The sequence below is a fragment of the Xyrauchen texanus genome, chromosome 20, assembly GCF_025860055.1.
Source record: "Xyrauchen texanus isolate HMW12.3.18 chromosome 20, RBS_HiC_50CHRs, whole genome shotgun sequence".
In the NCBI taxonomy this organism is placed as follows: domain Eukaryota; kingdom Metazoa; phylum Chordata; class Actinopteri; order Cypriniformes; family Catostomidae; genus Xyrauchen; species Xyrauchen texanus.
The window spans coordinates 16,775,892-16,901,967 of NC_068295.1; the positions used below are offsets into that span (position 1 = coordinate 16,775,892).

At 40.8% G+C, this 126,076-nt stretch overlaps 2 protein-coding genes and 1 pseudogene across 2 annotated transcripts; all 3 read left to right on the plus strand.

Annotated features, from left to right (window-relative positions):
- Positions 1-15,041: 15,041 nt before the first annotated feature.
- Positions 15,042-26,573, plus strand: LOC127660330 (ras association domain-containing protein 4-like; annotated as a pseudogene).
- A 16,652-nt stretch (positions 26,574-43,225) lies between these two features.
- Positions 43,226-45,161, plus strand: wu:fj13e08 (zinc finger protein 91). The gene is made up of 2 exons (XM_052150780.1): positions 43,226-43,302; positions 43,612-45,161. Exon 2 carries the CDS (start codon positions 43,724-43,726, stop codon positions 44,876-44,878), a length of 1,155 nt encoding a protein of 384 aa, XP_052006740.1. The 5' UTR covers positions 43,226-43,302; positions 43,612-43,723; the 3' UTR covers positions 44,879-45,161.
- Positions 45,162-49,966: 4,805 nt separating this feature from the next.
- On the plus strand, positions 49,967-121,495 carry LOC127660508 (zinc finger CCHC domain-containing protein 24-like). Its single transcript, XM_052150790.1, has 4 exons — positions 49,967-50,463; positions 54,360-54,560; positions 112,059-112,223; positions 121,347-121,495. Exons 1-4 carry the CDS (start codon positions 50,227-50,229, stop codon positions 121,458-121,460), a joined length of 717 nt encoding a protein of 238 aa, XP_052006750.1. The 5' UTR covers positions 49,967-50,226; the 3' UTR covers positions 121,461-121,495.
- Positions 121,496-126,076: the final 4,581 nt, after the last annotated feature.

A 126,076-nucleotide genomic window follows, 5' to 3' on the forward strand; every position in this document is an offset into this window, starting at 1 on the left:
ATTTTGAGTTGGGCAGAAAAATGTACTCATATAAATGACAGAAAAACAGCTACATTTAATTAACAACTAATTTAACTAGGACTATGTTAATTCTGTTACATATTAATATTATACAAAACAATCAATTGTTTTCCTTTTACCAGACTCTTGGTTATTTAAAGGTGCACTCAGTACATTTTTCCCCTTTAAAAATGTTTTACTCCTGAAGAAATTTATTATTATTTTGAAACATATGTATAAAATCAGGACCACTCACATGAGATGAGGACTGTAGTCATATCAGTAACCATAAAAGCTGTTTTATTCTGCATGGGGCAGGGGCGACCTCATGGGGGCTGCCATTTTAGAATCAAATACTACTTGCTTAATCTCAGTAACCATTTGTTATTGGACACTTTCACTCCAGGATTAAATTAATCATGGTTGATTGTGAATAGTGAATTTATACAATGGCATCTGTAACTGAAAAGACACTAGGTGTCACTGTAAGTCCAAGATGACATGAACAAAGAGTTATACCTTTAATTCACCTTTTTCAATTAAAGTTCATTAGAACTAAATATGTTTACAACGGAGAAAAAGTCATAACTTCATAATTAACTTGTATTTACCTTTATGACAATTTACCATTGTTCATGCATTGTATCCAGAGTTTATCTATGGTAATAGTAAGATCATGTTAATAGCTAAACAGCTAAAAATATATATAAATAAATAAGAAGATCACCATGGTTAGATGTAATTAATTTGTAAAAAAGAAAATATTAATAATAATCTATGGAATTTGTTATAAAAACAATATCCTAAACACATGTAGAAATAATCAAAACAACCTCTGTCACGAACTCAGAGAGCGCCTCTCCCTCCAGTCATCGGAGATCTGATTCTCCGGAGTATTGATCGCTAGAACTACATTTCCCATAAACCCGCATACCTAGGTCTGATTACACTACAGCTGTTCCCTGTTTCCCACGCTCTATTTATAGCCACGCTGTTCATTCATTCATTGCGAAGTCTTGTTTGCTCCGGCAACTCTACCAAGCAAGTTTACATCCTGTTTATATTCTAGTCTTTCTGTGTACCGATCCTGCCTGTTGTTTAGACCCTGTTAGTTTGCTGCCTGCCTTCTTCATCTCTCGCCTGCCCAAGTTCTACGATTGGTTGCTGCCTGCCCTGATCTCTGCCTGCTCTTGTTATTCTTCTGCCTGCCTGCTACATTCTCTGTTTGCCTGCCTTTGACCCTGCCTGTACGACTTGTTTGCTGCTTTCAATAAATACCGCAGATGGATCCCAACTTGCCTGAGGCTTCATTACAGAAGACTTCGCCTCACCGTGATCCAGCGGTGATTTCGCGCATGACGGAGGAACTCACAGCCCAAGCTAATCAGCTGTCAGCGCAACAACAACAACTCATTCGGCTTACGGCAGCTGTTGAAGAGATGATGCGCTCCATGCAGGTACTTCATCAGCCGGCACCCGCACCGGCACCCGCTATAACTCAAGCCAGCTCGGCGGCGGCCGCCACGCCCCTCGTAGTAACCTCCGCGAGCCCGCGGCTCGCGCTGCCCGAGAAGTTTGACGGCTCTCCGTCAAAATGCAAGGGGTTCGTCATGCAATGCTCCTTGTTCCTCTCTCAGCAGCCAGAACTTTACCCCACAGACAAAAGCAAAATTCTGTTCATGAACTCCGTCCTCATTGGCAGAGCGCTCGACTGGGCAACCGCATTGTGGACTAACCACGGATTTGCTCAATTTACTTTCGAATCCTTCCGACAAAGTCTGATTGATGTCTTTGATCACCCTGAGGGCGGCAAGAACGCTGGCGAACAACTTCTGGCTCTCCGCCAAGGCACACGGACAGCGGCGGATTACGCACTCTCCTTTCGAACCCTCGCAGCTCAAACTGGCTGGCTCGAATCCACGCACAAACTCCTCTTCCGGCAGGGCCTTGTTACAGAACTCCAGTCCGAGCTGGCCTGTCGTGACGAAGGTATCTCTCTTGAACAGTTCATAACCTTGGCCATCCGCGATTGACAACCTAATCCGTTCCAGACGCCCAGCCCGGTGGACGACACCCCTCTCGCCGCTGCCTCGGTCCGTCAACACTTCCGAACCCATGCAGGTCGATCGGTTGCACATCACCCCCGAGGAAAGGGAACGCCGTTACGCCAACCGCCTCTGTCTCTATTGCGGCCAAGCTGGACATCAGCGCGTCAACTGCCCGACGGCGTCCCTCACAAGCTTCACATCCTGGGGTGAGTCTGCTCGTTTCCTCTACTTTGCCAGGAACCTGTCTCGAGGTACCCATTAAAATCACCTCCCGGATAACCAGTACTAACACCCAAGCTTTGATTGACTCGGGGCAGCGGGGAATTTTATCGATGAGTCATTCTGTGTACAGTATCAAATTCCCTGACGGCATGTAATCCTCCTTTGACAGTGGCGGCGCTAGATGGTCGATCCCCTGGGATCCGGCAGAGTGTGCTACACCACCCGTGACCTCCTCCTGCAGGTGGGGGTACTTCACACTGAAACTATTTGCTTTACGTCATCCAATCTCCCGCAACCCTGTGATTCTTGGCTTTCCCTGGCTCCGACTACACGACCCATGAATTTCCTGGCGAGATAATCAGCTCACTCAGTGGGGCCCCACTTGCTCTACGAGATGCCTACGCTCCATTCAACCTACCCCCGTGGGGGCTGCCCACGTCATCAGTAACTCCGACACTGCTTCCACGATTCCTCCGGCATACGCCGACCTCAGTGAGGCCTTCAGCAAGGCCAAGGCGTCACAACTTCCACCACACCGCTCCAGCGATTGCGCCATCGAGCTCCTCCCCGGAGCCTCACCGCCCGTGGAAGAGTTTATCCCTCTCAGAACCCGAATCCTCGCCATGAACTCCTACATCAAGGAAGAACTGGCCAAGGGGTTCATCAGACACTCCACCTCTCCAGCCGCAGCCGGCTTCTTCTTCGTGGGCAAGAAAGACGGCTCGTTACGCCCCTGTATCGACTATCGTGGCCTGAACGACGTCACAGTCAAATTCCGCTACCCACTGCCCCTGGTTCCCTCAGCCCTGGAACAACTGAGGTCGGCCAAGATCTATACTAAGCTGGACCTCCGAAGTGCCTACAATTTGATCCGCATCCGGGAGGGGGACGAGTGGAAGACCGCCTTCTCTACCACCAGCGGCCATTATGAATATCGGGTCATGCCGTTCGGCCTGTCCAACAGCCCCTCAGTGTTTCAATCCTACGTGAACGACGTCTTCAGGGACATGCTCAACAGGTGCCTTATTGTCTACATCGATGACATCTTAATCTACTCTGATTCCCTCGAGGAGCACATCGTCCAGGTGAGAGCTGTCCTAAAACGTCTTATCCAACACCAATTGTATGCCAAGGTCGAGAAATGTGAGTTCCACTTGAGGTCTGTTACCTTCCTGGGGTACATCATCAGCCCCGAAGGGGTGGCTATGGACGATCATAAGGTCCAAGCTGTCCTAAACTGGCCTCAACCCTCCACTGTGAAGGAACTCCAGCGCTTTCTGGGATTTTCCAACTTTTACCGAAGATTCATTAGAAACTTCAGCACCGTCGCTTCACCCCTCACCAACCTGATAAAGGGGAATCAACACAAGCTCCACTGGACCCCCGACTCCCTCCGGGCCTTCGCTCAGCTGAAAGAACGCTTCACCTCGGCACCCATTCTGCACCACCCAGACCCCGACTTACCGTTCGTCGTGGAGGTGGACGCCTCGAACACTGGCATTGGAGCGATCCTCTCCCAACGCCAAGGCAACCATCCTAAGCTGTTTCCCTGTGCCTTCTACTCCCGCAAACTTTCTTCAGCCGAGCAAAATTATGACATCGGCAACCGGGAACTCCTGGCTATGAAAGCCGCGCTGGAGGAGAGGCGACATTGGCTGGAGGGGGCCCGACATCAGTTTCAAGTATTCACGGACCACCGCAATCTCGAATATCTTCGCTCTGCCAAGAGACTCAACCCCAGGCAGGCCAGATGGGCTCTCTTCTTTACTCGTTTCAACTTTACTATCTCTTACCTCCCCGGGTCCAAGAATATCAAGGCCGATTCTCTTTCCCGGCAGCACGAAGCCATACCCCAAGGCTGCTGCTTCGAGCCCATAGTCCCTTCCGAGTTGATTCTAGCCCCCATCCAGTGGGACCTCATGGCAGACATTACTCAGGCCCATGCCTCCGCTCCGCCACCGCCCGAATGCCCACCTGCTCGGACCTTCGTACCTCCCAGTCTGCGGGAGAGGACCATGCGCTGGGTACATGAGTCTCCGCACTCCGGTCACCCCGGCATCACAGCCACCATCCGCCTGCTGCGGAACCGCTTCTGGTGGCCGACGCTGTCGGAGGACGCGGCCGACTTTATTAACAAATGCCAAGCCTGCAACGTCGCCAAAACCCCCAAACAGCCGCCAGCCGGCCTGCTTCAACCCCTACCCATACCTCGTCGTCCCTGGTCGCACATCGCAGTGGACTTTATCACTGACCTCCCCAACTCTCAACGCCATACCACCATCCTCACCGTTGTTGACCGTTTCTCCAAGGCCTGCCGTCTTATCCCGCTGCCCAAACTACCCACTGCCCTAGAGACCGCAGAACACTTGTTCCAGTATGTCTTCCGATACTACGGACTTCCCGAGGACATCGTCTCCGACCGGGGCCCACAATTCACGTCCCGGGTATGGAAAGCTTTCTTCCACCGCCTGAATGTCAACGTCAGCCTCACTTCAGGGTATCATCCGCAGTCCAACGGTCAGACTGAACGCTTGAATCAGGAGATCACAAGATTCCTACGAACATACTGTCATCACAATCAGGCGGACTGGAGCCTCTACCTTCCTTGGGCCGAGTATGCCCAGAACTCCCTTCTCAAACCCTCGACCAACCTGACACCCTTTCAGTGTATTCTGGGTTTCCAACCCCCTCTCTTCCCGTGGTCCGGCGAACCCTCCGAAGTTCCCGCCGCCAACGACTGGTTACAGCGCAGCGAGGCTGTATGGGACCAGGCCCACGTCCACCTACAACGGGCGGTTAATCACTCAAGAGAGCAGGCCAACCGTCACCGTCGTCCCGGCCCCAGTTACGTCCCTGGCCAATGGGTTTGGCTCTCAACCAGAGACATCCGCATGCACCTACCATGCAAAAAACTCAGTCCTAGGTATGTGGGTCCCTTCAAAATTCTGAGACAAATTAACCCAGTTTCTTTCCGTTTACAACTCCCTGCTAATTACCGTATTTCTCCTACTTTCCATGTCTCCCTGCTCAAACCGGCTGATGCTCCGAGGACTGAGGAGGGGGCGCCTCCCGGGCCCCTCCCCATGATTGTGGGCGGTGAGGAGGCCTTCCTGGTACGCACCTTGCTCGACTCCAGGCGTCACCGAGGTCAGCTCCAATACCTGGTGGATTGGGAGGGGTATGGCCCGGAAGAAAGATCCTGGGTCGGCACGAATGACATCCTGGACCCCAACCTCATCACAGAGTTCCACCAGACCCATCCGGAACGACCAGCCCCTAGACCTCGGGGAAGACCTCGACGCAGGTCGCATCCTCGCGTCCGGAGCCGCTCACAGGGGGGGGGCTCTGTCACGAACTCAGAGAGCGCCTCTCCCTCCAGTCATCGGAGATCTGATTCTCCGGAGTATTGATCGCTAGAACTACATTTCCCATAAACCCGCATACCTAGGTCTGATTACACTACAGCTGTTCCCTGTTTCCCACGCTCTATTTATAGCCACGCTGTTCATTCATTCATTGCGAAGTCTTGTTTGCTCCGGCGACTCTACCAAGCAAGTTTACATCCTGTTTATATTCTAGTCTTTCTGTGTACCGATCCTGCCTGTTGTTTAGACCCTGTTAGTTTGCTGCCTGCCTTCTTCATCTCTCGCCTGCCCAAGTTCTACGATTGGTTGCTATCTGCCCTGATCTCTGCCTGCTCTTGTTATTCTTCTGCCTGCCTGCTACATTCTCTGTTTGCCTGCCTTTGACCCTGCCTGTATGACTTGTTTGCTGCTTTCAATAAATACCGCAGATGGATCCCAACTTGCCTGAGGCTTCATTACAACCTCCATAAAAGTGACTTTAATTGCCATAATATAAAATATTTAATATTCTTATATAATAAAAATAATAGTAACATTTATTACAAATATATACACTATTTCTGGCAAAATACCATAGTTATAGTTAATGTTACTACAGTAACTGTCAGGTATATTTCTATAATGGTGCTGTTTTGTGGAATGAAAAGTCTGTAATTACCGTTGGGAATGAAACGTCTCGGGTTACATGTGTAACCCTTGTTCCCTGAAAAAAGCGGAACGAGATTTTCTCAGACATGAGCTTGAGATGTCGACTCAAGGGCATAAGAGCCCGGAGTAGCAAAGCATCTAACCCATAAAGTTCGATGAATGCGTGCGAAGAGAACCCTATCGCAACACAAACTTGTCATAAAAACTGATGAATGTGAGCGGAGAGGACCAGCCTGCCACATCACAAACTTGTTCAGGCATGAGCTGAGATGTCGACTCAAGGGCATAAGAGCCCGGAGTAGCAAAGCATCTAACCCATAAAGTTCGATGAATGTGTGTGAAGAGAACCCTATCGCAACACAAACTTGTCATAAAAACTGATGAATGTGAGCGGAGAGGACCAGCCTGCAGCATCACAAACTTGTTCAGGCATGAGCTGAGATGCCGACTCAAGGGCATAAGAGCCCAGAGTAGCAAAGCATCTAACCCATAAAGTTCGATGAATGTGTGCGAAGAGAACCCTATCGCAACACAAACTTGTCATAAAAACTGATGAATGTGAGCGGATAGGACCAACCTGCCGCACCACAAACTTGCTGCAGAGGGGGACCTCTAGCCAAGGCTTTAGAGGAGGAGAGCCCTCTGGTAGAGTGCGCCCTAAAACCTACTGGCGAAGCTTGATCGCGCGCCTCGTAAGTCCGGGCAGTAATGTCCCTCACCCAAAGTGACATAGTCTGTCAGGACATGAACGCCACCCAGTCACGGCTTCCAAATGAAGAATTGCTGCCCTGATTTTACGCCACTAGCAAATGCGGTGGACATAAGTCTGACGGGTACAGACTGGACAAAGTCTGAGAAGTCTTAGCTGCTCCGGCGTTACAAACGGCAGGGAGCAGAAGGCTTAGAGAATAACCGGCCAAGGGTCGCGAAAGGCACCTTGGGCAGGTAGTCAGGGTGAGGGTGCAAAGAATGCTTTTGGTCCTACCTGGGGCAACTCAAAACAGGCCGGCAAGAGAGACAGAGCCTGTAGGTTCCCAAGTCTCCTCAGAGACGTAATTGCCATAAGAAAAACCATCTTGAGAGTCAGAAGTCTACCAAACGCTGACTCTAGAGGTTTTAAAAAGGGGGGGTCTTACCCTATGAAGAGGTCCTAGCAAGGATGCCTCTTAGAGGGCACCCGCCCACCAAGGCGTGGCAAACCGAAGTGGAAGCCACATAGAACCTGGCAGTGGCGAGGCAAGTGCCCGCTGACAGTTCTTTCCACCGAAAATCCAGAACTGAAGCAAACTGGCAGTTAGCTGGTTCTGTAATTGAACTTATTAGAAGGAAACGCATGCAGGCGATTTGTGCCATGTATGCGCCACCACGATCAGCACTCCCGAGGGGGACTGGGTGACTCGGGAGAAGTAGAGGAGACATTGCGCTATCAACAGAGGCTGAAGAGGTCCTCTTCTGCCCTGTAAATCTACCCAGATCAGTTCCAAGGGAGGGAGCCCTAGCACTTGCAATGGTCTCGATAACTTCAGGAGAAAGCCCTGTGAACCTCAGTTGGTACCCTACAGGGGCCAAGCATGAAAGGTTTCACAATTCGGGCCGGGATGAATATGTCCCCTGAGCCTGAGAAAGAAGGTCCTACCTGTTCAGAATCGCCCAAGGCGAGCCGTCGAGGAGAGATATTAACTCCGAGAACCATATCCTGTTCAGCCAGCGCTAGCCATTAATAGGAGGCAAGACCCTTGCTGGTGAACATTGCCAAGACTCCCGGAGCAGAGAAACTGGGAAAGAAACGCATACAGACGCATTCTGGGTCATGTATGTGTCTTAACGCCCAGACCCAAGGGGCTGGGTGATTTCAGGGAGAAGTAGAGGAGACATTGCGCTATTCATAGAGGCGAAGAGGTCCTCTTCTGCCCTAAGATCTCACCCAAACTTGTTCCAAGTGGAAAAAGCCTGTCATTTAAAAAGGTCTCGATAACCTCAGGAGAGAGCCCTGTGTTCCTCAGTTGGTACCCTTAGGGGCCAAACATGAAAGATTCCACAATTTGGGGCAGGGATGAAATATTGCCCTGTGCCTGAGACAGAAGATCCTTCCTGTTCGGCATCGCCAAAGGCGAGCCGTCGAGGGAAGTGATTAGCTCCGAGAACTAAGCCCTGTTCGGCCAGCTGGTGCTATCAGTAAGAGGCAAAAACCCTTGCTGGCTTAACTCTGGGCAACTACTACCTTAGGGTGGAGTTCTTAACTCCCCGCTGGTATTTTCTGTCTGGACCGTAAATCTGCTCCCATATACGGGCATCCAGGGATATAATTGACCTGAGTGACAGGAGCTTGCCCTGGGCCCTAAGGAGAAACCAACGTGTCAGAAATACAGCTGACAAGAACGTGGGTCTCCTTGATGATTTATGTAAGAGGCTACCGCTGCATTGTCCACCCGCACCAAGACATGGCAGCCTCAGGAGGAGGTATTTCAGGGCCAGAAATACAGCCATCAACCCGAGACAGTGACTGTGACAACCGAGCTGACGACCCTCCTATCCCCTTAAGCTGGACGACCACTTAAGGCCGCTACCCCGCCCACGGTCTCATGAGCAGAAGGTCCAGAGGGATCACTGAGACCTGGAAATCATTGATACTGATAACAGTGCAACCTTGACCTAGCCTGACTTTGCTCAGGGTGATCTAAATGGACTCAATCCTAGCGGGAGACAGTTGTGCCCGCATTGAGATTGAACTCCATACGATGCCCTGATAGACAGTGTTCTGAGTGGGAGAGAGGACGCTTTTCTTGGCGTTTAGCCTCAACCCCAGAGAAACAGATGAGCTAAGACGATGTCCCTGTGCTGAACTGCCAGTTCCTGGAACCGCGCTAGGATCAGCCAGTCGTCTACATAATTCAGAATGCAGATGCCCCGGAGTCTCAAGGAGCCAGCGCTACATCATGCATTGTGAATGTGCGGGTAAAAAGGGCTAGGCTGAGTGAAAGAACCTGACCCTGGAAGACTTCGCCTCCGGAAGTGAACCTCAGGAACTTTCCATGTTGTGGCAGAACTTCTAAATGAAGTATAGAAGTGCGTCATAAGATCGATGGTGACCAGCCAAACGAGTTGTAGGGCTTGAGACACGACCGTCTTGACAGGCATCATCTTGGACTTGAACACCCACGGGTAGTTCAAGCTTTAAGATCTAAGCCAGACGCCACCCCTCACCCTCCATGGGTAACGGGAAGTATTTAGTGTAATAACCTAACTCTCTCTCTGGAAGGGGAACACATACCATGGCCCCTTTAACCAGGAGAATGAGTTTTTGTTTTTACAAAAAAAGAAATCCGGTTTACGGTAGTGAGAACACGCCATTGAAACATGGAAAAGCGGCGAGTGAATTAAATCCTGACGCCCTTATAAGACCCACAGAAAAGAATATATCCGGCAGGAGTTTCCACGCTGCCAGGATCTCTGAGATGGGTATTATATTTTAACACTTCCTGTTGAGGGGTTGTCGGGTGTTTCGCGTCCTGAATAAGATGCAGGAACAGCGAAAACACCCAATTTTGATGGAAGCCTCTGCAACCCGAAACACCAAGAGGTGGCGGGAATGGGGGGCTGAACAGAAGAGAACAATGTTCACTGCACACTGCCTAACTGATTCTAACTTCTAACAGAGGAAAGAAAGTTTTGACAGGGTTTGTGAAACACACAGAAACAGAATCGCTCTGAAAAAAGAGTTTCTGACGACACCTGGTGACGTATTCATTTATAGCCTGGCCTCAGGTGCATCTAATGATTACATCAGCCGAGGCTATAAATTCCGGTCAATGTTCATTGACGTGTTCCACACATTATTCAGCTCGGCTCACAGCTAAAGCTGTTCCCCGTAGTGCTTAGCAGCGCAACATCGTAGTGAAGCTTTTTGTAAAGGGAACAATGTTTTCCTGTTTACCTCGTCATTGTAGTTTAATATGATGGGCTGTTTAATCTGGTTTCAACTAGCTTCAGCACATAGTTTTTACGCGTCTCATTTCAGATGGGATTATAACAGAGAATTCTATGTCAAATTCAAATAGGTCGCACTCGCACGCAACTCACACTGTGTTAACCTCGGGACAGCACGCCGCAAGCTCGGAGCAGGTTCATCAGATTAGTGAGACCGGTCCCGCTTTTACTCTGCTCTCCCGGCCAAAAGCGCTGCGCACCTTCATTGAGGAAATGGCAGATATAAAGTGAGGTTTAAAAAAGGGAAAGTCTGGATAAACTGGGATGGACTGGAGTAGCAGGAGGCTGTGCCAGCAGTGTGTGAGAATCTGTAAGCTGTGAGGACAGTAGCCTAAACATTTAGCAGTCACTTTTGTCCAAAAAGCCAATTGCAGCACAGTTATTACAGGGACAAGGGTTTTGTTTGGCATGCAGACAGTGTTGATTTTACTATATTAGAAAACATTTAAGAGCAAGATCACATTTTCAAATTAACCCATAGCTAGTCAGTTTTAGATTGATCACTAACCATCTTATACATATAACTAACATTAGTCAAAACTCAAAAATAACAAATTGTAATATATTTCTGATTGATTCATGATGCTAACACTTGAGAAAGAATTTTCAATATTAAAGGGATAGTTTACCCAAAAATGAAATTTCTTCAATCATTTTCTCATGCCATCCCAGATGTTCATGACTTTCTTTCTTCTGCTAAACACAAACGAAGATTTTTAGAAGAATATCTCAGATCTGTAGGTGCATACAATGCAAATAAATGGTAGCCAGAACTTTGAAGGTCCAAAAAGCACATAACGGCAGCATAAAAGTAATCCAAAAAACTCCAGTGGTTAAATCCATATCTTCAGAAGCCTTGTCTGGGTAAGAAATAGATACATATTTAAGTTCTTTATTTACTATAAATTCTCCTTTCTGCCCAGTAGGGGACGATATACACAAAGAATGTGAATCGCCAAAAAAATAAAATAAAAATAATATTGACGTGAAGGTGGAGATTTAAAGTACAAAAAATACTTAAATATTGAACTGTTTCTTAACCACACCTATCATATCGAATTTTTGGCAACATAAAATTTCTGGCAACTATTCACTTGCATTGAATTGATATAGCCTACAGGGCTAAGACATTTTCCAAAAAAATCATTGTTTGTGTTTAGCAGAATAAGGTCATACACATCTGGGATGGCATGAAGTTGAGTAAATAATTATTTTAAATATGTAAATAAATTTTGGGTGAACTATCCCTTTTAACCAGTAACAGCTGAACACGCATCAGAACGGCCATTTGACGCCCTCTGCCTGTGACGTTCAACAGGTGCTGTAAAATCCAACACAGGTCGCTGTAGCTTCATAATGACTTTCCCCCCTCATGTCTTTCTGGGAGGTAAACATGCTCCAACCACAAAAAGAACATTACTATTGTGTGTTTAGTCTCTAGGATCGTTTTAACTGCATTTGAGACGTACAGTATCCTAGTATTGGCCAGTCACAGAGAAAATGTACAACAAGCTTTATTTCAGAAATGGGTGGCATTTGTCAGCATTTGACAAACTATGCCATCCAATGTTTTAAATTGTGATTATTTAAAAATTGTATTTGTATTTTTAATTATTATTATGTTCTCCCCCTTTTTACCCATCATACATACTATTAATAGAGCTCAATCCTCAGAGTTTGTGTATATATTTTATGCAGGGAGGTCTTTTCTCTTTCGATAGATAGATAGATAGATAGATAGATAGATAGATAGATAGATAGATAGATAGATAGATAGATAGATAGATAGATAGATAGATAGATAGATAGATAGATAGATAGATAGATAGATAGATAGATAGATAGATAGATAGATAGATAGATAGATAGATAGATTGATTGATTGATTGATTGATAAAATAAGACAAACTTATTTATGTAGATTCCAAGTGGAATCACGTTCTGATATTTATTTATGAAAAAAAAGAAAGAAAAAAAAAACAGTGTAAGAAAAAGGAACATTTCACAGCATGTAAACATTGGTACAAAACTCCCATTCAGACAATAAATAAAAGAAGTTCAATTCATGATATCCCTCTTTGCATTGATCCATCAAAATGAGTTTCAGTGATCCTTTAAGAATGCCATTAAGCTTTGGCTCATTAGAGCATCCACAAAGCAGCAGGTGCACTCTCAGTCCTCCACAAATCCTCTCCATGTGATTTTAACTGTGTCTGTCCAAACAACCAATCCAGTGGATCTTTAGCACCACAGTCCATCTGACTGCTGAACCTCAGCGTGATCTCGTCCAGACCAAGGGAAGCACGGCGGGACTGCAGAGTCCGGGAAGCACTGCGTGGCATGGAGGAAGAGCCGGCGTGTTTACCAAGGGGCTTCGAAAAGAGGCGAGGTCTTTGAGTCCTGGGTATCCTCAATGGGCCACAGGCAGGCTGTGCAAGCTCTTTGATGGAGTTCACATATTCTTCCAGGGACTGAGAGAGGTCCTCGTGTGTCTCTGTTATTGTTGGTAGAGGAGCCACAGACAGTAGTAATCTTCTGGGTTTCATCCTGGAAAAAGATAAGAGTGAATGTCAGTTATTTCTGCATTCTGTACACTGTAAAACAGTGGTAACATGCAGTTGTTAGTGCACCTTAAGGAGCTACTGTATTTCTACCTGAACTGACCCTTAAAAATGATCCTAATATATTCAGGCTGATACAGCCATATTAAATCATATTTGTATTTGACTGATACCATTTATTTAGATGTTAACATATCAAGCATTTTTTTATATGTGTTTTGCATTATCATGATTTTGAGGGTCAAAAAACATTTAGTTATTATGAACACATTGAGTAACTCAAATATAATTCTACTAACCACAAATTTACCTGTAATATAATCCTGTAGGATGACACTGGTGTAAAATAGCAAAGTGATGATTCTTGTGCTCAGGTTATATCCCCAACTGAATTCTGTTTGGTATGATCTGGTAAAGAGGCAGCTCAGTGGCTTTTATAAAGCTACAGCAGATGAAGACTGTAAGCCAAGGCTAATGGCACTAAATTTAGCTATGCTCTAACCTTGCATGCCTGGCAGGAAGTGTGTGTGTGCTGTACGGAGAGTAGAGAGGAAGCTGACAAATGGGACCCCGCCACAGCTGACCTGAAATGTTTACATTGCAGTAACAATGAGGCCCTGGGAGCACTTGGCCCTCCACCTAGATAACACTTGACCACTCTCACTCAAAAGCTGCCAACACCATTTCAATTTAATTTCAGTCGCAGGTATCTGTAGAAGAGCAGGTCCTCAGAGAACCATTGGGGAAAAGTCTGGTGGGCTGCAACTCTGACCTAATGTCTTACTATGTGACTGTGGTGAATGATTATGAGTTAAAGAAGTCTTCAGGGTTTAATAATCAGGGCTAGTTAAGAATTCTACAGTTGCGTAACATGTGGTTGTTTTGGTTTGACTGAAGAATAAAATATTTTTCGTATAGAGTACTGAGATAACTGAAGATTGTGGATTAATGATCTTGGGTTTAAAATTAGATGTTGGCAAATGTCTTTGGGTAGTTCACATTACTTACAGAAGTTGACATGTCCTGCAGTATGACATGCCATACTTCATCTAAAACAATTTTAATCTATTATAAATTATTTTATACAAATTATACATGTAGCTTTATTGAGCTCACATTAATTGAGAGACTTTATGTAGGATTTGTTCTTTTGAAAATGTAATTTGTTTAACCACAGGAGCATTTAAGATTAAGGCAAAAATATGATTAAAAATTGTGTAAAACTTAAAAGAAATATACACTTTGCCTTATACCTTAATGTAAATGTTTACCTAATATAGGTTAATCTGTAAAAACAGTGATTAAAAAAGGTTCATGAACACATTATGCATCGACTATGCATCAAATACCTTCTAACTTTATTATTACTGAATGTAAATGCTACCATAGAAAATTTTATAGTAAAACTTTTTTGTGGTTATTTGAATCCAAGTAACACTCTAGGTTTTAAGTCAAAACACAGCCATAGTAATAAGATAATATGTGAATTGTACACGTTTTTTTTTTTTTTTTTTCACCTTAGCCCATAGCACACATTTGCTAAAAACAGAGAGGAAGAGCTATAAAGGTGCTCAACATATTAGGGTAAATCCTTAAAACCTACATAAGCAGACACTGTTACACCAGGATAGACAGAGATCTGCTACAACCTGCTATTTTAAGTGTTGTCCTGGAATTTGCGGTTTAATCTCAGTGGTATATTTGGTTCTGTGAGATGCAGTCAGACAATATTGTTCTTTGCATGAGAACGGAAGAGACTTATCTACTTTGTTGACTTGGTTGATGATAGGATTAAGGCTTAGTGGCACGTTTCTGTCTGAAAAGATCTATCAATCTATCTATCTATCTATCTATCTATCTATCTATCTATCTATCTATCTGTCTGTCTGTCTGTCTGTCTGTCCGTCCGTCCGTCCGTCCGTCCGTCCGTCCGTCCGTCCGTCCATCCATCCATCCATCCACAGTGCTGAAAAGAGAGAAAAAAGACTGCTAAAGTAAAGAAATAGGGAAGGTGTATAAGATTATACAGTTTAATTATACAATCAAAGTAAATCTTATCTACATTACAGTAATAAACATAAAGATTTTTGCAAACATCTTTAGTAGATAATAAGAGTATGATCCAGTTTCTACTGTGAATTGTGCATTTGAAGTTTGTTAAGTAACATATTATGCATTTTCACATCATTGTTCAAAATCAAACTCCTAATATGACTTCACGTATGTCTGCTGTATTGTACTCCTCCCAAAGTGATATTCCATAACTTCACTGCCTCCAATTGAATATCTGGTGTCTACAACTGCCTTTCTAGCACGTACTGTGCACTCGAAACAGAGCTCAGACACAAGCCAGCAGGATATCCTCCACCTGACAAAAGAGTTTATTGTATCGCTGCAGGAAGAGGGCGAGCTGATCGTGGAGGGTTTACTCAACATCTCCTGGGGCATGAAGAGGCCAATAAGATTCCAAATGCATGATGACAATGAGCGGTTTTACTATGGCTGCTTAGGAGCTTGGAGGTCGGGGAACTCAAAGTCCAGCTGGTGGGTGAAACAGCCTGAACCCTGCGACACCACACCTAGATGTGTGTATGTTTCCTTCATTAGGACTTAAATCTGTTTCTCTCATCACAGTAATTGAGTCACTGGCATATCAAGGCATATATAGGCCAGTTTATTTATTGATTTATTTTAAACAAATTAATACTTTTATTTGATATTCAACATCTTTTTGATGCACTCAGTGTTTTTCTTTTTGACTATTAAGAAGTTAAAAGGGTCAATTCCATGTAAGAAATCAGGCACCATACTGACAGCTAGGATATGTTTCACAGGGCATTGAACCCTTTCTACTAACACAATAATACATATATTAATAAAAGTTATAATAGGTGCTGTTGACCCATGGTCATTGTTCAAAGGGTTTTGTTTTGAGAAAATTTACTGACACATGTTAACTGGTTGAAAGCTGATCATGTGTGGTGGTGTTTTTTTTTACCCACAGAGGAAATGTTTAATTAGAAGCCTGGGCTCCTCTAGTCTCACGTGCAGCACACACCTGTGTCATGGAAATTATAATCAGCTCTTTGTATCATGTGCAAAGCTGCAGTGACCTTGATTTTATATTATATTCTGAGCAAAAAGATTTAGCATGTAACCATTATTAGATAATAATTGTAATAGTAGATCATAATTGATAAGAGTACAAATCAATTTTACTAATTATAAAGTAACAAAATGATAAATTTTTAAGATTAATCAGAAGTTTTTTGTTGTTGTTTTTTGTTTTTACAATATATTCTAGTTAGTCTTTTTAAGGCAAATTATGCATATTTCATACCCTTTTCAACGTTGGAGGTTTTTTAATGTCATAATCTTTAAACTAAATGCATAACTACATGTTGTATCATTATGTTTGTTTATGTTTTTGTTTTCATTTCTACCCTAAATTGGCTTACCCTAAATAGCTGCTACTTCCTCATTAACATTGTCTTTGCTCTTTGTTTTTGATTTCGACATCCTGGAAATAAATGTTTTCAGATCTGTGCTATCAGTGTTAAATCAAAGTCTGAATGCTTGAACATCTGGCAAATGATTAAACACACAGATTAAACCCAATCTTAGGAAAATTAAATGGGTTAAGCATCATTTTTATTACCATGTTTATAAAGCAAAGTGCAAGGAACAGCAATTATGAACAGGTCTGTACCAGATTATCACTATTGCTCATGTCTCTCTCTGCTGGCTCTTCTTCTGCAGGTGTGGATGAATATAGTGCTGAGGAGGTTGTTCCTCCATTGTTGAGAATGAGAAGTGATGCAAGGTTCATGAAGTTCAAAAGAAGATACAAAATCCACAACTCTGCTGATTCACAGAGGTTAAAATGACACAGCTTCTCCATCAATGGCCATTTTTACAATCACAAAGTCATTTAAATAACTTTAGTGTTAAGAAGTTTATTTTATATTATAAGATGCTATTATGAAACTATCTATAAACCTTTCACTTAGAGAAAACTAAGGCAGCATCTCAGACTGAAGGTAAGGATGAGTTGGAACTTGTCATTGCTCCAAGCTCAGGACAATAGCACAATAGTGCACATTGAAAGAAAGAACGCGTTGTGCCAGGCAAGGGGCTTAGTGCTCTCATAAAGTGCCGCAGCAGCATCTGTGAGGGGAAGTGTCCGTCATCCAAGTGTTCATGTTGTACATCAGTCTTGTGAGATGGATGCAGGTGCTGAGAGGCAGTGTTTTCCTGTACAGGCGTTCCCCTTGGCAGAACATATGTTTTAGTAATGCATGTCACTTCCCCCTCTCATTAAGTCCCTGAAAGGTCATATAGGTTAGCCTGGCTGCAAAGATCTCTTCGCAGATGTGGAGAAGTTTCTTTGCATGGGTTTTGAATGCTTTGCAAACCAAAGCAGCAAGTAATGATGTGATCTATCTACAAGAGTCTGCAGTTGCATGTATGTTTATTTAATTGTTTCACTCTGTTTGAGTAGTATATACAGGTATTGCTAGACTTGTGCTGTTTGTTTTCTGTGTTGTACTGTGTTGAACTTGCATCGTTTAAAGTGTGTGTGCTCACTGACATGACATAAGCGTGCAGCTGGGTTCAACTACAGTAACGCATTCCAAAATGGCTAGAAATCTAAGGGTAACCATCGATAACCAACTCAGTTTCACAGACCACATCTCAAAGACAGCAGGATCATGTAGTGACACTCTACTGTACAATATCAGGAAAATAAGACCCTTCCTCTCTGAGCATGCCACACAACTTCTTTTTCAGTCACTTGCCATAACTTGACTGGACTACTTTAACGCTCTCATTGCAGGCCTTCCTGTATGCGCAATCAGGCCCCTGCAAATTATACGTCTGGTCTTTAATCCAAGATGGCGGCGCGGTAGCACGCAGCGGCCACTCCGGATCCACAACGGTGCTATTTTTGTTAAAAAAGCCCGACTTTTGCAACACATGGACATCGGAGCAACCAGTGTTCGTGTCTACCATCGCCAGACACTACTCAAATATAAGAATCATGCAAAAACCAAGCTGCATGATGACCTGCAGGAGGCGCTACGCGTACTCGGCTTGCTGCGGAGACCAGGCCTCCAGCCCTCGGCGTCGCCTGATGCCGGTGGCCGGGGAGAGGACGTCGTAAGCAGTGTGCGAGAAAGCGAAGCGCGGAAAGAGGGCGGGGTCCATGCTAGGCTAAAAACAAACCCAAGCCGGCCGGCTCTCCCGTCTATCCTGCTCTCAAATGTTTGCTCCTGGACAATAAACTGGACTATATCCGACTCCAGCAGGCTACGCAGCGTGAGTTTAGAGACTGCTGCGTCTTTGTTTTCACGGAGACGTGGCTCAGCGACAGAGTTCGGATGCCGCCATTCAGCTAGACGGGCTCGCCTCGTTTCGTGCCGACAGAAATACAGCTCTCTGCGGTAAGACTCGCGGTGGTGGCTTGTGTGTTTACATCAACACAGAATGGTGCAAGAACTCTATGTTAGTCTCTAGTTACTGTTCATCGCTGTTGGAGCTTGTGACTGTTAGATGCAGACCTTTTTATCTACCACGGAAATTCACCACTGTTTGCATAACCGAGTTTACATTCCCCCAGCCTAAAGCTAAGGAAGCGCTCTGTGAACTGTATGGGGCTATGAGCTGAACTGCAGAACGCTCACCCCGACGGACTGTTTATTGTCGCCGGAGATTTCAACCATGCAAATCTCAAGACAGTGCTCCCTAAATTCCATCAGTATGTGGACTTTGCAACGAGAGGGCTGAACGCGCTTGATCTTGTTTACACAAACATCCCAGGCGCGTGCGGGCGGAGCCCCGCCCCACCTCGGCTACTCAGACCACATCTCTGTTATGTTAATTCCAGCATACAGACCGGCTCGTCAGACGCACAAAACCGCTTCAGAAGCAGGTGAAAACCTGGCCAGCAGGAGCCATCTCTGCTCTTCAGGACTGTTTTGAGTGTACTGACTGGCACATGTTCAGGGAGGCTGCAACATATGGCGATTCTACCAACTTGGAGGAATACACAGCATCAGTGACCAGCTACATCAGCAAGTGCATTGATGATGTCACTTTCTCCAAGACCATCACCACACGCTCCAACCAGAAGCCGTGGATGACTGCGGAGGTGCGCACGCTGCTGAGGTCCCGAGACTCCGCCTTCAGAGCAGGCGATAAGGCAGCCCTAAGAACAGCTAGGGCCAAACTGTCACGGGCAATCAGAGAGGCAAAGCCGCGACACGCCCAGAGAATCCACAGTCACTTCCAGGACAGCGGTGACACGCGGCGCATGTGGCAGGGCATCCAGGCCATCACCAACTACAGGACAACATCAGTTGCCTGTGACAAAGATGCCTCCCTTCCATATGCGCTGAACGACTTCTACGCTCGGTTTGAAGTGCAGAACGACGTGATGGCGAGGAAGTCCACCCTCCTCCCAACGCACCAGGTGCTCTGTCTTACCACGGCAGATGTGAGGAAAACTCTACGTAGAGTCAACCCACGGAAGGCTGCTGGACCAGACAACATTCCTGGCAGAGTGCTCAGAGGATGTGCAGACCAGCTAGCAGATGTTCTTACCGACATCTTCAACATCTCTCTGAGCAGCGCCGTTGTTCCAACGTGCTTCAAGGCCACCACCATCATCCCCATGCCAAAGAAGTCTTCAGTGTCCTGCCTCAACGACTACCGCCCCGTCGCGACTTACACCCATCATCATGAAGTGCTTCGAGAGGCTCGTCATGAGGCAGATTAAGACCCAGCTGCCCCCTCACTAGACCCACTGCAGTTTGCGTGATCGTTCAAACCGCTCAACGGACGATGCCATCACCACAACCCTCCATCTGGCCCTCACCCACCTAGACAATAAGGACTCATACGTTCGAATGCTGTTCATAGATTTCAGCTCAGCATTCAACACAATCATTCCCCAGCACCTGATTGGAAAGCTGAACCTGCTGGGCCTGGACACATCCCTCTGCAACTGGATCCTGGACTTCCTGACTGGGAGACCTCAGTCAGTCCGGATCGGGAACAGCATCTCCACCACCACCACACTGAGCACTGGGGCCCCCAGGGCTGTGTGCTCAGTCCACTGCTGTTCACTCTGCTGACTCACGACTGTGCAGCAATGCACAGCTCGAATCACATCATCAAGTTCGCCGATGACACGACCGTGGTGGGTCTCATCAGCAAGAACAACGAGTCAGCATACAGAGAGGAGGTGCAGCTGCTGACGAACTGGTGTAGAGCCAACAACCTGTCCCTGAATGTCGACAAAACAAAAGAGATGGTTGTTGACTTTAGGAGAGCACAAGGTGAACACACTCCGCTGAACATCGACGGCTCCTCTGTGGAGATTGTCAAGAGCACCAAATTTCTTGGTGTTCACCTGGCGGAGAACCTCACCTGGTCCCTCAACACCAGCTCTATCACCAAGAAAGCCCAGCAGCTGCCTCTACTTTCTTCGAAGTCTGAGGAAAGCACATCTCCCAACCCCCATCCTCACTACATTCTATAGAGGGACTATTGAGAGCATCCTGAGCAGCTGCATCACTGCCTGGTTTGGGACTTGCACCGCTTCGGACCGCAAAGCCCTGCAGAGGATAGTGAGGACAGCTGAGAAGATCATTGGGGTCTCTCTTCCCTCCATCAAAGACATTTACAAAAAACACTGTATCCGCAAAGCAACCAGCATTGTGGACGACCCCACACACCCCTCACACAAACTCTTTACCCTCCTCCCGTCTGGCAAGAGGTACCGAAGCATTCGGGCCCTCACGGCCAGACTGTGTAACAGCTTCTTCCCCAAGCCATCAGACTCCTCAATACTCAGAGACTGGTTTGACACACACGTGTCCTGAGTTGCACTTTAATTACTGTCACTTTATAACTGTCTGCTACCTCAATAACTGCTATGTGCATAGAATATTATCTCATAGTATGTTATGTTTACATTTTTAGAAACTGTCATCTTTTTGCACTACTGAGTACTGGTCGGCGCTGCACTGTCTATTGTCCTGTTCATTGTCAGTAATTTGTTGTACTGTCCTGTACTTTTTGCACATGTTTGCACGTGCACTTTATATAGGTAGTTTATATAGGTATTTTATTTCGTTGTGTAGTCTCATGTGGTCCTATGTTGGTCCTTTGTTGTTTTTATGTAGCACCATGGTCCTGGAGGAACGTTGTCTCGTTTTGCTGTGTACTGTACTAACTGTATATGGTTGAAACGACAATAAAAACCACTTGACTTGACTTGACTTGACTAATGAACCAAAGAGAGTGCATGTTACACCACTTCTTGTTTTTCTTAACTGGCTGCTGGTTGATGCACATATCAAATTCAAAGCTCTGTTGCTGTCATACAGAACTGTCACTGGGTCTGCTCCAGCATCCCTAATAATTTCTACAGAGCTACATTTCCACCAGAAGCCTGCAGTCGGCTTATGAGTGGTGCCCTGTTGTACCAACACAAAGAGCCACTGTGACGGAGTAGGGCCGGGTCGTGATTTTACACACCCAGCCCCTTATCAGGCTAATCAAGCCTCCGGTAGGGATAAAGGCCAACTGCGGATGGTGGTGTGAGAGAGAGAGAGATCATTTACGGGCAGCTGTCCGTCCTATGTGTGTCTTTTGGTTTATTTCTTCATTAAACTATTATTTATATTGTCAAGTCGGTTCGCGGGGAGGGGCTCACTGCCAATCACATGGAGCAGGAGAAGCGCTGCTAGGGGCGGGGGAGACCCCTTCTGTTCCCTGATAACGCGGCGGGGCATTCGTCCACCAGGTGCTGGAGGATTGCCTTCGATCCGCCCAGGGAAGTGCGGCTAGTCGTCCGATAGAGGGTGGAGGAGTGGCCGAGGACCAAGCTACGGTATATTGGAGAACCGGCGAGTGTTCTTTCTTTCTCTCTCTCTCTCCTCTCTCTCTCTCTCTCTCTCTCTCTCTCCCACTGCCGCTCTGCATTGGCCCTTTCCCTCTCTTTTAAATTTTTCATTTACTTTTTGTTGGGGGGTACTGCACTGTTACAGGGAGTACTCCCCTATTTTTCATTATTGTTTCCCTCCCCCTGTCCACTCCCAGATTGAGGAAGGCGTGGATGACCTGCCGGCAGACGGGGCATAAGAAACACCCTCCCCCAGGGAAGGGGGGTGTACGTCATGCCGGGGGCTCCCCGGCCTGAGAGAACAAGGGAGGAATGTGACAGGGTAGAGGGCGAGCCAGTCATGATTTTACACACCCAGCCCCTTATTAGGCTAATCAAGCCTCCGAGAGGGATAAAGGCCGACTGCAGATGGTGGTGCGACAGAGAGAGAACATTTACGGGCAGCTTTCCGTTTGTGTCTTTTGGTTTATTTCTTCATTAAACTATTATTTATAAGCCGGTTCTCGCCTCCTCCTTTCCATTAAACTGCTTTACAGGCACCAAAATACTTTTCCTGGACTTTCGGTTTCGCTGTACCATGTTGGTAGAATCACCTTCCCAACTTTATCCAGACTCCAAGCAGACTCGCTCTCTGTCTTCAGAAAACAGCTAAAACCACATCTTTTCTATGAGCACTTAACCATTCACTAAAAAAAAATCTAATAAAATAACAAATATATATATATATATATATATATATATATATATATATATATATATATATATATTACTCTAATCTGTCTTGGTACTACTATTCTGATGCTAGTGAAACTTTGTAATGCAGCACTTTTCGTACCACTGTCTCCTTAAGATTTAATTGCTTATGCTGTATTATTCCTCTTTTGTAAGTCGCTTTGAAAAAAAAAGAGTCTGCCAAATGAATAAATGGGAATGTAAATGTAATGATACGATAAGCATCCTAGTTTGGATTGGCAATACATTTTTATTTTAAATTCAGCCAAAGGTCATCTTTACCTATTTTATGTAAATTTATTTATTTATTAAAATTATGTATCACCCTTTGAACAGAATGATTTCACATTCAATTACACTATGAATATGCTCCATGTGCTTTGCTTAAAGGGGTCATGACATACTCTTAATATATATATATATATATATATATATATATATATATATATATATATATATATATATATGTGTGTATATCTGATAATTTTGTTGAACTATTTTGCACCAAAATATTCATAATCTAGTAATACATGATAATTTTCCACCCTGTCTCTGGCCCTCTTAATGAAATGCCCCTTTTGGCCTAAGCACCTCCTTCAAACTTTAATGTAAATGCCCACTGTTATGATTGCTATTATTGTGCAGCTCCTCAAATACAGCCATATTTGAAACTCAATCTGAAGTGTATGAACAATCTTCACAACTTTATAAAACAAATTTTCAGGTTTCACACATAACACATCTCCAACACATTGCATTTTAACTGTTCATCTCAACCATAACATTCAGCACCATAAACGATCAAACAGTCAAAACATTCATGAATTAAACTGTTTACTCATGGTTTTGCTATTGAATCCATGTGTTTTTAACTGCCCCATTCTTCATTAACATTTCTTTTGCAAAGCTTGAATCATATAATGACTGGCTCACAAGAAATCCACGCAAATAAGAAACAAGACGTACATATAAACTGTATCATCCTGCACTGAGGTACACGTTACAACATATCAAAATGGACTAAGACGTTTATTCTCAAAACAGCAAGAGGCAGAGCAGCTGATGAAACTGAATGGCTTCTCATTTTCAGAGTTGTAACTTGACACTGCGTCTTTTAAAAGCAGTACGAGGTACATGACAGCCATCAAATCCATCTGTCTAGAGCATGTTTATATACAAAAATAATTCAAAATAGTCCAGTTGGGTTTCCTTTGGTTTTCAGGAATAGTTCAGCCACACTAGGCCTGTTTATTCTGCTCTCTTTCTCTGTTTACAAAGGGTGGGTTCAATGGTGCAATGATGTAATGTAGGCGTTTTTCACTGTATAGATGATCATGAATGTGGCAGAGTGGAGGGCGGGGCCGGGTCGTGATTCTACACACCCGGTACCTTATCAGGCTAATCAAGCCTCCGAGAGGGATAAAGGCTGACTGCGGAGAATTACTAGACCCCCTAGTGATGTAGGGAAGTCGCAGAAGTAGAGAACGAGGCATTTTTGCAGCTTGGTTTCAATGAATGCTTTTTTTATTGAGTTCTGAAATTTACAAATGTATTATTCTTTATAGTAGAATGACATCTAATATGTCATATATCATGAGGAATCAAGGAAAATTTGATTCCTCATGACATGACCGCTTCAACTGAACATATATTTTACATAATTATTTTCAGCATTGAACAGTGTGAAAAATTAAATAAAGTCCACAAGATTAATATGAAACTCACATAGCAATGAACTGTTTTGTTTTTGTTGTTTTTTTCATAATGTTTTTGTTGTTATAATTTATAATTTTATAATATATAATTTTGACAGCAACCTTTATTTTATTGAATTATAATTGTAGAATTATAATTTATATATAAAGGTGCCATTATTTCTAAGACCATCCTGGAGTTTGTTAAGAGTGAAATCTGTAAATTTGTATTTATTTTATTGTCTTAAAAACATCATTTATGAAAGATTTAATATCCACAACGAATTATAGAAGACATGAAGCTTAACTCTTTTACTTTCTTTTTGGACATATTTTTTACTCCATCCTATGGATCAATGACTAATGTCCGAGTGAACAGAACTATGACAACACAGCAAGTTCTCATTAATAAGTTTTGGGTAAATTTTGTCTAATTCTAATAAATACAATAATCTTTATCTGCTCATTACGACCCTGCTCTGTACTTTTACATGTTGAGAATAAGGCAGATTTAAGGCAGAAGTTTGTCCTCCATCTACTCCATATATCAGTGGGTAAAGGTTAACTTTATTAAGTTTCCCTTACTAGAAATAAGAGTCAAACTGAGTATGCAGAATATAAGATTTTTGCTCGTCTTTTGTCATCAGAGAGAACTAAGCTTAAAACATAGAATTTGGTATTTTGACTGCTGCATGGCCAATGTGAAAATATATTTACTCTGGAAACTGACCATGGGGAAGAGATTACATATGATGTGAGTATTTTTGTACATTTCAAAGGTCATTCAGAAAGTGCTTCCCCAGACAAACTTACATTATGTTTTACAAATATAGATACAGTAAACAACAATGTCATTTCCAGATGCTAAATATCAAGTCTAATTTTAGAAGCCTATCCAGGAGACTTAACAATGGTACAAATCTTTCTATTGTTGATCCCATTGGTTTGTTTTGAAAATGCTGATGCAAACGTGCAAGTTGGCATCTCTTTGCCATTTTTGTTAATATGGAGACATACATTGGTATTTAAAATCATTGATTAAAAGACTTTCAATATTTTAAATTTTAAAGCGATATGTCGTGTCTTTCAGGTAGCACATTATATTACGTTTGAAATGCCTGTTTTGGACAGCTTCATCAAGAAACTGAAGGAAGAGGAAGAGAGAGAGATTTTAAAATTGTCAAAAAAGTTAGTAATACGACACCTTGTAGTTTTGTTCCTATAACTGACAAAATCGAACTGTCCTGTGACACAATAAATCAATAGTCAAACAAACCACAAAGTAAAGGACACAATATCTTGTTGAACATATCTTACAAATATACAGATACAGTGCACTGTTATTACAGAAATTGGATGTCATCTCTCAGAGTACTAATCATGTGTGAGAAAATGTGCAGAATGTATAAGTCAGGTAAGTTTTTTTTTGGTGAAGATATCAGTGCAATAACTAATGTAAAAAATGTATGCTACTGTTGTTTTACACACAATTATCAGGTATTGATTAATTATCTAAAATGTGATTTTATGATGCACTTATGCTCCATGATTTCAAACTATTCTATATTTTGTAAATGTTTATTAAACTTAAAACATACATATTACATTCCTGATATTGTTTTTACAGTAATTATATTATTTTCCATAATTTTTTTAATAAAATTAATATATGTGGAACTGTGTTCATATGTATCATCTTGGTTTTGCTTATGTATTAATGGCTTTTTCTACAGTATGTCAATTGTTATGTTAGTTTTGTACTCACATGTAGAATACCTGTATATCCAGTAACTCATGACACTCTCAATAATTTGCAAAACCCTTGGACAATATATTAAGTCAATGTGGTGATATCATTGTATTTAAAATGAATACTCATGTCCCTACCCTGGTTCATTACCACATTGTACTCCAATAGGCCTTTTCATTATCTCAAATCATTGTTCGTATGATTGTTTTAGTGCTTTAAAAAGCAATTGTGCTGTTTCCCTCATATTGTTCTTTGAGTGACCCTTACATTGAGGCTGTTCCCACGAGCTATAAAAGGGAATATGTTGTTGAGCCTAAAACATAAAGTCAGTGCTTTCTGGCTTGAGTGCACATGTTACACAGTGGGAGGCATCCTGGGAAGCAAAGAACATTACACTACTTGAGGTGTTTCCCTTTCCCTGGACAAGTAGTAAAAAGAGAAGAAATGACTTGTGTGTTTGTGTACACTTGTCCAGTTGGTCACATAATGCCACTTACAATATCTCAGTTAGGCTATATTTTTTTAAATATCTATTAAATATGTCAAGCATTTGTATTTAATAGTGTGATAATGACAACTTAAATATGATTAAATACATTTGTATATGTATTATTTTTAAAACTTCAAAGAATTGTTCAAGTAAGATTAAACATGTATGCACACATGACATTTCTTATACATTTATTATCATTTACCCTCTTGCATGAATGTGCATTAATCACAAAACAACAGTGTTACTATAGATTTTGATTTTTAATTACGTTTTTATTTCTATTTTATATCAATCTGTCATTCCATATTAGTTTTAGTTTTCGTTAGTTTTCACACTTTGTCTGTTTTAGTTTAGTTTTTGTTTTCTCAGTTTCAGTTTAGTTTGTTATTATTTTAGTTAGTTATTTTAGTTTTAGTATTTTTCATGGCTGCCAAAGCAGAAGCATTTACTGGTATCATTTAAAAATGTCTAACATCATTACATTTCTCAGGGCAGTCTTGTTGTTACCACTATCTATTTGTAGTAGTGTGTATAATTTGGATTAATTATTCATAGGGTGAATCTGGGTAAAGTGACAAAGGACATTTAAACTTTGTCCCCATTGTATCCATATGAATTTCCTTAGAAGGTTATAAATCATTAACTAATCTTTGGGAAGTAAACAATTAATGGGATAGCTCAACCAAAAATGAAAATTCTCTCATCATTTACTCACCATCCCAGATGTGTCTAACTTTCTTTCATCTGCTGAACACAAAGTAAGATTTTTAGAAAAATATTTCAGCTCTGCAGGTCCAAAAAATATAAGTAATCACAGTACAAAAGTCTGAAGCTCAAAAAAGCACATAAAGGTAGCATCTTTTTTTTACTGTACATTTTGACATTAGCAGTCTCATTGGTGATCTTTCCTGTAGACTGCAATTTCAAGATATATAGTGAAAACTTTTCTTCTGTTCTCACCCAAAACCAATTAGATTTCTTCAGTACACAAGAATTAAACCACTTAATGATTACTTTGTTAACTTTATCTGGGTTTTAGAGCTAATATAAAATATTTATAGTTTCAAATCTTTGGACTCTGTTGACTGCTGTATGGACCTACAATGCTGAGATATTTCTATAACATCTTTGCTTGTGTTCTGCTTAAGAAAGAAATCATTTTGAGGTTAATTGGCCTACACATTCTGTTGTGAGTGCATCAGCTGTACATTGCAGTTTTTCAACATGTAACAACCCACGTAACAAGCCTTATTGACTTTTGTACTTTGAACTTACATAGTACCACTCAGGGTTGTTTCTAGGCGAACACCTAGGGCGCCATCTGCTGGCAGGGCACCTCTGCCATTAAAAGTGTGGTTCAGTGAGCATGAGGAATCATTTTCACACATAAATTGGCCACCAGAGAGTCCTGACCTTAACCCCATTGAAATTCTTTAGGATGTGCTGGAGAAGATTTTACAGAGTGGATCGAATCTCCTGTCATCAATACAAGATCATGGCCAAAACTAAATGTTGTGACATTGCATAAGGTTGTCGAAACAATGCCATGACGAATGTGCACCATAATCAAAGATAAAGGCGGTCCAATTAAATATTAGTGTATGTGTAGCAGTGTACTTAGCCTAATTATTTCTAATAGTTCATCTCTACCTCTTTGCAGCGTATATTTTCAATAATAGTTTGTATTTGTGTTCTATCTTCCAAAGGATTTTCTTTTTCACTTTCACCTTTAGCTTGTTCACTGAGGGTTGTAATAAATGTAATATTACTCTAATTGTGGGTAGAAAAAAGACAAAGAAGACTCATTCAATTTAACACAAATTTACAAATTTTGTAATGTACGTAATTCAGTTCATCACGATCCTATCAAGTTTTTTATTTGAAATTTAAAAAAAAATTCCTGCAGTTTTGATTGGGTGGACCAGCTGTAAATCTGGGTGGACTAATGCCACTCTGGCCCTTATGTGGCCTCATGCCAGCTGGCAAGGAAACAAGAGCCAAAGCTTTGGATTTAGACCACTTAACTCTGTATCCTGAGAAAAAAAGGAATTAAAAATTCTGTGGAGGTAAGGCATAGATCTAGAAGGGTAAAATAAAATATAATCTGCGTAAAGCAGAATCTTATGCACCACACCTCCCGCCATCACCCCTAGAAAATCATCCCCTTTTCTTTTCATGGCTGCTAATGGTTCCAGTGCAAGACAGAACAACTATGGGGAAAGAGGGCAACTCTTCCAGGTGCCCCTATCCAGAGTAAAATAATCTGAAATTAATCCAAGTGATATGGCCACGACCAGAGTCTGATCATTCACCACTGCCCATATGATATTGATGAAATGCCTAATGTTATCATAAGAGCTGCGGCTCTGAATAAGCCCCATCTGATCTGTATGTATATGAGATGTCATAACTTTACTTAATCGGTTAGTCAGACTTTTTGACAATATTTTTATGGCTTGCTGGATCAGGAAAATTGGACGGTACCCTCTTACACTCACTTGTATTTTTGTTCTTTTTAAGAATCAGACTAATCCGGGCTTGTGTCATGGTTGGTGGAAGCTTTCCATTCTTTAATGATTCCGTATAAACTTCTAACAAAAGTGGAGTCAGTTCTGTAGCATAAGATCTAAAAAATTCAGTGGCAAAACCATCTGGCCCTGGAGCCTTGCCTGTAGGCAAGGCCTTAATTACCTCGCCAAGCTCTAATGGAGTTCTAATGGTTCCACAAAGTTTCGAATATCTACATCGGTAGATGAAGGTGTGCAACTATAAAGATCAAGATAGAATACTTTAAAAGCATTATTAATATCAATAGCTGAGGTAAATATTTCACCACCAGTTGATTTCACTGAGGGAATGGAGTGCCTCCCAAGCCATGCCCACAGAGGATACTGAGGACCAGTTGGCCTCCATATAAACACTGATTTCAACCTTTAACATTTGTTGGAATAAAGGATTTTTGCAAAAGGGATACATTAAAGCACCAAATATATGATTTATTTTTCTCCATATGTGGCAACACCAGGGCATGGTCTGAGACTAATATGTTTCCAACTGAGCAATCAACAACAGATGAAATGAGGGACTTAAATATTTTTTTAAATCTATCCTAGAATAAATCTTAAGGACTGATGAAAGAAATGTATAGTCCGTACCAGATGGGTTCAGAAGTCTCCAAATATCTGCAAGACCATGATTTTTACACAACCTGTGAAGCGTCAATGTTGCTCTAGGGTCCTTACACACTTTTACTTCTCTATGATAAAGGACTGATTCCATAAAAAGATGAAAGACTCCTCCCAATATTATATCATGAGGGGTGCCAGCAGCTTGCAACATGCCTTCAAGATCTATAAAAAAAACCTCTGATCATCAATGTTAGGCGCCTAAATATTAGCCAAAATCAACCTTTATTCCTGAATTTCTACTAAAACAATAATGACTCTTCCTAATTTATCAATAATCTGTTTGAGACATTTTAATTATAGATGTTTACTTATCAATGTAATAACTCCCCTGCTCTTACTTACATTTATTCATTTGGCAGACACTTTTATCCAAAGCGACTTACAAAATAGGAAAACATAAGTGAATCATCTTAAAGAGACATTTGTATGAAAAGTGCCATACTACAAATTTTCACTAACATCAGAATAGCATTCAAAACAGATTTAAGTGCAACAAAAATTATAAATTTTTTTAGTGACTGGTTAAGTGCTCTTGGAAAAGATGTGTTTTTAGCCGTTTTTTGTAGACAGAGAGTGAGTCAGTTTCACAGATGGAGTTGGGAAGGTCATTCCAGCAATGTGGTATGATGAAACTGAGAGTCCGGGAAAGTGTTTTGGTGTCTCTTTGTGTTGGTACAACAAGGCGACGTTCCATAGCTGTCTGTAGACTTCTGGCGGAAGTGTAAATCTGCATAAATTATTTTAGGTATGCTGGAGCAGACCCAGTGACTGTTTTGTATACCAGCATCAGAGTGTTGAATTTAATACGTGCATCAACCGTCAGCCAGTGGAGAGAGACAAAGAGTGGTGTAACATGCGCTCTCTTTGGATCATTAAAGACCAGATGTGCTGCTGTATTCTGAATCATTTGCAGAGGTATAGTTGCACATGCAGGAAGGCCTGCAATGAGAGAGTTACAATCTAGTTATGACAAGTGACTTGAGCCAACACTAAAGAAAATATTTCCACCCCATATCTTCCCAAACTTTTCAGCTTCCTGCAGGGAAAGATGCGTATCTTGAAGAAATACTATATCATATTTCTTACGTTTAAGAAAATGAATAACATTCCATACCATTCACATTCCAAGTGGAGAGAGACAATCCACTCATATCAACATTAGACATTTTGACATATTAGAAAAAATAAATTGTGTGTCAAAAACTAATTTATAAAGACATATTCCAACATTAGAGAACAAACAAACCCCGAACTTCACCCAGAACAAAAAAAAATGTAAAAAAGAAAAATGTACGCATTAACCCTGCACACGACAGCGCCAACCGGCGTCCATCCCTCTAAACGAGAGCCCCTGCAACAACTTTGTTGCTGGATCGCTCAAGTCTGGTGTTTCTATACAAATTTTGTGAGACAGAATTACACAACAGACAATAATCTATAAAACAAACACCAGCCAATAATAGAAAAAAAAAAAACACAAAAAGCGTGTTGATTGCCCCGAAGGTGTTTTCCTCCAAAAAAGCTTTTGGTCCATTCGGTCTTTATATGAGTGCAACAAATGCCCTAATCACTCCAATGTGTGCAAGAAATATTCCACAAAACACTCTCTAGCTGCTAGGCAGAAACAGCACAAAAATAAACTAAAAAGGTGCCCAGTTTCCTCGGACAGTCGAGTGAATGTTCAGTGAGTCGGTCCATTAGGCAGCAACATTAAAATAACCAAATGGCTTACTCATTCGATTGTCTTTATGAAGGACATAGCATGTTGTGTGCAATATTTTGCGGCCCTATTTAGTATCTATTCTCAGTTTGTCTGGTAACATCAGTGCTAAAGCGACCTTCCATTGATGTATGAGTTTCTTGCATTCCACGTTTCTCTCTTGTCAAATTTAGAAAGTCTGGGAAAAGAAAATGCTGTGTTTCTTCCAAGAAAGCTTTCCTTTACTCCTCGCCTCACATAACACAAGATCTTTATCTGATGATCTCAGAAATTTGGCCAGAATTGATCAGGGTTGTCTCTCTCAGCAGATCTCCAAACCAGGACGGATTAGCAGCTAATTCCCTCTCTGATGACTCCAGATAATCTCTCTGTTTCTCGATGTCTAACAATCTTGTAACCATCTCAGAGAATTTAGTCTCGATGGAAGTGATAGATTGACATATTACAGCAGGATCTTCCATGTCCACAACAACCTTCATCAGCATTGCTGACACATTAATCAATTCACGCCAGATTTCTATCAGTTCACAGTCTGAATTTAGTCTGGGTCTTTTGGCCTGTTTCTCAGGGGAATCAGCCCGAGCAAGTAAGTGTCTTTTAATATCTCCAGAGCCTGAGGACTTAGAATTCTTTGACAGTTGTCTTCCTAAAAAAATTAAGGATCAGGGTGTATCGAATTTCACCAGTTTGTGACACAAATATTATAAAAACTAGCAAAGTGCGAAGAGCTCGCCGTTCACACGTCAGACCCCCTCATGCGCCCGGAAAACCCTCTAGTCTCTAGTTTGAAATAAAGATGCCTCACTTGTCCTCAACTGACAGCTTCATTGAATTCTACCTGCTTAACGCCAGTTTCCGGTGGACCAGTTTGAGTGTCGATATCATAAAAAGCAGGGTGTGAGTAATAGATACAAAAATATGTATTGTATCATCTGGACCAATCATACACACAAGCAAAGGTCCAAGTAGGCACAAGCCGACTCTGTTATGTCTGCTCCCCCACTGATCATTATCACGCCTTTACAATGTCTTTACAAGGTCCAGCAACTAGTGGACCTCAGTGAAATTCCAAGCGGGGGATGTTAGCTGCATGCTAGAGCAAAGAATGCAGAAAGATTGATTCACACCTTTCCCCCATCGGAAATGGACATAAAGCCCAGAACACAGACTTTTCTTCATTCATTTATAGACAAATTTACATTTACATTTATGCATTTGGCAGACGCTTTTATCCAAAGCGACTTACAGTGCACTTATTACAGGGACAATCCCCCCGGAGCAACCTGGAGTTAAGTGTCTTGCTCAAGGACACAATGGTTGTGGCTGTGGAGATCGAACCTGTAACCTTCTGATTAACAGTTATATGCTTTAGCCAACTACACCACCACCACTGCCGATGTATATCCCCAGGACATTGTGTATATGATCATTACTGCCTTGTATAGTGTCTTTTTTTTTACTGTATACTGTTTTTATGCATGCCTTAAGACAGAACTACCAAATAATGTACAATTAGTTCCACCATGTTTCCTATCAAATTAATCATTGTGTGACATCCTGCAATGGTATATATTAAATAAATATATATATATATATATATATATATATATATATATATATATATATATATATATATATATATATATATTTCTGACAGCATGCATTGTATGCTTGCTATATTAATCAGAGAGCATAAAGGGGCATAAATTAAATAACCCCACTCATGCAAATGAGTCAGCTTCCAAACAAAGGAACATTTCCCGCTTGGAAATTGCACCTATATTATTGGTGAAGCCAGACTCAAGAGGAGGGACCTCCATCAGAAGTTAAAAGACACTTAACTCCTCTTACAAATTTTTTTCCCCTGACACTTTTCCCTCTGTTGCTGTTCGTGTGGGACCGGGACCATCCGGTCCAACCAAGAGGTTGCAGGCCAGCAGGCCTCAACACCTCAAGCCATGTGTAACTTCTTCTACCATAGAGTCAATGAACACCACAGTTCATCATAATTTCTTCATTAAACGCTGAAGAAATTGGTTGCAATTTCAACACCATTGACCCAAGGAACCATCCAGCCTTTCTCCTGCAACTGCATCTGGGCACTCTCTCAACAGCTAAGGAAATTGCAAGTAGCTAACTGAACGTAGGTTTAGTAGAAGAGAAGAAAACCTCTTTGTAACAAAGGTGCTTTTAAATTAAGAAACAAGATTACTTTTTCCATTACTGCATTTCCCCTGTTCTGTTCCGGTTTCATTTTATTTCCACTTTTCCCTTTCCCATGTATGAGTGATTTTGTGTGTATTTTTTTGTTTAGATTAGTTATGTGTTCGTATTTTAGTTAAATAAACTTTTGTGTACATTCTTGCAAATTGATCAACGTAAATGTAATGATTCGATCTCAGCTCCATGCTAAGGAAGAGTTATTTTTGTGTGGCCACGAAAAATATCCTTTCTGAGAATTGATAGATGATCAATACTGAGTGTTCACTGGACAAGCAGATACATTTATTGTAATATTAATTCAGCTACATCAAGTTAATTCTATTAACCAATCCAAATGTTCAGTAATGATTAATTATTCATATTTCCCTTTTAAGGACATTTTGACTGTGGTAAATTTTGATAAATAATCTTATACCTGTTTCTAAAAGATTTTGCATCAAAGCTGTGCCTATATGTGTAATATTATTGTCAAGAAATTGTGAGCTGATACAACAAGATGTTGTATTACGAATTTAATGGTGGAGAATTATATTCAGAAAAATAATCTATTTTGTCATTTATCTCAATTATAATGGTTGTTGTTAGAAATAGGTCTACATCTCAGCTCTGTCCAAGAGAGAAATGCTGTGTTGAGACATTCCATTCTGAATACATTATCAAACATCTGTTTTATGTTAGCATGGAGCTCTCTCTCTCTCTCTCTCTCTCTCTCTCTCTCTCTTTTTTTTTTCTCTGTGTATACAGTGTGTATGTGTGTACTTTATACGATTGTCTATGGCATGGTCCATCAGGCTCTCGTAGAGAGCAGCCTTTTCATATAGGTTTTGGGCTCTCAAGGATTCGAAGGAGTCTGTCATATGGAATTGTTATCTGTATGAGGTAATGTTTGTTCTTATTGGATAGTCCTGTAAACTCCCCTCCAATATTGCAATATATATATTTGTACGCTATATGAGCTGAGTTGAGCTATTCTTTATCCGCTCCCCAACGTTGGATGCTTTGTACTGATTCATTCATGACTCAATAAAAGACGGAGAGAAAAGGCACTGCTATCGTTTAGAAGACTTTTATTTCTAACAGTTGTCAAACGCGATTGATTACATTCTAAATTTCCTATATAGTAATGTAGAAATAGGACCATTTAAGTTCATTCCTAGCTCACTCATACTGTTTCTCTTACAAATAATGTTAATATACACAACACTTTAACCCGTGCAGTGTACATTTATCATACCAAATTTGCTACATATATTCGTGTGAGAATTTGGGCACTTTAACTAATTACTGTTCATTTTTGCGGAACACAAGAAGTCCTAAAGAGACTCTTCCAGGGCAATTTACCGTGCATGTGCAACATGCCGACACCATATTGTAAACACAGTACAGCTAAGCTAATAGCACAACACCGCTAAACTAACAAGTTAGCGAACTTTCATTGAAAACCCTAAATATGCTACAGTACAACCATTCAACCTACCAGTTAACCCACTGAAGAAGAAAATCCAGGGACCTTATTCACGCTAGCGCCATGTTAGATTTTTTATGGTAATGACAATGAGGCTGTGAGGGATAGACTTACAGTCTCTTCAATGGCACAAAAGGTATGAAGCTCCTGGATCACATCTGAAGTTGTCTGGAGTTCTTTGTATTCTGAACGTTCTTGGACAGATATTTTATCAATGTTGTGTCCATCGGAACGATCCAAAAACACTTTAAACTGCAGTACAGCCCATTGAAGAGACTGTTCATCTATCCCTCACAGCCTCGTTATCATTCCCCACAAAGATGGTGCTATCGTGAATAAGCTCTGAATAAGTAGTAGGGAGATTAAAAAGTAATTTTTCTCCAGTACCATTTACAAGTCAGTTTTCTGGTAAGTAGAATTCACCTGTTATACATTATTTAAAATTAAACATTTAAATATTAAATTCCAGTTTTGTTATCTGAAAAATGTATGCCACTTTATTTTTTTTTATTTGCTGTGAAGTGACCAAATATTTAGGGTTTATTTAAATAAATTATTTCAATACATTTTTATTTAAATAAAAATAATGCATGATGGAATATGGAGTCTTTAATATCTCAGAATCAGAAAATCAGAAAAAGCTTTATTGCCAAGTAAGTTTTTTACGCATACAAGGAATTTGTTTTGGTGTTGTAGGTGCGTTCACACAATCTCTAAATATATGAAACAAGAATTAAAATATAAGCAATATAAATCTAAATATAAATATGTCTACGCAGTATCAATTAAAAGTAGTATAAAATAAAATAGAGCAGAGTAGTGCAGAGGAATGTAGAGCCAGAGGTGGAGTGTGGAGAGTGTCAGGGTGGGTACCGGGCATTGTTGATAAGGCAAGTGGCAGATGGGAAGAAACTGTTCTTGTGGCGTGAGGTTTTTGTCCTGATGGACCTTAGCCTTCTGCCAGAGGGGAGTGATTCAAAGAGATTGTGGCCAGGTTGGGAGAGATCAGCCACAATCTTTCCAGCACGCTTCAGGGTCCTGGAGTCATACAGGTCCTGGAGCGGCGGCAGATTGCAGCCAATCACCTTCTCTGCAGACCGGATGACACGCTGCAGTCTGCCCTTGTCCTTGGCAGTAGTAGCAGCGTACCAGATAGTGATGGAGGAAGTGAGGATGGACTCAATGATGGCTGTGTAGAAGTGCACCATCATTGACTTTGGCAGGTTGAATTTCTTCAGCTGCTGCAGGAAGTACATCCTCTGTTGTGCTTTTTTGATGAGGGCGCTGATGTTCAGCTCCCACTTGAGGTCCTGGGAGAAGATAGTTCCCAGGAAGCGGAAAGACAGTGTCAATTGTGGAGTCGCAGAGGATGATGGGGGCAGGTGAGGCTGAGTTCTTCCTGAAGTCCACAACCATCTCCACTGTCTTTAGAGCGTTGAGCTCAAGGTTGTTTTGGTTGCACCAGGTCACCAGGTGATCAACCTCCCACCTGTAGGCAGACTCGTCACCATCAGAGATGAGTCCGATGAGGGAGGTGTCATCCGCAAACTTCAGAAGCTTGACGGACTGGTGACTGGAGGTGCAACTGTACACTGGAGGTGCAAGTGTACAGGGCGAAGAGCAGAGGAGAAAGAACGCAGCCCTGGGGGGATCCAGTGCTAATGGTCTGTGAGTCAGAGACGTGTTTCCCCAGCCTCACATGCTGCTTCCTGTCAGACAGGAAGTCAGTGATCCACCTGCAGGTGGAGTCAGGCACACTTAGCTGGGAGAGCTTCTCCTGGAGCAGAGCCGGGATGATGGTGTTAAAGGCAGAGCTGAAATCCACAAACAGGATCCTGGTGTAAGTTCCTGTGGAGTCCAGGTGCTGGAGGATGTAGTGGAGGGCCAAGTTGACTGCATCGTCTACAGACCTGTTGGCTCTGTATGCAAACTGCAGGGGGTCCAAGAGGGGGTCAGTGATGTCTTTGAGGTGAGAAAGCACAAGGCGCTCAAAGGACTTCATCACCACAGAGGTCAGGGCGACGGGTCTGAAGTCGTTAAATCCTGTGGTCCTTGACTTCTTGGGAACAGGGATGATAGTTGAAGACTTGAAGCAGGCTGGCACATGACATGTCTTCAGTGAGGTGTTGAAAATGTCTGTGAACACTGGAGACAGCTGATCAGCGCAGTGCTTCAAGCTGGATAAGGAAACAGTATCCGGTCCAGCAGCTTTCCTTTGGTTCTGTCTCCTGAAGAGTTTGTTGACGTCCCTCTCATGGATGGAAAGAGTCGTCACTGAGGTGGGTGAGGGGGTGTAGGGGGGTACCTTTAAGGTGGGCATTGGTGGGGGTGCCCAGGCCCCTGCTGAGGTGGGGGAGGTGGAGGTGATGCACTGTGGCTGGAGCTGTTGGGAGGTGTCGTGGGGGTTGGTTTCAGGACTGTCCCTTTGTCTTTCAAAGCGGCAGTAGAACTCATACAGGTCATTGGCTAGGCGTCGGTCGTTGATGGCCTGGGGGGCTTTAGACTTGTAGTTGGTGATTTGCCTAAGCCCTTCCAAACAGATGAGAGCTGGTGTTGGAGCTTCTCAGAGTACCGTCGTTTAGCCTCTTTCACCGCCTTGCTAAACTTGTACTTCGCCTCTTTAAATCTGTCTTTGTCCCTACTCCTGAAGGCCTCTTCCTTATCAAACCTTAACCTTCTGAGTTTGGCTGTAAACCAGGGTTTGTCGTTGTTGTAACTCACCCTGGTGCGTGATGGAATACAGCAGTCCTCGCAGAAGCTGATATATGACGTCACAGCCTCTGTGTACTCATCTAGACTGTTTGTAGCAGTCCTGAACACATCCCAGTCAGTGGTGTCAAAACATGTCTGGAGATCCTCTACAGCCTCACTGGTCCACTTCCTTGATGTCCTCACTACAGGTTTGCAGAGCTTTAGTTTCTGCCTGTACGCAGGAATCAGGTGGACCATGACGTGATCAGAGTTTCCCAGTGCAGCGCGGGGGACGGCATGATAAGCATTCCTGACTGTGGTGTAACAGTGATCAAGAATGTTCTCCTCTCTGGTCAGGCATTTAATAAACTGTTGTCTTTGCTTTTATATCTGCTTTTCTTTGTTGTAGTTCTGCTTCTGCCATGAGAACAATTCACCTCCAGTCTCAACAAGAACTCAAATGCAGATCATTGCAAAAGATGAATTAGATGATAGAATAGACACCAAAATAAAATTCAAGCAAAATAAATCCTAAATGTATTAATAAATTGTTTGAGCAATCAGAGAAAGGACAGAAAAATTAAAGCAAATAAGATAAATTCAGATGCATCATGCAAATGAAAGTAATGTTTTTTTAAATATGACAGAAGGGTGCATCAGAGAAATCATAATTCCTACTTGGAGGTGCACACATTTTTTTATTGTAATTACAAATTAATTGTAATTTTAAATGTGTATATAATCACAACTAACATGAGATATAAAACAGCTATTTTAGCTATTTAAGTAAGTTATTATGAGCTTTGTATAACAAGCTTACATGGCAAAAGATTTTACAGTTCCGTTATTATAATTGTTTGTGAACGTGTCTCATGCCAGTTCAGCTTGCTTGTTGCGTTTGTAATACAGTGTTGTTCATGGTACACATAATTGTTGAAAGCAATACAGAGGTTTTAGGAATGGTAGGAGAAGAATATGAATCTATTGCTCCCCCAGATCCAGAATCTGAGCTCTCCAACAGTGATGGCCCAGAATGTAGCAGTTCAGCAGATGTGAAAGAAGGTCAGGAAATAGTGGGAGCAGTTGGTAGAACAACTGTCTTAGAGTATAAATTTAGGGAAACCTGTGATGAGAAGAGTAAAAATCACTTTAGTCGACAGAGCGACCAAGGGTCTTATTGGAGCAAAGTGAAATCAGAAGCTCTAAGTCAAGGAGCTCTCTGGGACCTGCCCCAGGACCATCAGTAGGGAAACCTACATTTTCATCAGTGAAAATATAATTGATGAGCTCCTGCGATGCACCAACTTGGAAGGAAATAGAGTAGCATCAGCAAAATGTAAATTGTGGAAAGTGGTCACTAAAGATGAACTAAAAGCCTTTATTGGTTTAACCCTCTTCAATGAGAGAAGTGGGGATGTCCACACACGGGAGCTGGATCTGTTACAGAACCAACTTTATAAAGCTACCATGTCGGTTGGAAGGTGTGTGGGCATTCGCAGATATCTACAATTTAATGACAGGACAACCAGAGTAGAAAGAGAAGCATTCCACCCATTGATAGCCTTCAGATATGTGTGGGACCTGTTTCAGATCAATGGTAGGTTAATCTGGGGAAAGGTTCATCCCCAGTAATTGTGTCACTGTTGGTGACCAGATTTTGTCATTCTGGGGCAAATGCAAGTTTCTGCAACCCAAGCCAAACCTACTAAATATGGCATTAAAAATGTTTGAATGTGTAATGTAAGAGTCCCATATGCCATTGATGCTATCATATACACAGGCAGACAGCCAGGTGAGGAGAAGCCTTCAGAGAACACTGTCCTAAGGTTGGCCAGTGGACTCAAGGAAACAGGTAAATCAATAAAATGTCAGAGATTAATAAGGATGTTAATATGCTCTTGAAAACCATTGTAGTATCTGTTGCACTTTCAACCTTTTATATAGTATATATTTTATATAAACAATTTGATTGTTTTTGTAAAGTGGAATCTATTTAGCAGATTATTAAATTCAAAGTTGCACAAACCCTATGAGCCACTTGTGGTTAAAGGAATAGTTTACCCAAACATTTTAATTCTGTCATTAATTCTCATCCTCATATTATACTAATTTAGGCAGAATGTTAGCATCAGTCACCATCAGAGGTCTATAGAAACAATAAATACTTTGTTACTGTACTCAAGAAGCCTACATTTTGTAAATATTTGCACTGTACTTGAGTATAAATATTTATGATGACTCACTTTTAATACATTTTGAGGAAAACTTAGGCTAATACTTTTACTCTGATACATTTCACCAGACCCTTTTGATACTTTTTCAACTGAACACATCAAAAAACAACAACTGCAAATGTAAACCACATGTGGCCCTGTGAATCGTTTATGTTTATTAATTTGGTCAGTTTGATTATTTTGAAACGGTAAAGTTGGATTGAAAATCGAAGTGGCAAAACTCAAGAAAATTAAGGTTATGTGCAGATACTTTGAAAGAATATTTTACTGTTTCGATAAATAGTCATTCTTCACGACCAAATCAAGCTCCAATAAATATTTAGCATAATTAATATAATAAATGGATCCGTACATTTTACACTGTCAGTACTACTGGGATTTTGTTAGAATCATCTGTCTAATTCAATAGTATCCAGCTGCAGACCCGCAGCACCACCAGTTTCAGAACCCCAGTTTCAGATCCCCAGCGCCAGAACCTGAAGTGAGGGGCGGAGCTTACGTTCGAAACCGAGTAGCGCCCTAACGTTTTGGAGAGTACTTTGCTTTTATTACAAACTAAACATCATACTTTATACGTATGTTATAATGATTCTTTAAGGTACAGTACAATAAGCATTTTAAAACACTGATCTTGTGTAATATAATTGTATATAGTTATCCGTTTCATTGTATTATGAGAGTTACTTCCTGATCATGATGGTGAAAAAAAATGCTTGAAACTTATGGGCATTTTATATAAAATATACTTTATTTCACAAGAATATGTGCAGCATGCATTTTTCTTTATGTAAAATAAAACATGTCAAAAAACTAAAAAAGAGAGAAAATTCAGCATAATTTTAAAAGAAACAATAAAAATACAACAAATGACCAATTCACCCCTAGGCCCATTTTATCATGACAATCCTGTATAAATTAAACTTCAAATGTATCAAATGAGGAATTCACTCTCAGGCCCATTTTGTCCTTACATTCTTGCTAAAATAACTCCATGTCATCCCTGAACACAAAACGAAATAGAAAGGGCTCTCTGGAAGCTTCTGACTGTTCCAGGAGATTGTTGCGGGCCTTTTCCTTGTGGTCTTCATTCATTCGAAATGTCTCTACAAGAGATGAAAGCACCACACAATAATCTCAACGTGAAAAAAAAAACCCTCAACTATAAGGTAACATTAACTCACAAACAATGCATATAACAGAGGAACGTGGAACAAACACTTTAACACCTTCACAAGATGTCTTCAAAACGTCACCGCAAGGCTCATTTACAACTTAATATATGCGATAATTTTTCACAAAATAATGTCAAGAACGTTACACAACTCACCATGCTCTCCGCCATGCTTGTCTCATTGTCAATAACTCCGCCCCTCACTTCAGGTTCTGGCGCTGGGGTTGTGAAACTGGTGGTGCTGCGGGTCTACAGCTCAATACTGGATATGACTCGTCTAATTGGTCTCATGGTAATTGCCTCAAGTACAAGGAGTCATAGGTTCTAATCCGCCCCATATCACTTTTTTATTTAATAAATGAAGATTGCATCTGTTGGTCAGTGGATATATATCATGAGGGGGGACACATCTATTAACATTTTCTTTGTGATTTAACTGGAAAACAGTGCGAGCATGTGGAGTGTGTGTCTGTGTGCACGAGAGAACATCGCCACCCACCGTCACTCAGCGCCACTAACAGCCGCCACGAGTAGCCTAGTCATTCTAGCACGAAAAAGTAAAATAAAAAACATTGCTGGAAACGGCACTTATTATAACATGCACAAACAAAATGGAAACGTCTGCTCAAGAACTGGATATGTTTCTTTCTTTACTAGACACCTGAAGAAAGCTATTTCAAAAAGTGAGGACAAAATTGGCTAAGGCAAAAAGAGGATTTATCCCACCCAACCCACACATAAACAGTGTTGGGAAGTAACGGAATACATGTAACGGGATTACGTATTTAAAATAGAAAACTAAACTAAAATATTCCACTACAGTTACAATTCAAATATTTGGTAATTAGAATACAGTTACATTCAAAATGTATTTTGATTACTGAAGAGATTACTTTGCATTTTGTTGTCATTTGTTTAATTTAATATTTAGTCCTTTCATATGGAAAATATTTATACAATCCAAAGTGCATTTGAACAGTGGTGAAAAATTTTCTTATGATGTGTTACATTAATACGAGCAGACAGAGAAGGTAAGTTTGAAGTAAGTTTGGAGCAGAAGAAATATAAATAAACCTTGTGTAAATTGTCAGCTTTACGCTAAGTTAAAATGCTATTTCTAGCCATTTTACATGGACCTGTTACCAGGCACAATCATGTTTTTTTTTATCAAGAAAATTCACATTGGATCATAATATATTTTTAGTAAGACCTTTTGAAATTAAGGCAACATTCCTATTCTTGATAATAATTTTTGTATTGTTTTCCTGTAAAAATAGAGAATAGAGTTTTTCAGAGAATGTATTTATATTTAGAATATTTTATTCAGTTCCTGTGGGATCCCTTTTACAACTTAATTTTATAAAGTTAGTAAGTTAGATGTACCAGCAATCCTAAATCAAAGAAGAATTATATCCTACCAGGTACAAATGTGGATAAATTCTGCCAGTGTTCCTCTGTCTATGTTTTTTAATTCCCCCAGAGAACAGCACATGGCACACTTGGGCGTGTTTAGAGTTTTCTGATGGAAAAAGTTGAATTTCAATTACTTATGAAAACTGGGACAGAAAATGGACAATGTTGCGTTGTGAAAGGGCAGTAATTAAAAAAATTGTTTTATGTTTCTAGTATTCCCACCAAAGGACCCCCCTAAATTCCAACTTTGATCTTTCCATGCCATCCTATTTCATGTCAACAACTTAATCAAATGTTGAATTATTTAGGCCTAATTCAGAATTTCGCTTATTTTTGTGATATGGAAAAACATTTTATTAAGTGTATTTTCTAAAAATGTATTGCATAAACCCTATTGGGTTGTTGGTATGGAACTAACAAATGAGATTTAAAATAATTCAAAGTTTTCGGATTACATTTGACATGATTAAGCATTAAATGTATGTAAATTTTCTTCTTAGAAATTAGCAAATGACACATTTATGTAATTTACTGTAGTCATTTAAAGTGTGTTAAAAGAGCAGATAAAAGAATAAAGGCGGCGTTGAGAATTCATGTTCATTTTAAACATTGGGCATCAGCCTAGTAATAATTTTCTTATCAAACCAGCACAGTAGGTGGCAGTATGTATTTATTTGGTTGGTCAACCCATCAGTAAACCTACAGAAGAAGACGACATTGTGGTAGTCGTAGTGGTTGTGGTAGTATAAATAAAAATTACAAATCCAGTGCAAAGTCCATTTACTGGTGAGTAGAGTGTCAAACCTCTGGTGTTACTTTCTATATTACTTTTAATCATGTTAATGAAATAAAGGTAGATTTCCAGATTCATAATATGCACAAATACGCTATTTGTTAACGCGATGTAAACGCTAAACGCTATTAAACCAGATGTTTATCTGCTGTGAAGTTACCAAATATTTATTTACTTCAGGTGAAAGGCAAGATTATTTTAGGCATAAAGAAATTGTATGGTGATGGTAAAAATGGTAACAGCAACGCAATCCTTAAAAGTAATCTGCATTAATACCTGCCTTTCTTTTGTTGTTGTTGTAGTCCTGGTTCATCCAGAATTCACCTCAAGTCTCAACAATAATTCTTCTATTGCTCATCGTCAAAGATGAATGAGAAGATCGAATAGATATTAAAAGTCAAAGGTTTCGTTATAATGGAGCAACGTTTGCCATCTGTGCTGACCCTCACACAAAAAAACCCTGAAGATAAAATGAGCGGCATGCTTTCTTTCAGTAACCAAGAATCACTTTCATTGCAATGTATGAGTGAAAATAACACTTTAACAAATACACTGGCAAAACAGTCAGAGTTCATTCAGTCAGAAGTTACCACAGCACAAGTTGAAGTCAAAGTGGAGTATGATCAAGATGCCTCTTCATTGGTTGATTTGAACATCATAGAAACGTCCCCTCATTCTTATGGTGATGCTACAGAAGAGTTCCTGGAGCTTGGTCAACAAGTTAAGAAGGAAATGCCTGATGACATAACTGGTCTAATACCTCCAGTTGAGATGGAAGATGAGTTTGAATGTAACGCGTATGCTTTTGCTGATGAATCAATGCAAGATGAGTTTGAAAGTAACACTCATGCTTTTGCTGATGAATCTCTGAACGGAAGAAAAAATGTAGACAAAAGAAAGAATTGTTCAAGCAAGCGGAGTATGGCAGGAAAAAGGAAAGCAAACGAGAGCAATTCAGATGCATCGTGCAAGGGAATGGATTGTTCATCAGAGAATTGTAAGACAGCAGAAAAAATCATATCTACTAAAATGGAATCTGATGTGCCAAGCACAAGAATTAAATATTCAAGTAGGCAGAGAAAAGCCATAGAACATCACTTTGAGCCTGATGAGAAGGCAGGTATAACCAGAGGATTCAACAAACTACGGAAAGAAGAGCTATTTAAGTGTGAAACCTGTGGGAAAGAATTCCAGCGATCAGACTTGCTTACGGATCACGTGAAAATTCACAGGAGACCGAAGCCGTACACTTGTGATCATTGTCAAATGAAGTTCGCCAAGCCTTCTTATTTGAAATTACACTTGCGTAGACATGCTGGTGACCGGCCGTTTCCATGTGACCAGTGTGAAAAGAGGTTTTTTGACATGTATGACTTAAGGGTGCACCAGAGAGATCACACAGGAGAGAGACCTTATATTTGCCCTGAATGTGGAAAGGGTTTTAAGCGTATTTACATACTTAACAAACATAAACGGACACACTCAAAGGAGAGACCTTTTCAGTGCTCTGTGTGTGGTAAAGCATACAGATATGGGTACAGTTATAGATTGCATATGAAAGACCATTAAGATTAGAGTTCCTGATGTGCAACTGCATATTTGTTAACTGTTTAGAAGGAATATTAGTTCATATTACTTAGTTTAAGGAAGAACATGTACCCATGTAAAGTGTGTTTTAATATTCATTGAATTATAGCCATCTTTCTGACTGAAACTTTATAAACTGCTCTTATCTGTGCTTTTCTTTCAGTTGTTTGAAATAATGATTGAATAAAGGAATTGTCATGGATGAAATAATTGTCATGTATTTTTGTTCTACTTTGCAGAATGTATGGTTATTGGAAAATGTAGCTGTCTAATGCTTCATTGTAACATCTTTGCTTATTGTATATTTTTTAATGTTATAGAACCAAATTGCTTTGAGCTTTCTACAACAAGCTCACAATAAAATAATGATATTGCAGACTTAAGTCTAAATTCTCTGTCTGACTATTTGTTTTTGAGTGAAACAGAGAAATGTTTCTCCAGTTCTGCTAATTTAATTGGTAGAAGAAACTATTGGTTTTGAAAAATATTATAACAAAACAACACTGTGCAGATGAACCTTAGTGCCAGCACAAGTAAAACAAGAAAATAAGAAAAAGATTTACAGAAATATTAATGGTTGGAAATTTCGAAAAGTTGGACTTGTGTCCCACACTGCTACTTACAGTTTCTCCACCAGAGGGAGATCAAATACTGCACATTACTGTCTGAACCAGATTTTGCTATAAAAATGTTGCAGAGTAAGCAAAGGGAATGATATAAACTTTCTTAGCTTTTGCCATTTCAAAGTTTTATACGTGAGTTAAAAGATGAGATATTTGTGTTTGACCTTGAGCCATCCAACTAGACATCAGTAGAGTACATGTGATGAAATGGGGTTTTATTGAGGATGCTCTGTGTGTATGTAATGTAAGTTACTTATTGTTTATGTTAAAACAATAATTCTCACAGACTATACTTCACAATGCATATTACTTGTTTGTGAATTGTCTTCATGTCAATTTAACTGTTCTTGTGTTTTTAATACAGTTTTGTTCGTGGTACACAGAATTGTTGAAAGCAATACAGATGTTTTAGTAATGTAGGATAAGAATATGAATCCATTGCATCCTCAGATTCATAATTTGAGCTCTCTGACAGTAATGGCCCAGAATGAGCAGTTCAGCAGATGTGACAGAGGGTAAAGGAATTGTTGGACCAGATGGCAGTACCACTGACTTTGAGTTCTCATCTGCAGAATCCTGTGACGAGAGTAAAGATCACTTGAGTCGACAGATACAAAGGGTCTTATTGAATCAAGGATCCTCCTCCTCAAAGCGAAATCAAAAGCTCTGCCTCAAGGAGCTCTCCGTGACCTGCACCACGACCATCAGTGGTGACACCTAAAGATGCCTGGGAACCTTTTATTAGTGAAAACAAAATTGATGAGGTTCAGCGATGCACCAATTTGGAAGGAAAGAGCAGCAAAAGGCAAATTGTGGAAAGAGGTCACTAAAGATGAGCTTAAGGCCTTTATTGGTCTGACCCTCCTCGTCGAGTATTGAGTAATTCTGTAACTGCTGATCTCCTGGGATTTTCACACAAGACAGTCTCTAGAATTTACTCCAATAGGTGCCAAAATCAAAAAACATCCAGTGAGCGGCAGTTCTGTGGACTGAAATGCCTTGTTGATGAGAGAGGTCAGCAGAGAATGGCCAGACTGTTTCGAACTGACAAAGTCTACGGTACAATGGTGTTGAGAAGAATATCAACTCAGAATGCTATTCTGTGATGCGGGTTGGTGTTGATTTGGTGGCAGGAGGGGGACTTACACAATATTAGGCAGGTGGTTTTAATGTTGTGGCTGATCATTGCATATTTTGAATGGAAAGTTTTATTAAGTAGAAGCAGATGATTTTATCCAAATTTGACAAACAGTAAACTTAATACGAAATCAAACCCTTTGAGCAACTTTTGGTTAACTGCTTTGCTCAAGAGCACAATAGTGATAGTTAATTGTTTATTCCTTTTGGGGATCAAAACAGCAATCATTTAGTCACCAGCTCTATGTCTTAACCACTATTCCAGACCATAATAATCCAATAAAAAACCTTTCACCATAAATATACAGATGTCCTACCAGTTATGTGGCCATCCAAATTACGAGCACCATATAGCTCTGAGTTTGGTTTTTGTGGCAACAAGGTGAACTATGTGCCGAAGTTAAAAAATTCAAAGATTCTGTTTAGCACTATGCATACCAGCAAAGCGATGGCTGAAACAAGTGCTAAAAACAAGCCAGAGGTCATCCAGTACTACAACCCACATTACGAAAATAAAGACAGTATGAAAAATGCTAATAAAAATGATTTGTTAATTATATTCACCCTTTGCTATATTGAAAGCACTACTACTACACATTATATTATGTTTTTCCTTTTTAATATCATTGTTTTTGAAAATGTACAGTAATTTCAAATCAGTTAATTGCAACACACTCCCAAAAAGTTGAGACAAGGGCAATTTAAGACAAATAACTAATTGACGAGTTGAAATTAGGCGATGTGAAACAGGAGATGTTAAAAAGGTGAGGCAATCGTGTCATAGCCTCCAAAACAGCCTAGACTTCAAGAGCAAGAATCATTCGAGACTTGTCAGTTTGCCAACTGATGCTTCAGCAAATAATCCAACACTTTGAGAACAATGTTCCCCAAAGACAAACTGCAAGGATTTACAGTGTATAATATAGTTAAAAGATTCAAGGAATCTGGTCAAATCTCTGTGCGCAAAGGGCAAGGCGAAAACCACTTCTGAATGTGCATGATCTCTGATCCCTCAGATGTCACTGATTAAAAAACGGCATTCATCTCTAATGGATATCAGGAATGTGGGCTTGGGATAACTTTTGTAAAATGTTGTTCGTCAACACCATTCTCTACTGCATCCACAGAAGCAAGTTAAGACTTCATTATGCAAAGCAGAATCCCTACATCAACACTGTCCAGAAGTGCTGCCGACTTCTCTGGGCTCAGTCTTATCTTAGATGGAAAGACCGACTTAATGGATGATTGGGGGAATATTCTACTTTCTAAACTTAACAAACATGTGTCTTCAGTGCCCAAATGCTTAATAAGTGTTATTAGAAGAAATTGTGATGTTTCACAGTGGTAAACACTAGACAGTCCCAGCTTTTTTGGAGCGTGTTTCAATCATCTGATTTGAAATAACTGTACATTTAAAAAAACAAACAATGAAATTCACAAGGAAAAACATGTAGTTGTAGTGGTTTCAATATAGCAAAGGGTGAATGTAACTTACAAATCACTCATTTTTGTTTTTATTAGCATTTTTTGTATTGTCCCAATTTTTTTAGACCGCACCAGAGGAGGAGTCGACTGTGTTGACCAAATGGCCTGGAATTATACCTGCAGATGCAAAACAAGGAAATGGACCAGATTGCTGTGGTATAGTATGTTGGAAGTTGCTGTTGTAAACTCCTATCCCATTTTCATTGCTCAGCACCTCAACTTCATGTCAGTTGGTCATAACATCCAAAGGTTGTTAATAAAGGAACTGATAAAAGAGCTTGTGATGCCTCAAATGCATAGCTGTTGCAAAGAAAACTTTAAGTTACCAAAGACCGTCCTTGAGGCCATGAAAATATATAGGGTAGTAAAATCATGGTCAGGTATAACCAGTCAGCTCCAAGAACAGAGCGGCCTATGGAAAAACAGAAAGAGATGCTCTTACTGTCGATCCTCAAGATCCTTTACAGACAGGGGATCTGCTCTCATCGCAGTTCCCCTGTCTGTAAAGATCACAGTGGCATGTTGGTGATTTGCTGACAATGCATGCAATAAGATACAGTTTTATTGTTTGTGTAGTTTCTGTATTGTTAGACTAAAATATTAACATGTTAGATTTAGTAATGTAATGCATTTGAATCATGTTTGGAAAGTTTTGAATAGTTAGTTTAAACATTGTTTATTTTATTATATACAAGAAATTGTTAAATGCAAAGAATAACATGCATATAATTGAATTCCAGATACATTCTCTGGGAACAGTTAACTATGCACTTTAGGGTTAAGATCCATTTGGTGATTGAAGTGTTAGAAAGTGGCTGCAGGAGGATGAGAATGTTAACACCACAAGGTGGAGCACAAATCAGTTTGCCACTGAATGCTGTAGATATCATAGGTGAGTCAATCAATTGTTAAAATGCTTATTTTAAGCATTAGAAAATGTAAAAACCCTCCTGCTTTTAAACTCCTTTAAATTATAAATGTATTTGTTATTTATTGTTTGTTTTATTATTACCTACTCTTTCATCATATAATTAATTGGATTCAATACAAATGTTCATTTTATGCTAATGTTTCATGTTATTTGTCTCTTTGTTCTCTTCAGGAGTTTTTTTATCGTTCTTGAGCACATGGCTAGGAAATAAGGGGCTTTTCCTGGGATCTGTTTGTGGGTCACCGCTCAAGAATCTCACCCCTGTTGCTTAACAAACAAACCCTGCTTACATCAGCCAATTGGCTTCCTTAAGGTGTTTAGTTTTTACAACTGTGTATTAATGGGATAGCTTACAGCTATGCAAACTGGTGTTAATCATCTCATGTTTTGCAGGGGCAGATTTTCTAAGGTGCTTTGATGTATTAATGCTACCCTAATGTCAAGAGTACAATACTTGACAGTTGAAATTATTTTATTGAATAAATATATTGGTATTAAGCCCTAAATTAACTTTTGAAATGTTTGAAAAGTAAATTTTTTGTTTGTTAAAAAATATACGATTTTTGAACGAACTAGGCCTACATATATGTATGATTTTTTTTAAAAGATTTTAAACGAATTGTTATGAATAATAATACAAAAATGAAAATTCTTTTAGTATATGCGAAACTATAAATTCCGAATTTTTGATTCGCAATGGATGCAGTAATGTAGGCTATTTTTAAAATAAAATCAGTGATAAATATGAATAATCTGTTCAAATTAGCTAGTAGCCAATAATAAACAGGTTGCCTCTACACAAGCGCATGAATTATAGACTGTGTATTGATTGGCTCTTGTAGATAGTGACGTATGCAGACACATAATTAATATTTAATGAGTTCCTTGCTGTTACAGTGCAAATAAAGCGATATAGCGGGTCGTGGACAGCGGTCTAAAACTTCTTATTCTGACATGTTTGAGCAATGTCTTTCGTGTCATTATAATCCTGGGACCGGGATCCCAGCAAAGAAATAGGGTCTTTGCTGGAAGTAGAGAAACAAGCGCTCATTTCGGGGTGTGGAAAACCGGACGGCGCATTCACAGCAGACTCGGAACAATTCAACAAAGTTAGCCTTTTCCAAAAGTAACAGTGGAAGAGTGAAAGTTACAATATGAGCTTGTTGTCTGCCATAGACACCAGTACCTCAGTGTACCAGCCTGCACAGCTTCTCAACTGGGTTTACCTTTCTTTACAAGACACACATCAGACGAGTGCCTTCGATGCCTTCCGACCTGAGCCCAACTCTTCCCACCCGGACCTGAACCACAGCAAAACTCCTGCCAATGATCTGAGTTCCTCTCTCAACTCCAACTATCTCAACAATTTCTTTCAGATGCAGAGGAACGAGGTAACTAATATTCTCTTATCCAGTGTTCATTTAGCCTATTTTGGAAACAAGTTTACGGATAACGGTCTCTGTCGTCTGGAATAAGACTTATTAGGCTATGTAAGCGCAGCCTGACACAATTTGATGCTACTTTTGTACACTACACAAACGCGACTTACATTTGTTATTTATTTTTATTATTATTATTTTTGGCCATAAGTAAAAATGCGACTTACATTTGTTATTTTTTTTTTTTTATGATTATTTTTGGCCATAAGTAAAGTTGCTATTGTCACCACTTTCTTTTAGATTTTGTAGTGAAATAATCGAGGTTAAGCAGAGTGTACAAACTAGACTAAGTTTAATAAACATGTATTTTTTAATAACACTGTACGTATTAATCACTTCTAGACATACGCAATCATATTGTGCGCTTCGATAGACATCAGTGTCAGTGTGCTCCGTACAGTTTTGCACACTCAGTTTATTGTGTTTTGTAACAGCACGTGGACAGTAAAATTAGGCAGTCATCCATGAAAAAAATCTAATTTTGATCATAAGATGACTTGTATTTTATTTGTCAACTGCCTAATTTAAAAATTTAGATGTTGTTCAGGCCCAATAAATCAAAAGTTTTAGGATACTGTAAGCACTGTACACTGTTTGAGGCAGACACTTATCTCTACACAGACCTAAACAGTTGCATCTGAGTTCAATGTAATCAGGGATGATGCTTGTTTATGAGGTTTCTATAGTTGCCAAAGAAGTGACACTCAACATTTATTATTTTTATTTAAACAACCCTCTCTGAATGAATAGATTTGATAGTATTATCAAAGAGTAGATAGGGCCAGAGAGTAATTTGATCTGTCTGTGAGCATAGCTAAAATGTATTACAATGTTAAAAATAGAAGCTTAAGAACACAAATTAGGGGGGAAAAAATATATTTTTAGATGAGGTCAACCTCTGGATGACTTTTCCAATAAAGGGTACAAGTTTTTTAAAGATGTAAGTGATAGTAATGTACTGTTGGGGTCTTTATATAATTGGGTGCTAAAATGGTGACTTGAAAATTATTGTTGGCTTAAAACATGGATGAGAAGCCAAGAAAATAGGTGTGGCTTCTTTTCAAATATCATTAAAATTTGGACCGCATTTCAAATTAAATGCACTAAAGGAGTGCTCATGGAACATAAAGTCTTGATTAATTCTTTTTGTACTTTTTGGTTTTATTTTCTAAATTAGATAATTATTTCCAGAAGCTTGGACATACAAGTTACACATTTTTTTTTAATGATGTAATGACAGAATTGTGGCTGAGACCGAGGTAAAGTGGTGATGCTTAGTGGAAAGTTTGAGGAAGGGCAAAACTTTAATTCGTAATCAGAGTTAATAAAAACATTGTGACAAGTCTCTCTCTCTCCCTCCCATTTTTGCCCTTTTTCTTCCTCCATTCTCCCTCTCCCTCTCCCTCTCCCTCTCTCTCTCTCTCTCTCTCTCTCTCTCTCTCTCTTTTTTTGTTTTTTTTTGGTGCAATTCCAAATAGAGGGATGTTAGAGGTTAGGAATGCTTAAAAAAAAACCTCTCATTACATATAGTATAGTGTTTTGATCAGCTTTTATCAAAGCTTTTCTTGTCTATAAGGCCAAAAATCTATGTGCGAATATAAGAAGAATGTTAGAACATTTTTGGCTTGTATTCTATCAAATGAATTATCTTTTCTATAAATCTGATCATTTCTGCATGATATATAGATGTGGTTTCTGTTCATTTTTGTGGAGTATTGCTAGAAAATGGTCCTGTGTACACCATCCAGGTGACAACGATAATATATTCTCAGAGAAAGTGTTCGTGTGTGTGTGTGTGTGTGTGTGTTTTTGCTTGTGTAGTGAGTGGCAGCAGTATAGGGCAGGAGTGACCGCCCCCCTGACTGGCTGTCCAGCTTTGTGGGAGGGGTGAGGAGAGATGTCCTCCACTGGCATAAATGTTGTCTGAGGGCCATATACCACAGAGACTAGGCCAAATTCCTTTCTGACAACTACAATCGATACTGTGGTTGAATTATTGCAGAAGCATTGATACTAATTCTAAAAAGCATTCTGATAAAAACACTGCCAAAAGTTGACATCACTGTATTTCCATGAAGTTTAAAATTGCAACCATAGCTGCAATTAGTTTGTTTTATGCTTAGGGAGAACTTGTCCATAAATTTCCATTTGCCTATTCATGTTTCTTGTTGATCTAAGACTTCACTGTCTGTTGGTCGTAACTCAGACAAAATAATAGTGTAGCTCGACACACAGTTTCTCATGACACTGCTTTTTAAAGGTCTACTTGTTTTTTAACATAAATACTTCTAAAGATGGCTAATTATAAAATGAAACTTATAATCTTGTCATGCATGCTCAGAATTGGATGAATTAGTTTAGAATTTGGATTAAATGCGTGCATGTTTTGCATGGAATTCTCCCAGTAAGAATGGAAATCAGACCGTCCGGGATGGAAAATGATCACCAGATGTACAGCCATAGAAAAAGATTGAATAAAGCTTGTTTAGTGTATCTAGAGTTTATTTAACCCATGAAGAGAGACTCGTCTGGAAGATACATGCAGAAACTGTTTATAGTCCTGGCTTTCTAAGAACTAGATGACAGTTATCTGCACTTGCCATGTATAAAGTTTCAGGATTGTTCAACATTAGACTTCAACAATAACATAACCTCCCAAAACATAACCAGAGGAAGACCTTACTCAACATCTTCCCTTCCAATCCGTCATCTCTGTAATGTGTTTGATATTGTACTTTACTCTCTGTGGTTATATGGCAATCTGATTTTCAAATCTCAGACTGATGTACTTATCCTTTGCTTTAGTGAATTATGTTGGCCCAATTTAGGATTCTGAATTGAGAGCAACAGCATTCCCTCACCTATTGACCAATTTATTTCCATAATTGTTTCTATGAATTTTCCAAACTGAAAAAAGGGAAAGCAGCTCTATTGAAAATACTAAACCATCACAGTTTAAATCAACTTAATACATATATGTTTGAGACGAGAACATAATTATAGTTCGAAAAGTCAAAAAGTGATATGAACACATTTTAAAGGATGGTGTCCACTTAACATGATTTTTATTGCATTCTCTATTAACCTAGGACTATGTAAAATTAACCAATGCAACACAATTCTTTAGCATTTGGTTTCAGCTTAGTTTCATTGTGTACAATTCATCTATGTTCATTTCATCAAACTGTGTTGGGACTATGTGAATAATATTTGTTGCATCAATGTATTGTGAAATCCAGGCAGGTGATTTCCTGTTCTGAGCATGCTTTGCACAGATTGGGAGAGTACATTTGAAAATTAAGTGTTATTTTAATTTATTTTATGCAAAATTAAACAAGTTGGAGTCTTGTTAGTGTTTAATGTTCTGTTATGTATCATTTTTCCAGAGGTTACTGTTGTGATGAATAATGGATCTAATGGTCAAAATTAGTGTGTATTGCTTTCTCAGGAAGCAAATAGTGAGGGATCATCAGTAAAATGACAGACTGGGGATCTGTAAACTCTCAACAGCACTATACTTATTATAGAAAACAAAAAGATAGCTTTTCTTTATATAGAATATGATAATGTGTTTGTTGCTAACTAGCAACAAGCTGAAAGAATCAATAGAGTTATTTGAACAGATTAAATTTAAATTAGGTTTTAGCTACACAAATTATTGAGTAGAGCCTACATAAAATAAAATAAAAATATCTAGGCTAGCCAATGAAAATATTTCAGAGCCATGCATAACTAAAAAAAAAATTATCTATATTCACTAAGGACATTTCTGTGATTTTTTTTTTGTGCTTCCTTTTTATGCCAACATTGTAATTAACTAATCTGTGGCCTGTCTGTTATATTTCCAGGCCCTGAATAATGGTTTATACAAAAGTGTGTCTCCATATGGCTCACTTAACAACATAGTGGATGGCCTGAATTCTCTAACGGACCACTTCTCTGACCTCTCCCTGTCCTCTGAGCCACGCAAGCCTAGCAAGAGACCTCCACCAAACTACCTGTGCCATCTCTGCTTCAACAAGGGACACTATATCAAAGATTGCCCTCAGGTAAGGAGCCACCACCTTCTGCACACCCTGGGAAGATAGGAAGAGAGCGAGACAGACTGCATTGACCTACTTGTCAAACAGGCATCTCTCTGTCTTTTTAGTAATGTGTATCAAGTTAATTCAGAGAGCTATGTGATGAGCCTTGAGGTAAAACAGAGGGCAAGCAAACTTGGAATTCAAGTTTTTTAAAAAGGATTTCTTTCATGACCTTGATATACATGCATAACTGTTTTCTCTTACTTTCTGTAGTGTCTGAAATCAATGAAGTCAGTCTAAACAAAAACATGATAAACATCAGGGACACACATAAATCTGTGGTCAGCAGGAAGTGAGGCATCAGAAAGTGTTGTCTTGGAGTTAGTGTTTTACAGGTGCTATTAGCTGCTGTTGTTCTAGCAATTGTAAAAACCCCTCTTCATCAGCTCCATAAAGCAGTGGTTTTGTATTGTGTCGTGACAACATGTTTACAAGGTAACACAATTTCAGTGGCTGTTCTAGTTAATGTGATATGAATGGACAATTAGAGTTGCCAGAGTGAGAATATTTTGCCCTCGAGATAAACAAGTGGCAAGTTTGTGATTTAAATTTGGTTATGCACTTAAATTCACAATTTTTTACCAGGAAAACATACAAAATGACAACATGAACTAGGTCATGAGGAACCACTCCCTGACCTTTAATTGTCTTGTTTCGATAAGATTATTGCAACAGCATTCTCTCAGCACTCTAAATTCAAAGAAACATGTTCTGGCACCTTATAATATATTTCTTTTTTCTTTTGAAAGTGAAACTAAGAAACAAAAATTTGTAGTTTTAAATGTAGACCGCTTTTGAAGTTTCATTTAATGAAATTAAATGAAATGAGTTGGGTGAAATTTTCTTGTTTTTTCTTTCACTTTCTTCATCCCAACAATAATTTCATGAGTAAAAAATAAAAATTGTTAAACCTATACATTTTCCAGAAACAAAGATAAAATACAAGTGTTTGTGAAGGAGACAGTATCATTTTTAATTTCCAGCTGTTAGTATTTTATAGTTTTTGGACACAGAGAGAGGGTGAGGTTCTTGTTCAGGCCCAGACTCAAGTAAGAGCTACATGGAATGGTAATGCAGACCAAATGTTGGATTAAAGTAACAAACCTTCCTTTATGAAGGATGATGAGGGTTCCCTGCAGACCTCTAAAAGTCCTATCATGATAAAATATCTCAACCTCTTTGTGCATGGCTCAGGTTATTTACAGAAATTCTCATTTGATGTTGTCAACATTGTGCATTGACATACTCTTGCAATTTATTTTGCGAGGGTGTTTGCTGTCCCCTAATGGCTTATGGCAAAAATTACTAATTTGCTATTAGGCATATAACTTCAGGATCTGTGCTATATGATGTAATCATCCATCCATTTACAAAACACTGTAGTCATAGATGACTGCATACTGATATTATGGCAGTGATTATGGTGATATTATTGTTATTGCCATACATTTTTTGTTGACTTCCTAGTTTCATTTCGATGAGCTTTTGTTTAAATCATTGAATCTTAACAAGTGGTACAAGTAAGCATGGTTCAGCCAGGGATTGTTCGGAAATATTTTGCTTTTGCTTTGTTAAAACAGAAAGTATGATGTAAAACTGTTAATCTTGCCAAAAGATTAATATGATAAATCTTATTATTTTGTTCAGTTCCTTACAGCTCAGGAAAGAAAACAAAAGTTATATCTAATCTATGTCCGTTGCGTGGATGATGCTCATTGCAAAATACGGGACCTGTTCCATCCTTTTATGTCATTTATTTCCTAGAGACACATTTTAAAGGTATTGTTAACCCAAAAATGAAAATTCTCTCATCTTTTACTCACCCCCATTCCATCCCAGATGTTCATGACTTTCTTTCTTCTGCAGAACACAAAAGAAGATTTTTAAAAGAATATCTCAGCTCTGTTGGTCCTTACAATGCAACTGAATGGTAACCAGACCTTTGAAGCTACAAAAATCACATAAAGGCCTCATAAAAGTAATCCATATGACTCCAGTGGTTAAAACATATCTTCATAAGAAATATAATAGGTGTGGATGAGAAAAAGATCAAAATATAAGTCCTTTTTTGTTTTTACTATAAATCTCCACTTTCACTTTCAAAATGTGAAAGAATGTGCCTTTATGTGTTTTTTGGAGCTTAAACATTTTGGTCAACTTGCATTAATTGGACCTACAGAGTTGAGATATTTCTTCTAAAAATCGTAATTTGTGTTCTGCAGAAGAAAGAAAGTTTTACACATCTGGGATGACATGAGGGTGCGTAAATTATGAGAGATTTTCATTTTTGGGTGAACTAACCCTTTTAAGTGTTATGGGCTGATTTCAGAATGGCATACTACCATACTATTACTATTTCTGCTGTATAAAGTTATTGCAGAAATAGTAAGAGTAGTATGGTAGTGTGTCATTTAAAATGTGAAAAGGAAAGCATTTAATATATTAAATGACATATTGACTATTGTTTGCAGTTAAAAACTAATATTTTTTTTTAGAAAGTTATAAATACTTTTCTTCTTACTATTGCATTAAATGCAAAATGTGTTTCTGGGTTTAAGTGACTCAAAATGATGGAGCAGGTCAAATATACTTTATGTGTAAATATTACCTATAAGACACCTTGCAGGTGTAGATATCTGCAACAGCAATGAGTTCAAAGGAACACATTTCTGGTTTGATGTTGATGAAGGGGTACTTGAGCCTTACTGATGGGGCTGTTGGGGTACATAAGATGACAACGATTAGAAAACAATGGCCAAAAGGAATCTTCATAGTGGGTTTCATTTTGAATGCATGTTAAAAGTGTTACCCTCTTAATTTTTTAACAGCGTTGAAAGAAAAATGTAGAGTTTTATTTTGAGAAAACTCTGCTGGCTATTATATTAGCTGGAGACCAGTCAGTAAGTATAGAGCAGGTCCAGCAAAGGGCCTGAGAGTAAATCATTGTCAGATCTGTCCTGTTTTAAATTTCAGTTGTTTAAGTGCAAGCCAATCCAAGGAAAGTCCAGTCATCTGGTAGTGTCCACACCTACTCAGTTCAACACTACAGCAATTTATATCCCCCTGGAGTCCCACTTCTTCTGATTTACTTTCAATTTGTCCTATCATATGACACATCCATGCATTTACCATCTGAACATGTCTCGGACGCAGTGATTCGCTCTTGAATTTCTCCAGAATGGACAGTTGGAAAATTATGCCTTTGGTGAGTCTTCGTCTCAAAGGAAATTAATTCCAGGATAAGTTGAACCCCACTATTGGTTTGTCTTGTCCAGAGGACTACATTCATATTGCCAATGCAAACATTCAGGATCCGACTTCACATGGCACAACAGGACCTGTAATCTAAAGCCAGTGCTGAGAATCACATTCTCATGCCTTCTGCCGGGGTACTGTCTAGATATTCATTCGTTTCCCAGCAGAAGAGGTGCAGTTGGCCAAGCTCCTCAGTCAGTGCAGGGGCAGAATTTCAAAACACAACCATCCCAGGAACCGGAGTTAACTATGGCGGAGGTGTCTGGAGAGGCGCAGGCCAGATAGGAAATGGGGAATGTCATGGCTCAGTTGGAGCTGAGTGAGGAGGCAGGAATCAGGTGTGTTGTTTAGGTCTTCTGACGTGTGTGGTTCAGATTGCAGGGAAACAGACCACTCTAACTCACATGTGTCTCCTAAGGGAAGTGGTTCTGGCCCCAGCAGGGAACTACAGTAGTTAGAAAAAAGCACACCATAGAGCTGGCAGCTGCAGACCAACTCCTCTCTGCTCAATGGTAGCTAGTGAGAGTTATGTAAATAGTCCATACTAAACAGGAACAGTTTTGCTCTGTCATTAATTACCCAGAATTCCCGTTGAATATTGTTATGCAGAGACCTAAAAAATGTGAGACAGTTCTGTTTTTTCTTCCGTACTATTTATTATTTTCTCCACAGACATCATTTATTAATATCCTTTAATTTGTCATTTTTTTCTGAAAGTCATGACAATTCCTGCCAGAGTGCCATTTACACCACATCACATCACCTTGAATGTTTTTTCTTTGTCTCACAACTTTCGGACAGATGTAAGAAAACAACTGATAATTTTCACACAATAAATATTTAAATGTTTAATGTTTATTTCACTCTTTGTATAGGCTTTCATAGTTTTAAATATTAATAATTTGTGCATTTATAATGGATTTTTGTGGTTTAAAATGCAAGTCTGTGTTTGGAACAAGGCTAAAATGTTAAATCTATACATAAATGGTATTTGAAAAGCACCAAAAATAGAATGGTGAATCCTGATTAAAAGTTACCAATTCAGTTTTAATGAAACCTCCATATAACAAAAAAGAAAAGTTAAAATCTGTTAATTTGAATAAAAATCGACCCTTGAGACATAAAAGTACCCGAAGTTGAAGAAACACCCATATCTATAGTTGTGTATATATAATGTATACTGTGTACTGTATATATATATATATATATATATATATATATATATATGATATACAAGGATGAGGAAGGGACTCCAAGATTTGTAAACATTTTTGGAAGACCCCTTTCTCGTGAGTCTGATACTTTACGTGGCCCATGCAGTTCTTGTTGTTTAGATTATGCCTGTTGAATATCAGATTGTTTCAGTGGATGAAACTCATACCTACCCAGCATACAGGGGTGCACTGGGATTTCCTTAATGGAAAATGTGTGTGTTGGAATGCAGCTTGCAGGACTGCGAGAGCCTCTGCATGTAAGCTCAGCTTGTGAGTCATGTCCTCTGCAATGCATCCCTATTGCCAATGCCCTTTTTTGTGTCATAGTCTCAAAGTGACATTGGCTGTCATTCACAGCAAGCATTCGAACTCCCACCCTTTCCCATTCAATGTGAATCTTGTTAAGAAATTGTTGAAATGTGGTACAGGGTGCAGACAAGAATGCCTTTTGTTGTAAAAAGAAATTACTACAGGGTCATTATCATGTTTCTCTCTCCTACTTCCATATTCCCCTCTTGATGTATTGTGTGAGTTGCACAGTGCCAAACTGTGCAACTCACAAAAGATGTTCAATGTTTACTGTAAGTTTCTGGTGCTCAAATCATGCTAGAAAAGACTAAATTGATCGTGCAAATCATATTTGGAAGTATTTCATTGATGAGCCAGATAAATAGACCCAGCTAGGGTCCCCATCTGTTGTCTTGATTTCCTTTGATGGGAAATATGAAGATTCCATTGTGTTAATCAAAAACACATGAATGCCATTGATTTCATACAAAGGTTTCATTATTCATTTGAGATAATACATCTCTTGTTCAAATCGGAATCATACAAACGGAATGTGCATATATAGCCCTATTTCCAGTTTTCTTCTTCCTCCTGATTTCTTTACGTGAAATATGCTGTTTTTGAGAAGCTTTTAAGAGCTCAAGGCCCTGTATTGTATTAGATTGGGGTCCTGGTGTGTTGGATGTTCATCTCCTGAAATAGAAACTGTATTTTAAATTGTTTTGGGGTGTCAATTTAGTACAATTATATAAAAAAAATATATATAAAAATGTATGCATTTAATCATGACCCACCAAAACCCCTGACACGTCAAACACTGGAGGCCTTTGCACACTCGTAATCGCTGCTGCAGTTTGTAGAGAAATCGGTGTTCTCTTTTCGATCGGTATCGCTTGCTGTCAGAACTTTGGACTTTCACTCCTTGTTTTGACCACTAGATGGCCTCCTCACCTATGTTTTTTGTGTTCTTCCCGCCATTCTTGTAATTAGTCCTTAGTTTCACCTGTGTCTCATTTTGCACTGTGAATTTAAGTTGGCTTCCTCTGGTGAACCAAAGACCAATCAATGAATCAACAAAGTTGTGCATACTGTGTCTGAGTTACTCATGCCCCTGTGGATTATTCTTCTGTTTTTTGTATTTTCTTCCTTTTTGCAGGGTTGTTTTCCTCTCCAGTTAAGTTCTATATCCTTATTTAAGACTGTTTGATACATTTTTGTGGATGTTTTTGATTGCTCTGTACAAGTTTTTTGAGGTTGAAATTGAGATTTGTTTTGTGCTCTACTAAGAGAGAAGAAAAAAAATCATATCTACACTTTGATGTGATCATTGCTTTTGTGCTGTCTCTGTGTTTTGGGTCTAAATACGTTCAGTTGCTGATCGAGAGCGTAGGATGCGAGAGCATTGCTGCGTGTACTGTGGGCAGTCCGGCCATTTCTGCTCAAGATGTCCTGAGATCTCAGGAAAAGGCCAATTCTGTCCAACTGCCGGAGGACTGTGACGGGCACTACCTTAACTCCCACACCATCCAATTCCCTATTACACTCTTCTGGGACAACAATCTGCACTCTCCAAGCCCTGGTGGACTCAGGCGCTGCTGGGAACTTTTTGGATGTTACCCTAGCAGAGACACATCAGATCCCCAAGGAATCTCTCTTTCCTCTTCTGGCAGTAACCATGCTTGATGGTTGCCTTCTGGGGGATTGGAATGTAAACTACCACACCACCACCTTACGCTTGACCATTCACTAACTTCAGGAGGAGGTGAGCTTCCATCTCATAGATTCTCCGGAGTTCCCTCCATCCTGGGTCATCCTGACTCAACCCCCATCTCCAATGCTCTACAGGTAATGTTTTGGAGTGTGGTCCGATGTATCATGCTACATACCTTTTTCCTAGTCCCCTTGTAACTATTCCCGAGTTTCAAGAATCCCAAGATTTATCCTGTGTTCCACCACAGTAATAAGATCACTGTGTGGAACAGGTATCCCCTTCCCCTCAAGGCCATGGCCTTTTGAGCTTTTGCAAGGTGCCACCATCTACACCAAGTTAAAACTATGTAACACCCACCATCTGTTGTGCATAAGAGAAGGGGACGAATGGAAGACCGCCTTCAACACCCCCATGGGACATTACGAGTACCTCATTATGCTCTTTGGTCCCCCCCCACCCCCGCCCAGGCCCTGATTAATGATGTGCTGAGGGACATGCTCAATAGGTTCGTGTTCGTTTTGATTACATTCTCATATTCACTAGCTCCATCCACAAACACATTCAACATGTTAGACAGTCCTCCAACTCCTCTTCAAAAACCACCTGTACGTCAAGCTGTAAAAATGTGATTTCAATCAGGTCCATCAGGTCCACTTCCTAGGATAACATCCAAATGAATCAGAGGAAGATCCAAGTGGTCTTGGAATGGCCTAAGCCCACATCGGTTAAGGAAAGACAATGAATTCTCGTGTCAATTTTTACCTAGTTTCCTAGTTTGCCAAGCTTATATAGAACTTCAGTTTGGTGGCTGCACCACTCTCTGACCGCACCAAGATAAATAACATTCCTTTTCTTTGGATTACTGAAGCCGACGGGGCCTTTCGAGATCTCAAACTGCTTTACATCTGCATCCGTTCTTGACCTCCCTGATCCTGCCCAACCCTTCATATTGGAGGTTGATGCTTCAGATAGAGGTGTCGGCACTGTCCTTTCACAAAGACGGGATGATGGAAAGGTACACCCATGCACCTTCTTTTCCCACTGCCTAACACCTACTGAGATTATCTGTGATCAGGAGCTGCTAGCTGTCAAGCTGGGTCTCGAGGTGCCAGCCTTCTTCCATTTGGATTGTTGTCTGAAGGGAGTCCAACACCCCTTCTTTGTGCAACAGATCACAAGAACTTGGAATACATCTAACAGGGCAAACAACTAAAACCCCACCAAGCCTGCTGGTCCCTTTTCTTTATCTGGTTCCAGTATATTCTGTCTTACCGCCCAGGCTACAAGATCCAGAAACCCCACGCCCTGTCCCAAGTCCTCTCCTTATCAATGTAGTCAAGAATCCAGATATGTCCATCCTTCCAAGCTCATAAGGCTGTTGCTCCTGTTCATTGGACATTAGAAACCATGGTAAGACATGCTCACACTCATGAACCAGATCTGCTCTACTTGCACTCAAGGGAAGGTACCACACCATCCACCTCAGGGTCTGCTCCATCCGCTACCCATTACTCATTGTCCATGGTCCCATCTGTCATCACTGGTGACCACCGTTACAAGTTAACACAGTTATCCTAGTTATTGTGGACCACTTCTCAAAGGCTTGCCATTTCATTCCCTTGGCTAAACTCCCTATGGCTAACCATGTGTTTCAAGTCTATGGTTAACCCCAGGATCTATGTTTCTAACCGAGGGCCCCAGTTCACCTCCTGCTTCTGGCCCGCCTTCTGTCATCTCATCAGAGCCACAGTGAGTTTGTCCTCCGGATACCACCCTGAGTCGAATGGCCAGACTGAGATGTTCAATCAGGAACTGGAAACCACCCTGAGGTTTATGGCCACCACCAACCAGTCCTCCTGGTCTTTGCACTTCCTATGGGCTGAGAATATACACAACACCCTCCGCTGCTCGGCTACAGGTGTTTCCCCTTTCAAGTGGCAATTTGTCAACCAGGTGCTCCTGTTCCAGGACCAAGAGACCGAAGTTGGAGTCCTTTTGGCACAACTGTTCGTCCGGCATTGCCATCTGGCCTGGAAGAAAGCATGTCACAACCTCTTGATGACCTCTTGGCTGTACCAGACATCAGCCAACCGCTGTCGTCGACCGACACCGCCACTACATCCCCTTCAGAGGGTATTGCTGTTCACCCACAATCTTCCTCTTCATGTTGAGTCCTGCAAGCTGGCTCCCTGGTTCATTGGACCCTTCAAGGTGGCAAGGAAAGTAAACCCGGTTACCTATAGGCTTTACTTACCTCTAACAATGAGATTTAACCCCATCTTTCATGTGTCTCAATTTAGACCTGTTGTTTCTTGTCCCCTAACTCCAGCAGGTAAACCCCCTCCTCCTCTTCAAATCATTGGAGGCCAACAAGCTTACACAATACACCAGCTTCTGGATTCCCAGTGGGTCTGAGGTGCCGTGCAGTATGTGGTGGCCTGGGAAGGCTATGGCCTGGAGGAGGGCTCCTGGCATTCCTACCATGGATATTCTTGGCCTGGAACTGAACCGCAAATTCCACACTCACTACTGGATCGTCCTGTGAGGAACGTCAGGAACACATTTTGCCCTGTGTATTTAAGTTGGCTTCCTCTGTTGTTTCATTGCTAGGTATATGGTTCACCAATGTTGTGCATCCTGTGTCGGAGTTACTCCTTTCCCTGTGGATTATTCTTCTGCTTTTTTTATTTTCTTCCATTTTGGAGGGTTATTTTTCCCTCTCCAAGTTAAATTCTAGTTCCTTATTTAAGACTGTTTGTGGACATTTTTGATAGCTCTGAACACGTTTTTTGAGTTTGGAATTGAGATTTTATGTCTCCTACTAAGAGAGAAGAAATAATCACAGCTACACTTTGAAGTGATCATTGCCTTTGTGCTGTCTCTGCATTCTGAGTCCACCACCTCTCCAGTGGCTCACTTGTAAGCGATCGCCACTGATACTGCAGATCCGGGTTCGAGCCTCGGCCCTGAGAGCTTGCTTGTTTTTTGTATTTCAATTTCATAGTTGTTTTGTAAACTTGTCAACTACAAACTAGTTCTTCTCATCTGTGATGAGTGGAGGGCAGACCAGTTGAAATTTGATTTGCAACACCTAATTTACCAGGGTAAAATTGCTTGTCGATTAAAGCCACCTATTGTAAAGATGTGAATGTGTTGACGGCAATCATTCACCTCGTTTTTAATGTGAAAGGGCTATTCTTCTGCGATTAGTTTTGCATAATTGTGCCACATCTGGTGTGCATAGGCCTTTACCTTGAGCAGGTAGCAGAGCATGAATAAGGAGCCATTTGCACAGTACATGTTCTTGCATTCAAAAATAGCAAGATTGAACACAACAGAATGGAACAAAATTCAGGGGTTTCAAGATACATTTTTAAATGTTAAACACAGCATATATAAAGCACAGTGCTAATGGCGTGAAACAGTGCAAAATCAGACGTCCATCTGACACATGTACCATAGATAGATAAATAATTAAAAAAAGTGCAGATGGAATTTGTGCACATTTGTCAATAATGTGCACAAACGAGGACTGTCCACATGTCGAGAAAATCTGGATCGCACAGTGGGCGCTCACTGTGCTGATAATGAAATGTGTGTCTTGCATACTGTGCACAGAGTGATCGGCAACATGGACAACCGAAGTATACTTTGGTCTTTAGTCTACCTCATACAGATTGACAAACTCGATTGTAGGGCAGTAATAGGCTTGTGTTCAATGATTTGGGAATTTGTTTTAATTTTTTTAAATTTTATATATGAGACATTTTGTAATGTCTATTGAATGCTTCAATCGTCTCTGCCACAACAAATGTATATTTTAATTTGATATTAACTCAATTAATTGATCAGGGTATCATGTCATTTTGCCATTTGTAGTTTTTGATTCCATTGAATGCATTCATTCAGGATGCAGGAATCTCTTTATTTTTGTCAAATATAACAACACAAATTATTTGCTTCCCCCAAGTGTTTTTGGCCACTGAACAAATTGATTTGAGGTGGTTGATTCAACACTCTGGGAGCTATTTATAACAAATTGTCATTTTGCTCAGCATCAGTGCAGTCTTAACTCTGAAGTAAACACCTTTTAATTTTTTTTTTTAAATGAACAGTTTGGTCGATGATGTTCAAAATGATAAAACATTTATGCTTTGTTGTTGCTGTTAACAAAATCATTTATATTATCTAATATATTAAAATTGTAAACATTAGCCTGAGGTTGTGTAATTTAGTTTGACAAGTAACCTTTGTTTGAAAGAAACTTCCATTATAACTATACCCGCCTGTGAAAGGAAAACACTGTGATGTAAGGGGCAATCATAGAGCTCTTGGAGACAGTCACCTTCTCCTCAGTCTCTTGCTGAGATAATTACATAAACATGGTTTTAATAGGGAGCCAAAATGACAATGCATTTCCTGCTTCTTGATAGAAACAAATAAATAGCTGTAAGCCACATACATAAACAAGTCTATTTTCAATCAGAAACTATGCCAGAACCAAGTAATGAACCGCAAATCTGTACTTTTAGAAATGTTTTGAAATATTTAAGTGCAAACTTCTTGTTTTGACAGTTACTGTAGGTAAGGTTGTTATTATTATTATACATTGCTCTGTGAGTGGTAGAGAACTTTCAATGAATGTTTCAAAGCCACATACATTCAGTGATGCATAAATCGCATGAATCACTGCCAGATTTGCCCTGGTACATTTTAATGGTAGTTGTTTAAATCAAAAAATAATTTTAATCTGAGCATTGGTTCTCCCTTGTCTGACAAAGATAACATGGCCATCATGTTTCATCATTGCTGGTAATATTGTACCATGATGGAAAACTGCTGTGAATGGCATTGTATTTGCCAATTAATTATACATTAATGTTACATGTACGTTTACGTGCACTTAATAAAATGGTTTTTCCAGGGTTTTTGCAGTTGGCTATGTTCTGAAACAAAAACGGAAAGAACGCTTTCTCGCAATATGCCATTTTCTAGCAATAAGCCGCTTTCCGGTGTCCATGTAAACATAGTCAGTGTATTAAAATCCAGCTCAAACTGACTGTCAGTAATTAGATTTAGTAAAACCATCAACTTAATTCCAAGAGCTGTATGACAATTTGATTTTGCTTTTGCATTATCACACTGGACTAAATTTCTCTTGTCCTTATTGCCAAACACCTTATACATTTGATCACAAGTTTTCAATTTAGTGTTTTCAATATTCTTAAGTAGTTTTGTAACATTGACTGAGTTTACTTGGTGTTATTACAAAGAGACGCTGCTTTAAAGTTATTCTACAGAGTTTCAGATATTATTGTACACAAATTACACAAAGTAAATTAATTTGAGTTTAATGTTGCTTCATAAATCTGTTTGTATTCATGTTTGTGCTGGCCAGCTGTTCAGTGTTTCTCACAGTCTGTCAGTCTGTTGTCCTGGGAAAAAATCTGTCTGATGTTGCAACATAGCAACCCAAATCATTCAAATAGTGTTTACGTTCATGGTTCAAACACATGTTGTGGTCATTTTATTTATGGCATAATTCTGCACAATAGTAAAAGCTATATTTTAACCATACTGGTTATTTTACTTTAATACTTGTGATTAATACTAATATTTAACTAAATAAAAAGTAAATATAGTAATACACTTTGTTAAGATAGCATCTGCTTAAAACAAGGAGAATAATAATATATGTAATTGTGGAATAGACTGTGATTATGTGTAGAACGGAGTGCTTATTTTAACATTATTCTTGATTCATTTCACAATCATTGCTGCTGGTGTGGTCTGAAAAGCCTTTGTCAGCATTTAGAAACTGTCAGCTGAAGAAGGCCAGCACTATAGGGAGAGAACACTTAGTACACTTCTTCAAAAAGGAAATCAAAGTTAAAAGAATATGTAAAGAGGGTTTCCTTCCAGCTGCTTTGTGTTCTGTACAAATAGAATAGCACTCTTCCTCTGACTTTGCTGATACAACAGCAAATGCACCTCCAGCTGGACCGTAGCTGTCCCTTTGCATGAGACCTGTATGTTAACAATCAGAGGACAATGACAATATCTCTTTAAGTGACAGTTCTGATCAGTTGTCAATTTGAGAAATTAGAAAACAGATAACAGGAAGTCAGGAACTGGCCATTGCATTTGCTCTTTTTTTTTTAAAGAGTTTCATAAGGACAAGTTCAATACACATTGGCATTCTCAGTCTTAATAAGACCTCAAAACATTCACAGTAGTTTTAACAAGACAATTACTGTTTTGGGGGAGACAGCGTATATTGCTTGGATAAAGACACTAAACGACTAAGATCCTCAGCCCTTCACTGATGTTCACCGAAAATTTTACTTTAATTATTTAATAAATCCATGGTAATTATTTTTTCATTAACATTTATTTGTACAGATACTTCCATATAATTTTCAGTCGCTTCCCAATGAGGGGTTGCGGTCATGTCTGATCTTTTGAGCACAACAGCTAATGAAAGAAAACAATCATAAGAGGGGGATTCCATATCAGCACTAATATTATACAATCGGCTGGTAAAAAGGACATGAGAAAGTTTGATTTGTAGGCTTTTGATTATGATTAGGAGCTTTTCTGCCTGTTTATATCAGCTGTTCAGTTTCTAGTTCTAAAACTTGGAAAAGAATAAGCATTTTCAATCCTTTGGTTCCCTCAGGAATATTCAGTGGGTTTAAGAATAGCCCTTTTTGATTTTAAGAAAAAAAAATAAGGTTTGTTGTGAACATTACTTGAAGAGACTTCAAGTCATACCTCAAAAATACATTTTGAAGCTTATGTGTTTTTTGTAAGTTGTTAAAAAGTTTTTGTTAAATTCTTCAATATTTACTGTGTTTGTTGAAGTTGAAATCTTTCATAATGTATTATTGCCCGTTTAAACGTTTATGTATTTACACATTTATTACACTTACTACATTAATATTATTTGCTACATGTTTGTTTATATGCATTATTTATGTGATATACAAGTATTTGCATTTAGTTTACATTTATATGTATAACAAGCACTAAAATGGTAAAAACTAGTGCTGCCAATTTGACACGTTAATTCAGTGTGATTAATTTGACAAAAATTTACGCAATTAATCGCACTGCCCCCGGACCATAATAAGGAAGATTCCTGAGAAATTTTATGCAAGCTTGTATTACCACCTGTTAACTCCAGAGGGCAGTAAGTGGAATTTCAGCTGTGTGAGCAATGCACAGTATATACAGTGAAGAAAACACTTCAGTAGGAAGAACAACGCAAACAAACGTTACATTCTTGCGTTCAAAACACTTGAAGGAGCGCAAATGCAAACTAAGGGGTCTCAAGGTGTGTTTAAAGATTGAGTATTAAACTATATTTAACTTGACACAATGAACTAAACATTTTATGTTTATGATGCAACACACCCGAGTCGCAACACAGGCATGTCTGACGTAGGTGTAGATTGACGGGCCCTTAAACAAGCCCTCATAATAAATATCCAACTGATTGAAAAATTCACTTGTGAAATGGATTGCTGTGAAATGCCTACAGCCATATCACCCTGCAGCTCTTGCCTGGTTGCCCACTATAGCTAAGCTGGGTTGAGCCTGGCCAGTACCTGGATGGGAGATCTCCTGGGGAAAACCAAGGTTGCTGCTGGAAGTGGTATTTGGGAAGCCAGCAGGGGGTGCTCACCCTGTGGTCTGTGTGGGACCTAATGCCCCAGTATAGTGACGGGGATACTATACTGTAAAAAAAGCACCGTCTTTTGGATGAGACGTTAAACCGAGGTCCTGACTCTCTGTGGTCATTAAAAATCCCAGGGCACTTCTCGTAAAGAGTAGGGGTGTAACCCCGGTGTCCTAGCCAAATTCCCCCCCATTGGCCCCTATATATCATGGCCTCCTAATAATCTCCATCCCTGAATTGGCTACATCACTCTACCATCTCCTCTCCGCCAATAGCTAGTGTGTGGTGGGCGTTCTGGCGCACTATGGCTGCCATCGCATCATCCAAGTGGATGCTGCACACTGGTGGTGGTTGAGGAGATTCCCCCTGTACTATGTAAAGCGACTTGAGCGCCTAGAAAAGCGCTATATAAATGTAAGGAATTATTATAACTGTATGCCAATGATTGACTTATGATCAGTATATGGTAGTAAACAATAGATTGTATTCTAAATTCGCTTTTTTTATGGTCTTATCACTGATTAACTCTTCTGCTACAGGAATGTAATGCATTGTAATTATCTGAATATTTGTTATTTTATATATATATATAAATAATATTTAAAAATAACTATGTATAATTATATATTGATATAAATATGTATAATCTTTATATATTGAATTATTGTTATATGAGGGGCTTTCTCAGCAAATATTTGTATATGCGATTAAATGCGATTAATCACGTTTAATCGGGACACCATGTAATTATTTTGATAAAAAATTGTAATCGATTGATAGCCGTAGTAAAAACATTAAAACAGCTGGGCAAACATTAACGAAAGAGAAGTTACACAGTTCTTTTTACCTCATCTGTGATTAAAATTAATGTTTCTTTTTGTAAAAAATAAAGAACAGAAAGGATCTCATCTTTGGACACACATTACATGGAGCGAGTCAAATGAAACTTTCCTCACATAATGTGTATTGACTAACATGTACAAATATTTATTGTACAAGTTCTCAAATTCAAATCTAAAATCTCTTGAGATTTGTAACCCTTCCAAAAGACATTCAACAGGCGCGTTGCACTGGTCTGTAGATGCTGTAAAACAGAGAATGTTGTAAAAACAGTCTGTGGAAACGTTTACCGGTAAGTGAAATCATAGTTGACATTGTTAAATGTAATCTAAATATAACTATGGTATATCACGACTCAACTAAACCGACGGTGACCTGGCAACTGGCGACAACTCAGGACCCACTGCAGCTAAATAAGTTACATTTCTTTAAAGGAATATTTCAGGTTGAATACAATTTAAAATCAATCGACAGCATTTGTGGCATAATGTTGATTACCAGAAAAAGTCATCTTGACATCTATTTTCTTTATAGAAATAAAAAAATCAAGGTTACATAAAGGCAATTACAATGGAAGTGAATGGGCACAAGTTTTGGAAGGTTTACTGGCAGAAATGTGAAGCTTATTATTTTATAAATGCACATTGATACTTCTGTTAAAACTTTTGAATTATTTGAGCTGTAAATTTGTTTAAATCAAAAATGTTTACAGTAGTTTTAGGGTTTACGACATTATGTTGTCATAGCAATGAAGTTGTAAAATTAAATATAACGTTACTTAGAAATAGTTAGTTAGAGATTTTATCACACTAAAATCATGTTAACATGCACATTTTTATGTCTTGTGGCTTTTCTTTTATAATGGTGAGTATTTTAACATTTATGGATTGGCCACATTCTCTTCCATTGTAAGTATCTCACTGTAACCCCAATTTTTTATAAAAAAAAAATGTAAAGAAAAAGAGGAACAAGTCGACAATCATTTTTGTGGTAATCAACATTATTCCACAAATGCTATCGATTGAGCTCTTATTGAACCCAAAATATTCCTTTAAGTGTATGCACCCATGAGACTGAACACACAGTGGTGGGATCTACACAACTCAATCACTGGTGAGTGAAATCAGAATATTTATTAGCCGATGACATTTTATTATTTGCATTGTGTGGAATTTGATCACTTCAGTATTGTTAGAGGTTGTTTGACTTTACAACCTACAATTTCCTTTGATTACATTGTAGCCAACCTAATAACTTCAGCAAAATGATTTTTTTTTGGAATTATCTAACATGGAAACACATCCTGCTTCGGAGAACAGATAATGTACAACCATGAGCTCATCTCAAATTGTGGACAGATAACACTGATGGATCCCTCTTTCACTGGATTCGCTGGAATCCAGTGTTCACATAACTAAACACCATTGCTCACATTTGGCAAAAAAGATGTAAAAGGACTGATCACTCTCTGTCTTCTATTCAGAAGAAATATTACTGTGGCCTAACTGGCTGAGCTCATACTGAGGGCCAGGGTACACGAGCACAGTCGATAGTGTCAGAGGAATAACACAGCAAGCTTTGTGTTCAGGTCTGAATTGGGACCGTCAGGAAGGGCCTAGTGCTGGGAATGGCCAATGTTAATTAAGGGTCCCATTGTTTGTATTTAGGATCCCTAGACGAAGGGGTCAGGAAGTCACCCCATATTGTTCTCTCAGTGGGATGCTGACTACAGCACAAGTCGGGATCACAGATCTTTCTACTTTTTAATCAAAGTGAAGGCAAAATTCAGTTGGATAGACTGTCTATTAGCTATAGAGTCTGTTTTTATTCAGGAGCAGTGATGTCAGTCAGCTGTGCTTGGAGGGTGGCTATCACTTTTGTCAGCAATCTTACAATCAACCTGACTATTGATTGTATGGAACTGATTTGGCTCTAAAGAGCACTACACAGAGGGACATTTATCCATCAGATGTTTTTAATTTCTATTGCTCTTTCATAGCTCAGGAGACTAAATGTAGTTATCGGTTATATTTATTGAAGTATTAACTTTGTTTCACCTAAATTTCCTGAGGAGAAATTAAAATAGACACAAATGAGTCAAATGTTGACATACAGTGAGAGAATAAAGTAATAAAAAGTATAGATCAGATAATTTTGTCTTGGAGGAATTTGGTGAGAAATGGTCATATTTAATCTCAGAATTTTTATCTGAGCAAATCACAGTTTATGACATTGACCACCAGAACAGCCACCAGAAAGTGGCTTATTGTGAGAAAGCGGGTTATTTCGAGAAAACAGTGTTCCCGTTTACATGCAGTAAATATAGTGGCATACTCTTTACTGCCGTATACATACATGCCATGCTCGGCAGCTTTCTCTTGTCTAGAGCAACGTAATTTCCCCTTGGGTTTGTGTATATAACAAACATGAGATCGGAGGAAGACTTTGCTATTTTATTCTCCATTGCATCATTTTATTTCCAGATATTTCAGAGTTGTAGCTGTGTTTGTTTGCTTAACTTTCTATCACAACCTGCAGCAAAATTGCACTGCAAAAGTGTGGTTTCCTTCTTACGTATAACCTTGGGATTCCCCTGATGTACGAGCGCATATTTGCAGATGTGATGGACAATCGATATTTTACATTGGTGTGTGTAAATGGGTGTAGTTTATAGTGTATGTGCTTATCTCACTGTACTCGTAGAAATGTTGAATTCTTTTGGCTGTGTTGACATGTTGTTGGGCTCCATCCTATGATGTTGGTTATCCGGTCTGTTCACGCACATGTGCACTCTTCAAAAACCTTTAAGAAAGCCGCTTATTTGTTTACATGGCCACATAAAGCCACGTTCTCTGGGCGAAACCTGGGTGTCGTTAATCCCTTAAACAGCATAAGGGAATTTGGTGCTTTTGTTTACTTGACATTTCAGAATGCATCTTTCTTCAAAAAACCCTGGAATATACAGTGTTCTTAAGTGCATGTAAACATGGTCATTGTTGAGATCTCTTATGAAACTGTAAAGCAGACATGCAAGATTACTGGGGTCTTTTTCTCAAGAGAAAAAAATTTGAAGCAGGAGACCTAAGAAGATGTCTCCATTTGATCTCAATTTAATCTTGTTGTTGTGTAGGAGAAACAAATAAGATATTAAAGAGAATGTATTTGTGATATTTAAAAAACAAACAAATTGTGAAATCAATCATAGGTTTTGTAAACTTTACACTTTTTAAGAAATGTATGATGAAGTTTTAAATAATCTCCCATTTATTTACATTGATATAATATTCAGCATTCACATTTCACTAATAGTGATAACGTCATTGTAATATTTGCATCCAAAATTGTGATTGGTCTTATTTTTTGCATTTAAGTTTGACCAGTCTTTTATTCCTTACATCTATTTTTCCATATGTAGCTGCTTTTGCACTGTAAAGACTGTTGAGTTATGTATTAATGTACCCTAACTCTAAAATCTGATTGGTTGATTGGAATGTTGTTCCGTTTCAGGAAAGGACATCATATTTGGCAAAATCTTAGTCAACCAATGGCTGACCCTTTTTTGACACATTGCAAGCATCATCTTAGGGGTTAGTAAAATATAACTGTTATATTCAAATATGTGGTAAAACATTATGCCTGGAAGTGATCTTTCTGATTTTTCTTTATATGCAAGAAATGGCTTCATGTCATCAAGTTATAGCCATACTGTGGTTTACTGGTTCTTTAGCCCAGCACAAAAGACATTCAAAAGAGGGTCTTGTAGCATGCCTGAAGGCCTGTGTTGAGTCACTGTGGCGGCTGGAAGGGCTCAGGGAAGTAGTGGGGGTGTGAGGCAGAGAATGAGTGAGGGGGGAAGGGCAGTATGGGAATGTTTTTACAGTCTGACCTGTGATCTTCCTTCCATTCTGCTCCAGTCCTTTACTGACATACTGAGTCTATCTGGTTCCTGCTCCTACCTACTGTATGTATGCCTCTCCAGAGATAGTAAGGGAAACCAGGGAGTGTTGTAAGTGTTCTTTTCAACGTCTTTAACTCAGAGGTGATTTGCACTATACTGTCTCAAACTTTGATTTAATATTCTCATTTTATAATTGTCTGTTACAAATAAAGGTAGTTTAGAAATCTACAACATATTCCTAAACTTTATACATGAATTTCAATGACAAATATACTTGACAAAGTTCCTATACACTGCCCAATTTTTGTGCCGTTTTCGTGGGTCCAGTACAAGTACTTTGGAAAGTAGTGCTAAAAGCCTCCTCATCTGGTCAGCTATGATATTTCTATTTTATTTTGATGTAGGCTTGTGTGGAAAAAAGCTTGTGTGGATGTAACAGATCAAATTAAATAACAGAACCTGCTGATTCAATTGATACCACTTCTGACATTCATAAACTTGATCACAAATACAATTTTAAATGATAAACCACCTCACCTCAGGTGGGTTTCTAATTGGTTAAACTGATGGTGTTTCAACTCACCCCATCTTACAACCATTCCAAAACACTCTCATGTTGAAATCTGCCCTTAATACAGATTAGAACGAGTTGGATTAAGTTAGCTAAATTGTATGAAATCTCATATGAATTCATCAACTTTTGCAACCAATCAGTTGACTCTTCCTCGTCTCCTCCTCCTTTCTTCCGTCATTCAAAACATCCTCTTTACGCATCAAATCATCCTTACAGACATATGATGATATGCAAAACTTTTGCTTATTTCCGCATTACACATCCAGGTATTTGCACATCTACAATTTGTATAAATTTATCCGAACAAATGCGTACTATTTAGCCAACTCATACGAATTCATATGTCTTCTCATGAGATCTGGTTGACCATCCCCTGTCTCCCCTATATGTAGTTTTCGTGAGTGTGTGTATGGAGAGAGAGAGAGAGAGAGAGAGAGAGAGAGAGAGAGAGAGAGACTGAGATTGGTGGGGGTATATGAGAGAGGACAGTAAAACAGGATGAAATGTAAACAGATAGAGCTTATCTGCAGAGCTGGAGACATAACAGACAGCCTCTCCTCTGGAAATGACAGAGAACAGCTCAGCTGTCCTACTGAGCAAAGACATGGGTATTTACTACACAATAAATCCCTCGCCAATATCGTAGCTGAGTCAGATAAATGGATAATATGATGATGACACAATGATAAACCACACTGTAAAATGGCTCATATGTGTACAGCCACATCCTAAGCAATGCTAATCAAAGATCCATCTTAGCTGAACAGAGATACAAAAACAGTGGTGCAATATGTTTTTCTTGATCTCAACTGTTACATTTGTACACCGATTATGTTTAATATCCCGACAACATCATGAAAACATGGTCAACATTATAACCTTAAAGGTCATAAACTGTATCAAAAACAATCAGCATACATAGATTTTGTACACACTCTGCATGAGATTCTTATAGCTTTTTCAATGTTTGTATGTCTTTTGCCTTTAACGGCAAAAGCAGAGAAGAAATTACATTTCAGATAACGTGTAAATTGTGCAGTTTTCTTGCATTTTTGACAGTTATCAATGCATTTTGCAACATACTCCATGCAATCTGAAAAAATATTTTAATATATTTCCTTATTCTTTTAACACACAAGCCAATCAGCCTGCTCATGTCATTCATTGCGACGGTAACTTAATCCTATTTTGCAGCTGTGCAAGTCATTACAGCTATCCAGGCTTGCACAAGGCTTTTGGGAATTGGATTTTTGACCAATACTTCCCTGAAAGCAACACACTTGATACCAATGATCTGCATGTGAAAGTTTTCAGAAACAAATCCAGACAAACAATATTGTGGGACATTGTTTAGCCTCGATCACTGTCATCATTATAGAATTGGACAGTTTACAGTTAAGAGTCCCATGTCATAGCAACAGATTTACACAAATTAATTCTGTTGACATACTAAGAAACCATGTGATACAGTCCACAATTCCCATCTCATGTGTCATCCATTTTTTAGGACCATACGCTACGATAAGATGATTCATATGCACATAGTAAGAGAGAGATAGAACATTTCTAACGTGGTCAGAAATTACTTAGAGAATTGTTAGAATTATCTGTGGGAGATATTTTGCCAATGCCAGCTAGTGTTAATGTGAACCTCCAGTGTTTTTCCATTGAAACCAAATACATTGAAAACATTTATCTACACATCGGGCCAAGAGCAAACCTCCTCATGAGAAACCGTAGAACACAATGTGTTCATTCATAAATAAGACTCCCACCCACTCTCTTTTCAAGTACAACACTGATTTGAACTTATAAGCCCAGATTCAGTTATATTAATAACATGGTTATAATAATGTTATGAGAGATATTAAAGGGTTATTCAGGCAAAGAGATTTCACATATGATTCATGTTAGTTTGCTAAGAAAAGTAACATGCTCTGGTTTTTTTTAAGGGATGGAGTCTTACCTCTATTACAGGCATTCAGTATCAGCAGGATTTCACAGGCATGCTTGGGAAATGTATTCTGCTATGACACGACTCTCAGATCTGAACGGGAGTAGTGCTGCAATAGCATTATTCATATTGAGTTTTGATATTACATCCTTAATTATTCATTAAGCTGGCTGACTAAGACCATTTCCTAGGCCTGCCTTTAAACAAAACATCAACTGCCTTAGTTCTGTGTGGGTACAAGATGGACAAAAATCGAAACGTTCTCTCATCATCATATTTTAGCAAAATAGCTAAGCAAAGGGATGGGCAGATTGATTTTGTACTGCTACTTCTAAGCTGATGTTGTATTGAGAGAATCAATCAGATTTAATTAATAATTTAGCAAGACAATAAACGGTTGTGCTGTAACGGAATACATGTAATGGTGTTACATATTTAGAATACAAATATGAAGTAACTGTATGCAGCCCCTGTAACATTATTTCTAATCACTTGTATTCAGAATAAAGTTACTTTATACAATTTTGATAGAATACTTTTAAACACTTCTCTCATATGTGCCACAAAATAAGGCAGAAAGAAAGAAGAGTTTTTCTGAACAGTTCAGATGTGCGCTGCACACAATTGTGCTTATTGAAAACACAGTCAAGGGGGTACAATTATAATATCGCAGATTGTGGTTTTTGGGGTACTTTAAAAATGGACCGTGGTCACCAAAAGGTTTGATGGTAGAATCTAGGCCTATATAATGAAAATACAATGTCTTAGTCATGTATAATGATTCTGGGATTGAAAATCTGGCAAACACACCAGAACGCTGTCAGCTATGCACCAGAAATAATATAGCCACATTTGCACACAAATATTACATTCTAGTGCATGAGACATTGATTCCCACAAATATAATAGTAATATAATCTCTCTATTATAAAAAATAAAAAGTATAAATTATAAAGAAATAGGCCTAAATATGTGTCACATATTCCCTTTTGTCTTTTGTTTTTGTGCTTTTATGTTGAAGTTCTTGTTTAGTTCCTGTTTCCTGTTTGTTTTTTGTAGTCTTGTGTAGTTTCATTTTATGATTGGTTTTCCCCTGATTGTCTCTCATTCCCTGATTGTTTCCCCAGGTGTTCCTTGTTTTCTCTTGTGTATTTAAGCCCTTGTTTTCCCTAGTTAATTTGTTAGTTCTTGCATGTTTTGTTATGCTATGTGCTAGGTTCCCTGTGTTTTTCTATTACTTTGAGTTTTATTTTTATTTTTTTTATATAGCTGCACTTAGATCCTCATTCTTTGCCTGCCTCGTCACATCATGGAAGCAAGCCTAGTTAAAATTATTCATATACTACTTTGTCGTCACAGAACCTCACTATGTTGCATGTTTAATTTCTGCAAGTGAAATACAGTTAGCATCTCAAAATATGGTTGATTTGCATTTCATATCCAATTTTGTGTCCAAATGTATTAACATTTGTCAGTTAAATTTAATAATGTGTTAAGAAGATTTTATTTTTTTTGGTGAAAAACATTTCACGAACAAACCCTGCTTGGTAGCTACATTGTCATAGCTAAGGGGCTTTTGGGTCTTGGAGGTACAGGCAGCACTTTTCTTGTTGGAAAGTGGACGAGATATTGTAGTTGACCGCAAACTGCCTTCTGTTTGCCTTCTGCCTTTCATGAAGAAAAACATTTCTCCAAATCCACATCTAATTTAAATAAAAATCAAGGTAGTGCAAAATTCATGAAGTTTGCTGACAAATAGCTGGAGATGGTAGCGGTTTAGACAAAATAATAATGACATATCATACAGAATTCTTCCAGTTGTGCCTGGCCTTTATAAATATATATTCTAAAAGTACATTACTGAATACATTTAAGAGAGAGTATTTTGTAGTCCGCCCAGAATACTTTATTGAATTATTCTACCCAACCCTGTCATAATGTTTTTTTTTAAGCTTCAAAGTGAAAATAAACGTTTTTATGTAGCAAGTAGTTATCTTAAATATCTAAATAAGCAGAAATGCTGAAAAGCATAAGCAAACACAGACAGCGTCTCACAGACAGTCACAGCACTCATTTAAGATAGCAATACTTACTACCAGGGCTCATGACAGAGAAAAGATGCATCATCTGCAGTTATTTCACTCCAATTAATAACAATAACAAAACTAAATGTAATATTTATTATAGGATATAGGTTTTATTGTGTTTGAAATAACTTCATAGAAGTTGATTGATCATTGATAATTGTTGTTAATAAATGAAAACTGAAAAATAATGGCAATGCTAAAAAAAATTATTACCCATTATTTTCTCAGAAACCATAAAAATGTTCTATTTATTTTGGTTAAGCTATTGGCAAAAGACAAAAGTCTCAGACAAAAGGATCCATAGCTACAAGACTGGTTCTTAACCCCAGGTTAATAAAAGTATGTCACATATTAATTACTCTCTTGATTGACAAGCCTTTGTGATAAGGAAGCACACATCATTTATAAAACTATATCTGCTGTGGCAGCACATATCCAATAACATTAGTCTCTTTGATGTCCTAAAACTAAAAAGAGATGTCATAGAAAAATGAAGCTCACAATTTAAGAAAGGATTAAACAACACTGACATTGGAGTTCTCTGAAATTCAGTCACAACAAACTTGTTTTCACTCTTCCTTCTCTTCTGAGGATCACAACAAATAGCAAGTTGGTTTGGAGCAGTAATATGGAAGAAATTATGCTGTCGTATTTTTTTGCTGTCCAAGTGTTTTTTTTTTAGTTAAATTGGATTATTTACATCTAACATTTGATCTCATTTGATAAGTTCAAGGAAAGTGCAGATTGATAATTTTGGACTATAGACTGAATATACATGTTCATTAATTGGACTATTAATCTTGGGTAAAACAATAAATATATTAATATATACAGAATAGATGCAGAAAAGATCAAATACACAGAAAAACTAAACAATGAAATTTGGATTCTGTCTCGTTCCATAAATGTTGGTGATTATTTTAAAAGATAAATATGTTGTAACCTGAAACAGATTTGAGTTGAGTTGCCAGATGTAACTATACAGTGTATGCAGCAGACACTGTAAAACAAATTTGTCCATTACTGTATTTTAAGGTGGATTGTGTTCTATCTGTACAGCTTTACAATAAAGTGTCCTGGGGCTGGATTCACAAAATGTTCTTAAGAAAATTGTTCTTAACTACCATTCCCCTTCTGTCACTCACTCGACGTTGTGTCGAATGAAGTGACACAAGGGGTTTTCCTTGGACGCCGAATCATACCTCTGAACCTGAGAAAAGGCCAATGTCAAGTTGGCAGACAGAATTTGCATGCCCCGCCCCGGACATATCTGTATAAAGCGAATTTTTCTTCGGATCCGAACGGTTGTGCAGTAAGCAGCTGAGCTTCATTCCTGTTCCACTCACCTCTACCAGCGAGAAGCATTGCTGTTGGATCCGCACGTTGCAATTCCAGCTGGTGTCTCTCTCTCTCTGCACGTTATGCAGTTCACGCCCCTGGGCGCTTTGACAGCGCTTTCTTTCTGTTTAAAAGAGTGCCTCCTCCTAAAAGAGTTGTATTTCCTCTAAAAGAGTCTGAGTTTTCAAACTCACAAAAGAACAATACACAGTGGCGTTGAACGTCCTTTTCTGGACGCGTCTCTTTCAAGATGACTTTCCGCCTCTGTGTAGTTCCTGGATGCGGTTGATTTCTTTCCACTTCTGACGGTCATAAAAGCTGCCTCGCGTGCCTGGGCTGCGATCACACGCAGGCAGCGTTTTATGAATGGTTCATGTTCTCAGTGCGAGAACATAGCCATGGCAACGTTGCGGTCGCGGATTTCTTTTTTCATGAGAGAAAGCCACTTCAGCCGCCCCCCGGCATTCTCGCGGCCAGCCGGCATTCTCCCTTGATCCTCCGAATTGGATGACGACATCGCCGCTGCATCATAGAGCGTCACAGCGGCGTCTGATGCTGATGACTCGTCTGGGGTGCCACCTTCGGGTCTGCTTGCCCAATCTGAGGCTGACGCGCAGATGTCCGCTATGCTTTCCCGGGCCGCCGTGAGCGTGAGGCTGGACTGGAACCCCCCGTACTCACCACAGCCTTCGTGGCTTGACGACTGGTACCTCGGCGCCCAGCACCACTCACAGCCACATCTCCTCATTTGGAGCCAGCCACGACTCAAGTTGCTGCTCGCCACTCACATCCCTGGCAACTGCAACACGACGGCGGACGCGCTGTCGCGACAGGTTTCACCCAGCGGAGAGTGGAGGCTCCACCCCCAGGTGGTCCAGCTCATATGGGACCGATTTGGCAAGGCACAGATGGATCTCTTAGCCTCTCAAGACAACTCCCACTGCCCGCTCTGGTACTCCCTGACAGGAGCCCCTTTCAGGACAGACGCGCTGGCACACAGCTGGCCCCGGGGACTGTGCAAGTACACATTTCCCCCAGTGAGCCTTCTTGCATCGAACCTGAGGAACAGGTCATCCTGGTGGCCCCCTACTGCCCCACCCGCACCTGGTTCTCGGATCTCACACTCCTCGTGACAGCCCCTCCCTGGAAAATTCCCCTGAGGAAGGACCTTCTTTCTCAGGGACGGAGCACCCTCTGACATCTGCACCCAGTCCTCTGGAACCTCCATGTCTGGCCCCTAGACAGGATGCGGAAGATCTTGTGTATCTACCTAGCCAGAGCTCCCTCCACCAGGCAACTCTACGCCCCAAAGTGGTGCTTGTTCGCGAATCTGTGTTCTTCCCGAGCCGAAGACCCGCAGAGATGCGCAGTTCGGTCAGTGCTTCTATTCCTGCAGGAGAGGCTGGAGAGGCGGCTGTCCCCCTCCACCTTGAAGGTGTATGTAGCTGGTATCGCAGCCCACCACGACGCAGTAGATGGCAAGTCCCTTGGTAAGCACGTTATCAGGTTCCTGAAAGGTGCCCGGAGACTGAATCCTCCCCAGCCTAGCCTGTTCCCCTCTTGGGATCCCTCAGTGGTCCTCTCGGGTCTTCAGAGACCCCCATTTGAGCAGCTTGATTCAGTCGAGCTCAAGGCCCTCTCCCTGAAGACGGCCCTCCTGATCACGTTAGCCTCCATCAAGAGGGTTGGAGATCTGCAAGCATTCTCTGTCAGCGACACCTGCCTGGACTTTGGTCCGGCGCTTTCTCACGTTATCCTGAGACCCCGACCGGGTTATCTGCCCAAGGTTCCTACGACCCCTTTCAGGGACCAGGTCGTGAACCTGCAAACGCTGCATCGGGAGGAGGCAAACGCAGCCTTTTCGTTGCTGTGTCCAGTGCGTGCTTTGCGTACCTATTTGGACCGCACGCAGAGCTTTAGATGTTCCGATTGGCTTTTTGTCTGCTTTGGCGGATGGCGGAAAGGGAACGCCCTCTCCAAACAGAGGTTAGCCCACTGGGTTGTTGATGCTATTGCCTTAGCCTATCACAACCAGGCCATGCCCACCCCCTTGCGGGTTTGAGCACACTCTACTAGAAGTGTGGCATCCTCGTGGGCACTGAGCCATGGCACCTCCCTAGCAGACATCTGCAGAGCAGTGAGCTGGGCAACACCCAATACCTTTGCCAGGTTTTACAATCTGAGGGTTGAGACAGTCTCGTCCCGTGTTTTGTCAGGTCCGAGCCGGTAGAACTCGTAATCCGGCACAACCGACTGGGTGTTCCGCTTGCACATTGCGCCCTTCACCAAGTTGATCCAGTGCACCTTCTTTCCCAGGTCAGCCCCTGAGCGTCGCTGCCTGGATGTTTCTCCTCCCTAGCCCTCTGGCCTGTGAATTCAGCAGAGCCATTTGTGGCCAGACCCACTATGAGTTTCAATGCTCTGTACTGGGGTCAGGCTCCACGGGCATAGTTCCCTCTCCAGGCTAACTCCCCGTGATGTATTTTCCGAGGTACGGTCCCCCTTTTCAGCGAACCTGCGATTCCCCCCGGGCAGTCCCGATGCACCGGCCGCAGTGCTTGTAAAGACCCCCTCATTAGGCCCCCCTAAAACTGGGCAGGGCGTGGCCTCCGCAGGGTCTTTCCCTCCTGAAAGAATAGGAAATTTGCCTCCGGCCTCGCCTGCATTCCGGGCACACCAACGCTGACAAGTTCTGAAGACGCCCTCTTAGGCCTTTTCCTCAGTCTCTAAATCCACCCCCTGCCAGGTGCAGAGCAGAGTAAGGGCTTCGAGTCTTCTCTCAGCACCCTAGCCACGGGACATCCTCCTGCTCCCGACATGCTATCTCCTGCTTCTCCCTGGGGAAAGCCGCTTTACGTTCTATGTGAGAGACATAGTAAGAGAGAAGGCTGCGGCTGCTGGGCTTGCTCCCATGCTAGGATGTAACACCTTTTTCCCCCCTCAGGGGTGTGGGAAACCTAAGGTTTGTATGCAAAAAAAGAAAAAAAGGAGTTGGAGGCATTGGTGAGGGCTACGTGCAGCTGGCACAGGTGCCTCTAGCATGCAATAGCCTGCTGTGCACCTGTTTCGACAGTCACGTAACACGGTCAGTGCGTGGCGCTTTTCTATGGACCCCTTTTGTCACTTCATTCGACACAACGTTGAGTGAGTGAGTGACAGAAGGGGAACGTCATGGTTACTGTCGTAACCTCCTTTCCCCGAGGGAGGGAACGAGCTGTTGTGTCCCTCCTGCCACAGCACTAGATCTAGCACTGTAAATGGCCGTGCTTCATTTTTGGCTCGCAGTGCAAAATCCTGACTGGCATTCTCTGCCCCGCTTCCCTTTATACCTGTATGTCCGGGGCGGGGCATGCAAATTATGTCTGCCAACTTGACATTGGCCTTTTCTCAGGTTCAGAGGTACGATTCGGCATCCAAGGAAGAGCCCTTGTGTCACTTCATTCGACACAACTTCTCATTCCCTCCCCTTTCTTCTCAATTTCTAACTTAAGAAGAAAGTTAATAATATATTGTATTCCCAAACAAACTTACTAAAAACGTAAGAAGCATTTAAATTCTCGAAAGAAATGTTCTTAAAAATCATCCTGTAAATAACATCTTAAAGTTAGGATAACCTCACAGTTGTCTTAAATTCCAAAGGCATGATATTTAATGAATTTCTGGGTTGTTTTAAATGTGATGCGTTCTATCATGTGGAGTCTGAAGTCGCAATGGCCTGTTTGTGTAGAAATTAGATTTTAGACCAAAAAAACGTTTCTGACGTTGTGAATTCTGTTTTGTGATTAATTATATTTTTATTTTCAGCTTTCAAACCATGTAAATGTTATCATCAAATTCAAGTAATACATTTTGTTTTGAAACTTCTTAATGTGGTGCCAAATCTTGCTAATTCAAATGGATACACTTCATATAGCGCTCTCTTTCAGTGATCTTTAGAGTTCATAGAATCATAATAATTATAACATTAAAAAGACTTTCTTTTTCTCCATTTTTATCCACATCCCTGTCAGAGTTGGGCACAGTGGAGACAGCCTCTGCCACCCTTTCCCATTTACCCTCCTCTTAATTTCCAACATGATATAATTATCAAGCTTCCCAAGGAGAATTTTTCCTTGCCGTAATTTCCTCAACAAGAACCTTTTGTCTACTGAAGTGTTTGTTTCTTTTCTTTTCCTCTATGTCAAATTGAAAGTTATCAAATGGTTAGCATTAAGTAAATTCTCCTATGATGTTAATGTCATTAAACTAACACACTTAGGAACATTGTTACAAACTTCTCATAAGCGAGACATCTTTCCTGATATTGCTATTGGTTGTGCACAGACAGGGTTCCTTCACCAAGTCCACATTTGTTCTAAATTTAAATGGAAAATTCTATGTTATTTCAAGATTAGGCTCCCTCAGGTTTTGATCTACAGTACAGGCCCACTTACAGTGTTTACCAGAGAATGGATAGCACTTGTGTTTGATAAGCCCTCTTGAAAAATATCATTGGTTCGCCAGCTATTTGGCTGTCACCAGTTGCAAATGAGTGTTGAGATGATTGCCTCAGGGTAAATCTAACACTGGTTTGTGGATATGTCAATGTCTTCAGCCTTGCCATCAGACTTACTGATCTTACTAATACTTACTAAGCTATTACTCCATCTTCCTTTGATGCCAAGCATTCAGTTTGGTTATTAGCTTGACACTAATATCATAGCTTTGGCTAAACTGCAAAAAGTCTGGTCCACATTGCAGCTTATTCTCACCAAGAGATCGTCCGACATGCTAAGTGGTCAACTGCAATTGGTTACGTTTTTACGTGCTGTTTAGGGGTGCGTTAATCTGAAATAGATTATACCACAATTTATTCAAAATTCTGCTCATGGTTATCTAGTTAACAAGCTATTGCCTGAAGCAGAACTAGAGTGTCTTTAAAAGATGTGATGGCACTAACCTGGCAACTTTGGCAAATCCTGTGATAATTTCATCCTCAAAAGCACTCTTTGTATCAATCAATACCATGCAAACTTTGTTTCTAGGCAAAATTATAAAAAAGAAAATCCTATGTGCAACAAAGTAGGGCTGGGCGATATGGCAAAAAATATTATCATTATATTCTTTTTCATATCATTCGATATCGATATTTATCACAATATACATTCACATTTGCACATTGCTAATTTTTTTAATTTCCATGTTGGCAGAAGAAAAGGAGAAAAGTCTATACAAGTATACTAGTCTATAAAAAACTGCATTGATACTAAAATATTACAATATTTTATAATTTTGTTTTTATCAATTGAGTGCCGTTGGATATGAATATTTAAAGTTGTTAATTTTGAATCATAATGACAGTATATATATGTAAGGGGGGTTAAAGGAAAAGGAGGAGACGAGAATTGGCTTAACAATATAAATACTAATTTAATGATCAACAAAAACAGACAAACATACCCACACACAGGGTAGCTGCCTGTAATTCTGTCTCTCTGGAACGCTCATCACTGGTCGGCTTTATCCCTCGCACGCCACATCAGGCTGATTGGGGACCGGGCGTGCATCGTGCCTTGTGCCCCAGCTGCCGGCTGGTCCCCAGTCGGACCGGAGTCCGACCTCCAACCTCCAGCAAACAGAATGCCCCGCCACATTTCCGGCAATCTGTGGGGACACTCCTCCGCACCTGGCAGTGGCTCTACCTCTCCAGGCAGTCAAGGAGTCGCTTCCCTCCTCCCCTCTTGGATGCTGGTCTGCTCTCGACCCCTCCACGTTTCTGGGGGACGGCAGGGCACTCCTCGGCCCCTGTCAGCGGCTCCATCTCGCCAGGTGGTCGGGGAGTCCAGTCCCCACTCGCCCCGCGGACGTAGGCCTGTTCTATTCTGTCCCCCCGGTAGGTGGCAGCGGCAGTGTCGAGGACTCTGTGACGGTCATCCCTCCTCCTTCCCGAGTTTCGGCACCAATGTAAGGGGGGTTAAAGGAAAAGGAGGAGGCGAGAACTGGCTTAACAATATAAATCATATTTTAATGATCAGCTTAACCAAAAATACACGAACATAACCACACACAGGGCAGCTGCCTGTAATACTCTCTCTCTGGAACTGTCGTCACCAGCCACCTTTATCCCTCGCGCACCCCATCAGGCTGATTAGGGACAGCCCGGCCCCGCCCTCCTCTGCTCTACAATATATTTTTTTACATTCAAATTATTTTCATATTTCGGTACATTCAGATACCCAAGTATGGGGATATAGAAGCCCTTGTGACTGAGGAATTATACTCTATGGGCATTCAGGGGTTTCTCCCAAAATAAAATTAGAAAATTTAAAAGTCTGAAAGAACTATTTTTATATTTTCATTAAAGTGAGAAAGACTAGACTACAAACTAGTTATTTTTTGTCTTTCATCCTAGTCAGAGATAATGACATCTGAAACATTTCACAAAATTAGAACAGAAATTTCTCTATTTGTTTATTATTAAAGGCTTGTAACATGCAGATTAATAAAACTAAATTTAGAAAGCAAAAACGTTATGGTCTAAAGGCACTCTGGAACCACAATATCTTACATGGCGCCTCATGTTTACTCACGCACGGAGAAAAGAGGAAACACGCAAAGAGTGGGACTGAGCATAAATGAAGCATGTTTTGTGCTTGAGAAAAATATTTAAGAATACAGCGCTGAAAGATCAGATATGATGCAACCAGCACTGTTGTTTTGTCCTGCTGCTCACTAGAGACGATGAGAGGCCGCAACCATCGTAATGAAGTCTTGCAGTCCAGATGGAATCAATCCAGGGTCCAGACCTGGAATGCGGTGACTGGCGTAGCAGGTACATTAACAACTTCATACAGTCTGAGGCTGCGTTTCCACAGACACAGAAGAAATCTGCTCAAAGCCACTCCCAACGCTAGGGAACAGCTTGCTAAGCGATGCTGTCAATTCTACAATCCAGCTCACGAGCATGGCGCTCGGCTTTCATAGGAAGGAATTGATAGCGCAAGTTCACCTTCGCCTACCACACACCAGATGAAACATATGATAAGAATGCTGAACTTCTTGTGTTTTTAGCAACACGAACCTGATCATCTAGATGTAGAACACAGGCTTAATATTGAAAATTACTCATAAGCTTATCATCGATATCATGGAGTTTTTTTTTATTGCGATAAATGTCGTTTTATCACCTAGCCCTACAACAAAGTAAGCCAATCAGATCAGAGCTTGCCAATGGAGAAATAACTTTCAAGTTGTGTGTGCAATATGCATCTGACAGTCAGCAAATGGACTGTGGGTGCTCTGTGAGCATGTAGACTGAAGCCAAGACTATAGGTTGTGGCAGTTAGTTTGACAGGACAGTTAATGTTAAATTTCCATGTGGAATAAAGCGGTTGTATGAGTAATGTTGTGGGTTAGTGCACAGATCTCCTTTAACATGTCCCTTGCCTGTTGACCCATTATTAGTGTAATATATGTTACTATATGTTCCATCTATTTCAGGGATATGCATTTTTGGCTGATTTCTTGGAAATCCATCTTTTTTCCTTTTTCTTTTTGAAACTGTTGCAGGGAGGGACCTAGCAAATACTGTGGTACGTTAATAACTAGTTCATTTATTAGTGTGACTTTATGCAATTTTATTGCCTATAAATAAATTGCTGGTTCCCAAGAACTGATTTATTGAGTGTTATGTTATTCAGCGTCCAGTGGAGGCTGCCATATTGCTCAAAACCATTGTTATGAGATTTTGAAGAACATTTGGAGACGTTTGTACAGTACTACCATTACTTTTTGTGCATGACTGGAAAGGTTTTTGGAAATGTTGCACAAGTACCCCATTTGGTAAGGATGCTGCCCAAGATGTCTTTTCAGAAACACTCGAAAGTTCATAAACTTGCTTGAGTGGTTGTCACAGACAGATTCATACTGACCTCTGGATGTTTAAAAACACCTTCTTAATGAGTCATTGTAGCAAAACAGCTACAATGACCACAGCAGTTTATTTATGACATCTTATTTGTTCTATTTGGATTATTTAAGCCTTATTTATGTATGTGAATTATAAAACAAATAGTTCTGACAATAAATTCTGATTGGATGAGCCATGTTTTAAGCCATTTTAAAATGCCAATAAACACACACCTGTGACTGCACATTCTATATTAATACTCTAAGCATGTTGTTGCCCGTAAAAAAAAGATATATGCAGTACAATGAATAAAACACAATGTTGGCAACTTGAGATGTGTTTTTAAAAGCTGAAGTTCTATTTAACATTGTGCTCCTGCGCTAGACACTGAAAATGTCTGTCTAGCTCATGTTTGCAAAGAAAAACAATTGAAAAACAGAGCAGAGAGATGCAAAAACAGTTTTGTGTGAATGGCCCCTAAGTTGCTACATTGCTTGTCAACCCTAAACAGCCTACAGTTAGGTTAATAAAGCTATATTACATTGTGGAAAAAATAGCTTAACAGGATTATGAATTTTAAAGGAATGTTGCAGGTTAAATACAAAATAAGATCAATCGACAGGATTTGTGGCATAATGTTGATTACCACAAAAATGTACTTTTTAGTTTTTTCTTTTTCTTTACAGAAAAAGTGAGACAAGTGGAAAACATTGTTTTGGTTAATCAACATTATGTCACAAATGCTATAAATTAAGCTTAACCTTTCTTGTACCCAGAATATTTCTTTGATAAATAAAACTACATTATTTATTTAGGCACAACACAACGTGGAGAACACTTCTTACCTGTGCTAAATCACTGTAATGCAGGACCTCTCATGGCTTATTGCTTTGTTAAACAACATTTTTAAAAACAGGAAATGTTGTGTAAATTTAATATTTTGATGATGGAAATGTATCATTTCATGCATAGATGTACCTATAGTTGTATTTATCAGATCTGTGTTTTAATTTAAGAAAAGCAATGAGGACAAGAAAAAAGAGAATGCAGTAGAGAGTATACATTTTTAAGAACAACATTTTTATTTTATTTATATTTGCCAATGCAAAACGTTTTAATGCAGTGATTGTGTGTAAATCTAACATTATATTTAGCCTACACTATTGAAGATAAGAATGCTTATCTCAGCAGTCATTGCTCAGGAAGAGAAGCTGCTTGTGGACAAATTAGGGGGGCGTGAGCAATGCTTGTCTTTATGCAACTAAAGCTCCTATACAGCATATAATTGTGTCATGCAAGATCTGGACATCTTTTACTCTTGACCGAACACCAGTGGTACTTGACTTACTTCAGTTTATAAATACATCAGCATAAATTAATAGTGAAATAGTGTTTTCGCTAGATTTAGCATTAAGTGACTCTCTCACACTTAGATGTGCTTAGTGGCCAAGTATAAGGTTAGCCTACCACTGCATCCTCTGTTTCTTTAACACTTGTTAGTATATATGGGTTTGGTCTGGCTATATTAGTCTGGAATCTATAAAATGCCAACTCCCACTGCCAGCAATCTCAACATGTTCAAGCAAGTGAGCAGACCATGCTTTATGCCCTTTAATCAGTGAATCCCAACCAGGGGGTTACTTCAGCTGGTTTAAGGATATATATATATATATATATATATATATATATATATATATATATATCATAAATGTTCACAGCAACCATCAGAATGGGGAAAAATTTTTGATCTCAATGATTTTGTCCATGGAATGATTGTTGTTGCCAGACGGGCAGGTTTGTGTATTTCTGTAACTGCTGATCTCCTGGTATTTTAACACACAACAGTCTCTAGAGTTTACTCAGAATGGTGCCAAAAACAAAAAACATCCAGTGAGCGACAGTTCTGCTGACGGAAACGTCTTGTTGATGAGAGAGGTCAAGGAGAATGGCCAGACTGATTTGAGCTTACAGAAAGGATACGGTAACTCAGATAACCACTTTGTACAATTGTACAATTGTAGTGAGCAGGATAGTATCTCAGAATGCACAACCCGTCGAACATTGAGGTGGATGGGCAATAACAGCAGAAGACCACTTCGGGTACTTTATTAGGATCATAGTGTTCCTAATAAAGTGCTCTGTGATTGTGTGTGTGTGTATGTGTATGTGTATGTGTGTGTATGTATGTATGTATGTATGTATGTATGTATGTATATATATATATATATATATATATATATATATATATATATATATATATATATATATATATATATATATATTAGGGCTGTCAATTTAACACGTTAATTTAGTGCGATTAATTTGATAAAAAATAACGCATAAAAAATGTTTACGTAATTAATCGCAATGCCCCCGGACCGTAATAAGGAATATTCCTGAGAAATTTAAGCTTGTAGTACCACCTGTTTACTTCAGAGTGCATTAAGTGAAACTTCAGCTGTATGGCAACGTGCAGTTTATACAGTGAACAACCCTTCAGCAGCAGAACAATTCAAACATTCCTTACGTTCTTGCGTTCAAAACACTTGATGTTGCGCAAGTCCGAACTAAGGGATCTCAAGATGTGTTCAAAGTATTAAACTATATTTAACTTGATACAGTGACCTAAAAATGTTATGTTTATGACTCAACGCACCCAAGACGCTAAACAAGCATGTCTGACACAGGTGTACAGTGACGGGTCCTTAAACAAAATAAAATCTCCAACTGATTGACAAATTCACTTGTGAAATAGATTGCTGTGAACTGTGTGCCAATGGCTTATGTTCAATAATATGGTAGTAAACCATACATTGTATTGTAAAGCCACTTTTTGTATTGTCTTATCAATGATTAACTGTTCTGCCACAAGAATGTAATACATTTTAATTATCTGAATATTTTTTATATATATAATAAATTTTTATATATTTAAAGATAAATCTCTTTAATTATTTCATCAGTATTTATTGTTATATGAGGGGCTTTCTCAGCAAATATTCGTAAATGTGATTAATTACGATGAATTAATCGGGACACTGTGTAATTAATTTGATTAAAAATTTTAATCGATTGACAGCTCTAATATATACAGTCTGATATACTTCTCTTGTTTAGTTGTACATCTGGCCTTCCACATCTCTTTCTGTCCTTGTTAGAGCCAGTTGTCCTTTGTCTTTGAAGACTGTAGTGTACACCTTTGTATGAAATCTTCAGTTTTTTGGCAATTTCAAGCATTGTATAGCATTCATTCCTCAAAACATTGATTGACTGACACGTTTCTAGAGAAAGCTTTCTTTTTTGACATTTGTGTCGTAATATTGACCTTATGACATGCCAGTCTATTGCGTATTGTAGCAACAATAACAAAAACTATTAAATAAAACCCACTAAGACAATGTTATGCTTCACTTAATGAATAAAATAGCTTTTAGCAGTGTTTGATATAATGGCAAGTGATTTTGTAGTACCAAATTAGCAATTTATGATTACTCAAGGATAAGGTGTTGGAGTGATAGCTGTTAGAAATGGGGCCTGTCTTGATTTGATCAAAAATTACTTTTTTCAAATAGTGATGGAGCTGTTTTTATATCAGTAATGTCCTGGCAATACCTTGTGATCAGTTGAATGCCACTTTGGTGAATTAAAGTACCAATTTCTTTTTCTCATTATTCCAAACTTTGGTTGACAGTGTGTGTGTGTGTGTGTGTGTGTGTGTGTGTGTGTGTGTGTGTGTGTGTGTGTGTGTGTGTATGTGTGAGCGTGTATTTATCACTTTGTGGGGACCAAATGTCCCCATAAGGATAGTAAAACCCGAAATTTTTGACCTTGTGGGGACATTTTGTCGGTCCCCATGAGGAAAACAGCTTATAAATCATACTAAATTATGTTTTTTGAAAATGTAAAAATGCAGAAAGTTTTCTGTGAGGGTTAGGTTTAGGGGTAGGGTTAGGTTTAGGGGATAGAATATAAAGTTTGTACAGTATAAAAACCATTATGTCTATGGAAAGTCCCCATAAAACATGGAAACACAACATGTGTGTGTGTGTGTGTGTGTGTGTGTGTGTGTGTGTGTGTGTGTGTATATATTAATACAATTTTCAAATACTTTTTTCTCAAAATCAAAGCTTGTTGGTTTTGTTCATGACTCTTTTATGAAGAAATGTGTGAAGCTTAAGACGGTTGAAAAAGTGGGTGGCCATTGTTTCATTTTAAATAATTATATAATGGCCATTTTAATAATATTAATGATAATAATAAATTATATCCAGTACAATGAGTTAAAAAGAACACAGTTCTGGTTTAGGTTGATAAAGGGTACTTGAGCCTGGGAGAGTTCCCTAAAATATTCTGTAACCCAATAATTTCAGAGCAAGTGTTAAATTGCTGTTCAAAATGACCAAATGTATGTTGTTTAGTGTAATAACATATGTTGCTGTTCTTAAAAATGGAAGTCAAGGAACTGAATACTGAAATTTCCATCACTGAATGTTTGTCATATGATCTGCCATGTTTGTGTGTACTGTGCATCATGTATATTAGTATGACTTCTATACAATGGACTGAACACTAGGTATCTTAATGAAACGATTTACAGCTAATTATCAGAGTAAACAGAGCAGTTCAGAGACTGTGCCCACAGGAATAGCCAAGTTTGATATCCATGTATTTCTGCAACTATCAGCAAATCAATCTTCTCTACTTACTGGCCCAACTAAACACAGGTTATGAGAACCCCGCATCTTCTTTGTGGGGTAATTGAACACATTGTATATGGTGGGATTGGTGTTCTAGTGCTGTGTGGAGTGGAGTCCCATGGGAGTCGGGCAAGAGGCTCCAGCACCAGGCCTCCATTGTTTATACTGATGGACTCCAGATGCTGGCAGAGGGAGCAGCCAAAATCCAGGGGCCAATGCCAAAAAGCCAGGAAGCAGTCCAGCGCTATCTGGAATACTTGGAAAACATTGCTGAGCTTTGTAATAACCTAGAAAAGAGAGAAAGGGACAAAATCTGGGCTACATTTTAAAACTGGTTATTAGTGACTACTGGACATGTGTTGGTTTTACAATTCAAAAAAGTCGGTATTGATATTTAAGGTCAAGGAGGGTTAGTTTTAAGAAACATCCAGTTGGTTTGCTCAATGTATATGAGTGAGTTATCTATGTTAGGTCTGATGTCCCAGTGGTTTATGTGACATTGTAATTGTGCAGGGTTGGTGTTGTGGTTAGGGACTAGTTCTTTGTGATTAGCAGCTTCCTTCCCTTTAACATAACAAACACAGATATTCAATATCAGCTGTTCAAGACTCTCCAACACCAACCATTAATAATAAATCTTAATGCTGACCCCAGGTCAGCAACTAAAACCATAATGTGTCCATTTCAACCTAACATGCTTTCACAGTGGGGGTTTTATGGAATTCTCTATTAATTCTATCTACACAATTGGCTTAAAGAGGATTGTTTTTCCTAACACTAAGGTATTGTAAGCTGACTGATTTATCATTTAACAGCACACCTGTTCCCCCTTGTCAGTCTTGGCGATGCCGTCCTTGCCTTTTGGGCAGAAAAAGAGACAGCTGCACTCAGAAGAAAAGGAGAGACAGACAGACCCAAGAAAACACTAGCTTCATTTAGTCATCCTAGTTGGGATTAATAAATAACAGCAGCGTGCACCTGACTGGAATGCTTGCTCAAGTACTGGCATTCGCAGAGCACTCCGGATATCGCACACAGACACAGCTGATGAGCTCGACACTATCAATCTTGTGTGTGAGTCTCTTGGAAAGGCCATCTGCAGGCTCTGTCTTGGCCTTGGCTGAATCTCCTCATCCAGTCCACACAGAGCTCCACTTGATCCATTCTCACATTGTGATGCTAATGACCTAGAGGTCTGTAACACACGCTGGTACCTTCAGTCTGTTTACATGTATAAAGCACATAGATGACATACACACATACTTAATGTCTATAGTTTGGAGAAAAGTTTTTCCCCAAATGTTAACTAAATGTGACAAAACGTCTAAGTTACGTATGTAACCTCCGTTCCCCGATGGAGGGAACGAGACGTTGTGTCAGAGAAGCGACACTAGGGGTCTCTCTTGAGCGCTGATATTCACCTCTGAATTATGAAAAAAGGCCAATGAGAGTTGGCAACCAGTATTTGCATGTCCCGCCCCCGGACATACGGGTATTTAAGTGGCGCAAATATGGGAGTTCATTCAGGATTTTTCTGAGGAGCCGGAGATGGTCTGGCCACAACAGGGGCTCGGCTCAGCGACGTGGCAGGGGAGACAAAACGTCTCGTTCCCTCCATCGGGGAACGGAGGTTACATATGTAACCTAGACGTTCCCCTTCTGTCGCTCTCTCCACGTTGTGTCAGAGAAGCGACACTAGGGGTCCACTTAAAAGAGCCATGCGCTGAGCCGGTATGCGTGATCCGCTGATACAGGAGCGAGCAGGTATTCCTACGTGCAGAACGACCAACTGTATCAGGCTGCACGCACCCTTCCCCAATGCCCCATTTAAGCCATCAGGATTCCTTATCGTTACCCTGGAGGGGGGAACAAGGTGACAGCCGCCAACATGGGAACAGGCCAGCCTGGCTGGGCCTCTTTTCTCTCTATGTTTCTCACATAGAGCAACTACGGCCGGGGCCCTTACACGCATTGAGGGAAGGGGGTCTTAGCCCTTATTAGGGCGGAGAAGACCCTGCGGAGGCCACACCTACCCGGGAGGGGAGGCAAATTTTGAGTGGCAAATACATCGCATGGCCTATACTTAGGTCTTGTGCGGAACAGTAGTGCGGTGGTAGATCCAGCCTCACAGAGGGGGGAAGCATACAGCACGGCACCCGAGGAGGCTGTAACTGTCTAAGGAACACACGGAGTCAACTCTCGTGAGGGGACAGAACCGTGGTTTTACACACAGGGGGAGTCCGAACAGGAGGCCTTACCTGTGGGGCACCTAAACCAGTACAGGGTAGCTAGTGGTACCCGCAGTGGTTTGGGTCGGCGAGAACTGCGACCCACGAGGGCTAGGGAGGAGTCAACCAGTGTCCCAAACCTGGGATCTCCTGGGAAAGAAGGCGCACTGTTTCCCCTGGTTAGGGGGAAGGGCGCTGGGTGCAAGCGATTCACCCGGTCAGATCGTGGACGTGCCACCGAGTTCTACGGGCTCGGTACCTGAGAGAACACGGGACGATACTGACTCAACTCGGAGATTGTAGAATCTCGCAAAAGTGTTAGGTGTTGCCCAGCCCGCTGCTCTACAAATGTCTGCTAGGGCAATGCCCCTAGCCAGTGCCCACGAGGACGCTAACACTCCTGGTGGAGTGGGCTCGGGCCCGCAAAGGGGGCACGGCCTGGGTGTGATAAGCCAGGGAAATGGCGTCGACAACCCAGTGGGCGAGTCTCTGCTTGGAGACAGCATTCCCTTTCTGCTGTCCCCAAAGCAGACGAAGAGCTGCTCAGAGCGTCTGGTGCTCTGTGTGCGGTCCAGGTAAATACGTAAGGCACGTACTGGACACAGCAGTGAAAGGGCTGGGTCTGCCTCCTCCGGGGCAGCTTGCAGGTTCACCACCTGATCCCTGAAGGGTGTGGTAGGAACCTTGGGCACGTAGCCCGGTCGCGGTCTTAGGATCACGAAAGTGTCTGCCGGACCGAACTCCAGGCAAGCGTCGCTAACAGAGAACGCATGCAGGTCCCCGACCCTCTTGATGGAAGCGAGCGCGATCAGCAGGGCGGTCTTGAGAGAGAGGGCCCTGAGTCCAACTGAGTCATGCGGCTCGAAGGGGGGTCTCCGGAGTCCCATAAGGACGACTGAGAGATCCCAGGAGGGAAACAGGTTAGGCTGGGAGGGAGTCATCCTCCGGGCACCTTTTAGGAACCTGACGATTAAGTCGTGCTTACCAAGAGACTTGCCATCTACCGTGTCGTGGTGCATACACCTTGAGGGTGGAGGGGGACAGCCTCCTCTCCAGCCTCTCCTGAAGAAACACGAGCACTGACCTAACTGCGCACTTCTGCGGGTCTTCGGCTCGGGAAGAACACCAGTCCGCGAACAGACGCCACTTCAGGGCGTAAAGATGCCTGGTCGAAGGGGCTCTGGCTTGGTTAATAGTGTCTATGACGGCCGAAGGTAGGCCGGCTAGATCCTCCACGTCCCGTCCAGGGACCAGACGTGGAGATTCCAGAGGTCTGGATGCGGATGCCAGAGCGTGCCCCGTCCCTGAGAAAGAAGGTCCTTCCTCAGGGAATTCGCCAGGGAGGGGCTGTCATGAGGAGCGTGAGATCTGAAAACCACGTCCGGTTGGGCCAGTAGGGGGCCACCAGAGTGACTTGCTCCTTGTCCTCCCTGACCTTGCATAGCACGGAGGGAGCATACTCCGCCTTGGCGGTTTATGTAGGCCACCACCGTGGTGCTGTCTGTCCTGACTAGGACATGCTTGCCATGAATCAACGGAAGAAATTTCTTCAGGGCAAGAATAACGGCCAGCCGCTCTAGGCAGTTGCACACTGCGCCCCAACCCAATTTGGAGCGGTTGTAACCAGAACGCGACGGGACACCTGCTGCAAGGGTACCCCTGCCCGTAGAAAGCAGAGGTCTGTCCAGGGTTTGAAGGTTTGGCGGCAGGCGGGGGTAACTTCCACGCCGTGCGTGCCGTGGCACCATGCTCGTCTCGGGACTCGAGTCTGGAGCCAATGCTGAAGTGGTCTCATATGCATCAACCCCAGTGGTGCGGCCGCCGCGGAGGATGCCATATGCCCCAGGAGCCGTTGGAAACGTTTCAAAGGGACCACGGTGCCTGGTTCGAAAGAAGCGAGGCATTCCAGCACTGACTGAGCATGCTCGTTGGAGAGACGTGCTGTCATTGAGACTGAGTCTAACTCCAAACCGAGAAAAGAGATGCTCTGGACCGGGGTGAGCTTGCTCTTTTCCCATTTAAACCTGAAACCCTAAACGGCCGCGGTGCTCGAGCACCTGGTCTCTGTGTGCGCATAGTAATTCCTGCGAGGAGGCCAAAATGAGCCAATCGTCGAGATAATTGAGTATGCATATGCCCGCTCCTCATAGCGGGGCAAGAGCCGCCTCTGCGACCTTCGTGAAGACGCGAGGGGACAGAGACAGGCCGAAGGGGAGGACCTTGTACTGATACGCCTGGCCGTCGAACGTGAACCGTAGAAAGGGTCGATGTCGAGGTCGAATTGAGACGTGGAAGTACGTGTCCTTCAGGTCTACCGCTGCGAACCAATCTAGATGCCGGACGCCAGATAGAATTTGTTTCTGGGTAAGCATTTTGAACGGGAGTTTGGACAAGGTCCGATTGAAAACTCGCAGGTCCAAGATCGGTCGTATGCCGCCGCCTTTCTTGGGTACAACGAAGTAAGGGCTGTAGAAACCCTTCTTCGTTTCGGTCGGAGGGACAGGCTCTATTGCGTCCTTGATTAGATGGGAGGCGATTTCCTCGCGCAGGGAGTGGGCATGTTCGCCGTGCACTGCGGAGGAACAAACGCCCACGAAAGGGGGCAGAGACCTGGCAAACTGAATTGCGTAACCGAGTCGGATGGTCCGGTGCAGCCACCGTGACGAGCTGGGCAGTGAAAGCCATGCCTCTAAGCTCCGTGCTAGGGGCACCAAGGGGACGAGTATTTTGGACGTACCCGGCGGGGCTTCGCAGCAGTGCGGAACAGGTAACGTGGCGTCGGGAGGCGCTGTGGCGTTCCGAGGCTCTGGTGCTGAGAATAAACTCAAAGCACTTACCTTGTTCGTGACTGAGGAGGAGGTCTGATGCTGGCGACCTCTGGACTCGTCTGAACCGGCCGGCCGGGGAACAGTCGTGGGGCTGAGGGCAGAAGCACCGCATCCTGGGAGCCGAGACTGTTGAGGCCTTAAAGCAAAGTGCCGTGAGAACGGCATTTGCGGGCCATGTGACCCAGAGGTAAAGGAAATAGCTCTTTGTGCGGCAAATGAAAAAACAAAAGATTCTCCTCCCGGCCCTCCACCGGGGGACGGAGCGGTCTTACCACCTCCGGAGCTAACTTCTCGTCCTCTGGGTCCGCTGTCTCAGGGACGCTTGGGAGCCTTCCGGGTCCTCGAAGGGGTCCGTGAGGCAGGGGGCGTACGCTTCCTGCGGTTTGCTCGACGCCGGGGCTGAGAGCTGGGCCCAGGTTGGGGCGGAGCAGAAGGTCTTCTGGCCGCGGGAGGACGCCCTCGGCGAGCAGGTGGGTCCTGGGCCGTGGCGGCAAGCTTGCGGCGCGGCATGATGTGCGAAATGGCCTCCGTCTGCTTCTTCACCAGGGAGAACTGCTGGGCAAAGTCCTCAACGGTGTCGCCGAAGAGGCCGAACTGGGAGACAGGGGCGTTGAGGAAGCGAGTCTTGTCAGCTTCACGCATCTCAACCAAGTCCAGCCATTGCTGACGTTCCTGGACCACCAGAGTGGCCATCGCCTGCCCAAGTGCCTGCGCTGTGACCTTCATCGCTCTCAGGGCGAGGTCTGTCGCTGAGTGCAGTTCCTGTAGCGTGTCGGGATCAGGGCCACCCCCGTGCATGTTGCGAATTGCCTTGGCTTGGTGGACCTGCAGGAGAGCCATGGCATGCAGGGCGGAAGCGGCGCGTCCGGTAGCGCTGTAGGCCTTCACGGTGAGCGAGGATGTTGCTCTACAGGACCGGGAAGGGAGTACAGGGCGGCCCCCGCCAGGTGGTAGTGCTTCCGGGACATAAGTGGAGCGCAACAGCTCTATCCACCTAGGGGATCTCCGTGTACCCGTGGCGCGCTCCGCCGTCGAGGGTGGCGAGGGCGGATGAGCAGGTGGTGGTGCGACGAATGGAGAGGGGTGCTCTCCACGAATACGTCAGCTCATCATGCACCTCCGGGAAGAAAGGAACCGGGGGGGGGCGAGGCTGTGAGTGGCGCCCCACGCCCAAGAACCAATCGTCCAGCCGTGATGGCTGTGGGGAGGATGGAGGGTTCCAATCCAGGCCCACGCTGTTGGCTGCCCGGGAAAGCATATCGGACATCTGTGCGTCGGCCTCCTCCTGGGCGTGCAAGCCCGAAGGTGGCAGCCCAGAGGAGCCCTCAGCATCAGAGCCCACGCCCTCCGATGTCGCGCCGAACTCATCTGCTTCCATCGCAAGAGGGTAGGCAGAGTGGCTGTGAGGCGAGTCGCCGCCACCTCGAGCGGGGACGGGAGTCAACGAGCGTGCCGGGGTGCGGGTGGTCCGAGGGGGCGTACCCGGCGGAGCTGCACCCGCTGCCATCCCCGAATCGCCTCCATCGCCAGCCGCATCGTCCTCAATCCCATGGGAAGAAGGAGCGACGCGGGGGGCGGCTGGAGTGGCTTGCTTACGGTTGTAAGCAAGCCGCGACCGCAACGTTGTCATGGTCATCCACAAACACAGCCTCCATCCACAAACACAGCCTCAGTGTGATCACTGCCCAGACACACGAGACAACGCCTGTGGCCGTCGGAAGCGGAGAGTACTCTACCGCATCCAGGAACAACACAGGGGCGGAAAGGCATCTTTATAAAGATGCGTCCTTAAAAGGACGTTCAACGCCGCTGTGTTTTTTGCTCTTTTAGAGGAAATTACTCTTTTAAATAAAATCACTCTTTTATGAATGAAAGAACTCGTGAGAGATCTTTCTTATCTGCAACTGTCGATGCGCTCAGGGACAGGAAGTGCACAGCCGTGCAAACAGGAGAAAGCCGCTGTTGTGCGCCGTAGAATCCAACTGCATGCAGCAGAGGATAGCAGGAACTCAGTGTGTAAAACGCAGCAGTCTGCAAACACGACCATCGGCTCCGAAGAAATTTTCTGAATGAACTCCCGTATTTGCGCCGCTTAAATACCCGTATGTCCTGGGGCGAGACATGCAAATACTGGTTGCCAACTCTCATTGGCCTTTTTTCATAGTTCAGAGGTGAATATCGGCGCTCAAGAGAGACCCCTAGTGTCGCTTCTCTGACACAACGTGGAGAGAGCGACAGAAGGGGAACCTCCATTTTGAGATAAATGGAGGTGTCCTTAATTGGAAAATGTAAAGTAAATAAAGCAAATAAAATTAGTTTTATTTTATGGGTTGGGATAGGCTCAGTTTATAGCAGGCTTATCATAATTAACAGTAGATATCTATGGTGTGTGATATTCCAGAGGTGGGACTAAGTCATTGTTTTACAAGTCACAAGTATGTCTCAAGTCTTCACATTCAAGTCTCAAGTCAAGTCCAATGTCAAGATAGGCAAGTCCAAGTCAAGTCCTCAACTTTAAGCTTCAAATCTTAAACAAGTCATAAGTGCTCTTTGCCCAAATTAGTGTCTGAGTATTAATTACTATATAAAATGTATATTTATTACTATCAGGAAGGCTTTTAAATATGTTCATCACTTCCCAGTTCAATTTCATTTGAGATATACTGTATTTCCCCGTCTGTCGCTCACTTCGACGTTGTGTCGAAGAAGCGACACTAGGGGTCTCTCTTGAGCGCCTAATATGCCTCTGGTCTATGAAAAAAGGCCAATGGGAATTAGGCAGACAGTATTTGCATACCCCGCCCCCAGACATACGGGTATAAAAGTGGGCAAATACGTCAACTTGATTCAGAAATTTTCTTCGGAGCCGATGGTCGTGTTGCAGTCAACTGCGAGTCACACACCCTGTTCCTGTTTTCCTCTGACGCTTGCCTGTTGGATTCGACGGTGCATTACAGCGGCTTTCTCCTTCTCTGCACGGCAGTGCAATTTGCACCTGGGCGCTTCGACAGCGCAAGAAACTTAAAAGAGTTTATAGGGACAACGACTGGCTCTTACTGGCCCACTCCCGAGAGTTACTATGCACTCACAGAGACTAGGTGCTCAGGCACCTCAGCCGCTTGGGGCTTCAGGTCAACCAAGAAAAGAGCAAAATCACCCCGGTTTTCTCGGCATGGAGTTAGACTCAGTCTCGATGTTAGCACGCCTCACCAACGAGCGTGCGCAGTCAGTGCTGGACTGTCTCGCTATCTTCAAGGCCAGGCGCAACGGTCCCTTTAAAACTTTTCCAGATGCTGCTGGGGCATATGGCGGCCTCCGCGGCGGTCGCAGCGCTGGGGTTGATGCATATGAGACCGCTTCAGCACTGGCTTCAGACTCAGTGCAGACCCAGACACCACGGCACGCATCGGGTAACAATCACCCCCGCCTGCTGCCAAACGTTCAAACCCTGGACAGACCTCTGCTTTTTACGGGCAGGAGTGCCCCTGCAGCAGGTGTCCTGACGCGTCCTGGTCACGACCGACGCCACCAGATCGGGTTGGGGCGCCGTGTGCAACAGGCATGCAGCCGCAGGCCGTTGGAAAGGGGCCCTGCTGCGCTGGCACATCAACTGCCTAGAGTTGCTGACTGTATTCTTTGCCCTTCGGAAGTTTCTCCCGTTAGTTCGAGATAAACATTTCCTAGTCAGGTCAGACAGCACCACCGCGGTAGCGTACATAAATCGGCATGGCGGCGTATGCTTCAGCCACATGTCACGACTCACCCATCGTCTCCTCCTTTTGAGCCAGCCCTGACTCAAGTTGCTGCACGCCACTCACATCCCCGGCAACCTCAATGCGATGGCGGACGCACTGTCACGTCAACATTGGCCCGATGGAGAGTGGAGGCTTCACCCCCAGTCGGTTCAGCTGATTTGGGAACGATTCGGCAAGGCCCATGTAGACCTGTTTGCCTCCCAAGAGACCTCCCATAGCCTGCTCTGGTATGCCTGAACAGAGGCTCCCCTCGGGACAGACTCGCTGGCCCTCAGGGCTGCGCAAGTACGCATTTTCCCCAGTGAGCCTTCTTGCACAGGTGCTGTGCAAGGTCAGGGAGGATGAGGAGCAATTCACCCTAGTGGCTCCTTACTGGCCCACCTGGGCCTGGTTCTCGGACCTCGTACTCCTCGCAACAGCCCCTCCCTGGCAAATTCCCCTGAGGAAGGACCTTCCTTCTCAGGGATGGGGCACGCTCTGGCACCCACATCGAGACCTCTGGAACCTCCACGTCTGGCCCCTGGATGGGACGCGGAAGATCTAGCTGGTCTACCACCTGCCGTCGTAGACACAATCAGCCAAGCCAGAGCCCCTCTATCAGGCAACTTTATGCCCTGAAGTGGCGCTTGTTGCGTAAATTGGTGTTCTTCCTGGGCTGAAGACCCACAAAGGTGCGCAGTTAGGTCAGTGCTCCTATTCCTGCAGGAGAGGCTGGAGGGGAGGCTGTCCCTGTCCACCTTGAAGGTGTATGTTGCTGCTATTGCAGCCCACCACGACACAGTAGACGGCAAGTCTTTGGGTAAGCACGACTTAATCATCAGGTTCCTAAGAGTCGTCCGGAGGTTAAATCCTTCCCGGCCAAGCCTGTTCCCCTCCTGGGATCTCTCAGTGGTCCTCATGGGCCTTCAGAGATCCCCCTTCGAGCCACTAGAATCAGTTGGACTCAGGGCCCTCTCTCTAAAAACTGCCCTGCTGATCGCGCTCGCCTCCATAAAGGGGGTCAGGGACCTGCAAGCATTCTCTGTTAGCGACACTTGCCTGGAGTTCGGTCCGGCAGACACCCATGTGATCCTAAGACCGTGACCGGGCTACGTTCCCAAGGTTCCTACCATGCCCTTCAGAGACGCAGAGCTTTAGACGTTCAGAGCAGCTCTTTGTCTGCTTTGGCGGACAGCGGAAAGGGAACGCTGTCTCCAAACAGAGGCTCTCCCACAGGATGCCATTTCATTGGCCTACTACACCCAGGCCGTGACACCACCCCCCCCCCGTGATCTTAGCACACTGAACAAGGAGTGTTGCATCCTCGTGGGCACTGGACAGGGGCACCTCCCTGGCAGACATATGTAGAGCAGCGGGTTGGGCAACAACTTATACCTTTGTGAGATTTTACATTCTCAGGGTTCAGTCAATATCGTCCCGTGTCTTCTCAGGTCCGAGCCGGTAGAACTCGGTAACACGCTGATGAACTGACCGGGTGGATCGCTTGCACCTAGCGCCCTTTCCCTCGGTCGAGGTAAAACTGTGCGCTTTCTCTCCCAGGAGATTCCATATATTCGGATCCCTGGTTGGCACCTCCCTAGCCCTGTGGGTCCGCAATTCGGCTGAGGAATTCGCTGACCCAATACACTATGGGTACTTAATCTACCTGTACTGGAATAGGTGCTCCACAGGACCGGATTCCTGCGTGGACTCCTCCTGTGTGTATATTCTGTGGTACGGTCTCCTTGCTAGAGGACACGCGTCTCCCTTAGGCAGTTCCAGCTGCCCTCCGGTCACCGTGCTGTAGCAACTCCCCCCTCCTTGAGGCTGGATCTACCACTCCGCTATTTTCTCCACATGTGACCTGAGGGGCCCATGTGATGTATCTCGCCACTTACTTCCCCGTTCTTGGGCAGGTGTGGTCTCTGCAGGGTCTATTCCCCCTGAAAGATTAGGAAACTGGGTAAGACCCACATCCCACGATGCGTGTATGGGCCCCAGCCGCTTTGGCTCTATGCGAGAAACATAGAGAGAAAAGAGGCCCGGCTAGGCTCGGCCCAATTCCTGAATGAACTCGACATATTTGCCCGCTTTTATACCCGTATGTCCGGGGCGGGGTATGCCAATACTGTCTGCCTAATTCCCATTGGCCTTTTTTCATAGACCAGAGGCATATTTGGTGCTCAAGAGAGACCCCTAGTGTCGCTTCTTCGACACAACGTCTAGTTCCCTCCATCAGGGTACGGAGGTTACATCTGTAACCTAGACGATTTTCACTAAGGGCACCAATCTACAGTATCTCAGTTCAATTTGTCTACCTAGGGATGTGCTTGAAAGTTAAAAATGTGTCTTAAAGAAATATTCCAGGTTTGATTAAAGTTGATTAAAATAATGTTGATTACCACAAATTAATTTCAACTCCCTCCATGTCTTAAGAAAAATAAATAAATTGAGGTTACAGTGAGGCACTTACGTAGTGAATGAAGGATTTATAAGGCAGAAATTTGAAGATTATAACTTTATAAAAGCACTTTAATTCTTCTCTTAAAACTTGGGTATTATTTGAACTGTAAAGTATTTTAAAATGTATTTGTACAGTTGCTTTAGTGTTTGTTGACATTACATCATCATGGCAACAAAGTTGTAAAATTGGCTATAACTTTACACAGAAAAGGTTAGTTAGAGTGTTAGTCATGTTAACACTCATATTGTTTATGTCTTGTGGCTATACTTTTGAAACAGTGAGTATTTTAACATTAAAAAATTGTCCCCCATTCACTTCCATTGTAAGTGCCTCTCTGTATCAGATTTTTGGTTATATTAAAGAAAAGGATGGACGAGTGCTTTTGGTGGTAATCAGTATTATGCCACAAAAAGATGTCAATTGAGCTTAATTTATATTGAACCTGGAATAAGCCTTTAACAAGGTCAAAAATGGCACTAACATTTTGACAAGCTAAAAGCATCATACAGACTCACGCAGGTGCCCCGATTTATTAAAGAGAGATAAATCTCTTTTTTTAGCTCATCCGTGCAATATGTGATTAAAATGTACATTTATATTTATCTTACTGTTAAGAACATGAATTATATTAAAAGAGACATCATTCAATGAAAGTGGATTGCAGGATCTTTGATGGACACATTACATGGAAGGAAAGTTCTGTTTTAATCTCAAGCATTTTCCAACAGAAAAGGTGAATGTCCAGGTATTCAAGTACTTACATTTCTAAAAGCTAACTTTAAGCACTTCAAGGACCTTGTGCAAACCCTGTATACAGTGTAGAAAAAAGCACAGTAGAGGTCAAATCAAGCGATAGAGAGGTTATGATGTTTGATGTTTGTTGCAAATTTCGAAATATTGAGTTTTGCCTCGGTATGGTTTGTCATATTGTTTGGTTTGCAATATATATATAAATGTGATATATAGTCCCATCCCTAGTAGCTAGCAAACTAACCCAGCTAACACTGTTATTTAAATGCTACTGAACCATAGCTGACATGTCAAATTTAGCAACATACCTGTCTGTGGGTTTTCAGATGCCTCACAAAATAAAGCGTCTGTAATTTTGAACCACTGGTTATACATGTTGCAATCCTTTTGTTGCCTTCGATATTGTATTCTTTATATCCAAAAGATTTTACCTTTGGGATCATTTTGGATGTGTCGTCCTTGAATGTGCGATCTTCAAACTTGGTCCTCTCGTGGAGTGTGGAAGTGCAAATTTGAAAAACGGATTAATTGTTTATTGGGTAAAATTAATTGTTGATTTACTGCCCATTTTTAAATGTACAACTCTGATATTTGGTTTTTAGAATGTATCAAGTCTTTCCAAGTCAGAGGGCTTGAGTCCAAGTCAAGTTGCAAGTCAACGTTGTCAAAGTCTAAGTTAAGTCGCAAGTTTTCTTTGATTATGTCGAGTCGCAAGTCATCAAATTTGTCCAAGTCAAGTCCAAGTTACGCGACTCAAGTCCACAACCCTGGTTAGTGGTGCTTAGTGTTCTGTGTGAAACTGCTCTTCTTCTAAGAAATGTCCTGTTTTTCTGTGCATGTATTTATGTCAACGAGTTCAACTTTATTTAAATCAGACAGATCATTTGGGTGATATTTAGAAGAATGAATAATGAATTGCAATGTTTGATCTGTTGTGGTAGGCCAGCTAACCAACACTGTGGCTTTCATGATTTGACAAACATTATGTGCATTTTACTTTTTTGTGTTTTGTAAACATAGCATTTTTTGTGTAAGTGCATGTTAAAAAAAGTGTTTTGATTTTTGTCTCTTGTTGATTCTCAGCTCCAGGATTTGACATGCATTTCCTTGCAAAACCAAACTTTGGCAGCAGTGGCCAAAGAGGTGGTTTTTGTGCAATTACCTCCAAGAATTTGCTTAAACATCAGAGCCACTCTTCCAGCAAATTCCTTCATTTTGCACACAGAAAAATTACACATAGACCAGTCAAAATGTGGTCACATTTTTTATATAAATATATTTAAATGATAAGTGAATGGATAGTTGACATGCATAGTAAAACCATTTTAAAAAATATTTTAAACAGCATTTCGCTAATTATTTTATAATTACTATGAATGCAGCTTTTTAAATTAATTTGTCATACTGCTGACCATTAGAAAAAAACGACGAAGGTAAAAAGGAAATTAGAAATTGTGAAAATTTTACAGAACTAAGGTATAAGCTTATGGACACATTATGTGAAAACTACCTGAATACACAGTTTTTATTTTGAACTCACTCTGAACAAACCATTCACAGTATAACATTTCCCTCTCATTTGATATGCAGTCTTATCTTTTGTCTGATGGATGCCTCCAAACACTAATTCTCTAAATCACTATCTCTCTTTTTCTCCTCTGGCACCCTATAGTTAATCTATACAGTCTTAATTGAAAGCAGAGGGGTGATTTAAAAAAGGGACTTTCAGTGTTTTCTCATGTTGTACCAGTGTGGAATCCATCTGCTTCGGATTTCCTTCCCCTTCAGTCCTGTAGGGCCTGATTGGAGGAGTGTCTCCAGCTGTGAGCGATGACTGCCGTGCTATGGTATTTGTCCTGTTTTGGGGAGGTCGGCTCTGCTGCCAGTGCCCCCCCCCCTTCAGTCTCCATAGGGACCACAGCTGGAGGGATGGTGAAAGGAGATGCTTCATCTGATCTCCCTTCTCCTTAAGCATTTACAGTCACTAGATACTTCTATCTAATGTCCTGAGCATTTGCCAAACTAAGAGACTTTCTGCTTGGTACTCTGAGAGCAACCTTGTTTGCATCCATGGCTGCTTAAGTTACTGCGGAGGATTAAAGAAATAGTTCACCCAAAAATTTCCATTATGTGCTCACCATTGTGTCATTACAAACATTAAAAAAATTATTGTTTTGAAGAATATCCTGGCCGCTCTTTTCCATATAATTAAAATGATTGAGGACAGGGCTATCAAACTCTAAAATTAGTCCATATGACTCATGCACTATATTTCAAGTGTTCTGAAGTCATCTGACAACTTTGTGTGAGGAACAGAGCGAAATTCGTTATACAGTGATAATCTTCCCTTACAGAGAGCTGTTAACCACTGCAGCATTAACTAATCATTCAGACCAGTCTTATGAAGGGATCAACTAATTCACTGAAAAGATTTTATTCAAAAGAACGATTTGTTTACAAATTCCCTATTTCCCTTTTGAACTCGGATGAGAGTTCAAGACTTTCAGTGAACAATGACTTAAATTTAGGCCTGTTCCTCACACAAAGTCATCGTATAGCTTCAGAAGACTTGAGTCGTATGGATTAGCCTACTTTTATGTTCACCTTTTGTGTTCCATCAAGGAAAAGGAAGTCATATGAGTTTGGAATGACTTGAGGGTTAATAATACATAATAATGTAAATAATTACATCATTTTAAATGTTTTGATGAACTATTCCTTTAAGGTGGATTGATGGTATTTGGAACATTGGATTGACATTACCAGCTGTGGATGGGCAGTGAATATTTGTGTGTGTTTATAGTTATAGTCCACTTTTTGTTACAAAAAATAAGCTGGAAAGTGTGAGGCCTCCCTCCAAAAACCTCTTAACCTTAATGCAAATTGCCTCTGAAGGAAACATAGACTTGACACATATTCACAGACAGGTTGGGAAAGATATACCAAACATCAGCTCTTTATTCATTGTTGCTTTTATCGATTCCCTTCCTGTCTTTTAGCTCTGTTTTCATTGGACAAACAAAACCAGATTGATTTACACAAACCTGCTGTGTCCATTATGTTCCAAGTTAGATTTGGGTTAAAATGGTCACATTACTTCCAGAGCAATGCACTGGATAGAACTGTGTAAACACCAATCTGAAACACACAGACTTTGGTCAATATTTGTTTAGACTGTATCATTACTGTCAATGCTATTAGTTTAGTACATTTCCCTTGTGGTGGCTCTAAGCAAGGGCGTAGATTCCAGGGGGGATGGGGGGAGGTATCAACACAAGCTTGTAAACCCCCCCCCCCCAACACACACACACACACACACACACACGCACACCCCACAATATTTATACCATGATCATTGGAAGCATGTAAATGCAACTCTCGCTGCAACTCTCAATTTCCTGAATTTCTCTGATATTGTTGCTGTTGGATAATAGGGAGTGTTTTGTGGGAAATCAATTGCTTGTTTTTTGGGAAGAATATTCTCAAAGCAAAACAATAGCATAGTAAATCTGGGGTTCTGGGGTTTGTGGATTTCAGATCCGGTGGTTGAATAATATGTTCCAAATGCTAAACAAATTGTTTATTTACAGCAGCCTATTTAAAGAAAAAAGTACAAACCAACACTGTTTATGGATTTTTTTTATTTTTTTCATTTTGCTTTCATTCATATTTAAAACTTAAAGGGTTAGTTCACTCAAAAATGTTAATTCTGTAATCATTTACTCACCCTCTTGCCATCTAAGATGTGTATGACTTTCTTCTGCTGAACACAAATGAAGACTCTTATAAGTATATCTCAGTGCTGTATGTATAATAAATATATAAATATAAATTGATCAATTGTCACACATTATACATACATTTCTGCATATACATGGTGAAATTATTTATTTTTCACATATCATATCAGGTCAGAGTGCAGGGTCAGCCATGATACGGCACCCCTGGAGCAGATAGGGGCCCAACAGTGGTGTCTTGGTGGTGTTGGGGCTAACCCAGAGCCTTAACCGCTGAGCCACCACTGCCATACAATGATATGCAAGTGAATGGTAATCAGGCATTTGAAGCTCTAAAAAGGAGATAACGCTAGCATAAAAGTAACTCCACTGGTTTGATCAATGTCTTTTAAAGCTAACCAGTTGCTTTTGGGTGAGAACAGACTGAAATATAACTCCTTTTTCACTGCCATTGCAGTCTTTAGGGATGGTCATGATTTCAAGCTTCGATTACACCTCCTAGTGCTTGGCATAAACTGAGCACTAGATGCCGCTGTAGGAAGTGTAATCGAGCTTGAAATCATGATTGCCAAGGACACTGTCATGATGTACAATGAAAAAGGAGTTACATTATGTTAATTAAGTTTATGCTGAAATAATTAATGGAAGACATGGGGAATATTTGGGAAATCTGTTTGAAAACATACATTATTTTTTCCAATTCAGTTATGATAGGGGTACACACTTTAGGTGTAACAATACATGCTGTTATAAGACTATGTTTTAAGTTAATGGTTTTTATTTGATTACATTACTGCTACAGAAACTTTCAATCCAACCTCTAGAGTCTCAAAATGTTGATTTCACCAGGTTTGCTTAACATTGCCTGTGTACCGCTAATGGTTTGAAATCTATTAAAAACACAACCAAAATAGGTCAGACTGCTGTAAACAGAATATCATGTGTGTCCTCTGGCACTCGCCCAGGGCCCACTGCAGTGCTGGATATATAGAGTCTTTTTCATAGAGTTGTGAATTCTTCAAGGCTGCTAATCAAATCTCTCTTATTGAGATGCTGTAACTTGCAAGTGCCTGTCCTGTTGTGCACACTTACAATTTGAGCTGAACTGCTCACTATGTGCTGAGCAGCCATGACTTCATGACTTCATAACTCAGCATCATGCAAAAAAGGATGGTGAAAAGTAACTAATCTAAAGAAAGTTTAGCATACATAGTGAGGCATAGGCTGATTTTGATAGACATGGGTTTTATACTAAGCTTTAAAGGAATAGTTCACCCAAAAATGAAAATGATGTCAGCATTTACACACCCTCATATCTTTCCTTTTATGATGGTTTTTCTTCTATGGAACACAAATGGAGTTATTTATTGCAGAATGTCCATGCTTCTCTTTTCCATGGAATATTATTAAACCTTGAATGTCAAGCAAGATTTTCAGAAAATATATTTTGGCCTGTTCCTTACACAAAGCTAATGTATCTCTTCAGAAGACTTGGAATATAGAGCATAATTCATGTGGATTACTTATGCTTTTATGATGAGTTTTCTGACCTTTTTGAAGCTTGGCAGCCCCTAGTCCCCATCTACTTTCATTGTATGAATGAGAGCAGCATGAACATTCTTTTAAAACTTTCCCTTTTGTTTACGACAGAAAAAAAAGTTCATAAGGGTTTTGAACGACATGGAGTTGAGTAGGTAGATAATGACAGAATTTAAATTTTTGGATCAACTATCCCTTTAACTCTGTCTAGTCTGATCTCATGTAAATGATGTGACTTTGGCAAAATTTTTGCTAAATAATATTACGTGGTTATTGCTGAAGCAACATCATTTTGTAGGGCTTCTGTGACATTTTCAGTGTCATGTTCTTTAGGCCCTTGGCATAGACAGTGCACTGCTCTATCAGTTGATTTGCCAGGCAATTTCATTGGGCTTAAACAAGCTTGTAAATGTAGTTGGTTATATAATACAACCTAAAAATGTATCACCTTACAAGTTAGATCATGGTGAAAAGTGTTAATCTGTAGTTTTACTGGTAAAGGGAATAAAAGTCAATGTTTTTGTAGAACTTTGATTGTTCATTTCACCAGGAACGTTCCATGATTCTATGAGTCCAGGTTGTCAAAAACAGTTGATTTGGCATATGCTAGAATCTCACACCATTGGGCAGCCCATAATACCAAAATCACACTCCATGATGAGTTAATTACTAAATGTTTAAAAGAACCCGTGATGGAAAGCCTGCATCAGTGGTACTGACGGCACTTATCGTTTTGATTATTTAGCCTTTTCTCAGATTTGGGACCCCACCCACATCAGACCACCAGCATTACTATTCAAGGGATTGGCATCATCATGGAGATAGCCTTGCGTCAGTCTTTTTTTGAAGTTTGAAATTATAGCCAAACAACAGCCACAACGGTCATGGTTTCCAGCTGTTTCGACAGTTTTGTTGACAGTGGTTGAGTCATGTTGGGGAGGAGGAACTTTTGCACACAGCGTGTTAGCTGGCCAGTTGAGTCTGGGTGGGTAGGAGCAGATGCTAATGAATGATATCACCTCTCGTTACCCAGATGGGATCCTGGAACTTCACTTCCAAATCCTCTCACCATTAAAGCAGCTTTAGGCTACTCGATCCCCTGAAGATTGTGGAATAAACACTCCGGCAGCCTGGGAAAGGGGCAATTGGTAATGCGAGATTACACACGGTTATGCATGCATTCACATCATAAATCCTTTTTTGTGTCTCAGCAATTTAGTAAAAATCACAGCCACTCAGATGGGTTCATAATGCAATACCTCTGGCTACTTTTCTCTTCTCTTACTTTTTGTTTACTTTTAAGTTTTCTAAAGAGATAGTTTACCCTCATGTTTTTCCAATTTAAAGATTAACATCTTTTGTGTTCCACTGAATAAAGAATGTAATACATGGGTAACAGTATAAGGACGGGCAAGGAGGAGGCAGGAACCAGCTGAAAAATAAACATAAACTTTAATGATATAAATGAACTTAAAACAAACATAAACAGACACACATGCAACGCGGCCGCGTGCGTCTTTCTCTCTCGATCCGGCGTCTCCGGCCGGCCCTTATTTGCTCTCCCGCTGATCAGCTGATTCAGCGCTGGCCGTGCCCCAACACGGCCGGCCACGCCGTCCTCCTCGTCATGCTGTGTTTGGAACAACATGAGGCTGTGTACAAATATTTGAATGAGATCTCCCTTTAAGGGAAAAGGGAAATATGTTGAACTCCATGACCTGAGAGCCTGTTTAGATCACACTGAAATTATCTGAGGTTTGAATTCACTTACATAATTAAAATCATAAAAATTCTTCATATTCAGGCTTCTCAAATTTGTGCTGTGGTTTGGAGTCTAAACCCTCCAGAAGAGGTCTGCCATACCACACAAATCATCTCTTTCAGTCTAAGACAATACACTAGTCAAGAGCAGTATCCTATTTCAAGTTAGCAGCACAAACATTTTGTTTAGATGCTTTTTCTGCATTTTTCTGCACTACAGCACAGAATCAGTTGTGATGGTATTAAATGTTTTTAGTGTTGTAATTGCTACAGGACTTCACCATAGCCCTTGCCATTATAATGAGTTTAGGTCTGCACTACTCTGCTGTTAACATACTATTCCAAGAATTGACATCTGTTTTCAAATTACACTTTAATACACAAGCCTATATTTATATATTAAAAATATAACACTAGTTATAAACCCATGCAATATTTGGATTCACATACCGGCTTATTTATTTCAGGTTAAATATATAAACTAGAGCTATATAACCTATCGACTGCAAGCTATTTGTAAATCTCTAAATACTTGATAGATGATGGTCTGTGGAAAACATAGGAAGGCTGTGTTGCCCAGTTCTATGATACAAAAAAAAATAAAAAAATGCCATTTGCATTAAATGTGTGTGGTCGTAAATTGTACTGTGTTATTTCCTCATCTTATATTTAAAATCTCTTATCATTAATAAACAAAAGAAGCTATGCATTTTAACGTTAATGTTACTGCAATGTAACTATTCACATTTTTATGACTGTCGAATGCTGGATGGATTAAGCAAGAATTAGGAAGTTGTATTCTCCAATCCCCCAATAACAACAAAGTGAGTGCACACTACCTTACTTATTTGCATTAAATTTGGTTGGTCACAGATTTGTCATAACACCTAAACTAAGGTCAGAGCTGTTTTAGCTGATCTGGTGACTGTAGATCTTCTGAGCTAAATTCTGTGTTCATCTAATTAATCAAACTCTCCCTCCATCATGTCCACTCAGGCCAGACCCAAAGGTGAAGGACTGACTCCATACCAAGGGAAGAAGAGGTGTTTTGGTGAATACAAGTGCCCTAAATGCAAGAGGAAGTGGATGAGTGGGAACTCCTGGGCCAACATGGGACAAGAATGCATCAAATGCCATATCAATGTGTATCCTCATAAACAGGTACAGTGAAATTCTTGTAACAGCTCATATAATATATCACTAAAAATAAAACACTAAAATAATAGATGCAAGTTTTTTCTAATCTGGGACTTAACTATAGGCCTGTGTGTGTACCATCTGTACACACACTGTGTAATCTTCCAAGAAGTTCTTGTGGATGGGGCCCAATGGGTACCCTTGAAACCTGAGACACAAACCCAAGGCATCCATCTATTCCAAATACCCCTTGAGAAGGGCTCCTTTTTCAGGAAGAATTAATAATCAGGGAAGCAGGCTATTTATAGCTTTGAATATATTTCTATTTTATTTAAACAGTTTCCTTTCAATTTAGTTTAGTTTTTGTTAGTTGTCATTCTATTATTTTTTTTTCTATGAAGTGCTGTTTTAGAGCTTTTCTTCAGTGCTTTCTATTTTATTTTATTTTATTTTTTCTATTTTATAGTATTTTAGGGCTGCCAAAGATAATGCATTAATGTTTAATGCCTTTAAATTTCTTTGGGCTGTTTGGTGTTACTGCTGTCTTGTGTAATTTATATGTGTAATTATGGCGGGTTGTAAAGGTTTCACATTTTATTAAGATCAAATTTAAAAGATAAATCCAAATAAATTCTTGGTCATTTTATTTATTTCTTTAATTTTGCCTTCAAGTTTAGTTACATTTTCCATGTTATGTTACAATTTTTTTTTTTTTTTCATTTTGCTTTAGTAACACGCAGTGTTTCCCACAGGATTTTGTGAGTGGGTGACTGTGGTGGATGGACCTCAGACCCTCTAGGGGGGGTCTGGGGGCATGTTGTACTTTTGAAAGTTAAATGCATCAATCTGGTGCAATTTGAGGGCAAAATTAGGAGGCTAGATCTATGAAGAACTTTGTGCTCTTGTAAACAATTTTGTGTTCTAGTAGTAATTTAATCATAAACACATTGGTTGTGTAGATATGATTTGTGATGAAATGGCAAAAAAGTCACCCACAAAGCATGGTAAACAAGATAAATGCAGTTCACGAATGGTCAAAACACAAAATCGACTAGAGCATACATTTAAGCCAGGGCTCGACATTAAGCATTGTCATGTGCTTGTACTCCAGACAACTAAATTGGTCATTCACTTGCCCGAGTAAAAGTTATTGTCCGGAGAGAAAAAAAGGGCATTTAATAACTACGTGTTAAAAACTTTAATGTTAGATAATTGGTTCCAGTGCATGTGTGTGTGAGCATGCGCTCATACAGCAGGGGGTGGGGTTGAGGCTGACGGACTGGGAGTGAGATATGCTTTGTTGAAGCAAGGGCGCAAAAGACAACATTAGAGATATTTTATGTTATAGTGTAAAAATATTTTTGGTTCATTATGAAACTGTGGTGGGCTGCCACAGCCTAGGTTATTAATGGGAAACACTGGGTTGTATTTGTTATCATCGTTGAACACAATAGTTAACATAAACTAAAAGTAAACAGTACCTTTACAGCATTTATTAATCTTGGTTAAAGTTAAAGGAATATTTCAGGTTCAGTACAATTTAAGGTCAATTGACAGCATCTGTGGCATAATGTTATTTTGACTTGTCACTCCTTTTCTTAAAAAAAATAAAATAAATTAATCAAGGTTACAGTGAGCCACTTACAATGGAAGTGAATTTGGCCAATTTTTGGAGGGTTTAAAGGCAGAAATGTGAAGCTGATAATTTGATAAAAGTGCTTACATTTATTCTTCAGTTAAAATTCATGTATTATTTGATCAGTAAAGTTGTATAAATTGTCATTTTTACAGTCGTTTTAAGATTTTAGGGTTTGTTGACACTACATCATTATGGCAACAAATTGTAAAATTGGCTATAATTTTGCACATTAGTAAGCGATTTATCATACTGAAATCATGTTTACATGCATATTTATCTCTTGTGGCTAATCTTTTGAAACAGTAAGTATTTTAATCTACAAATATTGACCCCAATTCACTTCCATTGTAAGTGCCACTCTGTCACCTCGATGTTTGCATTTGTTTCTCCCCTTTTCTCGGCAATTTGGTATACCCAATTCCCAATGCACTCTAGGTCCTCATGGTGGCGTAGTGTCAATCCGGGTAGCAGAGGACGAATCTCAGTTGCCTCTGTGACCGTCAATCCACGCATCTTATCACATGGCTTTTTGAGTGCGTTACCATGAAGACGTCGCGCGTGTGGAGGCTTCAAGCTATTCTCCACAGCATCAACTCACGACGCGCCCCACCGAGAGCGAGAACCACATTATAGTGACCACGAGGAGGTTACCCCGTCTGACTCTACTCTCCTTAGCAACCGGGCCAACTTGGTTGCTTAGGAAGCCTGACTGGAGTCACTCAGCACGCCCTGGATTCAAACTCGCGACTCCAGGTGTGGTAGTCAGCGGCTTTACTTGCTGAGCCACCCAGGCCAAATTTAAATCTTAATGCTAATCAATATTATGCCACAAATGCTGTCGATTGAGCTTAACTTGTACTTATATTAATTAATTAATTTAGTTAATTTCTACTTATACTAATTAGGTTTTTTACATTAAAAGGTTTATGTTAACATAAGTTATCTAACAATGAATAATAGTATTTTGATGAATTACATTACATAAGATTAATAAATGCTATAAAAAAGTAATTGCAAGTTCATGATACTGAAAGCATGAACTAATATTAACGAATAGAATGTAAAGTGTTAACCGTTTTTGTTAACGATAATAACACTGCAAAAGAGTATGGATACACTACACAGTAATGTGTAATGTATGAATAGAAACAATTAATGATATCATGATTAAATAAAGATGTCTGCATAGTCACTGGTTAACCATGAATTTAAGCAATACTCTACACAGTTCAGTGAAGTATGCATACAAATGGATATGTTTTGCATCTCTGATAGGGACACATTCGTTTCAATGAATTTTTCTGTAAATAATTTAGCATCCAAATGAATTTGCAGCCATTATACAGAAGGAGCTGTTGGCGAATTCTGTAGCTTTTCGGTCTCACCCACTTAACATGTTTCCTGCAGTAAGCGTGTGAGATGTGCAGCTCAATATATATCAAAAAGCCTTTAAGGTTTTGCAGCTTTTTCTCCTGTGCTGAAACTAAAGCAAATGTATGAAAATTCTGTTTTTATTGTTTTCTCACAATTCCAAGATGTGGAGTAATGAAATCATTCAATGCTCCAAATTTGTAAAGATACACTGTAAAGTTTATCTTTCCCAACAGTTCCTATTGGGTGATTGTGTGAAAGTATCTCTGTTGCACCAATACCGTGCTGTTGTATAAAATAGTCAGACTTGTGCCAAAATTTTCTTAGGGAGGTAGGCGTCTGGAGATCCCTGCTTTTATCATTTTCATATTTAATGACATGCACAGGAACTAGACAGACATCTTTACAGTATGAGAGCAGACATGGAACAGAGGTATTATATAAAGTCCTTTTTCATTTTTGGCTGGAATTCAGTGTGCTTATTAAGAGCATCAGACCATTGTAGCCAAATTATTAATTTGTAGAGGTATTAGACCTTTCCTCATAGTATTATTCACGAAAGCTTTTGACTCTTGAGCAAACACTCCCTTGGGTTACAGCACTGTCTCCTCCCAATGGCCCATTGTAACCTGGTTTACCATAATTCAAGGAGTGCAGCTGAGATGTACAGGAAAGAATAACAAGATTGTAAAATGATCTTCAAAAAGCAATGGGTGGGAAAACAAATTATTGCAGAAGTATTATTTGTGATCAACAGCCAAAAAGATTTGGCTTACACATATTCTCAACGTTTTTTACATTATGTCCAAGACAAAGATTCACTACAGTCTTCTCTCTCTGGTTGTCATGCTGGCTTTGTATCTTTGTATATATATTTGTATATATATATTTTCTTCCCGTGTTCGCATACCCTCGACGTCATTATATTCGACTATCATGGGTGTTGAGGCACGCCGGTCGGACGCTTGCGGGCTATCTCTCGCCGGGCTCGGCATCGTCACTTAAGAAGCCCTCTCTCCCCTCAAAGCCTTGTAGGACAACCTCCACTTTAGTGGGAAGGGCTTATCAAGCAGCAGGTCAGGCTGGTGCTGCTCTGCACACTATGCTGTTTTACAGGCGTACCAGGCTGACCCCTGGGCGACCTGAGTGTGGGTTCTGCGGCTGGCGACCAAGCTGCAGACCGCCTCGGTCCTGACTGAAGGGAGGCTCAAAAGCAAAGCGTGGCGAATCGTGCTCCTCCTCCCAGGGATTGGGGACAGTCTCGCCGCCCTCGCCAGCCCCGAAGCAAGACCCAAGAGAAAACCCTGATGGTCTTGCACCTAGATTAGGGGTAGCTCCCCTCGGGACGGTGGCGTGCTTCACTTCACCCCTCCGGTACCCCCTTGAAGCCCCTCCATTCCCGCCACCTCTTGGTGTTTCGGGTTGCAGAGGCTTCCATCAAAATTGGGTGTTTTTGCTGTTCCTGCATTTTATTCAGGGCGCTGAAACACCTGACAACCCTCAACAGGAAGTGTTAAAATATAATACCCATCTCAGAGATCCTGGCAGCGTGGAAACTCCTGCCAGATATATTCTTTTCTGTGGGTCTTATAAGAGCGTCAGGATTTAATTCACTTGCAGCTTTTCCGTGTTTCAGCGGTGTTCTCACTACCGTAAGCCGGTTTCTTTTTTGTAAAAAAAAAAAACTCAATCTCCTGGTTAAAGGGGCCATGGTATGTGTTCCCCTTCCAGAGAGGAGTTAGGTTATTACACTAAATACTTCCCGTTACCCATGGAGGGTGAGGGGTGGCGTCTGGCTTAGATCTTAAAGCTTGAACTACCCGTGGGTGTTCAAGTCCAAGATGATGCCTGTCAAGACGGTCGTGTCTCAAGCCCTACAACTCATTTGGCTGGTCACCATCGATCTTATGACGCACTTCTATACTTCCGGGGGCGAAGCCTTCCAGGGTCAGGTTCTTTCACCCAGCCTAGCCCTTTTTACCCGCACATTCACAATGCATGATGTAGCGCTGGCTCCTTGCGACTCCGGGGCATCTGCATTCTGAATTATGTAGACGACTGGCTGATCCTAGCACAGTTCCAGGAACTGGCAGTTCAGCACAGGGACATCGTCTTAGCTCATCTGTTTCTCTGGGGTTGAGGCTCAACGCCAAGAAAAGCGTCCTCTCTCCCACTCAGAACACTGTCAATCGGGGCATCGTATGGAGTTCAATCACAATGCGGGCACAACTGTCTGCCGCTAGTATTGAGTCCATTCAGATCACCCTGAGCAAAGTCAGGCTAGGTCAATGTTGCACTGTTATCAGTATCAGCGATTTCCAGGTCTCAGGGCTGAGCAGCGTCCACGGTGATCCCTCTGGACCTCCTGCTCATGAGACCATTTTTGCTGTGGTCAAAAGCCAGGGGATTTCTTCCAAGGGCCAAAACCCCTAGGCTAAATAGGGTTACGCGCCTCAGGCTTCGTTCCCTTTCTATGTGGTTCAGACCCGGTTTTCTGCCTTGGGTCCCACTCTAGAGTGCGTCTTGTTGTCGCAGGCTGCTAACGACAGGCGCCTCCCTGATGGGCGGGGTAGCGGCCTTAAGTGGTCGATCCAGCTTAAGGGGATAGGAGGGTCGTCAGCTCGGTTGTCACAGTCACTGTCTCGGGTTGATGGCTGTATTCCTGGCCCTGAAATACCTCCTCCTGAGGCTGCCATGTCTTGGTGCGGGTGGACAATACAGCGGTAGCCTCTTACATGAATCATCAAGGAGACCCACGTTCTTGTCAGCTGTATTTCTGACACGTTGGGTTCTCCTTAGGGCCCAGGGCAAGCTCCTGTCACTCAGGTCAGTTATATCCCTGGATGCCCGTATGGGAGCAGATTTACGGTCCAGACAGAAAATACCAACGGGGGAGTTAAGAACTCCACCCTAAGGTAGTAGCTATCCAGAGTTCGCTGGCCGAACAGGGCTTGGTTCTCGGAGCTAATCTCTTCCCTCAACGGCTCGCCTTGGGCGATTCCGAACAGGAAGGATCTTCTATCTCAGGCACAGGGCAATATTTCATCCCTGCCCCAAATTGAGGAATCTTTCATGTTTGGCCCCTAAGGGTACCAACTGAGGGACACAGGGCTCTCTCCGAGACCTTTTTTAAATGCCGGGCTTTTTCCACTTGGAACAAGTTTGGGTGAGATCTTAGGGCAGAAGAAGACCTCTTCGCCTCTATGAATAGCGCAATGTCTCCTCTACTTCTCCCTGAGTCACCCAGCCCCCCCTTGGGTCTGGAAGTTAAGTCACATACATGACCCACAGGGCATCTGTATGCGTTTCTTTCCCTGGTTTCTCTGCTCCCAGGAGTCTTGGCCAATGTTCACCAGCAAGGGTCTTGCCTCCTACTTATGGCGCTGCGCTGGCCGAACAGGATATGGTTCTCGGAGTTAATATCTCTCCTCTACGGTTCGCCTTGGACGATTCCGAACAGGGAGGACCTTCTTTCTCAGACTCAGGGGACATATTCATCCCCGGCCCGAATTGTGAAACCTTTCATGCTTAGCCCCTGTAGGGTACCAACTGAGGTTCGCAGGGCTTTCTCCTGAGGTTATCGAGACCATTTCAAGTGCTAGGGCTCCCTCCACTTGGAACTGATCTGGGTAGATTTTACAGGGCAGAAGAGGACCTCTTCACCTCTGTTGATAGCGCAATGTCTCCTCTACTTCTCCCTGAGTCAATAACCCCCCCCCCGGCTGATCGTGGTGGCGCATACATGGCACTAATGTGCCTGCATGCGTTTCCTTCTAATAAGTTCATATTACAGAACCAGCTAACTGCCAGTTTGCTTCAATTTTGGAGTCTCTGTAGAAAGAACTGTCAGCGGGCACGTGCCTCACCACTGCCAGGTTCTATGTGGCCTCCACTTCGGTTTGCCACGCCTCGGTGGGCGGGTGGGCATCCTTGCTAGGACCTCTTCATAGGGTAAGACCCCCCTTTTTAAAACCTCTAGAGTCAGCGTTTGGTAGACTTCTGACTCTCAAGATGGTTTTTCAAATGGCAATTACGTCTCTAATTAGACTTGGGTACCTACAGGCTCTGTCTCTTTTGCCGGCCTGTTTTGAGTTGCCCTAGGTAGGACCAAAAGCATTCTTTGCACCCTCACCCTGACTACCTGCCCAAGGTGCCTTTCGCAACCCCTGGCCAGTCATTCTCTAAGCCTTCTGCTCCCTGCCGTTTGTAATGCCAGAGCAGCGAAAGACTACTCAGACTTTGTCCAGTCTGTGCCCTTCAGAATTATGTCCACCGCATTTGCTAGTGGCGTAAAGTCAGGGCAGCAGTTCTTCACTTTGAAGCCGTGACCGAGTTGTCACTTTGGGTGAGGGACCTTACTGCCCGGGCCTACGAGGCGCGCGGTCAAGCTTCGCCAGTAGGTTTTAGGGCGCACTCTACCAGAGGGCTCTCCTCCTCTAAAGCCTTGGCTAGAGGTCTCCCTCTGCAGCAAGTTTGTGGTGCGGCAGGTTGGTCCTCTCCGCGCAAATTCATTAAACTTTTATAGTTTGGATGTTCTTGCCACTCTGGGCTCTTACGCCCTTGAGTTGACACCGAACAAGTATGTGGTGCGGCAGGTTGGTACTCTCCGCACGCATTAATCAAATTTTATGGTTTAGATGCTTTGCTACTCTGGGCTCTTATGCCCTTGAGTCGACATCTCAGCTCATGCCTGAACAAGTTTGTGATGCGGCAGGCTGGTCCTCTCCGCTCACATTCATCAGTTTTTATGACAAGTTTGTGTTGCGATAGGGTTCTCTTCGCACACATTCATCAAAATTGAATGGTTTAGATGTTTATGCTACTCCGGGCTCTTATGCCCTTGAGTCGACACCTGAAGCTCATGTCTGAGACCTCTCGCGTTTTTGTGAGTACACTGCACAACCGTAGGGGTCCGGACAGCCCCAAGTGCGGCGGCGTGGGTATTGCGTTCCCCTTAGCGCTTGCAGCGCAACATCGTAGTGAAGCTTTTTGTAAAGGGAACGTCTCGGGTTACATGTGTATCCCTTGTTCCCTGAAAAAAGCGGAACGAGATGTTGCGCTGCTTTGCCGCACTTGGACGTCCCAGGACTGCTCTTCAAAAAGAAGTATCTGACGACACCTGGTGACGTATCCATTTATAGCCTGGCCTCAGGTGCATCTAATGATTACATCAGCCGAGGCTATAAATTCCGGTCAATGTTCATTGACGTGTTCCACACATTATTCAGCTCGTAGCGCCTAGCAGCGCAACATCTCGTTCCACTTTTTTCAGGGAACAAGGGTTACACATGTAACCCAAGACGTTTTATTGAGACAGATATTGAACAGAAACAGTCGCCAAAAACAACAGCAGCAAAATAGCGCCCTCAACTGACTATTGTTATGAGCAACATGGCATAAAAATGTCTTTAAGCTTCAATAATTTGCAGCAAATACTGAGAACGTGAAAAATGATTGACAGGCAGAAATCGTAATTGAACAGCCCGAGGACACATTTTTGTTTGCTGTTTACAGAATCTAGATCTGTCACAGAACCAGTGAGATATCTCATGACATTTATTCAATAACTTCTTTCCATGAAAAAAATAAATCACTTACAGCACATTTAACATGATATTAGTGTGCTTTAAATGGCCAACTAATTATCTGTGTAATTATACCTAATTAACTTCTCTGTCTGTCAAGTTATATCCAACATATTGAAATATTTTTTTTTGTGGTAGTCAATATTTAGCCACAAATGCAGTTGATTGAGCTTAATTTGTATTGGACCTGGAACATTCATTTTTAAAGGATTTTAAAGGCCTATTCTGTGTTCAATATAAGTTATAATGATGATTACCACAAAAAAAGGTTTAGACTCGTCCATTTCTTTAAATAAAGCAAAAATCGAGGTTAATTCTTTTAATGTATTATTTGAGCTGTAAATTTTTTTTAAATCATCATGTCATCATGTAGTCTTTTAAGGGTTAGTTGACAATACATCATCATGGCAATGAAGTTTGTAAAATTGGCTATAACTTTAAACAGAAATATTTTATTTCAAAGATAATTGTATTTACTTTCCATTTTAATTTACAACAATAACTCTGGTTCATGCACTCCAAAGTGTGATTGACAAGTTCTTTTCTTCTCAGCGTCCTTTAGAGAAACCCGATGGCCTGGACGTTTCTGACCAGAGCAAAGAGCACCCGCAACATCTGTGTGAGAAGTGTAAAGTCTTGGGCTACTACTGCCGCCGTGTGCAATAAGGAGGGTTCCCTGAAGTCCCCGTTGTCTCCTTACTTCCTCTACCCCCCTTTCCCTTTGCTTTGCCAACCAAGCACTCCAAGAAAAAGTGAAAAGTGCCAAAATATTAATGTAAATATATCTAATGATAGTAACGGCTTTGTATATCAGCAGCATGCAACATATTTAGTCTTCATATGTGTATAATGGACGTTTGAAATTGTTTGGAACCGATGTCACTGACAGTATTTCTTTCCATACAGGACGCAATGAATTACCTCACCATTGCGTCCCCTGATTGTGTGTTTACAGACTTTCCTTTCATTCTCCCTGCCAAGTGAACTATGAGGATGTGCCGAGTGATAAAGGTGTTGCATTAGTTCACTCAGACAAGGGCCCAGTGTGCCTTTGCAGAGTTTTTTTTTGGGTCAATAGCACATCATATTAACTGTGAATTAACAGAGGGATAGTTGATTTACCATCCCTAGCTTTTGTGTCACATATTTATTTGTTATGTTTGTATATCATATCGTAGTGCAATGGAATTAACGAAACTGGGATAATTACATATGTTTTATATGTAGACAGATATTATCTAATCCCACCTCTTGCCATTAGAATCTACTGTAGAATAGAATTTTCGAATGCTTCGATTTAGCAGTGTCAGGTAGTTTATATCTTTCACATATATTAATTAATTGCCAAATGCTAGAAAATTTTGTGAAGCCGGCTATATGTAGCCCTGGAGGCACCCAAAACATTTTCATCGTGTTGTTGGCAACTATGCAAAATCATAACAATTTATGGAGAGTCATTAATTCCTTTACGTTGTCTAACTGTCGCTAAGTTGTATGAAATGTGTGGATGTTAAAAACAAAGCCATGGCTAGCTGACATGCGGAACTGCCTTTATTGTCCTTTGAAATGTGATCATGACTTGTTGCCAGAGAACTGCTTAGATCGTCTTAGAAACCCAGGTAAAAAAAAAATGCATACAGGGGTCAAGCGTTGAGATTTTCGGTCCAGGTGCTACCATTTAAAAATGGTTCGAAAACCGTTCCTTAACACAACACCTGTTTTTACTGAGTTATTTGCCTCAGGATAGAGAGTGTATTTGAATTACACATCTCAGATGAACCAGTGCTCATGTATCTTATATGAACACTGCTCCGAAAAAGGTTAGGCCTTCCTATTTAGGAGTACAACCTATATATCTTTACAATATATGGTATGCAAACATTTAAAATGATTCATTCACAAAACTTAATTCGACTAGAGACCCTTGCACTAAAACATGTTTTAATTAACTAAATTCTCTGCAGTTTACACAATCATTTTGAATGTGCATCTGCATATTTCAGAAATGAAATCCACCTTAATGGCTTTTTGGTTTTATTAAAGGGATAGCTCATCCAAACCTTCCCAAATTAACATTCTGTCATCATTAAATCACCCATGTTGTTCCAAATGACTTATTTTCTTCTATGGCTTAGTCACCCTTCACTTTCATTAAATGGGGAGCAGAAGAAAAAAAGATGCAATGAAAGTAAATGGTACAACATTCTAACTAACATCTTTTGTGTTTCACAGAAGGAAGTAAGTCATATGGGTTTTGAACAACTTGTCGGTAAGTAAATTATAATTACTCTGTGTGAACTATCCCTTTAAGCATTGCCTAATGTCTATGCATTAGTTGCAAACATAACTGTTGACTGGCAAAAGTTGAATTACACTCCGTTTATACTGTGATTTTTGGGAAATATTTTCTGTTTGAGTGGACGATACATGATTGTAAAGGGAAAAGAAGGATAACGTAAGTAAAGCTGAAGAGTCTTTAGAGATGTAATCTGAAAACACTTTGGGTACATTTGATTAGTCAGATGTATTTGAGAGCATTATGATGGGAGCACGTTAACATTTGGATGGAAGGAAGTGTCTACAGGATAAAACAGCTCAACTTTGTGCCATTTACCTCTTGTTATGGCTTACATCAAGTACTAATTGGTCATATTTGACTGTGACCCAGGATCACCTAATATTAAATGTAGCTTTTCATGTTTGGATGGTAAAATGCAGATTTTGTGAGAACTTTTCTAATTGAGGTCATAGCATTGTTAATCATAGATGTAAATATGAAGTTGAATGCATTTACATGGTAAATGCAATGTGTATAAATGTTTACTTAACTTTGCAGTCCACATATTTTGTATTGTCTGAATATTCTTTAATGTTTCAAACTCAGTTTGATATTAATCTTGTCAGAAGGGAACGTCTAGTGCCTTAGTTGAGTAGCACGGTTTGTTCATGAAAAGTCATCCAAGGATTGGAACAGATTGGATGGCTGAAAATGTAAACCAGGTAATTATTCTTTTTGCTTCAGTAATTAAGTTGGAGACATTACAGTATGATTTTGCCATTTTTATGGTAAGTTCATACAAACCATCATCCGCTAGATCACTGTTGAATAAAGATCAAGGCTGTCTCTGTAAGTTGACGCTTCTTTATTCTCAGAACACCATAATTGTTTCTTAGTAACTGTATTTTTCACAGTGTTCTGGTGTTGCTAATAGCTCCATTGTGCTTACATTCTTACATGCCAAGGTTTACTACAAGCCTCATTTAGGCTGGAATGAGTTACTCTACTTTTTGATAAACACCATAATGAACGGCGTAATGTAAATAACCAGTAAAATGAATGATCGCCCATAGCTTTTACTTGTAATGGTTTCCTTGCATCTTTAGGATTCATTTCTTTTATTTTTTTAGTTATGTCAACCTGAATAGATGATCTAATGCACAACCGTCGATCAAGGCCTTATTATAAAACTCTCTTTATTAGTTCAAAATAGTTGCATTGCACTATATACAAAAACTGTTTCCAGATTTCCTCATTGACTTAATGATAACCAGCCTGAGTTTTGTAAATGTTGAAGACAGATATCCACAAATGAGATTATTGTTTATTTGTTGCGAGCTTCCCCTGATTTAGTGTCCTAGTATGTTTTTTGTCTCTGCTTTATTGAAAGAAAGACAGAGCTTGTGGTATGTACATGCATTTAAAACTAAGTAATTACAAAGTGCTTTTTTTTGTGCATGTGTTTGTCTTGAAAAACATATACTTGACTTTTATAGTTTTATATGTTATTTTATATTAAAGGTATGTGTATTTTGGAAACAATTTAGAAAATGAAGATTTTGGAGCAATTTGATATCCAGACAATATGTTTTTTCCCTTACAAAGATATTAAAGTATTTTGTGTATATATTCGATTGCCATCATTATCAAGTTAGCTCTTTCAAATGTTATGATGCAATATTAAAACTGTATGTGGAAAAAGGGCAAATTTCTGAGATGCAAAAGAGCTGGGAGTTGTTTTTTTTTTCTTTCTTTTGTTGTTTTGTATTACAATAATCTTTGGTTATATCCAACAGAAATATTTATGGAAGGGTTTTGTTCTTTTTTTTAACAGTTCAATTCTTTTTTTGTATAAAATATGCAACAAATGCTACTCTATGAAGAAAATAGTGATGACTACATAGAATATTATTCAAAAGTTGGTACATAATTATTATGCCCTTACAAGCCATTTTATTTGTGTTTTGATGTTTTAGATGTTATTGGTATATAGTAACCTATCACAAGCATACATGTGTGTTTAGAATTACTGTCTGCTATACAGCATGATTGTTTTGAATTGCAGTTATAGGAAAGTTGTAACACATTTGTTCTAACATGGTAGAAACATATTAGAGAACGCCTCGCACACTGTCATAGGGCCTTTTTTACTGAGATGTTTATTCTACACAAAGGAGTGGGGTAAAGAGCAAAAGATGTGACTAGCTCCATCGACCATATTGCTGAATTGCATTTACAAACCTTTTACATTTACTAAATGTTATAGTAAATTAGGCCCATACTGTATGAAACTGTGAGCTGTAGTTAGCCATGTCTCCAGTTACTGCCAAGTCCAGGAATGATGTTGAAATGTTTTTTTAATTTGTAAAAATGGAAATATCTAAGATTTGTTTTTGTTTTTTTTCAAACAAGTGTGGGACTGAAGTTTGCATGTGCATGTTTTTTTTAAACGATTCAAGAAATGTAATTGTGCAATGTATTCTTATTCATTTTTAATTTTTGGTGAGATATCTTTTGTAGAATAAGTCTCTCTAATAGTAAGTCAATAATAAATGCCTTTATTCACTACTAGGATAACCAAAACCATTAATCCAGTACCAAGTTACTGAATGTACTGATTTAACTCTCATGTGACAAATTAGAAATTAATGTTTATAATGTCTGTATAATATTTGTCATGTGGATCATATTGGATTGGACCGAGTAACAGAAAGGATTGAAGAAGGAATATATTAGAAAGTGAAGAGAGATCAAAATCTGTTGCTCAGTGTCCATGAAACGGCATTCCGATATGTGCCTTATTTGATAGTTAGGAAAACTGAAGACTGTGCTTTTAGAAGTTTGTTCAATTAAAACATGGACTCTAAATGAACCAAGACTTTGAGGTTTTATTTCTTTCTCCTGTGTATTTCAGTTGAGTTTGGCCCAAATGTATGTACAGGCTGTTTTTGGATTGCAACACACTTGGCACATCTCTGGGTGTTGGGAAACTCAGTCCATTTTA

What these genes read in the sequence shown, in the direction of transcription:
- wu:fj13e08 (XM_052150780.1), top strand. Translation starts at nt 43,724, where the DNA reads ATGGAGCAACGTTTGCCATCTGTGCTGACCCTCACACAAAAAAACCCT.
- LOC127660508 (XM_052150790.1), top strand. Translation starts at nt 50,227, where the DNA reads ATGAGCTTGTTGTCTGCCATAGACACCAGTACCTCAGTGTACCAGCCT. An exon ending in ATATCAAAGATTGCCCTCAG is followed by an intron (nt 54,561 to 112,058) that starts GTAAGGAGCCAC and finishes ATGTCCACTCAG; the next exon opens with GCCAGACCCAAAGGTGAAGG. An exon ending in ATGTGTATCCTCATAAACAG is followed by an intron (nt 112,224 to 121,346) that starts GTACAGTGAAAT and finishes TTTTCTTCTCAG; the next exon opens with CGTCCTTTAGAGAAACCCGA.